The following is a 144,179-nucleotide window of genomic DNA, read 5'->3' as shown; positions in this document are numbered from 1 at the left end:
GTCCTTTTAACGCAGAGGCTGCAGACCTCATGTACCCGGAACAGGCTGGTTACATTTTGTCACTGACTTATATTGTGACGAGGGGGGAAGGGTGTGTTTCATCGTTTATAACCCCTGTCTCTTTACAGGGGCGGGCCACTGATTGGTCAGGGCTCTTTCCTTATGAAAACCCAATTCTCTCATTTGGAAGCTAAAATTACATTTAATCTCCTAACAAACAGTTTCAATATCAAACATTTAAATTGCACAACAATTCCATGTGAATCTGATAACTAGAATGTGTAGACTTTCCCAGGTAGAGTTTATGTCGTCCTGTCATCAGTCATAATGTCTCAGATGACAACCGAACTGACATCCATACTCATTAAGTCCCTGGTATATTTTCAACTGGTTCTATTACCGAAATATGGTTCCTTTCCCCCCACTTGTTTGATGTTCCCAGACTCTCTATATTTAACAAAGGCTATTCAAAAGTCCTTCAGTAGGGTCAGAGAGAGAGGGGAAGGGAGAAAGGTATTTATGGGGGGGTCATAAACCTTACCCACAGGCCAACGTCATGACAGCTGTTGTAGGGGCCATTTCCGTCTGCCTATGTGGCCTATATGCTCATTTAATCAAGTGTTGTGAATATATTGTCTGTCTAGGGCTGTTTTAACTTCGTCATTTGTAAACTAGGGGCACTCTCACATGGGGTTAGGTCACGTGTGTGTATATAAGTACACAGGTGACCAGGACGTGTTAACACAGCATGAATACACCTCTGTGCTTTTGTACAGTAAATTATTTTACATTCTCCAATAAATAGTTTACTCTACTAAAGAAATACATCTGGAAAGGCAATTCTATGTGGATGTGTAATGGGGCTTTTGGGTGCCTAGTAGTATTAATGTATAATATCAGCTCTAGGCCTACTGAAGTTGAGCTGAGTCTGCTGAGTGCCATGCCATATCATATTGTTTGTGTGCCACCCTGTGGTCAATCTATAAAAGGTCTTTATTGACATTGTTTCATAGAGTACTGTACCACATTGTTTTCATAGACAGGTGTCCGCCATTGTCATCAGCGTCAAAATTCTTGCAACTAATGGATAATTGCAATGAGCTCATCTTATACTATCTGGTAGTAGTATGCTATTTCAATACCCTTTCCACACTTCTAAGCCGAGCTGACCCGACCCAAGCTGCCCTTGGATGGCCCGGAAACGCATTCACGATCGTAGACTACTATTGTCAACTGTAGTCTGCTTTGCTGGCTCTATTTTTTAGCACAGTTCCAGCAACTAGCTGGACCTGTGCTGAAAAGGAGATATCAGACCCAGCAAAGTAGCCTACAGTTGGCAACACCAGTCTACAATAGCGTGAAATATTCTGTCTAAATTCTTGTCATTTTCCCCACCTTATCCCCCTCAATAGTTAATTTGCCTGTCAGTGGAGTGGGTGAATCAGAATATGCAGGGCGACAGCCTGCCTGTCTGCTCAACATTAATCCCAATCGTCTATGCCTTTAAACATACAGTACCAGTCAAAAGTTTGGACACTTACTCCAGGGTTTTTCTTTATTTTTTATTTTCTTCATTGTAGAATTAAATTGAAGTTATCAAAACGTTTAAATGGCACATGAAATCAAATAGTAACCAAAAAAGTGTTAAACAAATCAAAATCAATTTTATATTTGAGATTCTTCAAAGTAGCCACCCTTTGCATTGTTGACAGCGTTGCACACTCTTGGCATTCTCTCAACCAGCTTAATCAGGTAGTCGCCTGGAATGCATTTCAATTAACAGGTGTGCCTTGTTAAGTTAATTTGTGGAATTTCTTAACGTCTTTATGCGTTTTAGCCAATCAGTTGTGTTGTGACAAAGTAGGGTTGGTATACAGAAGATGTCCCTATTTGGTAAAAGACTAAGTCCATATTATGGCAAGAACAGCTCAAATAAGCAAAGAGAAATGACAGTCCATCATTACTTTAAGTCATGAAGGTCAGTCAATCCGGAACATTTCAAGAACTTTGAGTTTCTTCAAATGCAGTCGCAAAAACCATCAAGCTCTATGATGAAACTGGCTCTCAAGAGGACTGCCACAGGAATGGAAGACCCAGAGTTACCTCTGCTGCAGAGGATAAGATCATTAGAGTTACCAGCCTCAGAGAAATGGACAATTAACTGCACATCACATTGCACCTCTCAGAGTTCATATAACAGACACATCTCAACATCAACTCTTCAGAGGAGACTGGGTGAATCAGGCCTTCATGGTTGAATTGATGCAAAGAAACCACTACCAAAGGACACCAACAATAAGAAGAGACTTGCTTGGGCCAAGAAACACAAGCAAATGGACACTAGATCGGTGGAAATCTGTCCTTTGGTCTGATGAGTCCAAATTTGACATTTTTGGTTCCAACCTCCGTGTCTTTGTGAGACGCAGAGTAGGTGAATGGCTGATCTCCGCATGTGTGGTTCCCACCGTGAAGCATGGAGGAGGAGGTGTGATGGTGTGGGGGTGCTTTTCTGGTGACACTGTTGGTGATTTATTTAGAATTCAAGGCACACTTAACCAGCATGGCTACCACAGCATTCTGCAGCGATATGCCATCCCATCTGGTTTGCGCTTAGTGGTACTATCATTTGTTTTTCAACAGGACAATGACCCAAAACACACCTCCAGGCTGTGTAAGGGCTATTTGACCAAGAAGAAGAGTGATGGAGTGCTGCATCAGATGACCTGGCCTCCACAATCCCCCGACCTCAACCCAATTGAGATGGTTTGGGATGAGTTGGACCGCAGAGTGAAGGAAAAGCAGCCAACAAGTGCTCAGCATATGTGGGAACTCCCTCAAAACTGTTGGAAAAGCATTCCAGGTGACTACCTCATGAAGCTGGTTGAGAAAATGAAAAGCTGTCATCAAGGCAAAGGGGTGGCGACTTTGAAGATATAAATATATTTTGATTTGTATAACACTTTTTTGGTTACCACATGGTTCCATATGTGTTATTTCATAGTTTTGATGTCTTCACAATTATTCTGCAATGTAAAAAATAAAGAAAAAGCCTTGAATGAGTTGGTGTGTCCAAACTTTTGTCTGGTACTGTATGTCTTCCAGGAGAGGCATTAAAAGAATCCCAGCGCTCTTGAGAGAGAAGAAGCAGAACCTGATCTGACTTTGTTCTCCTTTTTGTTAAAGCCCATAACAATACGTCTGCTACTCTTTTAATGTGCGGCGTTCGCAGTCGGTTTGGTTGCCTTGCCTGCCTTCTCTCACAGAAACAGAGAGAGGAGCAGGAGCTCTCGGATAAATATTCACCGTAATTACTTTCACTCCACCACCACTGAGAGAGAAAGAGAGAGAGAGAGGGAAAGATGGCAGCCAATGTTGCATTAACGACCACTTGTGCAGTGATAGCAATTATCAAGTGCAACACTGCAGTTATGGGCCTATCCACCATCATCAGGATTACACAAGCACTTACATGTATTTCCTGGAGGAAGGGAGAATGGTGTATCTGTCCCTGTGGAAACCTTTTAGAGATGTCATTATTTATTTATTTGCTGTGCACAGAGCTGTGGGATTGATTCATGGGATTTGCATTGCAGAGACACTACAAAAGTTGCGTTGATGCAACTTCTAGCTCTTGTTCCCACTGTTTGAATGTCCTAGACCCCCCCCCCCCCCCAAACACACACACACATACACACACACATTCTAAAACACCCCACACACATTTGAAAGTTTCCACCCCTACAAACACAGTAAATATCCAATCTGTTGTCCTCAATGCTGCAGTTTAGTATGTGGACACCCATTCAAATGAGTGGATTCTGCTATTTCAGCCACAACCGTTGCTGACAGGTGTATAAAATCGAGCACACAGCCATGAATCTCCATAGACAAACATTTCCAGTAGAATGGTCTTACTGAAGAGCTCAGTGACTTTAAACGTGGCACCGTCAAAGGATGCCACCTTTCCAACAAGTCAGGTCGCCAAGTTTCTGCCCTGCTAGAGAAGGTCAACTGTAAGTGATGTTACTGTGACGTGGAAATGTCTGGGAACAACGGCTTCTTGTGCTGAAGCACGTAGCGCGTAAAAATCATCTGTTCTTGGTTGCAACACTCACTACCGAGTTCCAAACTGCCTCTGGAAGCAAAGTCAGCACAAGAACTGTTCGTCGGGAGCTTCATAAAATGGGTTTCCACGGCTGAGCAGCAGTATACAAGCCTGAGATCACCATGTGCGATGCCAAGCATCGGCTGGAGTGGTGTAAAGCTCGCCGTCATTGGACATGCCAGGAGAACGGTACCTGCCCCAATGCATAGTGACAACTGTAAAGTTTGGTGGAGGAGGAATAATGGTCTGGGGCTGTTTTTCATGGTTCTGTCACATCCTGACCAGTAAAAGGGGTTATTTGTCATTGTAGTTTGGTCAGGGCGTGGCAGGGGGTGTTTGTTTTGTGTGTTTCGGTGTTTTTGGTTTATGTTCTATATTTTCTATTTCTATGTGTATATCTAGTTTTCTAATTCTATGTTGGGTTTTTGGCAATGACCTCCAATTAGAGACAGCTGGTTGTTGTTGTCTCTAATTGGAGGCCATATTTAGTTGGGTTTGTTTTCACTTGTGTTTTGTGGGTGGTTATTTTCCTGTATAGCCTGTGTTGCCTTACGGAACTGTTTTCGTCGTTTGTTAATTTTGTTTAAGTGTTTTCTTTAAATAAATTAAGAAGATGAGCACTTTACCCGCTGCGCCTTGGTCCAATCCTTACAACGCCTATGACAGAACCACACACCAAACAAGGACCAAGCAGCGGGGATTTGAGCACCAAACAAGGACCAAGCAGCGGGGATTGGAGCACCGAAGAGAAGGATGGACGTGGGAGGCAGAACAACGTTTCTGGCAGAGGAAACAAAGGGAGCTAGATGAGGCCGAGAGGCATCCCACAAAAAACGTTTTGGAGGGGGGCACACGGGGAGTTGGGCAGAGTCAGGATGGAGACCTGAGCCAACTCCCCGTGCTTATTATGGGGAGCGACGGATCAAGCAAGCACCTTGTTATGCGGAGATACACACTGTGTCGCCCATACGCGTGCACAGTCCGGTGCGGTCAATAAGGGCTCCGCAGCGTTGCCAGGCGAGAGTTGGCCGGCAGCCAGGGAGAAGTGCGCCGGCGCAGCGCATCTGGCCACCAGTGCATCTCCTCGGTCCAGTTTACCCTGTTCCTGCTCCTCGCACTAGCCCTGAGGTGCGTGTTACTAGGCTGGCGCCTCCAAAGCCAGTCCCACGCATCAGGCCTCTTGTCAGAATGCTCAAGGAAGCAGGAGGGTTGAAGTCAGGCGCAGGAGACACAAGTCCGTGAACACTCGTTTCTTTTTAATAAATAATCCACGCTTGCCAAAAACAGGTAGGGCAGGGCAAGGTAAAACAAATACCCATAAACAGCCCAAACACAGCGTAGGGACGCAGCCCAAAACACACTGCCACAAAACCTACAGGCAGAAGGGAAAAAACACCTGTTCCCCAGACGTACAACCTGACGAAAATAATCACGCACAAACACAGACATACCTTGCTAGACTAAATAACCCCCCCTACTAATAACTAAACCAAAACAGGTGCGTGCCTACCTAGACCTAACCAACAGAAAGTGAAACAAAAAGGATCGATGGCAGCTAGTAGGCCGGCGACGACGACCGCCGAGCGCCGCCCGGTCGAGGAGGGGCGCCACCATCCGTCGGTGTCGTGACACCTCTAGTGCGCCTGCCGAGTCCAGTACGTCCAGTTCCTGCTCCTCGCACTAGCCCTGAGGTGCGTGTCACTAGTCTGGCGCCTCCAAAGCCAGCCCCACGCATCAGGCCTCTAGTGCGCCTGCTCAGTCAAGTACGTCCTGTTCCTGCTCCTCGCACTAGCCCTGAGGTGCGTGTCACTAGTCTGGCACCCCCAAAGCCAGCCCCACGCATCAGGCGTCTAGTGCGCCTGCCCAGTCCAGTACCTCCTGTTCCTGCTCCTCGCACTAGCCCTGAGGTGCGTGTTACTAGTCTGGCGCCTCCTAAGCCAGCCCCACGCACCAGGCTTCCAGTGCGCCTGCCCAGTCCAGTACGTCCTGTATCTGCTCCGCGCACTCACCCTCCAGTGCACCTCCATAACCCGGTACAGCCAGTGCCTGCAGTGAGCACTCTGCCATTAGTACATCCTGTTCCTGTTCCCCGCACTCATCCTCCAGTGCGCTTCCATAATCCGGTACAGCCGGTGCCTGCTCTGAGCACTCGGCCTCCAGCGACGCTCCTCAGCCCTGAGCCTCCAGCGACGCTCCTCAGCCCTGACCCTCCAGCGACGCTCCTCAGCCCTGAGCCTCCAGCGACGCTCATCAGCCCTGAGCCTTCAGCGATGCTCCTCAGCCCTGAGTCTCCAGCGATGCTCCTCAGCTCCTCAGTTGGGTTTGTTTTCACTTGTGTTTTGTGGGTGGTTATTTTCCTGTATAGCCTGTGTTGCTTTACGGAACTGTTTTCGTCGTTTGTTTATTTTGTTTAAGTGTTTTCTTTAAATAAATTAAGAAGATGAGCACTTTACCCGCTGCGCCTTGGTCCAATCCTTACGACGCCTGTGACAGGTTCAGGTTATACCCCTTAGTTCCAGTGAAGAGAGATCTTAACGTTATAGCATACAATGACATTCTAGACGATTATGTGCTTCCAACTTTGTGACAACAGTTTGGGGAAGCCCCTTTCCTGTTTCAACATGACAATGCCCCCATGCACAAAGCGAGGTCCCTACAGAAATGGTTTGTCGAGATCGGTTGTGGAAGAACTTGACTGGCCTGCACATAGCCCTGACCTCAACCCCATCGAATACCTTTGGGATGAATTGGAACGCCGACTGCAAGCCAGGCCTAATCACCCGACATCAGTGCACAACCTCACTGATGCTTTTGTGGCTGAATGGAAGCAAGTCCCTGCAGCAATGTTTCAACATCTAGTGGAAAGCCTTCCCAGAAGAGTGGAGGCTATTATAGCAGCAAAGGGAAGACTAATTACATATTAATGCTCAGGATTTTGGAATGAGATGTTCGACAAGCAGGTGTCCACATACTTTTGCTCATGTAGTCTTTCTCTCCTCTCTAATACATCAGTGCCCAACCTCACTAATGCTCTTGTGGCTGAATAGAAGAAAGTCCCCGCAGCAATGTTTCAACATCTAGTGGAAAGCCTTCCCAGAAGAGTGGAGGCTGTTATAGCAGCAAAGGGCAGACCAACTCCATATTAATGCCCAGGATTTTGGAATGAGAAGTTCGACGAGCATGTGTCCACATACTTTTGGTCATGTAGTGAATCTTTCCTCTCTAATGCTCAGGCTACTCCATACTGCTGCATGGGAACAGACTTCTAAGAGCATTGTCGTGTCTTTTATCAAGTCCATTCTCTATGTGTATTTATTATTACAATATTAACCTAATCATGTAAACTTTAATTAACTAGGAAGTCGGGGCACCACGGGAAAATGTTTATAGAGTCTCTATTTCCCCAATCGACACTTCAGATATTTTCATATCTTATCAAAACAGTCGCTTATTAATGAATTATTATTACCTCATCAGTTCTCATTACTGAACGTCGTAAACCCTTGGATATCTGCACGAACGCTAGCCTAAATGATGAATCAGCGATATACAAATCGGATTAATTATTTATTTACTAGCTAACTAAATAATCACAGAAATACATAACAAACAAACAGTAGATATTTGGGTTACTACATGATACAAAAAAAAGTCCCCAGCGGATGAAGCCGATATGACGGCTTGGTAGACAAAGGAAATGGGTGGGGACTGAGAAAGAGCGGGAAAGACAAAATGGATTCAATACACACAGTTGATAATTATATTAATTGAAATGCTAATCCTTTGCACATGAACAGCCGCTCATTCGAGAATAATTGCAATGTAAATATTTACGCCCATATGGCGTTGTTGTCTTCCCTGTTGGTATCGCCGGTCCGTCTGCTGGAAAGTCAGTTCATCGGAGAGTCTCTGGTTAACTTCCCCAGAAGTCACAATGTCCTTTGTGGTTGTAGCTTTCTCCGCGGCTCCGGATAGTGTCTGTTGTAATGGATACGTCAGGTCTACAGATGGTCGTTGCATAGAATAGACGCTTCCGCGGTTGTCGGTATTCTTGTACTAGACTTACGTCATTTCCAGCTGCAGACTAGTAATTATACGTCTAGGATTTACTCTTATTCTGTAGTGATTGATAGTCTCAGAGTTTAACCATTTCCAGCCGTGTAGCCAAACATACAGCTGTATGGTCTCCGTGGCCTATAGAGTTGTAGTTCTTAACCTCTCTAGGATAGGGGGCAGTATTTTCACATCCGGATAAAAAAAACATACCCGATTTAATCTGGTTATTACTACTGCCCAGAAACTAGAATATGCATATAATTGTTTGATTTGGATAGAAAACACCCTAAAGTTTCTAAAACTGTTTGAATGGTGTCTGTGAGTATAGCAGAACTCATATGGCAGGCAAAAACCTGAGAAGATTCTGTACAGGAAGTGCCCTCTCTGACCATTTCTTGGCCTTCTACACTCTCTTTATTGAAAACTGAGGATCTCTGCTGTAACGTGACACTTCCTAAGGCTCCCATAGGCTCTCAGAAGGCGCCAGAACGTTGAATGATGACTTTGCAGCCCATGGCTGAAAAACAGTAGCGCATTTGGTAAGTGGTCGATCTGAGAACAATGAGACGGGGGCGCGCGTGCACGAGACGACTCCATTTTCAACTTTGAGTCTTTGAACGAAATCAGGGTTTCTCGGTCGGAATATTATCGCTTTTTTACGAGAAAAATCGCATAAAAATTTATTTTAAACAGCGTTTGACATGCTTCGAAGTATGGTAATGGAATATTTAGACATTTTTTGTCGCGTCACCGTTCGGATAGTGTCTTGAACGCAAGAACAAAACAGAGGATATTTGAACATAACTATGGCTTATTTTGAACCAAAACAACATTTGTGGATGAAGTAGAAGTCCTGGGGGTGCATTCTGACGAAGAACAGCAAAGGTAATCCAATTTTTCTTATAGTAAATCTGAGTTTGGTGAGTGCCAAACTTGGTGGGTGTCAAAATAGCTAGCCCGTGATGGCGAGCTATCTACTCAGAATATTGCAAAATGTGCTTTTGCCGAAAAGCTATTTTAAAATCTGACACCGCGATTGCATAAAGGAGTTCTGTATCTATAATTCTTAACCTCTTACATCTAGACGTTCCGCTAGCCAATGTAAAAAGCTGGTTTTTGATATAAATATGAACTTGATTGAACAGAACATGCATGTATTGTATAACATAATGTCCTAAGAGTGTCATCTGATGAAGATCATCAAAGGTTAGTGCTGCATTTAGCTGTGGTTTTGGTTTTTGTGACATTATATGCTAGCTTGAAAAATGGGTGTCTGATTATTTCTGGCTGGGTACTCTGCTGACATAATCTAATGTTTTGCTTTCGTTGTAAAGCCTTTTTGAAATCGGACAGTGTGGTTAGATTAACGAGAGTCTTGTCTTTAAAATGGTGTAAAATAGTCATATGTTTGAGAAATTGAAGTAATAGCATTTCTAAGGTATTTGAATATTGCGCCACGGGATTCCACTGGCTGTTGAATAGGTGGGACGATTTCGTCCCACATACCCTACAGAGGTTAAGCATTTCAACATGTAGCGTCAGCTCCATATTTTCTGGTCTAATGTACATTTCGTCAGGAGTGGGAAAAGGGCGGTCCATGACCCCGACGTAATGTCTATGCTCACGTGGGCGTGGCCATTGATTTGGTTAACTTTATATGAAAACCCATATTTTCTCATTTAGAAGGTTAACATCACATTACACCTTTTCACAAATAGTTTCATGTTTAATCACATATGTTTCACAATATTTAGATGTAAACCTGACAGCTGGGAAATGTACACTTTAAGAGATACAGTTATATGTGTTTCCTGTCCTTCATGAGATCACCAAATGAAACACACTCGTCATGACTGTCCTTAAGTGTTCACGGACCACTCCCACGTTCTCAAAAATAGAAATATTGTTTAATTATTCAAACTTTTGATGTCCAAGTGTCTCTGTGTTCCACAGACTACATTCCATTCTCGAACACTACAGAGCATAGGGGCAGCGTATTTTATGACTGACCATAAAACAGCCGACTTCCCGCTCTCCCCCTCTATGAGAGAGAGCACGCTGTAGAATGGACCCACTGTAACCTGATCCTTCGGAGAGTTATGACAGCATCATTGGCTCTCATTACCTTGAAGCCTTCAGGCATGGCAGTAACTAGGGCAGGATAAATGAGAAAAGGAAGTACATCCGTAGCCCCACACACACAGGCCCAACAGGACCTGCTGCTGTTTCCTCCATTAGCCCAGAATGTTTTTTGTGTTATTACATACAGCCGGAAATAACTTTTGGATATCAGAGTGGTGAATAACTCACCAGCATTACGACCAGGAATACAAATTTCCCGAATTGGATCCTTTGTTCATACCCCCCAGGGCAATTGAACTCCAAGACGCCACCGGGGAGAAGAGGTATTCGGAGTGGACATCTAGTCTACCTCAGGAGGCAGGCACACCATCCACCGCTTCCAAGTATATTACTCACTAATGTTCAGTCTCTGGACAATAAAGTAGACGAGCTCAGGGAGAGGATCTCCTTCCAGAGAGACATCAGGGACTGTAACATATTCTGTTTCACAAAATCATGGCTCTCTCTGGATATACTGTTCCCGTCCATACAGCCAGTTGGGTTCTCAGCAGACAGGAATAAATAACTATTGGGGAAGAAGAAATATAGGGGTGTATATTTCATGATTAACTACTCATGGTGAAATAACATACAGAAACTCAAGTCCTTTTGTTCACCCAACCTAGAATACCTCACAATCAAATGCCGACCGTATTACCTCCCAAGAGAATTCTCTTCGGTTATAGTCACAGCCGTGTATATTCCCCCTCAAGCCGATACCACGATGGCCCTCAAGGAACTACACTGGATTTTATGCAAACTGGAAACCACATATCCTAAGGCCGCATTTATTGTAGGTTGGGATTTTAACAAAGCAAATTTGAGGAAAACGCTACCGAAGTTGTATCAACACATTGACTGTAGTACTCGCTTAGAAAAAACACTAGAGCACTGCTACTCACCTTTTCGAGATGCCAACAAATACCCTCCCCTGCCCTCCCTTCGGCAAATCAGATCACAACTCCATTTTGCTCCTCCCTTACTATAGACAGAAACTCAAACAGGAAGTACCCGTCCCAAGGTCTATTCAACGCTGGTCTGACCAATCGGAATCTATGCTTCAAGATTGTTTTGATCACGCAGACTGGGAGATTACGCAGCCTCTGAGAATAACATTGACGTTTACACGGACACGGTGATTGAGTTCATCAGGAAGTGTACAGTGAGGGGAAAAAAATATTTGATGCCCTGCTGATTTTGTACGTTTGCCCACTGACAAAGAAATGATCAGTCTATAATTTTAATGGTAGGTTTATTTGAACAGTGAGAGACAGAATAACAACAAAAAAATCCAGAAAAACGCATGTCAAAAATTGTATAAATTGATTTGCATTTTAACCTCTCTAGGGTCGGCGGGACGAAATCGTCCCACCTACTCAACAGCCAGTTGAATCCCGTGGCGCGTTATTCAAATACCTTAGAAATGCTATTACTTCAATTTCTCAAACATATGACTATTTTACACCATTTTAAAGACAAGACTCTCGTTAATCTAACCACACTGTCCGATTTCAAAAAGGCATTACAACGAAAGCAAAACATTAGATTATGTCAGCAGAGTACCCAGCCAGAAATAATCAGACACCAATTTTTCAAGCTAGCATAAAATGTCACATAAACCCAAACCACAGCTAAATGCAGCACTAACCTTTGATGATCTTCATCAGATGACAACCCTAGGACATCATGTTATACAATACATGCATGTTTTGTTCAATCAAGTTCATATTTATATCAAAAAACAGCTTTTTACATTAGCATGTGACGTTCAGAACTAGCATACCCCCTGCAAACTTCCGGTGAATTTACTAAATTACTCACAATAAACGTTCACAAAAAACATAACAATTATTTTAAGAATTATAGATACAGAACTCCTCTATGCACTCGCTATGTCCGATTTTAAAATAGCTTTTCGGTGAAAGCACATTTTGCAATATTCTCAGTAGATAGCCCGGCATCACAGGGCTAGCTATTTAGACACCCACCAAGTTTAGCACTCACCAAAATCAGATTTACTATAAGAAAAATGTTATTACCTTTGCTGTCTTCGTCAGAATGCATTCCCAGGACGTCTACTTCAATAACAAATGTTGGTTTGGGTCAAAATAATCCATAGTTATGTTCAAATATCCTCTGTTTTGTTTGTGCGTTCAAGACACTATCCGAATGGTAAAGAAGGGTGACGTGCACGACGCATTTCGTGACAAAAAAAATCTAAATATTCCATTACCGTACTTCAAAGCATGTCAACCGCTGTTTAAAACCAATTTTTATGCAATTTTTCTCGTAAAAAAGCGATAATATTCCGACAGGGAATCTGTGTTTAGGTTCAAAGACGATAGAAAATAAAAACATGGGGTCGACTCGTGCACGCGCCTCAGCCCATTGTCCTCTGATAGAGCACTTGCCAAAAGCGCTAATGTGTTTCAGCCTGGGGCTGGAATTACATCATTCAGCTTTTTCCCGCCTTCTGAGAGGCTATGGGAGCCGTAGGAAGTGTCACGTTACAGCAAAGATCCTCAGTCTTCAATAAACAGAGTCAAGAAGCTCAAGGAATGGTCAGAGAGGGCACTTCCTGTAAGGAATCTTCTCAGGTTTTTGCCTGCCATATGAGTTCTGTTATACTCACAGACACCATTCAAACAGTTTTAGAAACTTTAGGGTGTTTTCTATCCAAAGCCAATAATTATGTGCATATTCTAGTTTCTGGGCAGTAGTAATAACCAGATTAAATCGGGTATGTTTTTTATCCGGCCGTGTAAATACTGCCCCCTACCCCCAACAGGTTAATGAGGGAAATAAGTATTGTCTTACTTCTTGTTTGTTTCACAATCAAAAATAATTTGCATCTTCAAAGTGTTAGGCATGTTGTGTAAATCAAATTATACAATCTCCCCAAAAATCCATTTTAATTCCAGGTCATAAGGCAACAAAATAGGAAATACTTCCGCAAGACACTGTATATAGGGCAGCACCCTCTAAGGTGCAGGGTTGCCGGCTAGTGATGGCTATTTAACAGTCTGATGGCCTTGAGATAGAAGCTGGGGATGGTGTTCTTGGGGTTTGCGCCAGACATAGTGTTTTCCTTGATGGCCAGAAAGCTCAATTTTAGTCTCATCTGACCAGAGTACCTTCTTCCATATGTTTAGGGTATCTCCCACATGCCTTTTGGCGAACACCAATTGTTTTCATTAAGCAATGGCGTTTTCTGGCCACTCTTCCATAAAGCCCAGCTCTGTGGAGTGTACAGTTTAAAGTGGTCCTATGGACAGATACTCCAATCTCCGCTGTGGAGCTTGGCGGCTCCTTCAGGGTTATCTTTGGTCTCTTTGTTGCCTCTCTGATTAATTCCCTCCTTGCCTGGTCCGTGAGTTTTGGTGGGTGGCCCTCTCTTGGCAGGTTTGCTGTGGTGCCATATTCTTTCAATTTTTTTAAGAATGGATGTTCAAAGTTTCTGATATTTTTTATAACCAAACCCTGATCTGTACTTCTCCAAAACTTTGTCCCTGACCTGCTTGGAGAGCTCCTTGGTCTTCATGGTGCCGCTTGCTTGGTGATGCCCCTTGCTTAGTGGTGTTGCAGACTCTGGGGCCTTTCAGAACAGGTGTATATATACTGAGATCATGTGACAGATCATGTGACACTTAGATTGCACACAGGTGGAATGGATTTCAATTAACAGGTGTGCCTTCTTAAAAGTTAATTTGTGGAATTTCTTTCCTTCCTAATATGTTTGAGTCAATCAGTTGTGTTGTGACAAGGTAGGGGGTATACAGAAGATAGCCCTATTTGGTAAAATACCAAGTCCATATTATGGAAAGAACAACTTAAATAAGCAAAGAGAAATGACAGTCCATCATTACTTTAAGACATGAAGGTCAGTCAATACGGAAAATGTCAGAACTTTGGAAGTTTCTTCAAGTGCAGTCATAAAAACCATCAAGCCCTGTGATGAAACTGCCTCTCATGAGGACCGCCAGAGGAATGTCCCAGAGTTACCAGTGTCTCTGTGAGATGCGGTGTTGGTGAACACATGATCGCCGCATGTGTATTTCCCACCGTAAAGCATGGAGGAGGAGGTGTTATGGTGTGTGGGTGCTTTGCTGGTGACACTGTCTGTGATTTATTTAGAATTCAAGGCACACTTAACCAGCATGGCTACCACAGCATTCTGCAGTGATATGCTATCCCATCTGGTTTGGGGTTAGTGAGACTATCATTTGTTTTCAACAGGACAATAACCCAAAACACACCTCCAGGCTGTGTAAGGGCTAATTAACCAAGAAGGAGAGTGATGCGATCAGATGACCTGGCCTCCACAATCCCCCGACCACAACCAAAATTAGATGGTTTGGGTTGAGTCGGACCGCAGAGTGAAGGAAAAGCAGCCAACAAGTGCTCAGCATATGTGGGAACTCCTTTAAGAATGTTGGAAAAGCATTCCAGGTGAAGCTAGTTGAGAGAATACCAAGAGTGTGCAAAGCTGTCATCAAGGCAAAGGGTGGCTATTTGAAGAATCTCAAATATAAAATATATTTGGATTTGTTTAACACTTTTTTGGTTACTGCATGATTCCATGTGTTATTTCATAGTTTTCATGTCTTCACTATTATTCCACAATGTAGAAAATAGTAAAAATAAACAAAAACGCTTGAATGAGTAGGTGTTCTAAAACTTTTGACTGGTACTTTAGGTCTTCTTCGAACTCTGTAAGGTATTAATTAACCGTTACTGAGATGCAGTGGAAGGAGGCTGAGTATTGACTGCTTCTCTGGACGGCCAAACAAAACTACACATTGTTTCTGTCTCTGAGCTCCACGGAGAAGTACTGAGGTCCTCCGAGGCCCCATGCACTGTCTGTACATAGAGCACACCCACCCAGATCACTGGGGAAAAGATTTAGCTCAATCCAACGTGAAGGTCAATTTGTCTCTGTATCCGCCAAAGCCAACTAAACCTCACTGAATTGTGTGTTAGAATCAGTGCTTAGAGGCATACCATCCCATGGGACTGATAAATGTATCATTGCATAAATGAGCAGGCGATTGGTACGAGATGGAACTGGACTTTTTGATTAGACCTCTACCGTAGAATACAGAATACATAGATCCCCTTCCAATTCCAACAATTATAATTCCAATAAAGGTTATGGTTGACCAAAACGTCACTATGTGTTTCCAGTGTATGTTTAACATGGAGAAAGACTTGCGCCTTTTGTTCTAAAGCAGTGACTCCGAATCCAACCCATTCACTCACTGAAATGATCCAGTGAGATCCACTCAGAGACAATATGGCATCATACTCTGAACATTCTGCGGATTGGGGAGAATAGAGTATGTTTAGGACCAACTCTACGATAGTGCAGTGTTATCACAAGTGTGCCAGACTTGTAGACTTGGGTGATGATGACTCAACAATGTTTCCGGATTATACACTAATTATAGGATAATCTCATGCAATCCCTCCCAGCCATGGAGTTAGCTCCCCTCCAGCCCCTCCTCACACTTCTGATTATCTCCAAGACTTTGTACATTTCTTTCACTGTAGTTCCCTGTGCGCTTGTGTGTGTGTGTATGTGTGTGCAGTGGCGATTTTAGCATGTAAATCTTGGTGGGACAAACTCCCCACATTTTTTTGGGATGCTTGCCAGCAAAGCCACTACAGAACACAACACAACACTAAACATTACATTAATTGCACTATAACAGTGACAAACGGTGCCCACAAACGGTTAGGGCCTACATAAAGCTGTCCCAACAGCAGAGTCCCAACAGCAGTCTCAACACCTTACCACTGCTACACCTAGCCATCAGCAGAGCCTTGTCTAGCAGCAAAACAGTTCATTCACTCATTTACTGCCTTTAAAAAAACATAGATGATATGGCTGACTTGCTTTAACCAATGTGGTTTCAACTGACAATTGAGATGGACAAACTATGGCATAAAGGGATGACGAGCAGATAAGAGGCAATCCGTAATTTTGAATAAGACATTAATGAGCGAGCTAGGACAGACGTAGTCAATATACATTACCATTCAAAAGTTTGGGGTCACTTAGAAATGTCCTTGTTTTTGAAAGAAAATGAAAAAATGTGTCCATTAAAATAACATCAAATTGATCTGAAATATAGTGTAGACATTGTTAATGTTGTAAATTACTTTTGTAGCTGGAAACGGCAGATTTTTGATGGAATATCTACATAAGCGTACAGAGGCCCATTATCAGCAACCATCACTCCTGTGTTCCAATGGCATGTTGTGTTAGCTAATCCAAGTTTATAATTTTAAAAGGCTAATCGATCATTAGAAAACCCTTTCTCAATTATGTTAGCACAGCTGAAAACTGTTGTTCTGATAAAAGAAGCAATAAAACTGGCCTTCTTTAGACTAGTTGAGTATCTGGAGCATCAGCATTTGCGGGTTCGATTACAGGCTCAAAATGAAGAACTTTCTTCTGAAACTCGTCAGTCTATTCTTGTTCTGAGAAATGAAGGCTATTCCATGCGAGAAATTGCCAAGAAACTGAAGATCTCGTACAACACTGTATACTACTCCCTTCACAGAACAGCGCAAACTGGCTCTATCCAGAATAGAAAGAGGAGTGGGAGGCCCCAGTGCACAACTGAGTTAGAGGACAAGTACATTAGAGTGTCTAGTTTGAGAAACAGACGCCTCACAAGTCCTCAACTGGCAGCTTCATTAAATAGTACCCGCAAAACACCAGTTTCAACGTCAACAGTGAAGTGGCGACTCAGGGATGCTGGCCTTCTATGCAGAGATGCAAAGACAAAGCCATATCTCAGACTGGCCAATAAAAATAAAATATTAAGATGGGAAAAGAACACAGACACTGGAAAGAGGAACTCTGCCTAGAAGGCCAGCATCCCGGAGTCGCCTCTTCACTGTTGACGTTGAGACTGATGTTTTGCGGATACTATTTAATGCCAGTAGATTGTCAACTTGATTAATGATGATGACTGCTAGCTTGCTAGCTAAGATTTTGAAAGTATGATGTTGACATGACCAGTCCAATCAAAGCTACTGTAGATAAAACCTGATTTAACATAATTTTATTTGTGGCCAATGACCTTGAGCCTTCTTGGATGGGCACTTCTAATGAAACTCTATGGCAGCAACCAAGGGGCTTGAATTTTTCAAGCTCTACCTGTAGATTTTTAACATAGTGTCCCCATGAGTGACAGAACACTGAGCCAACCATGGCACAACTAGAGAACATTACCAACCCTTATGCTCAACATTTTATGATGGCTGCCTCAATACCACAGATAGTTCTGAGCCTGGCTGAAACAACTGCATTTTGGAGCTGCATTACTCAAGAAAGCGAAAAAGCGACCAAGTTTGTATGCGGCTTTAATAACTCAATTATTTAAAAAAAATGTTTTTTTACATTGTTTGCAAAATGATATGTGACACGTATTAATGCCAACATAACATGAAAAATATTTAGAGTACCAGTCAAAAGTTTAGACACACCTACTCATTCAAGGTTTTTTCTTTATTTTTACTATTTTCTACATTGTAGAATAATAGTGAAGGCATCAAAAATATGAAATAACACATATGGAGTCATGTAGTAACCAAAAATAAGTGTTAAACAAATTCTACAAAGTAGCCACTTTGCCTTGATGACAGCTTTGCACACTCTTGGCATTCTCTCAACCAGCTTCACCTGGAATGCTTTTCCAACAGTCTTGAAGGAGTTCCCACATATGATAAGCACTTGTTCGCAGTTTTTCCTTCGCTCTACGGTCCATCTCATCCCAAACCGTCTAAAATTGGTTGCGGTCAGGTGATTGTGGAGGCCAGGTCATCTGATGCAGCACTCCATCACTCCCCTTCTTGATCGAATAACCCTTAGACAGCCTGGGGGTGTGTTGGGTCATTGTCCTGTTGAAAAACAAATGATAGTCCCACTAAACGCAAACCAGATTGGATGGCGTATCCCTGCAGAATGCTGTGGTAGCCATGCTGGTTAAGTGTACCTTGAATTCTAAATAAATCACCAACAGTGTCACCAGCAAAGCACCCCCACACCATCACACCTCCTCCTCCATGCTTCATGGTGGGAACCACACGTTATCCGTTCCGGAGATCATCCGTTCACCTACTCTGCGTCTCACAAAGCGACAGCGGTTGGAACCAAACATTTCAAAGACAGATTTCCGGTCTAATGTCCATTGCTTGTGTTTCTTGGCCCAAGCAAGTCTCTTCTTATTATTAGTGTCCTTTAGTAGTGGTTTCTTTGCAGCAATTTGACCATGAAGGCCTGATTCACGCAGTGTCCTCTGAACAGTTGATGTTGAGATGTGTCTGTTACTTGAACTCTGTGAAGCATTTATTTGGGCTGCAATTTCTGAGGCTGGTAACTCTAATGAACGTATCCTCTGCAGCAGAGGTAACTCTGGTTCTTCCTTTCCTGTGGCGATCCTCATGAGAGCCAGTTTCATCATAGCGCTTGATGGGCCCCCCCTCTCCTTCTCCGTGGCCAAAATGAGTAGGACATTTAAACGAGTTAACCCTTGCAAGGCTGCCGGCTCAGACGACATTCCTAGCCACGTCCTCAGAGCATGCGCAGACCAGCTGGCTGGTGTATTTACAGACATATTCAATCTCTCCCTCAATCTCTCCCTACATATTCAATCTCTCCCACCGCCTGTAGGTGGTGAATGTAGGAAACAACATCTCCACTTCGCTGATCCTCAACACTGGGGACCCACAAGGGTGCGTGCTCAACCCCCACCTGTACTCCCTGTTCACCCATGACTGAGTGGCCATGCACGCCTCCAACTCGATCATCAAGTTTGCAGACGACACAACAATAGTAGGCTTGATCACCAACAATGACGAGACAGCCTATATGTAGGAGGTGAGGGCACTTGGAGTGTGGTGTCAGGAAAATAACCTCTCAATGTCAACAAAACAAAGAAAATGATCGTGGACTTCAGGAAACAGCAAAGGGAGAACCCCCTTATCCACATCGATGGGACAGCAGTGGAGAAGCTGGAAAGTTTCAAGTTCCTCAGCGTACACATGACGGACAAACTGAAATGGACCACCCACACAGACAGTGTGATGAAGAAGGCGCAACAGTGCCTCTTCAACCTCAGGAGGCTAAAGAAATTTGTCTTGTCACCTTAAACCCTCACAAACTTCTCCAGATGCACAATTGAGAGCATCCTGTTGGGCTGTATCACCGCCTTGTACGGGAACTGCACCGCCCACAACCTCAGGGCTCTCCAGAGGGGGTGCGGTCTGCACAACGCATCACCAGGGGCAAACTACCTGCCCTCCAGGACACATACAGCACCCGATGTCACAGGAAGGCCAAAAGGATCATCAAGGACAACAACCACCCGAGCCACTGCCTGTTCACCCTGTTACCATCCAGAAGGCAAGGTCAGTACAGGTGCATCAAAGCTGGGACCTAGAGACTAAGAAACTATTTTTATCTCAAGGCCATCAGACTGTTAAACAGCCATCACTAACACAGAGAGGTTGCTGTCTACATACAGACTTGAAATCATTGGCAACTCTAACAAATGGATCACTGGTCACTTTATTAATGCTACTTTAATAATGATGTTTACAAATCTTGCACTATCCCAGATGTATATAATGTATTTTATGCCATCTATTGCATCTTGTCTATGCCGGTCGGTCATGGCCCATCCATATACAGTTGAAGTCGGAAGTTTACATACACCTTAGCCAAATACATTTAAACCCAGTTTTTCACAATTCCTGACATTTAATCCTAGTAAAAATTCCCTGTTTTAGGACAGTTAGGATCACCACTTTATTTTATGAATGTGAAATGTCAGAATAATACTATAATTCTCTCGAATGATTTAGTATTTGGTAGCATTGCCTTTAAATTGTTTAACTTGGGTCAAACGTTTCGGGTAGCCTTCCATAAGCTTCCCACAATAAGTTGTGTGAATTTTGGCCCATTCCTCCTGACAGAGCTGGTGTAACTGAGTCAGGTTTGTAGGCCTCCTTGCTCGCACACACTTTTTCAGTTCTGCCCACAAATATTCTATAGGATTGAAGTCAGGGCTTTGTGATGGCCACTCCAATACCTTGACTTTGCCACAACTTTGGAAGTATGCTTGGGGTCATTGTCCATTTGGAAGACCCATTTGCGACCAAGCTTTAACTTCCTGACTGATGTCTTGAGATGTTGCTTCAATATATCCACACAATTTTCCATCCTCATGATGCCATCTATTTTGTAAAGTGCACCAGTCCCTCCTGCAGCAAAGCACCCCCACAACATGATGCTGCCACCCCCGTGCTTCACGGTTTGGATGGTGTTCTTTGGCTTGCAAGCCTCCCCATTTTTACTCCAAACATAACGATGGTCATTATGGCAAAACAGTTCTATTTTTGTTTCTTCAGACCAGAGGACATTTCTCCAAAAAGTCCGATTTTTGTCCCCATGTGCAGTTGCAAACCGTAATCTGTCTTTTTTATTGCGGTTTGGAGCAGTGGCTTCTTCCTTGCTGAGTGGCCTTTCAGGTTATGTCAATATAGGACTCATTTTACTGTGGATATAGATACTTTTGTACCTGTTTCATCCAGCATCTTCACAAGGTCCTTTGCTGTTGTTCTGGGATTGATTTGCACTTTTCGGACCAAAGTACATTCATCTCTAGGAGACAGAACGCGTCTCCTTCCTGAGCGGTATGATGGCTGCGTGGTCCCATGGTGTTTATACTTGCATACTATTGTTTCTACAGATTAATGTGGTACCTTCAGGCGTTTGCAATTGCTCCCAAGGATGAACCAGACTTGTGGAGGTCTACAATATTTTTTCTGAGGTCTTGGCTGATTTCTTTTGATTTTCACATGATGTCAAGCAAAGAGGCACTGAGTTTGAAGGTAGACCTTGAAATGCATCAACAGGTACACCTCCAATTGACTCAAATAATTTCAATTAGCCTATCAGAAGCTTCTAAAGCCATGACATCGTTTTCTGGAATTTTCCAAGCTGTTTAAAGACAGTCAACTTAGTGTATGTAAACTTCTGACCCACTGGAATTGTGATACAGTGAATTATAAGTGAAATAATATGTCTGTAAACAATTACTTGTGTCATGCACAAAGTAGATGTCCCCAAAGGTGCAGACCCCGTCTGCACCCAAACAAAAACCCAACAAAAACAACCCCAAACACAAAGGGAGGGAAGGGAGGGTGACAAACGTCTATGGCGGCTCATGCGCTACACCCAGACCCGTCCTCTGCCTCTGATCCTCCAGCAACGGAGGTGGCTCCAGATCAGGGCGTAACCGCCGTTCCGCCTGCAGATCCCTCCGCTTCTGTAACCCTGGCCTGTGGATCATTATCGGAGGAATCGAACTGTAGATCCTTACCGGAAGCTCTGTGCTGTAGACCACTGCTGAAGGATCTGGGCTGCAGGCCACCGCTGGAGGATCTGGGCTGCAGGCCGCCGCTGGAGGATCTGGGCTGCAGGCCGCCGCTGGAGCATCTGGGCTGCAGGCCGCCGCTGAAGGCCCCGGGCTGAGAGGTGTCGCTGGAGGACCCCGGGTTGCAGACCGCCGCTGGAGGCCCCGGGCTGAGGGGCGTCGCTGGAGGCTCCGGGCTGAGGGGCATCGCTGGAGGACCCGGGCTGAGGGGCGTTGCTGGAGGCCCCGGGCTGAGGAGCGTCGCTGGAGGCCCCGGGCTGAGGAGCGTCGCTGGAGGCTCCGGGCTGAGGAGCGTCGCTGGAGGCTCCGGGCTGAGGAGCGTCGCTGGAGGCTCCGGACTGGAGAGCGTCGCTGGAGGCTCTGGACTGGAGAGCGTCTCTGTAGCTTCCGGACTGGGGACCTTCGCTGCAGGCTCCGTGCCATGGATCATCACTACTGGTTCCGCGCCATGGATCATCACTGGAGGCTTTGTGCCATGGATCATCACTGGAGGCTCCGGGCCATGGATTATCGCTGGAGGCTTCGTGCCATGGATCATCCCTACAGGCTCTGGGCCATGGATCATCACTGGAGGCTTCGTCCCATGGATCATCCCTACAGGCTCCGGGCCATGGATCATCACTGGAGGCTTCGTGCCATGGATTAACACTACAGGCTCCGGGCCTTGGATCATCACTGGAGGCTTCGGACCATTGATCATCACTGGAGGCTTCCTACGGGGAGCTGGAACCGGTCTCACCAGACTGGGGAGACCCACTGAGACCCGCGTGCTCAAAGCAGGCACCGGCCGTACTGGGCTATGGAGGCGTACTGGAGACCAGATACGTTGAACCGGTGCACTTCTCCTGGCTGTCGGCCAACTCTAGCACGGCAACGGTGAGGAGTTTGCACTGAGCGCACCGGGCTGTGAGTGCGCATGGGCGACACCGTGCGCACCACCGCATAACACGGTGCTTCTACCGTCACTCGCTCCCCACGGTAAGCACGGGGAGTTGGCTCAGGTCTTAACCTCGCCTTCGCCAATCTACCCGTATGCCCCCCCAAAAAAATGTTTTGCCGCTGCCTCTCGACCTCCAGTTGCTTGCCTAGCCGTTCCTCCCAGTATCGCCGTTCCGCCCTCGCTGCCTCTACCTGTACCCATGGGAGGCGATCCCTTCCAGCCTGGATCTCCTCCCACCTCCAGGATCCTTTACCATCCAGGATCTCCTCCTAGGTCCACTCCTCTGAACCATACTGCTTGGTCCTGCTTTTCCTCCTGGAGAATGCACGCTGCTTGGTCCGTTGGTGGTGGGTAGTTCTGTCACAGGGGTCGTGAAATGGTGACCAAGACGCAGCGTGGATAGTGCTCATTTTCAATGCTTTTAATCACGACACTTGACAAAACAAGAAAACGACCAACAACAGTCCCGTCAGGTACTAAGACTAAAACGGAAAACAACTACCCACAACCCCAAAGGAAAAACAGGCTGCCTAAGTATGGCTTCCAATCAGAGACAACAAAAGACACCTGCCTCTGATTGGAAACCATACCCGGCCAAAACATGGAAAACAAAACATAGAAATAGTATACTAGAAAAACCCCACATATAAACAGAAAACCCCAAACCACCCAACACAACCACATGTCACGCCCTGACCACTCTACTATGGCAAATGACCTCTTACTGTCAGGACGTGACAGTTTTAGACAGTTTTGCTAATTTATTAAAACTAAAAACAGAAATACCTTATTTACAATTATTCAGACCCTTTGCTATGAGTCTTGAAATTGAGCTCAGTTGCATCCTGTTTCCATTTATTATCCTTGAGATATTTCAACAACTTGATTGGAGTCAACCTGTGGTAAATTCAATTGATTGGACATGATTTGGAAAGGCAAACACCTGTCTATATAAGGTCCCACAGTTGACAGGATTGTTTCGAAGCACAGATCTGGGGAAGGGTACCAAAACATTTCTGCAGCATTAAAGGTCCCCAAGAACACAGTGGCCTCCATCATTCTTAAATGGAGGAAATTTGAACCACCAAGACTATTCCTAGAGCTGGCTGCCTTGCCAAACTGAGCAATCAGGGGAGAAGGGCCTTGGTCAGGGAGGTGACCAAGAACCCGATGATCACTCTGACAGAACTCTAAAGTTCCTCTGTCGAGATGGGAGAACCTTCCAGAAGGCCAACCATCTCTGCAGCACTCCATCAGTCAGGCCTTTATGGTAGAATTTCCTGATGGAAGCCACTCCTCAGCACATGACAGCCCAGTAGGAGTTTGCCAAATGGCACCTAAAGACTCAGACCATGAGAAACAAGATTCTCTGATCTGATGAAACCAATATTGAACTATTTGGCCTGAATGCCAAGCGTCACGTCTGGAGGAAACCTTGTACCTTGGCAGAATCATGCTGTAGGGATGTTTTTCAGCGGCAGGGACTGGGAAACTAGTCAGGATCGAGGCAAAGATGAACGGAGCAAAGTATAGAGAGATCCTTGATGAAAACCTTCTCCAGAGCTCTCAGGACCTCAGACTGGGGCGAATGTTCACCTTACAACAGGACAACGACCCAAAGCACACAGCCAAGACAACGTAGGAGTGGCTTCGGGATAAGTCTCTGAATGTCCTTGAGTGGCCCAGCCAGAGCCCAGACTTAAACCTGATCGAACATCTCCGGAGAGACCTGAAATAACTGTGCAGCAATGCTCCCCATCCAACCTCACAGAGCTTGAGTGGATCTGCAGAGAAGAATGGGAGAAACTCCCCAAATACAGGTGTGCTAATCTTGTAGCATCATACCCATGAAGACTCGAGGCTGTAATCTCTGCCAAAGTACTGCAATAAAGTACTGAGTAAAGGGTCTGAATTTTATTTTTCAGGTATTTATTTAACCTTTATTTAACTAGGCAAAAAGGCCTCCTTCGGGGGCTGGGATTAAAAATAAAAATAAATTAAATAAAAATATAGGACTAAACACACATCACGACAAGAGAGACAACACTACATAAAGAGAGACCTAAGACAACAACATAGCATAGCAGCAACACAACATGACAGCAACATGATAGCAACACAACATGGCAGCAGCACAACATGGTAGCAGCACAAAACATGGTACAAACATTATTGGGTCAGAGACAACAGCACAAAGTGCAAGAAAGTAGAGGCAATACATCACGCAAAGCAGCCACAACTGTCAGTAAGAGTGTCCATGATTGAGGCTTTGAATGAAGAGATAAACTGTCCAGTTTGGGTGTTTGGTGCAGCTCGTTCCAATCGCTAGCTGCAGCGAACTGAAAAGACGAGCAACCCAGGGATTTGTGTGCTTTGGGGGACCTTTAACAGAATGTGACTGGCAGAACGGGTGTTGTATGTGGAGGATGAAGGCTGCACTAGATATCTCAGTTTGGGGGGAGTGAGGCCTTAACACTTACCTTAACCATTCTGAGTTAATACCTAACATTAAGAATTCCCTAACCTGAATCCTAACCTGAATACTTATGACCTGAATGACTGGTTGCCACTGTGTGTGTATGTAATCTACTTTCACTGCGATTCAGTTCCCTGACCAATAATGTAACTTCCTGTTATATCATTTAGAAGCTTGTTGTTCAGGCAGGTCACCCATAATACAAGTCAGTATTCGACATCCATCCATGTCTGAGGACGTCGGGAGATTACACGGAAAACCGGCCACTAGGGGCAACAGTGAGCGCTGTTACCTTCAATTAGGTTTCAGTTTTGCTAGGGAGTTGTGGATTTTTGTTTTTAGCCTATCCTAAACGTTAACACTTACCTTAACCATTCTGAGTTAGTAGCTAACCTTATGAATTCGGAGTTAATGTCTAAACTTAACCCTAACCTTCAAAATTCAGAGTTAATGCCTAAACTTAATCTTAAACATCACGAAATTTGACGTTTGGAACAACTTCGAAATTTGAAGTTTGAGAAACACGAATGATCGTCTAATTCTGATGTGAGACTGTGAGCGCTTGTCGCATTGTTTGGCTTTTGGGCGTTGGTGATAGAAAAATCATCCTGTTCTCAGATCCTGCCTGTGAGATCATTGTGTATTGTAAAGGTGGTCAATTTGTTTTCCATCTAAGCTAAAGTAAACCAGTTAGCCTTTTATACCCTTGACAAAGGCTTCAGGCTAAGTCGTTGGGTTACTAATGCATGAAGTGTGAAAATATAATAATATTTAATGTGTAAATATGTACAAGTATTCCCATACGTTTAGACATATTTACTGTACACAATGCTCTGTGTGTCTTCATACAACATTGACTGTTTGGATTTTGCATCAATAATCTTTTAGTGGATGTTCTATAATGGTCAACAAATCTGTCATCAGAGGATACGTAGTACCTTTAGATGTCTAACAACCGACAAAACATTATCTCTTGCTGAAAGATGCTGTAGAATAGATTATCATCAAGCACTAAAATAACCTCAGCCTGAATTGTAACGACCAGCAAAGGGCCTGAAGTCAGGAAGAACTAAGATAAATTAGATTGTGTCCAGAGGATAAGAGAATAAGATGCCTTTAAGATGAACAAGTCATTGTGATCAATTCATTTTTCTCCAGTATCTTCGGTTGACAGGGTGTGACAAGAGTGCTTGAGATTAGGTTACGTCAACCCACTCAGTAAATATCGAGTAGCTTCTCATTCCCCCTTTCTCCCTCAATCTATGCTGTCCCTTTCTTTCTGTCGCATAGTTCTCTGTGCTTCAGCATCTCTTCTCTCTCTCAGACCCTTCTCTCTGCATCTCCTCTCTTATGTCCATTCTCTGCCTTTATGAATTTCTTTCTATCCTCTCTTTTCATTCTCCCATTCTCCTACCACTATCCCTGACTCTCTGCCCCTCCCTCTCTCTCCCTTCCCCATCTCCCCTCGTCTCTCCTTCTTCTCTCTCTCCTACCTCTATCCACCAATCTCTCCCTTTCTCCCTCTCATTCCTTCTTCGCTGAGTGCCTGTGTAGATAGAGATGGCATGTTTCCGTTAGCTGGTCAGTTACTAGACTCCTTGATTCTTCCAGCTATCTCGGTGACCTATGTCTGTTCATACTCATGGATTGTAATACCTTGATATTAAGTAAAGCATATTTCAACAGTAACTCAACCATCCACAGTCTAGAGGGGGAGTATAGCTCCCACACTATCTTTAAAGTCTTGTCTTTCAGTCAAGTTGCTGTCTTTTTATGGAGTGGCTGCGGATCCGACTTTTCTGGACCCCTCTTCCCGACAGGTCCCGAAGGTTCTGTTCATGGAGGATTGTCTTCTCTACTTCATCCACGGTGTTTGCTCTACTCATCGAGAACAGGCTACTCTGGTGAATGGTGCTCATTTAATAAAGTTACATCAAAGCTGAATCAATGTCTGCAAAAACACATAGTGATAGTTTTCTACATAACATAACTGAATACAATAGCATAGTATAACGTTACTGTAAGACAAAAAATACCACCTCATTTCTTCTGAGATTTTAGGATGATTGTGTGAATAGTACATTTTTTTCTCTCACTTCTGACGAATATAACATGAATCCTGTTCGATCACCATGCACCGCAAAATCATTCTGGCTATGGATACGGAGAACATCAACATGCCAGAGGATATATCCATTAAACTTGGGGCTCTGCTGGGAGATTACTTCATATTTCGATTTTTTTATTCTGCTTTGCCACTAAAATCATAGTAAACACTGACAACTAAAATATGGTGTTATTGTTATTGTTATGCTTATTAATAATAATGATGATAATAAGAGGGGAAGGGTAGGGGGGTAGTTCAAAAATTAACCAAAGGAGTTTGAAAGGGGTTCTTAAAAGGGGTTCTTTGAATAACTCCTTAAGGATACTCCAGGAACCTTTTCTTTTTAGAGTGCATGTCAGAACATATTAATAATTATAAATAAATAATAAATAAATAAACTAGACACTCTAATGTACTTGTCCTCTTGCTCAGTTGTGCACCGGGGCCTCCCACTCCTCTTTCTATTCTGGTTAGAGCCAGTTTGCGCTGTTCTGTGAAGGGAGTAGTACACAGCGTTGTACAAGATCTTCAGTTTCTTGGCAATTTCTTGCATGGACTCGCCTTCGTTTCTCAGAACAAGAATAGACTGATGAGTTTCAGAAGAAAGTACTTTGTTTCTGGCCATTTTGAGCCTGTAATCGAACCCACAAATGCTGAAGCTCCAGATACTCAACTAGTTTATAGAAGGCCAGTTTTATTGCTCCTTTAATCACAGACCAACACAAAACTGCGGCCCTTCAATTTGTATTATATATAGTTATTAAAAAATAAATTTTAGCAAACAATTATTGTGATTCATTCTATATTGTTCATAACATCTTTACTCCCTAGCAACAGTTGTGGGATACATACACACAGACACAGACACACACAAACACTCATACACACTCAACCCCTTTCCCCAACAAACAACCATACTCTCAGATGCTCAATAGCTGTTTCATCCCAGAGCCTAACTCAAGAAATGCCTTGATTTACGAATTATGAGAAGGCATGCAAAATTGAGCAAAAATGGGCAAAAATGGGGAGATTTGATTAACCATTGTCATGTCCTAGGTGATAGAGATCAGATATACAGTTGAAGTCGGAAGTTTACATACACCTTAGCCAAATACATTTAAACCCAGTTTTTCACAATTCCTGACATTTAATCATAGAAAAAATTCCCTGTTTTAGGGCAGTTAGGATCACCACTTTATTTTAAGAATGTGAAATGTCAGAATAATGGTAGAGAGAATGATGTATTTCAGCTTTTATTTCTTTCATCACATTCCCAGTGGGTCAGAAGTTTACATACACTCAATTAGTATTTGGTAGCATTGCCTTTAAATTCTTGAACTTGTGTCAAACGTTTCGGGTAGCCTTCCATATGCTTCCCACAATAAGTTGTGTGAATTTTGGCCCATTCCTCCTGACAGAGCTGGTGTAACTGAGTCAGGTTTGTAGGCCTCCTTGCTCGCACACACTTTTTCAGTTCTGCCCACAAATATTCTATTGGATTGAAGTCAGGGCTTTGTGATGGCCACTCCAATACCTTGACTTTGCCACAACTTTGGAAGTATGCTTGGGTTATTGTCCATTTGGAAGACCCATTTGCGACCAAGCTTTAACTTCCTGACTGATGTCTTGAGATGTTGCTTCAATATATCCACACAATTTTCCATCCTCATGACGCCATCTATTTTGTGAAGTGCACTAGTCCCTCCTGCAGCAAAGCACCCCCACAACATGATGCTACCACCCCCGTGCTTCACGGTTTGGATGGTGTTCTTCGGCTTGCAAGTCTCCCCATTTTTACTCCAAACATAACGATGGTCATTATGGCAAAACAGTTCTATTTTTGTTTCTTCAGACCAGAGGACATTTCTCCAAAAAGTCCGATCTTTGTCCCCATGTGAAGTTGCAAACCGTAGTATGGCTTTTTTATGGCAGTTTGGAGCAGTGGCTTCTTCCTTGCTGAGCGGCCTTTCAGGTTATGTCAATATAGGACTCGTTTTACTGTGGATATAGATACTTTTGTACCTGTTTCATCCAGCATCTTCACAAGGTCCTTTGCTGTTGTTCTGGGATTGATTTGCACTTTTTGGACCAAAGTACATTAATCTCTAGGAGACAGAATGCGTCTCCTTCCTGAGCGGTATGATGGCTGCGTGGTCCCATGGTGTTTATACTTGCATACTATTGTTTGTACAGATGAACGTGGTACCTTCAGGCATTTGGAATTGCTCCCAAGGATGAACCAGACTTGTGGAGGTCTAAAATGTTTTTTCTGAGGTCTTGGCTGATTTCTTTTGATTTTCCCATGATGTCAAGCAAAGAGGCACTGAGTTTGAAGGTAGACCTTGAAATACATCCACAGGTACACCGCCAATTGACTCAAATCATGTCAATTAGCCCATAAGAAGCTTCTAAAGCCCTGACATAATTTTCTGGAATTTTCCAAGCTGTTTCAAGGCAAAGTCAACTTAGTGTATGTAAACTTCTGACCCACTGGAATTGTGATGCAGTGAATTATAAGTGAAATAATCTGTCTGTAAACAATTTTTCGAAAAATTACTTGTATCATGCACAAAGTAGATGTCCTAACCGACTTGCCAAAACGATAGTTTGTTAACAATACATTTGTGGAGTGGTTGAAAAACGAATTTGAATGACTCCAGCATAAGTGTATTTAAACTTCCGACTTCAACTGTACTTCCTTCCCCTGAAACACCCACACATTGTGATCATATTCCCAAGCATCTCTGTGCAGTCAGACCTTTGATGATTTTGTGCAACCAGGGCCACAATAATATGCCCCCTCTCTGAATGTCCGAGTGTGACCCCTTCTGCATGGGTTACTGCAGCTAGTGTTGCCAGCAATGCCACTGCCAGGGTGGGGGCATCCCACCGGAATCCCCACCAGTTAGTTACAAGGTTGACAAGGTTCTCATTAGCAGCTTTGAGTATTTCCTTGTATATTTTGCTCTCCCATCAAGATGTGTTGGCTTTGTAGGACCAACCCTGCCAGGCAGGCTCAGAATCTTGAGGGGGCAGTGCTGCTTTAGTAGGTCTCTGACCACATTCACCTTTCTGATTTGGCTGTGTATAGGCTACTTACAGTAGGCCTATAAAACAGATAAGGACTTCTCCTTAGTGTATGGGTCTCTCAGGTGGGTATAGGGTTGGGGACCATTCTATCATGATAGAACAGTAAATAAATACATATTAATCATTTATTTTAAAATGTATATCCCATATCTGCACAAAATTGAAAGCTCTCTCTCATAACCCTTGCTCACAAACACACATGGGCTCTGGGATTTGCAACCTGTAACCTTTTTCACTCACTTAACTCCACACTTTTCCAAACACAAAAACACACACCCCACCTTCCATCACAATACATGCACACACACCCACATACTGTGCCTTCTATGTCCTCTGTGTTTTACCATGTTGATTGAATACTTTTGTGTTCCAGTTCCTTATATTTTAAGATGTATTATTTTGCTAATTATCCTTTCTTCTAATGCTGTCTTATCAATTTATGAAAGTCTAAAACGAATTATTTCCAACATTCCCCATCTAGAATGTTATAGTGTAGTTGTAGTTTATTTCTTTAACAATTGTTGTATTTTATTGCTTTTCTACATATTTGTCACGCCCTGACCATAGAGAGCCTTTTTTATTCTCCATTTTGGTTAGGTCGGTGTCACGTCCTGACCAGCAGAGGGAGTAGTTGTAGTATTTTGGTCAGGACGTGGCAGAAGAAGTCTGTTTGTGTTTTCTAGTATGTCTGTTTCTGTGTTAGTCTTGTGACTCCTGATCAGGAACAGCTGGGTATCGTTGTTCCTGATTGGGAGTCATATATTAGGAGTGTGTTTTTCACCTGGGGTTTGTGGGTTGTTGGTTTAGCACTGCTTTATGTTAGCCTGCTAACTGGTCCTGTCGGTCTATTGTTTCTTGTTTTTTGTGTTCATTTTATTCTAATTAAAAGGAAAGATGAGCATTCACATCCCATCTGCGGTTTGGTCATCCATTCACCACGACAGCCGTTACAGTCGGGGTGTGACTAAGGGGGGTGTTCCTATCTAGGTTGTCTAGTTCTATGTTGGCCTGGTATGGTTCCCAATCAGAGGCAGCTGTTTATCGTTGTCTCTGATTGGGGATCATTTTTAGGCAGCCATTTCCCCACTGGTTTTTGTGGGATCTTGTTTATGTGTAGTGGCCTGTGAGCGCGCCATAGCTTCACGTGTTCGTTGCTCTTTATTGTTTTTGTGAGTTTCATTTAATAAAGATGTGGAACTCTACGTACGCTGCGCCTTGGTCTGAGTATGATTACAACGACGTTCGTGACAATATTTTTTTTATTACAATCCCTGCCATGTCTAGTATTGTGTGTTCCATTATTCGATTCCTCTATGGGAACTTTGTAATATTTAGAATAACCATGGAGTAGTCTTTGTATCTCTGAACATTTGGTTATCAATATACAGTTTATCGACTACGCGAGCTTCACGCTTCCCTTCAATCTATTTTCCTTGAAGATTGGATACAGAACTTTGCGCCGTTCTGCAATTTCCTTCGGAACTGGTCATTCATGCCTATTTTTGCCAGCAAGTCTTTTACCCAGGCTTTTAACCATTCATTTATCTTTAAAAAAAACGAATTTGGTAACAATTGGGCATTCATGTCTCTGCCCTCTCTGTCCATAACGGTGTACACATTCGAGTTGAATTTTGTCGACAGCTTTGCATGGGATCTGAAGAGCTGTAAGGAGGAACTCCCTAACTACACCCTCAGGAATCTCTCCTTCTTTCTCTTGGATACCATTAAGTACCAGATTTTCTCTCATGAATCTAGTCAGTATGTCAAGTAAGGCTTCTCTCAGAAAGATGTTCTCCATTTTAAGTTCATTAACATCGGTTTCAATCTTATTGACTGTCCCCTTTAGCTTGTTTGTATCTTTCTCCAATGTCACAGCTTTTTCGTTACTTGCCTTCAACACCTTTATATCCTTGCTGACTAATTCAAGTATGCCCAGTTTGTAATTTATTGATTTTAACAGATCGGTTTCCACCTCTACCATTCCCGGTGGTGAAAAGATTAAATCATCTGTGTCTGTCGAAGAGTCACGTTTTCTTTTCGGGATTAGTTCCCCTGTTTTACTCTCCGTCATGTTTGGCTGTTGCTTGTTTTTGTAATATTTCTCGATACATTTCTCTAGTCTTAAGGAAAAGATGGCTCCGAAGAACATGGCTGACGTTTTACATTCTCCCAACCAATTGTGCTATTTTGTTAGTTTTTTAGCATTTTGTGTAACTTATTTTTAAACTTATTGTGTGCATAATGTTTCTGCTACCATCTCTTATCACCGAAAATAACTTCTGGACATCAGAACAGCAGACTGGAAGAAGCTTTGTCCTTTAACGAGTCTGACGAGAAGGATATTCTGCTTTCACTGGAACAGGCCCAGATCCCCACCTTTTGCGTGATGCAGGAAAAGGGGCCGCAGATCGGGAAGCCTTCTGAGAGTCCATAGGCGAGTGAATAAATGCCCACTGCCATCCGTTCTTCTTGTTAACGTGCAATCATTGGATAAGAAATTTGATGACCTACGATTAAGATTATCCTACCAATGAGACATCAAAAACTGTAACATCTTATGTTTCACCGAGACGTGGCTGAACAACGAAACGGACAATATAGAGCTAGTAGGATTTTCCATGCACCGGCTGAACAGAGACGCTACCTCTGGTAAGATGAGGGGTGGGGGTGTGTGTCTATTTGTCATTAACAGCTGTTGCGCGGTCTAATATTAAAGAAGGCTTGAAGTATTGCTTGCCTGAGGTAGAGTACCTTATGACAAGCTGTAAACCACACTATCAACCAAGAGATTTCTCATCTATATTATTCATATTACTCCAGTGCTAGCCTCCCTACACTGGCTTCCTGTTAAGGCAAGGGCTGATTTCAAGGTTTTACTGCTAACCTACAAAGCATTACATGGGCTTGCTCCTACCTATCTTTCCGATTTGGTCCTGCCGTACATACCTACACGTACGCTACGGTCACAAGACGCAGGCCTCCTAATTGTCCCTAGAATTTCTAAGCAAACGGCTGGATGCAGGGCTTTCTCCTATAGAGCTCCATTTTTATGGAATGGTCTGCCTACCAATGTGAGAGACGCAGACTCAGTCTCAACCTTTAAGTCTTTACTGAAGACTTATCTCTTCAGTAGGTCCTATGATTAAGGATAGTCTGGCCCAGGAGTGTGAAGGTGAACGGAAAGGCTGGAGCAACGAACCGCCCTTGCTGTCTCTGCCTTGCCGGTTCCCCTCTTTCCACTGGGATTCTCTGCCTCTAACCCTTTTACAGGGGCTGAGTCACTGGCTTACTGGTGTTCTTCCATGCCGTCCATGGGAGGGGTGCGTCACTTGAGTGGGTTGAGTCACTGACGTGGTCTTCCTGTCTGGGTTGGCGCCCCCCCCTTGGGTTGTGCCATGGCGGAGATCGTTGTGGGCTATACTCGGCCTTGTCTTAGGACGGTAAGTTGGTGGTTGGAGACATCCCTCTAGTGGTGTGGGGGCTGTGCTTTGGCAAAGTGGGTGGGGTTATATCCTGCCTGTTTGGCCATGTCCGGGGGTATCATCGGATGGGGCCACAGTGTCTTCTGATCCCTCCTGTCTCAGCCTCCAGTATTTATGCTGCAGCAGTTTGTGTCGGGGGGCTAGGGTCAGTCTGTTACATCTGGAGTATTTCTCTTGTCTTATCCGGTGTCCTGTGTGAATTTAAATATGCTCTCTCTAATTCTCTCTTTCTCTCTTTCTGTCTTTCTCTCGGAGGACCTGAGCCCTAGGACCATGCCTCAGGACTACCTGGTATGATGACTCCTTGCTGTCCCCAGTCCACCTGGCCGTGCTGCTGCTCCAGTTTCAACTGTTCTGCCTGCGGCTATGGAACCCTGACCTGTTCACCGGACGTGCTTGTTGCACCCTCGACAACTACTATGATTATTATTATTTGACCATGCTGGTCATTTATGAACATTTTAACTGTTATAATATCCACCCTGCACAGCCAAAAGAGGACTGGCCACCCCTCATAGCCTGGTTCCTCTCTAGGTTTCTTCCTAGGTTTTTGGCCTTTCTAGGGAGTTTTTCCTAGGGAGTTTTTCCTAGCCACCGTGCTTCTTTCTCATGCTTTGCTTGCTGTTTGGGGTTTTAGGCTGGGTTTCTGTACAGCACTTTGAGATATCAGCTGATGTACGAAGGGCTATATAAAAATAAATTTGATTTGATTTGATATGAAGGAGCGGACCAAAGCACAGCGTGTGTATCGTTCCACATCTTTATTTATCTGTGAAACTATGCAATACATACAACAAACCGTGACGAAGAGGTGCAACATACACTAACTCAAAATAATCTCCCACAAAACCTAGTGGGAAAAACAACAACTTAAATATGATCCCCAATTAGAGACAACGATAACCAGCTGCCTCTAATTGGGAATCATAGAAAAAGAAACTAGAACCAACATAGAAATACATAAACTAGACAAAACCCCCTCTCACGCCCTGACCTACTCTACCATGGAAAATAAAAGCTTTCTATGGTCAGGGCGTGACAGTACCTCCCCCCCAAAGGTGCGGACTCCGAACGCAAAACCTGAAACAACAAAAAAAAAACAGGGAGGGTGTCAGGGGAATTTTCAATCCCAATGATAATAACTAACAATCAATAAGCTTTGACTAATCCCCAAGGTTTGTAAGACACTGGGTTAAGAATAATTAGGCAAAGACTCAGCTTCTGCAAAAGGTTCGTACAGTTTATTCAGAGAACGTTCTGAAGTCCATTATGCAAAGACATTCATTTTATAACTCACTCCCTACTTACGCACATACCTCCACACAAACAGTAGATATCCTACACACATACATACACACGAACAGTAGGTGAGTTGTATCCCTCCCCGGAGTTCTCACCACTGTTAATCACTACCCAGCGTTGTCCGTTCCATTCCCCTGAGATTAGAGGAACCTTGAGAAGTACTCCCTGTCCTATCATCTAGCCAGGTCGAGCCAAACACAGTCTTCATTGTTCTCGGTATTCTCTTAGGCACACACATACACACATACATTTCTCTTCATCACAGGTATCTACTAAACCTTATGGGACTTACATTTAGTACTTTAATCATTCATTATACATGCTACATAACTAATAATCACTATTAGTTAAGTTTCAGGGTAGAATTATTTAATCATTACATTTAAACATATAAATCTCTTATATCTAATGTCGGTGGCGGCTCTCATGCAGGACAAAAAACCTTCTCATCCCGCGGATCCTCCTGCATCCGAGGCGGTTCTGGTGCGGGACGAAGAACCCTCTCATTCTGCTTATCCGCCAGCATAGGAGGCGGCTCCGGTTTGGGGCATAGCCCTCGCTCCACCAGCTGTTCCCTCCGCTTTTGTGTCACCGGACCGCGGATCATTGCCGGAGGCTCTGGACTACAGATCATCGCCGGAGGCTCTGGACTGCAGACCGCCGCCGGAGACTCCGGACTGCGGACCGCCGCCGGAGACTCCGGACTGTGGGCCGTCTCCGGAGGTTCCGGACTGTGTGCCGTCTCAGGAGGTTCCGGACTGTGGGCCATCTCAGGAGGTTCCGGACTGTAAAATGTCACCGGAAGCTCTGGACTGGGAACTGTCGCCGGAAGCTCTGGACTGGGAACTGTCGCCGGAAGTTCTGGACTGGGAAGGCGCACTGGAGGCCTGATGCGTGGGGCTGGCACAGGTTGCGCCAGACTGGTAACACGCACCTCAGGGCGAGTGCGGAGAGCAGGTGCAGGATATACTGGGCCGTGGAGGCGCACTGGAGGCCTGATGCATGGGGCTGGCACAGGTGGCGTCAGACTGGTAACACGCACCTCAGGGCAAGTGCGAGGAGCAGGCACAGGGCGTACCAGGCTGGATAGACTCACTGGAAGCCGGGTGCGTGGGGCAGGTACAGGATACACTGGGCCGTGGAGGCGTACCGGAGGTCTTGAGCGTAGAGCTGGCACAACCCGTCCTGGCTGGATGCTTACTTTTGCCCGGGAAATGCGGGGCGCTGGCACAGGACGCACTGGGCTGTGAATGCACACTGGCGACACAGTGCGAGGAGCCGGCGCAGGATATCCTGGACCGAGGAGGCATACTGGAGACCAGGAGCACTGAGCTGGCACCACCCTTCCTGGCTGAATGCTCACTCTAGCCCGGCAAATGCAGGGCGCTGGCAACGAGCGCACTGGGCTGTGAATGCGCACTGGAGATACAGTGCGCATCATCGCATAACACGGTGCCTGGTCACATGCTCCCCACGGTAAGCACGGGGAGTTGGCTCAGGTCTGAACCCTGACTCTGCCAATCTCCCCGTGTGCCCCCGCAAAAAAAGTTTTTGGGGGCTGCCTCTCGTGCTTGCCTTGATGGTATAATGCCTCGTAATATCGCTGTTCTGCTCTCGCTGCTCCAATCTCCTCCTTTGGATGGCGATACTCCCTGGGCCTTGTCCAGGGTCCTGCCCCATCCAGGATTTCCTCCCAGGTCCAGTCCTCCTGACCATGCTGCTTGGTCCGTTGGTGGTGGGAGATTCTGTCACGTTTGTCGTATGATGGAGACCAAGGCGCAGCGTGTGTATCGTTCCACATCTTTATTTATCTGTGAAACTATGCAATACAAACAATAAACTAATAAACAACAAATCGTGACGAAGAGATGCAACATACACTAACTCAAAATAATCTCCCACAAATCCTAGTGGGAAAAACAACAACTTAAATATGATCCCCAATTAGAGACAATGATAACCAGCTGCCTCTAATTGGGAATCATACAAAAATCCCAAACTAGAACCAACATAGAAATACATAAACTAGACAAAACCCAACATAGAAAAAAGAAACTAGAACCAACATAGAAATACATAAACTAGACAAAACCCAACATAGAAAAAATAAACTAGAACCAACATAGAAATAAATAAACTAGACAAAACCCCCTGACCTACTCTACCATAGAAATAAAAGCTTTCTATGGTCAGGACGTGACAGTAGCCATCTATTTACCACCACAGAACGAAGCTGGCACAAAGGCCGCTCTCAACCAACTCTATAAGGCTATAAGCACAGAAGAAAATGCTCACCCAGAAGTGGCGCTCCTAGTGGCCGGGGACTTTAATGCAGGCAAACTTAAATCAGTTTTACCAAATTTTTACCAGCATGTCACGTGCAACCAGAGAATAAAAAAATCCTAGACCACCATTACTCCACACACAGAGATGCATACAAAGCTCTCCCCCGCTCTCCATTTGGTAAATCTGACCATAATTATATCCTCTTGATTCCTGCTAACAAGCAAAAACTAAAGCAGGATGTACCAGTGACTCGCTCAATACGGAAGTGGTCAGATGACGCAGATGCTACACTACAGGACTGTTTTGCTAGCACAGACTGGAATATGTTCCGGGATTCATCCAATGGCAATGAGGAGTACACCACCTCAGTCATCGGCTTCATCAATAAGTGCATCGACGACGTCGTCCCCACAGTGACTGTACGTACATATCCCAACCAGAAGCCATGGATTACAGGCAACATCCGCATCGAGCTAAAGGCTAGAGCTGCCGCTTTCAAGGAGAGGGAGACTAATCCAGACACTTATAAGAAATCCCGCTTTTCCCTCAGATGAAGCGTCAAACAAGCAAAGCGTCAGTACAGGATTAAGATTGAATCCTACTACACCGGCTCTGACGCTCATCGGATGTGGCACGGCTTGAAAACTATTACGGACCACAAAGGGAAACCCAGACGCAAGCTGCCCAGTGACACGAGCCTACCAGATGAGCTAAATGCCTTTTATGCTCACTTCAAGGCAAGCATGCACGAGAGCACCAGCTGTTCTGGATGACTGTGTGATAACGCTCTCGGTAGCCGATGTGAACAAAACCTTTAAACAGGTCAACATTCACAAAGCCGCTAGGCCAGATGGATTACCAGGACGTGTACTCAAAGCTGCGCAGACCAACTGTCAAGTGTCTTCACTGACATTTTCAACCTCTCCCTGACCGAGTCTGTAATACCTACATGTTTCAAGCAGACCACCATAGTCACTGTGCCCAAGAAAGCGAAGGTAAGCTGCCTAAATGATTACCACTCCATGGCACTCATGTCGGTAGCCATGAAGTGTTTTGAAAGGCTGATCATGGCTCACATCAATAGCATCCTCCTGGACACCCTAGACCCACTCCAATTCGCATACCACCCCAACAGATCCACAGATGACACAATCTCAATCGCACTCTACACTGCCCTTTCTCACCTGGACAAAAGGAACACCTATGTGAGAATACTGTTGAATGACTACAGCTCAGTGTTCAACACCATGGTGCCCACAAAGCTCATCACTCAGCTAAGAACTCTGGGACTAAACACCCCCCTCTGCAACTGGATCCTGGACTTCCTGAAGGGCCGACCCCAGGTGGTAAGAGTAGGCAACAACACATCTGCCGCGCTGATCCTTAACACTGGGGCTCCTCAGGGGTGTGTACTTAGTCCCCTCCTGTATTCCCTGTTCACCCACGACTGCATGGCCAAACACGACTCCGACACCATCATTAAGTTTACTGACAACGCAACAGTGGTAGGCCTAATCACCAACAACGATGAGACGGCCTATAGGGAGGATGTCAGAGAACTGGCAGTGTGGTGCCAGGACAACAACCTCTCCCTCAATGTGAGCAAGACAAAGGAGCTGATCGTGGACTACAGGAAAGGGCGGGCCGAACTCTCGACCCGCTCTAGTGGAGCGGGTCGAGAGTTTCAAGTTCCTTGGTGTCCACATCACCAACAAACTATCATGGTCCAAACATACCAAGACAGTCATGAAGAGGGCACGACAAAACATTTTCCCCCTCAGGAGACCGAAAAGATTTGGCATGGGTTCCCAGATCCTCAAAAGGTTCTACAGCTGCACCATCGAGAGCATCCTGACCGGTTGCATCACTGCCTGGTATGGCAACTTCTCGGCATCTGACCATAAGGCGCTACAGAGAGTAGTGCGAACGGCCCAGTACATCACCGGGCCAAGCTTCCTGCCATCCAGGACCTATATAATAGGCGGTGTCAGAGGAAAGCCCATAAAATTGTCAGAGACTCCAGTCTCTCCAGTTATAGACTGTTTTCTCTGCTACCGCACGGCAAGCGGTACCGGAGCTCCAAGCCTAGGACCAAAAGGCTCCTCAACAGCTTCTACCCCCAAGCCATAAGACTGCTAAACAATTGGTGGCAATTTTATCTTGAGGTGATCTACACTGCTGTGTTCAGTCCACCATCCGTAACTTAAGAACATAAGTATTTTTCTGACAGTTTTGGGAAATTTTTACTGAAAATAAAAAATACAGTACTAGCAGAGACCCAAGTCCCATGGAGATGTCCTTAACGGCGTGGATGTTCTCCCCATCAAAGGCCAGCTTGATTGTTAGAATTTTGCACCTCGCCTTGCGCAGTCCTTAAATTATATTTTGATCTATATTCATTCCATGGACTTGATTCATTTCTGAGAAGATCTGAAAAGATACTTTGCACACATTGTATTTCTGGAGGTTTATCTTGATTCACATAGACTTTAAAAAAATTGTAAATGTGTGACCTAACTCACAATGCTGAAGTGACACAGTGCAGGAAACTCATTAAGGCTCTTTTTGGTGTGGTGGGTGCCGATAAAATGGTCTGTCTCCACCAAGATCCTCTTCATTTTGTCCTGCAGGAGGCTAAGGTCAGGATGGTTTCTTTTGCATTCTGCCTTCATTCTTTCGATGTGCTTTGTCACACTGAAGGAGTTTTCTGCACTCTGTATCAGTGTCTAGTAGAGGTTAGTACAATACCAGCCAATTTTGTCAGAATAATGAGCATATGTTGACAATTATGACTGTTATCTTCTCTGGGCTAGGTGGGACGCTAGCATCCCACCTGCGGGACACACTATTCAACATCCAGTGAAATAGCAAATATATATACAAAACAGCAAAAATCTCATAATTTCATTTTCTCAAACAATCAACTATTTTACACCATTTTAAAGATAAACTTCTCGTTAATCTAACCACATTGTCCGATTTCAAAAAGGCTTTATGGCGAAAGCATAAAATTAGATTATGTTAGGACATAAACTTCACAAGAAAAACCACACAGCCATTTTCCAAGCAAGGACATGCATCACAAAAAACAAAAATACAGCTAAAATATTCACAAAACATTGATGAGCTTCATCAGATGGCACTCATAGGACTTCATGTTACACAATACATGTATGTTTTGCTCGATAAAGTTCATATTTATATCCAAAAACCCAATTTTACATTGGCGCGTGATGTTCAGAAAATGTATTCCCACCAAACCTCTGGTGAATGAGCACATCAATTTACAAAAATACTCATCATAAACGTTGATAGTATTTACAACAGTTATTGAAAGAATTATAGATATACTTCTCCTTAATGCAACCGCTGTGTCAGATTTTAAAATAGCTTTACGAAGAAAGCACATTTTTCAATATTCTGAGTACATAGCTCAGCCATCAAAGCAAGCTATACAGATACCCGCCAAGTTCTGGGGTCAACTAAACTCAGAATTAGTATTATAAATATTCTCTTACGTTTGCTGATCTTCGTCAGAATGCACTCCCAGGACTCCTACTTCCACAATATATTTTTGTTTGAAATACTCCATATTTATGTCCAAATACCTCCGTTTTGTTCGTGCGTTCAGATCATTATCCAAAGGCATAATGCGCGAGCGTAAATACAGACACGAAAAGTCAAAATGTTACATTACCGTTCGTAGAAACATGTCAAACATTGTTTACAATCAATCCTTAGGGTCTTTTAAACATAAAAATGCGATAATATTCCAACCAGACAATAGCGTATTCATTCAAGAAGAAAAAGAAGGAACAGCGCGCTCGCGGGCTCACGCATAACCAAGTCCTTTGTCCTCCTCAGGCAGTCCACTCATTGACTGAGCTCCTATTCTCTGCCCAGTAACAGGAGAAGGATGAAACACGTTTCTAAAGGCTGTTGACAGCCAATGGAAGCCTTAGGAAGTGCAACGTGACCCCACAGACACTGTAGTTTTGATAGGGATTCAAAAGAAGAACTACAATTCTCAGATTTCCCACTTCCTGCTTAGATTTTTCTCAGGTTTTTGCCTGCCATATGAGTTTTGTTATACTCACAGACATCATTCAAACAGTTGTAGAAACGTCAGTGTTTTCTATCCAAATCTACTAATAATATGCATATCCTACGTTCTGAGCCCGAGTAATAGGCAGTTTAATTTGGGCACGTCATTCATCCGAATTTCCGAATACTGCCCCCTGTCACTAAAAAGTGATTTACTTGGTTTAAAAGTGGTGTAGCAGACAGGCCCCCAAGTAGCTCCACATCATGCGTGCCATTAATCACCTATGACACAAACACACATATGCACAGGTAAAGTCCTTGATTTTTAAAGAATGTTCTCACTTCATCAGAGAGTCACATGTATGGTCCATATATTCTCAAAGTATACTCACAAGCTATTAACTGCAACTTTGTTGACAAGCAAACACTTGCTGAAACTAAGGTTAGGTTTAGGTTTATGGACAGTGGTAAGGTTAGCCACAAACCTTGGCTGTCTTGGATGCTGGGCCTGCAATCCCATCAGAACTCCTTTTCTGTGTGAATTTAGCTCTGATAATTGTTTTTCAGACAAGAGGTTGCCTTTCTTTTCTTAATGTATTTTTTATCATCCCATGCCATGATTCCTTAGTAAAGGAGAATGGAGATTTAGTTATTAGTAATGATCACACATTACTGTGAAATGTGTAAAAAAAAATGTTATAAAAATATTACTCACGTATCCTTGTCCTGTACGGTCCCTTAGAAATGGGAGCTTGGAAAACCAATGATGTCCAGACGTTGGTATATTGTCTGCTTGTAGGGTATCTTTGAAGAGTAAATCAATGTAGTGTTCCATTATAGCATAACACATCACATGACTACACACACACAAACTCACATGATGTGCCAATTAAAAAAGTTAACAGGTATATGTGCACATGGTATCAAGTAAAACGTAGATGATTTGGCTCCTCCACTTGGACCGATGAGTGGGAGAGTGGAAATCTTCACTCTGTTGGTTAAGTTTATACTGCAGAACTGTGGGGAACTCAGGGAGGGTGAATATTGTGGACCACAGTTTTGTGTTGGTTGGTGGATGGTGGTTGTTGGTTGTTGGCTGGTAGTTGGGGCTGGTAGCAAACTGTAGTGGGTTGGTCTTGTTGGAGAGATCTGAGCCATAGAAGCATATAAGTTTACATGTTTAGTTCTGTCGTCACAAACACAAAGCAGATTGTAAAATCTATACAGCAAGAAACAAGGTATGAATTATTGTTATGGTATTACAAGTTCAATAGCTTTGTCATACAAGGAACATTTATGTAGAGATAATTAAATTGAAAAATAGCTGATAATTACCTCATAGTTACATCCTTTTTAAAATGTCCAATTAATTTAGCAAATCAAACTTGAGTTTTCATGACAGGAAACAGCTGTTTGATCATACTATTGTTTAAGCCCATGTGTCTCACCATCGATGAGGTGGTCTGTTGAGTAAAGTTGAGAAAGTTGTATTAGATATGAGATATTCATATTTTACAGGATTATATATTGCATGGTAGTCAAGACTGGAGCCAAGTCTACAGACCAAAACCCATCCTCTTAAAACCAAGAACTAGGGTATCAAAAGCTATGACGCGATCACAACCAGTTTAAATGCTGAAACACAAGACACAAGACTCCATCAAAATCACCTGCAAATCCAGTGCCGGACAGGGATTGTGAGTCTACCCTCGGGATCAAGGTAGCTGTCCAGACCATGGGATGCCAGTTCCTCCCCAGGCACCACAGCTGCCCACTGGAGATTGTCCTCAACCACATAGGCATGTGCATGGCTTTTGAAACTGGAGGATGTCATGAGCTTTCCACACAAATACCAGCTGCCCAATATGCCGTATATGTGGTTTACTTTGAAGAACACTGGTATCTCCTCAGTGTGCGCCATCCCAATCACGAGACAATCACCAATCTTGTATGACACGCTGTCTACAGTGAGGCACTTCGTTTTGCTGACATAGTCTTGATTCAGATCCTCCACCAAATCTAGCCTGCAGAGCAAAAGTGACAATGGCACAAATTGGGATGTCTCTTGTGTCTGCGCAGAGTGGTACTGTGCTTCCTAAGCATGTGTTCTTTGACTGCTCCCAGCATTGCATGTCTTTTGGCCAGTGTCTTTGCAATGTTTTTGTAGTTGCAGATGACATGCAATTATCTTGAAGTACTGATGTTTGGCTTCAAAGCGCATACACGACAGATGGATAAGTGGTCCATATGCCATCAGCAGTCGGGGGTAACGGATCTGAAAGTGCATCTTGGGTGTTTGATTGTTTGGGAAGACTTCTTGAAAAAGAGCATGACATTCCATAATTTCCTCTTGAAGGTATGATACCCAATACCTTTTGATGGTAGGTGCCATGATTATGTCCCCAATTTCTCTCAGTAACAGGTACACTTTCCATGCATCATAGCTGGATATTTGGGACGCAATCATTTGGGGAAGCAATCTAAAGACGGTGAATTTCTTAGATGCACTACCAGCCAGATACCCAGATATTCCTCAGGACATGCTCAGGTAGTGGTGATGGTCTGGATGATCTGTCGTAGTTGCCATAGGGGAAGTCATCAATCTCGTAATTTAGCTGGGCCACAGTGATCTGTTTTCTCTTCACAAGCTCCTGTAACACAAACCTCAATACAGCAGGTATGATGCCCTCAAGGAAGTCATGCATCACATCAGGGGGAAATAAATACATAATGGCTGAAGGTGCATATGTCATCTCAGAGAAGCAGCATGGACTTCTGACACCATAGACTTGCATTTTCTGGGTTTTCTTGGACTGCCTGCAGGTGGTAGCTGTAATTTGTTGAGTCACGCATAGTGAACTCCCCCTCTGTAAACTTAGAAGAAAAGCGGCAGATCCTTCCTGAACTTAAGTTTTTTGATAAACCAGCAGCATCATTGGAAGAGAGGTTGTCGGCGGAGATTGTGGAAATGGTGGCATGAAATACCTTGCTTTCTCCGTTGCACTCCAAAGAAACACCTTGTGTCTCCAGTAGTATCATCAAGCAGAGGCTGGAAGAATTCATCATAACTTGCTACTCCTTTCTGAATTAGCTTGTGTTGTATCAGGGTGGAGAGGTAAATGTTTTGCAGCTGAGATGTGTGTTTCTTGTCAAGATTGGCAATTTTGAAATACACAGCTGAAAGCTCGTTTTCCTTTTTTTGATCCAAGTGGATTGACAACCTCAAATTTCTCTATATAAAAATGAAGCTGCAGTTTGTTTTTGCGTGAGCAAGGGATTGTTCTTGAAAAAAATCCCCATCTGTGAAATCACTCAAGATTTCATTGTTGGCAGTTTCTTCTTCTCTATTTAAGTTTGCCCAAACATCTTAATTTTGTGACACCTTCTTCCAAAGGTCAGGTATGGGATTTATGGAAAACTGCCCCTATCTTGTTCTTCACCACTCAGATGTGTCTCTCGTACTAACTATTCCCATTTCTTCACAGCAGTATTGCTCCAGCATCCACTCTGTGTTGATGCTTCTCATGCACTCTTCAAAACCCTTTGTCTGGTTTAAAAGCTCACACAAGTCATCGTCCTCATCTACATTGAAGTGAATGTTTCGAAGATGGAATTTCAAGGCAACGCTGTACATGAATCAAAAAAATAATGAAGATCCTCCACTATACTGTTCTGCACAGTCGCAGGAACACAATGCTTCTCTCTCTGATCTTCAACATAAAAAGGCAGAGGTTTCTCTTATGACTACTAACCAGGTCTTCAATTTTGAAGTTCACAGACTCAATAACATTAGTTGCAGGCGCCCACGCGAGATCAGAGTCATCATCGTTCACATTTTCCTCAATGTTGTCAGGCACAGGGATTACGAGAACCATTATGCCTATCTGTCAGCAAATCTTTATGTTTTCTGTATATATGTGTCTTATATGATGCAAAGCATTTACCTGTTTTCATGCAATCTCCAATATGTTTACAGGAACCCTGGTTCACTCTGGTGATACAGACCAATGTGGCGAATCTGTTTTTATGAGCGGACAAAAATGCTTATTGCATATTGGGCAGTTATACAGTGCATTCGGAAAGTATTCAGACCCCTTGACTTTTTCCACATTTTGTTACATTGCAGCCTTATTCTAAAATTTATAAAAAATATATATATTCTCATCAATCTACATACAAAACCCCATAACGAGAATGCAAAAACAGGTTTTTAAAAATGTTAACAAATATCGCATTTACATAAGTATTCAGACCATTCACTATGTACTTTGTTGAAGCACCTTTGGCAGCGATTACAGCCTCGAGTCTTCTTGGGTATGAGTTTTGGGGAGTTTCTCCAATTCTTCTCTGCAGATAGATCCTCTCAAGCTTTTTCAGCTTGGATGGGGAGTGTGGCTGCACAGCTATTTTCAGGTCTCTCCAGAGATGTTTGATTGGGTTCAAGTCCGGGCTCTGGCTGGGCCACTCAAGGACATTCAGAGACTTATCCCGAAGCCAGTCCTGCGTTGTCTTGGCTGTGTGCGTAGGGTCGTCCTGTTGGAAGGTGAACCTTCGCCCCAGTATAAGGTCCTGAGCGCTCTGGAGCAGTTTTTCATCAAGGATCTCCTTGTACTTTGCTCCGTTCATCATCTCCCAGTCCCTGCCACTGAAAAACATCCCCACAGCATGATGCTGCCACCACCATGCTTTACTGTAGGGATGGTGCCAGGTTTCCTTGGAGCTCTACGGACAATTCCTTCAACCTCATGGCTTGGTTTTTGCTCTGATATGCACTGTCAACTGTGGGAACCTTATATAGACAGGTGTGTGCATTTCCAAATCATGTCCAATCAATTGAATGTACCACAGGTGGACTCCAATCAAGTTGCAGAAACATCTCACGGATGATCAATGGAAACAGGATGCACCTCAGCTCAATTTTTAGTCTCATAGCAAAGGGTCTGACTACTTATGTAAAAACTGTTCTCTTTTTTACTTTTATAAATTAGCCAAAAAAATGTAAAACCTGTTTTCACTTAGTCATTATGGGGTATTGTGTGTAGATTGATGAGGATTTGTATTTATTTAATACATTTTAGAATAAGGCTGTAATGTAACAAAATGTGGAAAAGGGTAAGGTGGTCTGAATACTTTCTGAATGCGCTGTACAAAGCAGGCATTTTGACTGGTGTTGACTGGCAGGTAGCCTAGCAGTTAAAGCTTTAGAATCGTCCAGCTGACAAGGTGAAAAAATCTGTTGTTTTGTCCTTGTGCAAGTCAGTTATAACACCCCCACAACAAGAGCTACCCGGTAGTTGGGTTAAAAGCGGAAGTCGAGTTTTGGTTGGACCTTGCATGCAATTGACGGTAAAAAATGTATTTAAATTAAAAACCTTGGAAAGGAGGGGTGTAGTCCTCCAACTGACTTTTCTGAAGTCACTGGCAGACATTCTCCACTGACCATCCAGATACTTTAGAATTTCTGAAAAGAAACAACAGAATCAGGTTTCATGCCGAAGTCCAGTTAGGCTATGCAAATGCACCACATATCCTGTCCCTACGAGGAATAACCATGAAATTACCAAAACCAACTCACCAAAAACATTTGAAATCCATTTGTATGCTCATAGATTTCAGTTTGTATTGACTGCTATGTAGGTTAAATGTACACTTCAAGTGCAGCTGTCTTACAACATATCCAGACCTTCTTCTTGATCCCAATTGCATTGTGTCCATGTTCTGTCCTAGGAAGAATTTTAAAGGCAGGGAAAATGTGTCAAATAATAGTCTTACAAGCATTTAAAAAAATATATATATCGTAATAAATATTGAAAGAAAAATGCCATCGACATACAGTTGAATGCAAAATAGACTAACATATTGGAGAAAGAACTCGTTAATACAGTACTGATATACAGTAAAAGCACTGCCATACAGGCCTAATATCAAATTTCAAGCTATCTTTGTACACAAAGTGTTCAATATTTTATCAGGCTTACTTGAAAGACTATAAACAACATTTTTCTGCTTGGCAATACTGTGTTTGGATTCTGAAGGGCATGCATAAATAGAAAAGAGGTAGTCTAGTCACTGTATTAATAACATTATGCATTTGAATCCCATCTAGCTAGCTACCATCTTAAGCTATTAATTTCCCTTCACAAGGTGGCAAACATGTAACGTTTCCAAAAGGGGATGGTATTGTACATGTAATATTATGCCCCCTTCTGAGTTCATGATGGTATTGCATGCTGTAGCAGGCTATATAAAGAGGAAGCCCCCCATTGACAGATTTAGTTCATCGCAGTATTGCCAACTTAGCGACTTTGTCGCTATATTGAGCGAGTATTCAGACCCCTCTAGCGACACATTTTCAAAACAGCGACTAGCGGGTGCTGCCGTGGGTCCCACCCCTGTCCCAAAGCACTCACAGGCGGCCCAATCCTCGCGCAGCAGTCCCTCCCAGCTGCAGTCAGAGCAGGAGATGTTCACCCCTCCGCATCCAGACTGCAAATGAATCGCGCATGCGGGAAGCCGCCGCTGGCTGATCCCGCCCTGGCTTACATTCACGGCGGGATGTAAAATGTAAAAAACGAAACTAAAAAACTAAAAAATTTTATAAAATAAAAAACAGGAATCAACAGAAGAAAGTTAATTTGTAGTTCTAAACATATTTACGGTATTTTTTACTCACTTTTTTGTCTCTCCCACGACATTATTCCTCTCTCCTACAGCGTCCATCACAATTACATGCACATTGCCAATTATGCAAATTAGGCGATGACGTCATTTAGCAACTTCTAGCAACTTTTTGGACAGCCAATAGCTACTTTCCTTACTGAGGAGTTGGCAACACTGGTTCGTCGTCGTGACATCTCGTCTTGACAGGTCAACGTCCTTAGTAACCTAGCTAGCTGTCTAACATCAACGGAGCTAGCTATTCATCACAAAAGTGAGAAAACTGCTCTAGATTGGAAACTTACTTTAATGAGTGTAAAGCAATGTTGGCTTTATGTAAACGATATACAATATATGGGGCAGAATATTGTTCAGTAAACAATAAAAACCTAGTTCTGCCTAGTTATGGCATAAAATTAGCTAACGTTAGCTAAGTACAGTGAGGGAAAAAAGTATTTGATCCCTTGTTGATTTTGTATGTTTGCCCACTGACAAAGAAATGATCAGTCTATAATTTTAATGGTAGTTTTATTTGAACAGTGAGAGACAGAATAACAACAAAAAAATCCAGAAAAACGCATGTCAAAAATGTTATAAAATGATTGGCATTTTAATGAGGGAAATAAATATTTGACCCCTCTGCAAAACATGACTTAGTACTTGGTGGAAAAACCCTTGTTGGCAATCACAGAGGCCAGACGTTTCTTATAGTTGGCCACCAGGTTTGCACACATCTCAGGAGGGATTTTGTCCCACTGCTCTCTGCAGATCTTCTCCAAGTCATTAAGGTTTCGAGGCTGACGTTTGGCAACTCGAACCTTCAGCTCCCTCCACAGATTTTCTATGGGATTAAGGTCTGGAGACTGGCTAGGTGTCACGTCCTGACCAGCAGATGGAGCTATTGTTTTAGTTTTGGGGTCAGGACGTGGCAGTTTTGTGTATGGGGAATGTTTGTATTGTTGATTGGGACTTCCAATTGAAGGCAGGTGTGTTGAGTTGCCTTTGATTGGAAGTCCTATATAGGTGTGTGTGTTTTTATTTGGGGTTGTGGGTGGTTGTTTTTGCACTGCGTTTCTACCCTGCAGAACTGTAGCTGTTGTCACCTTTATTGTATTGTTAAGTGGATGCTTTACTCCTTATTTGTAATTAAATATGAGTATTCACATACCTGCTGCGCCTTGGTCCATTTATGAAGACAGCCGTTACAGAACCACCCACCAGACCAGGACCAAGCAGCAGAAGAGGAGGAAGCCACAGGAGAAGAAAAGGGAGGAATGGACATGGGAGGACGTCCTGGACGGCAAGAGAGCCTACACCTGGGAAGAGATCCTGGCCGGAAGGGATCGCCTCCCATGGGAACAGGTGGAGGCACTCAGGATAGTGGAGGCAGCTGGACAGAGGAACCAACCGGAACGTTATGCTGGAACACGGTTGGGTAGGAAACCCGAGAGGCACCCCCAAGAATTTGTTTTGGGGGGGCACACGGGTAGCTTGGCCAGGCCAGGGAAGAGCCGTAAGCCAGCTACCCGTGACTACAGGGAGGTGCGAATGAGGTGGAGGGCGCCATGTTACGCTGAGGTACGCACCATCTCGCCTATACGGACGCACAGCCCAGTTCGCCCAGTACCAGCGCCCCGCAGGTGCCAGGGCAAGGTGAGCATCGAGCCGGAAGGGGTGATGCCAACCCTGCACTCAAGACCGCCAGTGCACGCTTTCGGTCCGGTGTTTCCCGCTAGACGCACTAGCATGGAGGTGCGTGTCTCCAGGCTGGCACGTCCAATACCAGCCCCACGCATCAGGAGTCTAGTGTGTCAGCCCAGCCTCGCCAGTCAACAGTCACCAGAGCTGCCCGCCAGTCAACAGTCACCAGAGCTGCCCGCCAGTCAACAGTCACCAGAGCTGCCCGCCAGTCAACAGTCACCAGAGCTGCCCGCCAGTCAACAGTCACCAGAGCTGCCCGCCAGTCAACAGTCACCAGAGCTGCCCGCCAGTCAACAGTCACCAGAGCAGCCCGCCAGTCGTAAGTCGCCAGAGCTGCCCGCCAGTCGTAAGTCGCCAGCGCTGCCCGCTAGCCTTCCCTGTAGCTCAGTTGGTAGAGCATGGTGTTTGCAACGCCAGGGTTGTGGGTTCGATTCCCACGGGGGGCCAGCAAAAAAAAATGTATGAAATTGTATGAAATGTATGCATTCACTACTGTAAGTCGCTCTGGATAAGAGCGTCTGCTAAATGACTAAAATGTAAATGAAAATGTAAGTCGCCTAAGCTGCCCGCTAGTCAGAAGCTGCCAGAGTGGCCAGACTGCCCGGTTCTGCCAGAGTGGCCAGACTGCCCGGTTCTGCCAGAGTGGCCAGACTGCCCGGTTCTGCCAGAGGGCCAGCTGCCCGGCGCCAGAGGGCCAGCTGCCCGGTTCTGCCAGAGTGGCCAGAGCCCGGTCGCCGGGGCCGCGCCCGGTTCTGCCAGGGGGCCAGCTGCCCGGCGCCAGGGGGCCAGCTGCCCGGATCTGCCAGGGTGCCCTGCCTGTCAGGATCTGCCAGAGTGGCCCTCCTGTCCTCCGGTCCAGCCCGAGTGGCCCTCCTGCCCTCCGGCCCAGCCCGAGTGGCCCTCCTGCCCTCCGGCCCAGCCCGAGTGGCCCTCCTGCCCTCCGGCCCAGCCCGAGTGGCCCTCCTGCCCTCCGGCCCAGCCCGAGTGGCCCTCCTGCCCTCCGGCCCAGCCCGAGTGGCCCTCCTGCCCTCCGGCCCAGCCCGAGTGGCCCTCCTGCCCTCCGGCCCAGCCCGAGTGGCCCTCCTGCCCTCCGGCCCAGCCCGAGTGGCCCGCATGCCTTCCGACCCAGCCCGAGTGGTCCGTCTGCCAGGGTCAGCCCGAGTGGCCCGTCTGCCCGGCGCAGCTATCGGCGCCACCAAAGTGGGCGACGCCGAAGGTGGAGCGAGGTCCACGTCCTGCACCTGAGCCACCTCCAGGATAGGTGGGTTGGGGAGGGAGGGTGTAGCACAGTGCCGTCGGTGACGGCAGCCACCCTCCCTTCCCTCCCTTATTGTTTAGGGGTTATTGTTTATGGGTTTTTTGTTGGTGTTTTCTGTTGGTAGGTGCATTCCGGGGTCTGCACCTTGAGGGGGGGTACTGTCACGTCCTGACCAGCAGATGGAGCTATTGTTTTAGTTTTGGGGTCAGGACGTGGCAGTTTTGTTTATGGGGAATGTTTGTATTGTTGATTGGGACTTCCAATTGAAGGCAGGTGTGTTGAGTTGCCTTTGATTGGAAGTCCTATATAGGTGTGTGTGTTTTTCTTTGGGGTTGTGGGTGGTTGTTTTTGCACTGTGTTTCTAGCCTGCAGAACTGTAGCTGTTGTCACCTTTATTGTATTGTTAAGTGGATGCTTTACTCCTTATTTGTAATTAAATATGAGTATTCACATACCCGCTGCGCCTTGGTCCATTTATGAAGACAGCCGTTACACTAGGCCACTCCAGGACCTTAATGTGCTTCTTCTTGAGCCACTCCTTTGTTGCCTTGGCCATGTGTTATGGGTCATTGTCAAGCTGGAATACCATTTTCAATGCCCTGGCAGAGGAAAGGAGGTCCTCACCCAAGATTTGACGGTACATGGCCCCGTCCATCGTCCCTTTGATGCGGTGAAGTTGTCCTGACCCCTTAGCAGAAAAACACCGCCAAAGCATAATGTTTCCACCTCCATGTCTGACGGTGGGGATGGTGTTCTTGGGGTCATAGGCAGCATTCCTTCTCCAAAGAGCTCCATTTTGGTCTCATCTGACCACAACACTTTCACCCAGTTGTCCTCTGAATCATTCAGATGTTCATTGTCAAACTTCAGACGGGCATGTGTAACAGTGTAGGTTCCGTCCCTCTCTTCGCCCCCAACCCGGGCTCGAACCAGGGACCCTTGCACACATCAACAACTGACACCCCACGAAGCATCGTTACCCATCGCGCCACAAAAGCCGCGGCCCTTGCAACGCAATGGGAAACCCTACTTCAAGTCTCAGAGCGAGTGACGTCACTGATTGAAACGCTATTCGCGCGCACCACCGCTAACTAACTAGCCATTTCACATCGGTTACACATGTATATGTGCTTTCTTGAGCAGGGGGACCTTGCGGGCGCTGCAGGATTTCAGTGCTTCACGGTGTAGTGTGTTACCAATTGTTTTCTTGGTGACTATGGTCCCAGTTGGCCTTGTGTAGGTCTACAATCTTGTCCCTGACATCCTTGGAGGGCTCTTTGATCTTGGCCATGGTGGAGAGTTTGGAATCTGATTGATTGATTGCTTCTGTGGACAGCTGTCTTTTATACAGGTAACAAGCTGAGATTAGGAGCACTCCCTTTAAGAGCTCGTTACCTGTATAAAAGACAACTGGGAGCCAGAAATCTTTCTGATTGAGAGGGGGTCAAATACTTATTTCCCTCATTAAAATGCAAATCAATTTATAACATTTTTGACATGGGTTTTTCTGGATTTTTTTGTTGTTATTCTGTCTCTCACTGTTCAAATAAACCTACCATTAAAATTATAGACTGATCATTTCTTTGTCAGTGGGCAAACGTACAAAATCAGCGGGGGATCAAATAGTTTTTTCCCTCACTGTAGCTTGTTCATACAACGGTCAAACCCGGATTTCTAACGTTTATGTTCATTCTTCTGAACAACAATTAGCTAGCTAACGTGACAGCTAACATTATGGAAGCGATTCATAGAAGATCACATGCACAGAAGCTTTGGGACCTTTAGCTGTCGGGAAGAGGGGTCCAGAAAAGTCAGATCCACAGCCTCTGCTCTCTTTTTAAGCTTGCAATAATTACATTTAAATAGCAGAATAAAAACGATTTCAGTATTCTGATAAGTTTTGTAACTCTTAAATAGGTAGGCCTATGTGTTCTTTGGAAGTTTTGGGAAGATAGAAGAAATGTTGTTCATTATATCACAGTTTTATGTTATTTCAAATGCATTATTTCGCTTGGGACATAGGCTTACAGTAGCTTACAATAATCATGGGAGGAAAGTTTCAGACAAAATATGATTTGAATGCACCATAATTGCAGATAATTGGTGCGAGTCAACTCAGCCCATCAGTCTGCATCAACGAACTGCTTTCTTCACTGTGTGACTGGCTGGCACACTAACCAGGCACGCTCAAAACAAATCTCTTCCTAGGAACTCCATTCCCTGTTTTCCTGCGTGCCGTTATTAAGCGCTATCTTGCTAGCACATTTGAATAATTCGGCAAAATTAGACAAAACGACAAAATAAGAAAACAGTGAGAATACGGGTATAGGGGAAACACGTTTTGCATTACTTTCAATAGACCGAATGTGAGACGACACCTCGTTTGGAATTATTTCATCCGCATTTATGTTCTGCATTTGAGGTGTCTTTCATCGGCGCTGCTGCATTCTGCGGACGGTTATATTTTAGGCTGGCTGGCTGGCTGTGTAGCAGTCTATTCGTGCAATGCACCGCTCAAAACGTCTCACAATTATTTTTCCTACACGTGGAGGATCAAAGCTGCACAGAGAATGCTTAAACATGGGATAGGCGTTTTATGTGGTCAGTATTTATCTGCTATGATTTTGAGGATCCGAGGTCAGAGTCATAGCCCACTTCTGCTGGATGCAAAGAAAGAAAGACAGACTTGAGATAGCCTTCTGACTCTTTAAATATTTAAGAAACCGGACTCTTCAAAACTGAAGATATGCTAGTCTCTGTCTAACATCTTCTACGCTCGATCTTCTAACAATACATTTTAAACAGAGAAGTCACGTATGAGAGCCCATGACCAGGCTCCAAAATTACCCCGAACGAGGACGCAGCCTAAAAATTGATCCAATGCGAAATGGTAGGTGGTTAACGCTTATTATTGAAACGTTGTAATTAGCCTAAGTTATGTTAGAATATGAGCAATCGAAATCTGAAATAGAGTCTATGTTTCAGCTTTGTTTATCTGTTAAACGTCCGGCAGATAGTAGCCTAGCCTATCAATGCGCACACAGTTCAATTTGATCACTGTAGCAATTATCTACTGTTGATTTGCAGCACCAGCTTCTCCAGTTGGAATGTCGCCTACAGTATATACATACAAAAAATGCCTTCATCAACACAAATTTACATTGAACCTTATTGCACATCGCAACGAGGAGGACTCCTGAATTTGTCCTGAATCGCCCCAAAAATACTGCAATTTGGATACCGGACATCAACAACTTTAATGGCTTTTGTGTTAAGAAGATGGAGAGTGTTATTGGTGCTGAACGTGGTTGCGGTTGCGGGGTTCATGACACTTTGGACCAAGTGCACCCACACCCGAGTAGCAAAAACCATCGGTCAGGACGATGTGAAAAGACAATCACGATCTAACGGCACTGCTCAAGGTTTGAGCATCAGTCATGAAGTATTGCTAAAGAGACTCGGGTCGTTGGAGGACGTGGTTTACAGACAGCTTAATGGTAGGCTATGACTCTTTAGCACTCTAGCCTACCCACTTAAAAACAATGACTATGGCTCATTGGTTACTTTGTATGTCACTCAAAACCTACCATGATTGCTGTTATTTACATTGGCTGATGCTAAGGATCCTCCCAAATGGATCCTCCCAAATGGCACTCTATAATTAGTGTACTACTACTTTTGACCAGGGCCCACAGGTTAGTGCACTATATAGGGAATATGGTGCCATTTGGGACATATATAGTATACAGCTACTGTACCTCCTTTGTTAAAAGTCAATGATTCACAAAACAACGAGGCAAATGTGTTATAGCATAGTGACCTTTTCTTGACTGTGAACTTCAGGTCTGTCCAAGTCCCTGGGGCTGATTGAAGGTTTTGGGGGGCGAGGTAAAGGGGGTTTCCCTGCCACCCTAGCCTCAAAAGAAGAGGCTGACGCCAAAGTACTGAGGGAGAAATATGGATACAATGCTTACCTCAGCCAAAAGATATCACTGGACCGGTCCATACCAGACTTCCGGCCTAGCAAGTAAGTTTTCGGCACCCTATATTGCACTCTTTTTGGCCCATAACGGCACTCTATTCCTTATATAGTGCAGCATTACTTTTGACCAGGGCCACTCTTACTATAGCTCAGCTGACAACCGTGTTTCAGTACGATAGACCCGCTACAATTTTCATGTGCTTTTATGTTTTCCAAAGACCAATCCACATAGGATTGTGTCAAAACATTACATTTGGGTTTGTAAGCTGCAAGTTGCAAGCGTTAGTCTGTGTGTGTGTGCACTTTGTTTTATTTGATACCCATCTCTGGATCTCAGCCATATCTTGGGCTCATGATCTAATCAGAAGTGATAAACATGGTAGTGTATACCTTGGTCTGTTAGTTGTTTCGCTGCTACTGGATTGTTGCCATGGTCAGAGAGTCATGATTAAAGATTTGACAGCAGATGTTATTGTTTTGGCACCACTTAGCTTTGTGGTTAAAAATACAATATTCTTAAAACCATCTAGTATTATCTCTGTAGTCTAATCCCTCTTTCTTTGTTGTTTTTTGCGGTCTTATTTGTGATGGAAGTTGCAGTCTAATGCGGCAATTGACACTTGGACACACGTCGGAAGTGCGCGCACGCACACATACATTATGTTTGTGCGTGTACACAACCCATCAGCACACAGAAACAAATGTATGTTTGAACATTAGCAGTGCAGCTCTTTTACGCACTTTTCTAAAGAGACATTTCTATCTGTCCCCAATGCTGTGCTGGTTAGCAGGCAGACCCCATTTGAAAGCCCCTGATGAGAACTCCCTCGCCCCAGCTCTGCTCACCCACCAGCTGTGATACACACCCGCCGGCAGCCGCAGGGAATGGGAACACACCCACACTCACATCTACTAGCACACAGACACACGCATTTGGAATTTAGTTTCTCTATTTCGAGCTCTAAGAGGACCATGATGCATGTAGAGTGTGATTTCTCTTTGTATGGTAACACATTAGAATGGGAGCCTTCTCTTTCTGGTATATCTTTGCTTGGTAACAGAACAGTATCGTCTAGCTACCTCCTACAATGGAAGCCTTCTCTCTATTGGGTATCTCTCTCTATGCCCTGCAGCAGAAAGAGCTAGGAGTTAGAGCCATGAAATTGACTAACATCATCCAATCCTTTCCTTACTTACTTGGATGTACTGTATCGCAATTCTTCGGATGTATCTCAGCAGTCGAAAGTGACTGCTGACTTGCTCTCAACTGTCCAATTCTTTAAGACCAGCACAGTTGAGGGAAAGGCGATAAGAGGAAGGATAGATACCGACACATAGTCGAAGAGTAAAAACTTCAAAACAAAAGCCACTTTGAACTATTAGGACATAGCCAGCCACAGATTCCTCACTTCCTCTCATTAGTGTTGGCTCTCGTTATAACAAATGCTACAGTAAAAATAGACTTCCTATCGCTCTCTCCCACAGTGTACTTGCTGGGAGGCTAGGGAGAGGGGGTGTGTTGAGACTTGTGAAAAACGTGATTGTGGGGAACAGGAAGAGGCACATGGTTCTCATTTTCAATTGCAAACCAAAATGTGTCAGGTCATCATCAACATGTACAGAAGAGACTTGGAGAAGAAGCAGCTTGCATGGTGGTGATAAACTTGGAAACCTACACTGGAATGTTGGGTAGTACTTTACATGAGCCCTCCGCCATAAGGGCGGGCTACATTGTATTTTAAACTGGGTGGTTAGAGCCCTGAATGCTGATTGACTAACATCCATGGTATATCAGACCGTATACCATGGGTATGACAAAACATTTATTTATATTGCTCTAATTACATTGATAACCAGTCTATAATAGCAATAAGGCACTTTGGGGGTTTGTGGTATATGGCCAATATACCACAACTAAGGGCTGTGTCCAGGCACTCTGCGATGCGTCGTGTATAAGAACAGCTCTTACCCGTGGTATATTGGCCATATACCACACCCCCCATGCCTTATTGCTTAACTATACACATATTATTATTATATAGGGCTACTTAAGACATTAGCTTTACATAGGAGTGTTAAAGTACCATGTTCCTGAATATTGAATGATGGACTCACCGTTTGCCTTTATCTATAATGTATAAGGATGTATTAATGTTTGATGTCATTAATGACAATAGCTAATGATGTGTGCGTGTATGTCTCTCTGTGTGTGTGTGCATGTGTGTCTGCATTGGTCTTTGTGTGTGTGTGTGTGGTCTCCAGGTGTAAAAAGGCCAGCTTCCCCAGGGATCTTCCAAACATCTCCCTTATCTTCATCTTTGTCAATGAGGCGTTGTCAGTAATCCTCCGCTCCGTCCACTCAGCTGTCAATCACACACCGGCTCACCTCCTCAAAGAGATCATCTTGGTGGACGACTACAGCGATGACGGTGAGGAGAAATACACAGGCACGCAGACACACACACACACACTGCCATACACACACACACACACACACACACACACACACACACACACACACACACACACACACACACTCATACCTGAAAGGGCATGTTGGTGAAGAAATGGTATGAGAACACATACACACACATCCAATATACATTGATACAATATATATTTGGTTTATGCATTTAATTAAATTATATTCTACATCCTTGTCCAACATGCTGTTTTGCTGCACGGACAGGACAGTCAGATCAAGGCAAGAGAAGATGTCTTTTTGACAAAATCCATCCAAGGAGAGGGACAGTTGTGAAGAGAGTAAGCAGTGAGCAGAGAGAGAGGTGGTTAGAGAGAGGAAGAGAGACAATTATAGGCGCAGAAAGGTGGATATAGAACGGAAGAGGGAGAGATGTGGGTAGAGGGAGAGAGTGTAAGGGTGGAGGAGTTTAGTAGAAAGTGAGGGGCAGAGAGGGAAAGAGAAAAAGTAGAGAAAAACGGTTCAATTTCCCCCACATTCCTGGCACGGCAGGGTGGCAGCAATCCATCATGGAGGGGGGGAAATAAGATATTGCAGTGGTTGAGATGGAGAGGCATGCAAACAAATAACACACACCCTCTTACTGTCTGCATAAGTCTTCTCTCAGCCACACATGCACTGCACATCCGCCAGCACATCGAGAAGGGCATTCCTGCATGTGGGTATACCTGCATCTGCAGGAATGTCTTTTTATACTATTTGTAAATGTTTAAGCTAGGACAGGCTGGAGGCAGGGGTGCTCCAGTATAGTAGGTAGCATTAATGCACAATAACGTTGGATCCCAGCCGCCGATAAACCCCACAGAAGGGGCAGGGGCGACAATGGTAGCTAGCTAGCCGTACACCGGTAGACAGTGACCTTCACCCCCGACTGTCGGGCACTGTTTTTCCACAGTTCAGGTAACGACGGCGAGGGCAGGTGTTCGGCAGGCGGGAGCGAAGGACACTGTGTGCTAGCTTAGCCAGCTAGTCCGGTACACGGGAGGCGGGGGCAACACCGTGTGCTAGCTAACTAGCAAGATAGCACACGGTGTCACTAACTAGCAAGCTAGCTAGTTAGCTACCACACAGTGTCAATCCATCCTCCCATCTGCTGTGCTAGCGGAAGGCGGGGGCGACTCCGATAGACAGTGTCCTTCGCCCCCCCTGTCATGCACGGTTTTCTCTGGCACACAGCAGGAGGGAGGTGGGGGCCACACCGTTTTCTTGCTAACTGGCAAGCTAGCACACGGTGTCGCTAACAAGTGAGCTAGTTAGCTCGCACATGGTGTTGCCCCAGCCTCCGGCCTGCTGGGGAGGCGGGGTCAATCGGTTGACAGTGTCCATCGCCCTCACCTGTCGGGCACTATTTCCTCGCCGTTCTGTTAATGACGGTGAGGGCATGTGTTCGGCAGGCGAGAGTGAATGACACTGTCTAAACTCGGATAATACTTTTATTTCTCTTTTGACCCACATTTAAAAATATCACAAGCATGAAGATGTCGTGCTCGTTCATGTAGGAGCCAATGGACTCCATTTGCATACTATTGAGCAGATCTGCCAGTGTGTGTTTGAGTGAGGGCTGTGGGGGTTCTGAGAGTGTGTCCAGGGGGAAAAAGCTCATAGCGCAGAAGCCATAGCTCAGGAAGCACCCAACTCCCCCTGGTGTTGTTGTGAGACTGTTAGAAAGCACTGCAACGCTGGGGCCCATGAAAACAGATACATCTCTTCTCTCTGTGTGTGTGTGTGTGTGTGTGTGTGTGTGAGAGTGTGTGTGTGTGTGTGTGTGTGTGTGTGTGTGTGTGTGTGTGTGTGTGTGTGTGTGTGCACATGCGCCTAAGTGTTTTTCTGAAAGTGTTTGTGGGTGTGCTTCTGTGTGTGTCTGCTTGCTTATGTTTGTCTGTGTGTGTTGCTTAGTTGTATTTGGTTGTGTCCCAGAACAACTGAAAGGGCCGTTGGAGGATTATGTAAACAAGCGTTACCCAGGTATGGTGAAAATCGTGAGGAACCAGAAGCGAGAGGGACTGATCCGTGCCCGCATCGAGGGCTGGAAGGCAGCCAGTAGCGAGGTGACAGGTTTCTTCGATGCCCACGTTGAGTTCACACCCTCCTGGTGAGTGTATGTGTGGGTTTCAACTTGAACTTTCAGTTGTTGGGATCGATGGTTTAATAAACTTTGACTTAAAGGGGGGGATCAGAAGGAATACTTCAGCAGTTGGTCAAGCAGCAATGTGAGATTTTCCAGATGAAAGAATTGCATACTACTTCTATCCATCTAGAATATCTGCATGACCATATTTGTAATAATAGTCTAAAGAACTGAATTGCCATAAACTTTTATCAACTGACAGTATTAAAAGTAGGCCTAGTATTCACGTACAGTCACGGTGTTGGTATGTTCCTTATGTATACACTAGAGTTGGCCAGGGCCCACAAATACACAGAAAAACTACCCACTACACAGGGAACTGCTTCTGACTCAACTCAACTTGACTCAACTCAGAAGAACTAGGGGGACTGACTTGGAGGCTTAGGGAGGCAGAGAGGGAGAGAAGGAGACAGTAAATCTTAAGAAACCTCCGGCCTCATCTTTCTGTCTCTCTATGTCAGGGCTGAGCCGGTTCTGACCAGAATCAAAGAAGACCACAAGAGGATCATCCTGCCCTCCATCGATAACATCAAGCACGAGACTTTTGAGCTGGAGCGCTACGAGAACTCTGGCCATGGCTACAATTGGGAGCTGTGGTGCATGTACATCAACCCCCCCAAACAGTGGTGGGATGACGGGGACACCTCCGCACCCATTAGGTAGGCTATACACACACACGCACGGGCACGTGTACGCACGAGTACACACACACACACACATACACAGGGGCACGCAAACGCATACACACAACTAAATAAACACTTGAATTTAGAGAACCCAATTGCCAAAATAAGGGAAACACTATCCCCACTTCCCCCCTCAGAACTCCTGCAATGATTGGTTGCTCCTTTGTGGTGAACCGGGACTACTTTGGGCACCTGGGGCTGCTGGACTCTGGCATGGACGTCTACGGAGGAGAGAACATCGAACTGGGGATCAAGGTTTGTGTGGCACCCATTTCTCTGTGAAGGCTGAGCATAATTGGGCTCTGGTCAAAAGTAGTGCACTATAAAGGGAATAGGGTGCCATTTTGGATGCAGTTATTGTATGTTAGGGTGGCGAGAGGCAGGGTGACTAGTGTGTGAATAGTGCATTCTGTATCTTGTATTTGTTGTGTTTTGTCCTATTTTAGCAAGTATGTAATTGTGGTTCTTTGAGTATAGCTAAGCATTGGGTTGTTTGTTCGTGTGTTTGTCTACTTGCTTTCTTAATTATTTGTGTTAGTCCTGCAGAACATTTGTTTTGTGTGAAGGTATGTGCTCTGTTCTCATACTATTTCTCCACCAACATGCATTACCAGGTGTGGCTGTGTGGGGGCAGTATGGAGGTGCTGCCCTGCTCCAGAGTGGCTCACATCGCCAGGATGAAGAAGCCTTACCACAGCAACATAGCCTCCAGCACGCGGCGTAATGCCCTGCGCGTGGCCGAGGTCTGGATGGACCAGTTTAAGTCCCATGTCTACCTGGCCTGGAACATCCCAATGGAGGTTAGTTGCTCCTACATAGTGATTTGAGGTCATTTTGGGGGGGGCATATGAACATGTATGTTCAGATAGAACTCCAGATCAGGGAGTGAGGTGAAGTTGAACCCTATACACTGATCTATGATCAGTTTTGCGGACATACATTACCATTCAAAAGTTTTGGGTCACTTAGAAATGTCCTTGTTTTTTAAAGAAAAGCAACAAGAAAATGTTCCATTAAAATAACATCGAATTGGTCAAAAATACAGTGGAGACATTGTTAATGTTGTAAATGACTATTGTAGCTGGAAACGGCTGATTTTAATGGAATATCTATATAGGCATACAGAGGCCCATTGTCAGCAACCATCACTCCTGTGTTCCAATGGCACGTTGTGTTAGCTAATCCAAGTTTATCATTTTAAAAGGCTAATTGATCATAAGAAAACCCTTTTGCAATTATGTTAGTACAGCTGAAAATTGTTGTTCTGATTAAAGAAGCCATAAACTGGTGTTCTTTAGACTAGTTGATTATCTGGAGCATCAGCATTTGTGGGTTCGATTACAGACGCCTCACAAGTCCTCAACTGGCAGCTTCATTAAATAGTACCCGCAAAACACCAGTCTCAACGTCAACAGTGAAGAGGCGACTCCGGGATGCTGGCCTTCTAGGCAGAGTTCCTCTGTCCAGTGTCTGTGTTCTTTTGCCCATCTTAATATTTTACTTTTATTGGCCAGTCTGCGATATGGATTTTTCTTTGCAACTCTGCCTAGAAGGTCAGCATCCCGGAGTCGCCTCTTCACTGTTGACGTTGAGACTGGTTTTTTGTGTGTACTATTTAATGAAGTTGCCAGTTGAGGACTTGTGAGGCGTCTCTTTCTCAAAATAGACACTCTAATGTACTTGTCTTCTTGCTCAGTTGTGCACAGGGGCCTCCCACTCCTCTTTCTATTCTGGTTAGAGCCAGTTTGCGTTGTTCTGTGAAGGGAGTAATACACAGCGTTGTACGAGATCTTCAGTTTCTTGGCAATTCCTCGCATGGAATAGCCTTCATTTCTCAGAACAAGAATAGACTGACGAGTTTCAGAAGAAAGGTCGTTGTTTCTGGCCATTTTGAGCCTGTAATCGAACCCACAAATGCTGATGCTCCAGATACTCAACTCGTCTATAGAAGGCCAGTTTTATTGCTTCTTTAATTAGAACAACAGTTTTCAGCCGTGCTAACATAATTGCAAAAGGGTTTTCTAATGATCAATTAAAATTATAAACTTGGATTAGCTAACACAACATGCCATTGGAACACAGGACTGATGGTTGCTGATAATGGGCCTCCGTACGCATATGAAGATATTCCATAAAAAATCTGCCGTTTCCAGCTTCAATAGTCATTTAGAACATTAACAATGTCTACACTGTATTTCTGACCAATTTTGTTATCTTAATGGACAAAAAATGTACTTTTCTTTCAAAAACAAGGACATTTTTAAGTGACACCAAACTTTTGAACGGTAGTGTATGTTCAGATAAAACGCCTATTCCCCTACCTAGATTTTCAGTAGTCTATTTCAATTCATCTCTTCATTATCCTACTACATTATGCAGTATATGTACACCATCCATTTCATTGCTAATGTTACATATTTGTAATTGTGTGTGCGTCTCAAATGGCACCCCATTCCCCATATAGTGCACTACTTTTGACCAGAGCCCTATGGTGTTAGCCTCGCGAGCCATCTGGAATTCCGTACAGCGAAACATTATTGTAAGCTTGCGAGATCAGGATGGCTCACTAGGCTACTTTGGGGTGCCATTTGGGACACATTCTGTAATCAACCACTCTCTGTTCCAGAACCATGGGATAGACTATGGGGACATCTCTCAGAGGGTAGCCTTGAGGAAGTCACTGCATTGTAAGAACTTTGAGTGGTACCTGGACAACGTCTATCCAGAGATGAGGAGGTACAACAACACTCTCTTTTATGGGGAGGTGAGTTTTACTGGCGACAGGGCCTATACACCAAATTTTACTAAACACTCATCAAACACTCATAAGATGCTTTTAGCAGCCAAGTAGCTTTTTCCCCTCATAAAAAGTTTCCCACCCTTTCTCTCTTTGTCTTTTTCTCTTTCTCTCTACCCCCTCCATCCCCCCCTCTCTCTCTCTTTCTCTCTCCCTCCCTCCCTGTAGATTCGTAGTAGCAAAGCGACCCATCTGTGTATGGACCAGGGAGAGAAGGTAAACCACACGGCCACCCTGCACCCCTGTCACGGAATGGGACCTCAGGTAACCGATTAAACTGGCACCTTATTCCCTACTTAGTGCACTACCTTTGACCAAAAGTATTGCGCTATATTGGAAATAGGGTGCTATTTGGGACACATTCTAGGTTCACTAGAGAGGCACTGTGCCTGCAAGCTGTGAGAGAAAAATCTGCAGGGGAACTTTTTTATTTAACCAGAATGTAGTCCTTTGCCCCTGTGACACAAATGTAGCGGATATCATGACAGGTTCTACAGTCAAAATAAAATATGCGGACAAAATGTCTCAATCATATCATGTTAATGCATTTTTTTAAGACCCACTTTGAATGAGAGCGGATATAATATCATATCACAAATCATTTCAATTGATTTAAAAAAATAGAAACAACTTGCTCTGCCGGAAACGCAATACAACAACTGCGGTCGAAACAATCTACCAGACTTCAGTGTCAGAAAATAATTTGTTAGTGTTTGTGAAATAAAAATATTTGATTACTTTTGACTTTTTAGCCATATACTACTGTAACTTGTCTCTCTGTGTGTTCCTCCCAGTTGAGTTGAGGAGGACACAGCTAGTTGTTGTTGATAGCCCTTTACCATTCACCACTTAATTTGGTCTCCCTGTGTCTCTCTCCTACCAGTTGTGTCAGTATATCTGTCACGTAGAGTAGGCCAGAAGGCTAAACTGGAAAACCTAACCTCTATAAAAAATAAAAAGATGGCGGAGCCGCAAAAGTTCTTCTGTGCAACGGTGTTTATTTACATAGTGATTCCGGAACAAAACAACAGTACTGCCATCAAACGTATACCTTATGGGACAGCTTAAAAACAAAGCTGCCCCACCCACAGCTCAATCCAAAATGCCTCTCCATGAACTGAAAGAGAGGCTCCTTTTGTAGGGGTAGCCCCTCCCCTCAGAACAATTAACACTAATTAATTAAGCAATTACCTATTCAACATACAGTTTCCATTTATCTAAACATACCAAAATATATACATTGCAACACGTTTATGAAACAACATCACAAAATAACATTTACAAAATTACATCACTACTGACAGTGTCTTCCAATATGCCCGTTTACATTAATGAGCCATTCCGGACAGGCACTACAAAGTAAGCCCAATTCCCTTAGCTCGGGTCCTTATCCAGCATACCTGGAAGCTACAGAGATGGAGAGAGAGAGGAACAGAACAAACAACCGCGCTCATCCATAACATCGATAAGTATACTAAATATTGCTTATATTAAATATGAACACCTGTCTTTATACCCTAACTGGTTACTGAAGTAAGTGTGAAATGTATGTACTAAGATAGAGACGTTAACTTGTGTGTCGACCCACATTGTTAACTTATCTGATAACGGAGCAGGGAGGAGTGATGAATGTGTGCGTGCGTTAAAGTACCAAATGCTGCCCGCGGCCAGTGACGGACTTCTACGTCACAATATCAAAGAGGGACAGTTCTTCCTGGGTGCTCTGGCCAGTACAGGGGAGAACACATATAGTGTTGTTGATAACCCTTGACCAGCCATTCACAGTAGTGTATCCCTGTTCCTCCCAGTTGGGTCGGTACACCAAGGAGGGCCATTTTTTCCTCGGCGCTCTGGGCAGTACAGGGGACGAAACACGCTGTCTGATGGACGACCAGGTCTCCAATTTCCCTCAGCTCCTCAACTGTGACAAAGTCTCCAACACCAGGCTGACCACATGGCACTTCTCTCAGGTCAGACTCACTTTTACATCGTTTTTATTTTAATTTTATTTTTTATTCCTTTCATTTAAGTTTATCTTATACCGTGTTACTTACTTACTTACTTACTTATTTACTCCTCTTCGTTCCCTGTAGAGCATAGGGCCGCAGCGAGCCCCTGCCATGCCAGACCTGCGCAGGTTAACCCTGTGTTGTAACACTGTAATAACACCACATTGTAAGGACCTGTGAAGTCGGAAATAAAAAATGATAGAAGCTGCCTGGAGGTGACTGTTGATCATAAAGCATCTAAGAGTAGGAGTGCTAATCTAGAATCAGATCCCCCACTGTCCATTCATTATAATGTAAAAGGCTAAACTGATCTTAGATCAGCACTTTTAGTCTGAGAAGCTTTATGAATACTCTGAGGTCCCATGAAGGTAGCCTACTCAATTGAGAAAATTCTATTTCCTCTGTCCTTCAGAACGAGTCGATCATCAACAGAGCCACGGGTCGCTGTCTGGAGGTGATACAGGCTAACGTTTACTTCGGACACTCGCTGGTGCTTCAGACCTGCTCCGGACAGAGGTGGAACATCAAAAACACAATGAAGCAGTAGCCACAGCATGATGCAGAATTCTTCTTTGGCCAAGATAGTGTTATTGTACTGAATTGTATCAGATGTCATACTGTATTATTACAATTATTCACTTGGTGTTATCAGTTGGACTTTTCCAAGATTGTCTTCCAATAAACTGCTGGTCTGATGGTATTTTAATTTTTTTTTTTTTGTTTAAGTTGTGTATTCAAATACTATATGGGGTGATTAAGTTGACACAATATTAACCCATCACAGCCTACAACAGATTTATTGAACTTCAATGTTTGGATTTCTTGAAAGGGTTTTAGCCCTTCCTTTTCAGCAACCTATTAAGATATTTCCAAATTGAAAAGAAACAAATATGAAAAGTGCATTAAGACCAAACTGTTTTGTGACGGATTCAGCACAACTATCTCTGACACACCATGCTTTGTGTTCTTCATTTGTTTTTTTTAATTTGTTTTTATTTCACCTTTATTTAACCAGGTAGGACCAGTTGAGAACAAGTTCTCATTTACAACTGTGACCTTTGTTAGTCCTCTATTTATTTACTGTTGTTAAAAAATATATATTTTCACTGTCAATGAGCGCATCCAAAATCATTTTTAATTGATTTCAAAAGAGACTGTCCCATTTTTCCATTCAGCTTTATCCCAGCTGGCTAGCATCAGCGGAGGATACTGCTAGCAGAGCCATTAGAATGCGGCTAAGGTATGAATAGAACAAACACATTCACTATGTAGTGTGTGTGTGGGAGTAAAGGAGGAGGCAGCCATTAAAAACAAGGAGGCAGTCGAGGCCCGCAAGCGTCTCAGAACATGAGTGCTGACCTAGGATCAGTTTAGTCTTATTTAGATCATAACGAAGAAGATTGCATGGACAGAGGGACTTGATCCCAGATCAGCACTTCTATTTTGAAACGCGTTATGAATACAGACCCAGGGCCTGTATTCATAAGGCCTCAGATTAGAAATGCTGATCTAGGATCAGTTCTAACTTTTAGATCATAAATAAAAATGAGGGAGCTAGCGAGCTGAAGGAGAGTGCTCTCACCTGCCTATTTTATTTTGTACATTTCGTTTGAAATGCCATGTTGTTTTTGTATTATTTATTTCACACCAATTTAAACATCAACGACCCGCTTGTGCTGGCCCGACCACGGAGTCACGCCAGAGCTATCCACGGTAAGCAAGCCCGCTGCCCTCCGGGAAACACACACTCATACTTCCATGTTAATGCACACACCTATTGAGGTTACAGAACAATTAGGCTTGCGCCTAGGGACCCTAGACTCCGCGAGTATAGTGCCACAGTAGGCTGTGTAATCAGTTCCATAACAGTTGTCTGACCTTGTAACTAGGATCAGTTTAGCCTTTTAGATTACATGGACAGGGATCGGAACATGGCTTCTAGATCGGCACTCCTACTCTAAGATGCTTTGTAAATATGGGCGCTGATCTATAATTTACAACCAGGGTTACAGCATACTGATGTACTGGTTATACCTCCATTTTGTGGTCTTCTAAACAACACTAGTCATATCTGATGGAAGACAATGAGATACAGCAACATTTACCAAAAAAGAGATGTTTTATTGCATAAATGCTTTCCATTTACTTTTGTACCGATTTCAGTATTTACAGATATAATATTCAGGCTATTATTAATAATACAACTTAAATCTGGACTTAAAAGCACTATAAATGGAGATTTTCCATTGATCTTGCTATTTAGTCCAGCACAAGGCTTAATGTGTGTCCGGGAAACTGCCCCTACATGTTTTAATGGTGTGCATGCACAGTTCACGTGTGTATATGTATGTACTGTATTCCAGTGCTAAATTTGTAAATCGGGAGGTGCCGGAACAAAAAGTGAGCGTGAGAGGGGGTGACCTGGGGAGTTCTGAGGTACCGGAACGCATGAGAAAAGAAATCGCCATTATAATAAAGCATTACATGCATATCATCGCATTTGCGTAGTAGAATAGAGCAGTAGAGTAGAGGCACTTACAGAAGTTGCACACATGGGGAGCATTTTTAGGGTCCATGACTGGAGACCTTGGCAGAATCCTTTTTAATACAGCACATATTATCGAAATGGCAGGCTACTGACACTGACAAACAGAATCTGAGATCAACAAAAACGACATTGTCTTGAATCCATCAATAGCCTAGGCCTAGGTGTGTAGATGCATATTGTAGGCTACAATATGAGGAAGAAATTATAGTCCTAAAAATGCTTTCCAGTTTAACTGGCCTCTCTGCCTCTCGCTCTCTTTTGTAGAACAATATTTGGAAATCGATAAAATATTTTTGTAACCTACAGCATAGAGTCTTATCTTTTCTGTTGGAGCCATTTGCTTCCCAACCTGTGTTTTACCTCGATTGTATTTGACATATTACGAAAGGCCTGTTTGGTCTGCGTACTGTTTTTTCACTGACATATTGGCGCGCGTTCCCGACTGTAGGCTGCTGCAGTTCCTTCAGAACCCTTCCCGCGGCTATGAATCAATAACGAAATACATGAAGTGCAACGGAGAGATGAGAGTTGCAGGCTCATGTCGATCAGAGCAGAGAGGGAGAGAGATCATACAAAGTGAATCTCATTCCAGTTATGTGAGAGATAATGGCGCGCTTTTCACACAGCCACCGCCAGGCGTTGGGCTCAAACATAGGTTACAATGTTGCGCAAACCATAAACCCGGGCCGGCCCAACCCAAATCAACACTTAGAATATTAGGCCAGGGCTGAAAATCTACTTTTTCACGTTTTTTTGTGAGGGTAGGAGAATTAAGGAAGAAGCAACTCGAATGAACTTTCATTCGAATTTTTACGTTGTACTTCTTGTACATTTCCATGCCACAAGAGGTACCGGATCGGGCCAAATAGTTTCCTGAACAAAACAGTCCAAAATGGAGAGGTGTTCCGGCAGGATCCGGCTCAAATTAAGCACTGTGTATATCTATGCATTTTATGTAGTGTCCATACAGCACATACATGTGCAATTCAAACACCATGCTACTGAAGTGAGACTGTTAGTTTTCCAGTCTCATTCACCATCAATTTTAATGATCAAGACATGCACTGATTCTGTGAGGGCAAGTACAGCTCCATCCCCTGTAACAGTATAGTATACCCAGGCCAGAGCCTTTTATGTGGTCTAACATGTATTTATTTATTCATCAACACAAGGTTCAGACTATACCCTGGTATTACAGTGTATTGTGGGGTTAGGGCAGGGTAGTGTCCCAAATGACACACTATTCCCTCTATAGTGCACTACTTTGACTAGAGCCCCATGGACCCTGGTCAATAGGAGTGCACTACATATGTATTAGGGTGCCATTAATGAAGCAGACAAGGGTGACAGCTCAAAACAGCTAAATAAGGAACAAACTCCAGTTTGACAGAATACATTATATAATGAATGAGGTGAGAATTTGCACCTATTAAGCTTAAATTGGGGGTCTCCACAATATTAAATCCAGTGTAGCCTACTGTATTTGCAAGATGATATTGCACACAAATCAGTGCTTTTACTTTGACATCATAAAACAAACTTGGAAACCTCACAGAGGAGCCATCCGTCCAAACATGATGTTATAATTAATGGGGACATTCATTGATCATACTTTAATGCAAACCTCTTCAAGGTGATAAGAAAGGAGATTTTCTGCCATGGGCAAGACACAGAATTCCAATAAAAGACTACTATCTATGTCCCACAAACAGTGCAGTTAATCAAACCAACAATTATTTAGATAGAACATTCATCATTTCATAAAACCTTCTATACAGATAGAATAGAGAAGAATCATAATATTATATTTCAACATTTCATGTTCTGATGGTTAGACATCTCAATACAAGGCATTGATTATTCTCCTGACATTTCCAAATACCTTTCATGTACTATAGCTTAATTCAACCATATCCCATTTACTGCAATATTGTCTGGGCCAGTACATACAGTGCATTTGGAAAGTATTCAGACCCCTTGACTTTTTCCACATTCGGTACGTTACAGCCTTTTCCTCATCAGTCTACACACAATACCCCATAATGACAAAGCGACAACAGGTTTTAATTTTTTGTGCAAATAAAAAAAATAAAAATAAAAAAACAGAAATACCTTATTTACATAAGTATTCAGACCCTTTGCTATGAGACTCGAAACTGAGCTCAGGTGCATCCTGTTTCCATTGATCATCCTTGAGATGTTTCTACAACTTGATTGGATTCCACCTGTGGTAAATTCAATTGATTGGACATGATTTGGAACACAAGGTCCCACAGTTGACAGTGCATGTCAGAGCAAAAATCAAGCAATGAGCTAAAAGCAATTATCTGTTGAGCGCCAAGACAGGATTGTGTCGAAGCACAGATCTGGGGAAGGGTACCAAAACATTTCTGTAGCATTGATGGTCCCAAGAACACAGTGGCCTCCATCATTCTTAAATGGAAGAAGTTTGGAACAACCAAGACTCTTCCTAGAGTTGGCCGCTTGGCTAAAAGGAGCAATCAGGGGAGAAGGGCCTTGGTCAGGAAGGTGACCAAGAACCCGATGGTGACTCTGACAGAGCTCCAGAGTTCCAGCTTAGAGTTTGTCAAAAGGCACCTAAAGGACTCTCAGACAATGAGAAACTGTCACAGCGGTCGATGAAAGGGGACCAAGGCGCAGCGTGTATAGTGCTCATTCTTCCTTTTAATGAAAACACTTCAATAACAAAATAACAAACAACCAACAGTTCCGTCAGGGAACAACAACTAAACGGAAAACAACCACCCACAAAACCCAAAGGAAAACAGGCTGCCTAAGTATGGCTTCCAGTCAGAGACAATGAAAGACACCTGCCTCTGATTGGAAACCATACTTGGCCAAACCTGGAAAACGAAACATAGAAAATGAAAACTAGAACACATTCCCCTAGAAACCAACAAACCCCAAAACACACAAAACAACCCCCCTGCCACGCCCTGACCATTCTACTATGGCAAATGACCCTTTTACCTGGTCAGGACGTGACAGAAACAAGATTTCTCTGGTCTGATGAAACCAAGATTGAACTATTTGGCCTGAATGCCAAGTTTCACGTCTGGGGGTAACCTGGTACCATCCCTACAGTGAAGCATGGTGGTGGCAGCATCATGCTGTGGGGATGTTTTTCAGCGGCAGGGACTGGGAGACTAGTCAGAGCATGGGAAAGATGAATCGAGCAATGTGCAGAGAGATCCTTGATGAAAACCTGCTCCAGAGCACTCAGGACCTCAGACTGGGGTGAAGGTTCACCTTCCAACAGGACAATGACCCTAAGAACACAGCCAAGACAACGCAGGAGTGGCTTGGGGACGAGTCATTGAATGTCCTTGAATGTCCTTGAGTGGCCCAGCCAGAGCCCGGACTTGAACCCGATCGAACATCTCTGGAGAGACCTGAAAATAGTTGTGCAGCGACATTCCCCATCCAACCTGACAGAGCTTGAGAGGATCTGCAGAGAAGAATGGGAGAAACTCTCCAAATACGGGTGTGCCAAGCTTTTAGCGTCAAACCCAAGAAGACTCGTGGCTGTAATCGCTGCTAAAGGTGCTTCAACAAAGTACTAAGGGTCTGAATACTTATGTAAATGTTTTTAATACATTTGCAAAAATAAAAAAATACATGTTTTTGTTTTGTCATTATGGGGTCTTGTGTGTATATTGATGAGGAAAAAACAAAACAATTTAATCCGTTTTAGAATAAGGCTGTAACGTAACAAAATGTGAAAAAAGTCAAAGGGTCTGAATACTTTCCGAATGCACTGTATGCCTCCTACTTACACAAATTACTCATCATACAAATAGATTTTGTAAGACTAGCCACATCCTCTAAATATCTGGCTCCATCTGCACCTTTGTTTAAGAAACTCAATATCTTGTCTATTTACAACATTAATGTATGCCAATTATGCACTTTCATCTACAAATACTCATACCTCCCAGAAAGTTTACCTAAACCCTTCAATGGATTCTTCCAGGTAATTCTGAAATCCATCTATTTAACACAAGCCACTGCAATAACCTTCACCCTCCCCACTACCGCACCTCACATAGTCAATTCTCTATCAGATACAGAGGTACCACACTGGAATTCTTATCTTCACATTGCCAAAACCTCATCAACTTCAAGCAAAGACTGGGGGTCAGCCTGATGAACCAAACTACCCAATAATCCCCTCTAAGTAGCCAACTCTCTCTCTCTCTCTCTCTCTCTCTCTCTCTCTCTCTCTCACACACACACACGCACACACACACACACACACACACACACACACACACACACACACACACACACACACACACACAAACATGGCTTTTCTTGTATACTGAGTTGATCATGTACAATTATAATTAATATGCTTTGTTAACTAATTGAACAAACTTATATTTTTGTACTTATATTTGTGGTGTTGTTTTCATATAAGCCCTTTTGGGCTTCCAACCTCACCTGCACACTGTTTTTACCAAGGTTTGCAGGCTGCATTTGTACCAGAGCCAGGAGAGCACATTGTGTTACAAAAAATATCAGAATTTTTGAGCCAACCTCTAGATGGGGCTCTTACACCAGTCTGTAATTCTACTCTCCGTTCTGTTCCTGGGGATAGATGGAAATGATTGTACAGCGCAAAAGGGTGGGTGAAGGAACCCAACAGCATGCACAAAGGATGGACTGTTCCTACTGAAAATACACATTTGTAACGGAAAACAACAACAACCATGTAGTGTTCTTCAGTCAGTACATCTCTATTGAGTTCTATGGCTTTGGCCAGAGGGTGAGGGGAACATAGAGAGCTTTGTGTCTGTCTGTCTGCCCGCCTGCCTGTGTATTGTGATTTGGAAGGCAGCAGCCTCTGGTTTCACAGTGCTCTCTCTTTCCCTCCACCTCTAAATCTGCAGGAGTAGAGTCTACCAACAATCATGCACATACAGAGTAGAACACCGTCACCCTATACACGTAGACAACAACAACATGGGTTACATACATATTTACATATCGACGTAGACTTGATCACATGCAGTACTGTAGCTATTTCAAGCAGTCTTCAGCAAAACTGTAGGTGGTTTAAATATTACCATGAGAGTCAATACAATACAGGAGTTCAGACCTACCTACCTCAAGAGGAATTAGATCATAGGTACAGTACAGCCCAGACTTTTCACAGCTATGGTCTTTCAAACACTGTTCTGTTTAGCACTGGGAATGTACACAGATACAGTAACAGTGAGGAATTTGGGCACAGGAATAACCACCGATTTCACTCCGGAACTCTGGATGAAAGCTTCTAGAAGAGCTTAAACAACAGCCTTACAGCAGACGGCACCATCATGCCTGTCGCATCCAGAGCCTTACTGTATGCTCCAGTGGTGAGCTGGCTTCCACCCGCCCTCAGGAAACTAGAATAACAGGCCAATTATTGTGTGTGTGTGTGTGTGTGTGTGTGTGTGGAAGTACATGCGTAGATGCGTGCGTAAGAGCGTGTGTGCGTAGCCAGACTGCAGCGGTGCGCCCTGTAGCTAATCAGGCTCTCTGCACTGCAGGAGGCACAGCTCAATTCTCTCTCACACAGATCCAATTGAGGGTATGTCTCAATCCACAAGGATGCTGCCTTGTACAAATACACTGAGGGCATGTCTCAATCCACCATGATTCTGCGTTCTGAGGCAAGAAGTTCAAATTGAATTCCAAGGTACCTTCATATGAAGACTCTGGGTAGGGAAGAGAGGAAGAGTACTGAACTCCTGTACTTGTGTCTTTATTGCATTAGGGAACAGAGACAGCAGAGTAAGCGAAAGTCAGCCCTTGAATGTCCCTGCCAGAGTAATGGGGTTATGAGGGGTCTTGCTGGACTCCTCATGCTGGCTTCTCAGTGTCGATGGACGTCGGACTGTCATCCACTCAGAAAAATCTGATGGTTTATCAGTCAGTGTTTTTTGTTTTTTTGTCACCAACAGTGAGGCATTTTTGAAGTCGTTTTTTTTTCTTTCTAAAGAAACAGGAAATGACCTCACCCACTTTCATCATGCACATGCAGGTTAGTTTTTCCCGCTCACAGAGGGCGTGGCTGGGTGTGGCTACTCCAGGCCGTTCCGCAGCATCTGATTGGCCGCGATGAGCATGACGCTGATGATGAAGGCCATGGCGAAGGCGCAGATCAGACTCTTCCTCACGCACGTCTGCCGGTTCTTATTTTTAGAATGGACTAATAGAAGAGAGAAAAGGGGGAAGGGAGAAAGAAAGATAAAGGTGCATAGAGGTTTATTACCAAAATCCATTTCAAGCTGGCACATCACATTCTTGCCATTTGCCGTTCTCTGTTGTAAGAAAAGAAAAAAGAGAAAGCCTAATACCAATTCATTTTCTGCCATGTTGATGGGGAGAAATTACTATTAAACAAATTGCACCAGGCTCTCTTCTGAATCACTTGATTTAGGTGGGATCTGATTTAGGTTGGAGAAATTAGTTATTTGTATTGGAAAGTGAATGAGGGAGGGATGGAAGAAAGGAAAGAAGGGAGTGAGTGGTAGGGGGAGTGTGACTCTGGCAGAGAGAATGCAGAGGTGAGATTAATCCTATGCAGCAGCTGAGGCTCTGCTCTTTGTCACATGATGTGTTTGTGTTTGTATCCGAAGCGCAGTGGGACCCGAGATGAAAATAGAACTGACACAAATATATAGTACATATGGACAGATATGCACGCACACACACTTGAAAGCCAAGCCAACTTTAGGCTGTGATATCATTATCCGGTTCAGTCTCCCACCGGCATAGAATGGTAAGTCAGCAAGTTTCCCTCCCCCTGGCCAATCAGTGACCTGGTAACAGCGGAGCTGGGTTATGGGGCCGTGGTAACCGTGGTAATTAGGTGGGCTGGGCCAATGACCTGCAGGTACAGAGTCCCCGACTCCTTTACATCTCACTCTCTCACTCTCACAAGCTATTTATAACTCTGATGTCATAAAGCACTGAAATCATCACTACTGACACAAAAGTAAACTTGGGTAATCTAAATGAGCTAAAATGTATAGATTTGCACCTAATAAAGCTCCTTACAAACCATATCCAGCCCTGCTATCTGTTGCCACTCAGCAGTAAACAGCAGTAAATCTACCATGAGAGGCCATTTTGTTTCTGCAGCATCATACAGTCTTTCCAGTTTCACAAGGAGCAGTGTGTCTCAGACTGCCACAGAAGGAGATTAAAAGAGAATGACCTCAGAGTGGCTCTAACCTGAAAGGCTACAGAACCAACAGCTTACTGGGGAAGGTGTGAGTAGTTATACTCAAAGAACATCAGGGGAAATGCTTAAATGTTTGTTTTGTTACTCATCTGAACTCTGGTCTCCTGCTCCTGACACTCAACTGTTGTATTATCTTCACTACCGACATAATAGGGTCGTTCCACGGTGCCTTTTGAAAAGGGTCGTTGCAGGGTCGTTCCACGGTGCCTTTTGAAAAGGGTCGTTGCAGGGTTGTTCCACAGTGCCTTTTGAAAAGTGTAACTTAGTCCAAAAATACTTTTGATTTCACCTAATTTTAACATTCTGTCAAAAAGAGCACATGTTCGACTTCATAAAAAACATGTTTTCCCCTCAAGAGATTAAATATAAAACTAGACTTTACAAGCATTTCGCTACACCACAAGTATTTTGCTACACCCACAATAACATCTGCTAAATATGTGTACGTGACCAATAAAATGTTATTTGATTATAGTAAGTGCCTATTAAATGCCAAATAAAGTCACAAAGTTGACCGTAACAGGTTGACGATTGCATCCTAAATCAGCCATAAATCCCATTGTGAATGGGGGAATGGAAGTTTGTGTGCAACAGGGAGTGGTAATTGAATGCAAGCTGAACCAAAACAATTAAATTGCTAAAACATTTCCAGCTTGTCTATCTATGGGTAACAGGGTTGATGTGTTATGCTCTTCCTAGAAGATTTGGCACTTTAGCAAGCCTTTATTCATATAGAAAATCTGATTTATTGAATATTCCATGTTGTCTATATTAAATGGCACTTCAATTAATATAGCAGGCTTTTAAAATTCAATATTGGTACAAAATGTCTACTTAAAATATCAAAGGGACACAAAAGTCACTCTTTTTGTGGAACAACCAAATAACAAACATAAAATAAAGATTCAAATCAACCTAAACACCCTTCTCTGCTGCTGCGGTATTCATAACTTCCTGAAGACATATTTTTGCAGAGCCAGGCTATGCATATTTAATCACTGCTAGCCATAGCCCAGGGGACCACATGACTTCCTACACCATAAACACCTTCAATCAATAAATCAGCAGGTGGAGTCTATGACAGTAATGGAGTCAGATCCGTCCTGACAGGAGGATGGGTGTGCAGCACGCTCTGCTCCGCCAATGACAGCTAGCATTTCTCTCTCTCTCTCTCTCTCTCTCTCTCTCTCTCTCTCTCTCTCTCTCTCTCTCTCTCTAACAGACACACCACCCTCCCTCCTTCTTTCTCCATAGACTACAGAATCTACTCTACTCACTTCCTTCAAAGTCTGCCTGACAGTGTCCCGAGTTCTCATTGAGGCTCTCCTCCTCGTTGATGATGATGTTCTCGATGTCCTTCATGGTCAGATGGTCTCTGAAGGCATGGAACAGGATGTGTTTCAGCTCCTCAAGGGTGATGCGCTGCATGTCAAACTGTAGGGGGGAGGAAAGGGGAGGAAAAGAGTAGTGAGGTAAATGTTTTGAAGAGAGGGAAAGCTAACAACAAACTTTCCTTTGCTACATAGACACTGGGGGACTGGAATGTAGGTTCCCAAATCAATTGTACATTTGTTATTATTATTTTCAGTTTTACAAAAGGTATAAAACAGTATTGATTACTCTACAGGGATACCTTTTGTCTGATGGATGCATGCAACTATTTCTGTAACTATTTTCATACTTCAATACAGTGCCGTTTAAGATGATGGAGGATGGAGGATGATTCTTTTTTTTTATGAGCATGGCCTTATTTCTATTAAAGCATATTGAATGACTGTCATTCATAGGTTTAGGCTACTACATGATACTCTAATTTCCCCTATATCCATAATGAGGTTGCTACAACCTAGACTATGAATAAAAGTTTACAATGTAAGTGCACACAGGTCGATAGAAAAATTTGAGGCGAAAGACAGTGACATATGGACAGACAGTAACACATTCAATACTGCCTTGCACACTCTTGCCTGCATCTAGCTGAAATCATTAGTCCAACAGTTGCAAACAAGAGTTTCTATTGCACAAATTCAGGTATGTTTATCCCCGTTTCGTTCTGTTTGCTTCCGTTTAAGAAACGTTTTTCAACAGTGTCGGCGGAATGAACATACCCCTGATCACACGTAAACACTGTTCACTTTCATAGCAACCACGTTGTATTCTTTCTCACATCTATACGCATTCCTCATCTCACCTTTTCTCTTCGCTTGTGGACTTCAATGCACAATACATCTTCTGTCTGTGACCAGGCAAAAAAATCTTTCCAAGCCAAACCATATCTCGCCATCACGGTTGACAACTCCCTTGTGTCCTCCTCCCAGAGTGCTAAGAACCTTGGCGTGACCCTGGACAACACCCTGTCGTTCTCCACTAACATCAAGGTGGTGACCCGATCCTGTAGGTTCATGCTCTACAACATTCGCAGAGTACGACCCCGCCTCACACAGGAAGCGGCGCAGGTCCTAATCCAGGCACTTGTCATCTCCCGTCTGGATTACTGCAACTCGCTGTTGGCTGGGATCCCTGCTTGTGCCATTAAACCCCTACAACTCATCCAGAACGCCGCAGCCTGTCTGGTGTTCCACCTTCCCAAGTTCTCTCACGTCACCCCGCTCCTCCGCTCTCTCTGGCTTCCAGTTGAAGCTCGCATCCGCTACAAGACCATGGTGCTTGCCTACGGAGCTGTGAGGGGAACGGCACCTCCGTACCTTCAGGCTCTGATCAGGCCCTACACCCAAACAAGGGCACTGCGTTCATCCACCTCTGGCCTGCTCGCCTCCCTACCTCTGAGGAAGCACAGTTCCCGCTCAGCCCAGTCAAAACTGTTCAGTGCTCTGGCACCCCAATGGTGGAACAAGCTCCCTAGTTAACAAACTATAGTTTTGACAAGTCGGTTAGGACATCTACTTTGTGCATGACACAAGTAATTTTTCCAACAATGGTTTACAGACAGATTATTTCACTTATAATTCACTATCACAATTCCAGTGGGTCAGAAGTTTACATACACTAAGTTGACTGTGCCTTTAAACAGCTTGGGAAATTCCAGAAAATGATGTCATGGCTTTAGAAGCTTCTGATATAGGTAACGAGCTGAGATTAGGAGCACACTCTTAAAGGGAGTGCTCCTAACCGCAGCTTGTTACCTGTAAAAAAGACACCTGTCCACAGAAGCAATCAATCAATCAGATTCCAAACTCTCCACCATGGCCAAGACCAAAGAGCTCTCCAAGGATGTCAGGGACAAGATTGTAGACCTACACAAGGCTGGAATGGGCTACAAGACCATCGCCAAGCAGCTTGGTGAGGTGGTGACAACATTTGGTGCGATTATTCGCAAATGGAAGAAACACAAAAGAACTGTCAATCTCCCTCGGCCTGGGGCTCCATGCAAGATCTCACCTCGTGGAGTTGCAATGATCATGAGAACGGTGAGGAATCAGCCCAGAACTACACGGGAGGATCTTGTCAATGATCTCAAGGCAGCTGGGACCATAGTCACCAAGAAAACAATTGGTAACACACTACGCCGTGAAGGACTGAAATCCTGCAGCGCCCGCAAGGTCCCCTGCTCAAGAATACATATACATGCCCGTCTGAAGTTTGCCAATGAACATCTGAATGACTCAGAGGACAACTGGTGAAAGTGTTGTGGTTGTGGTCAGATGAGTCCAAAATGGAGCTCTTTGACATCAACTCAACTTGCCATGTTTGGAGGAGGAGGAATGCTGCCTATGATCCCAAGAACACCATCTCCACCGTCAAACATGGAGGTGGAAACATTATGCTTTGGGGGTGTTTTTCTGCTAAGGGGACAGGACAACTTCACCGCATCAAAGGGACGATGGATGGGGCCATGTACCGTCAAATCTTGGGTGAGAACCTCCTTCCCTCAGCCAGGGCATTGAAAATGGGTTGTGGATGGGTATTCCAGCATGACAATGACCCAAAACACACGGCCAAGGCATCAAAGGAGTGGCTCAAGAAGAAGCACATTAAGGTCCTGGAGTGGCCAAGCCAGTCTCCAGACCTTAATCCCATAGAAAATGTGTGGAGGGAGCTGAAGGTTCAAGTTGCCAAACGTCAGCCTCGAAACCTTAATGACTTGGAGAAGATCTGCAAAGAGGAGTGGGACAAAATCCCTCCTGAGATGTGTGCAAACCTGGTGGCCAACTACAAGAAACGTCTGACCTCTGTGATTGCCAACAAGAGTTTTGCCACCAAGTACTGAGTCATGTTTTGCAGAGGGGTCAAATACTTATTTCCCTCATTAAAATGCAAATCATTTTATAACATTTTTGACATGCGTTTTTCTGGATTTTTTGTTGTTATTCTGTCTCTCACTGTTCAAATAAACCTACTATTAAAATTATAGACTGATAATTTCTTTGTAAGTGGGCAAACATACAAAATCAGCAGGGGATCAAATACTTTTTCCCCCCACTGTATGTAATGTATTGTCATAAAGAGTTTCATTTTAAAGATAACATATTCACTTAGACACTCACTTGGTGAAGGCTACAGTACTGAAAACCATTGAATACAACAACCATGTCTTTGTCGCTAACAAATAGTAATGGGTGGTAACTATGGTAACTATAATTCCCACGAAAGGCAAGGCATTCTGGGAAATATGTAAATAAGGTAGAATAAATTATCAAGTTGACAATGATGCAGTATATTGTAGTCTCTGTCCCAATATCCACACTTGAATCGTACTACTTATAATTTAATCATTCAATGTTAGACTGATTCAATGTATTGGGCTTGCATTTCTAAGTGTGTGCTAGTACTGTATATAAAGTGAATTGATGACATTGCTGAAGTATTGGTAATATATTAGTATGAGGAGCATGCAACAGAATGAGGAGGGGGACAACGACACCTTTATAAGGAAAGTGGAGCTCCCCAACCTTTAAACCACTTGACAGAAAGAGCTTGACATGTTCAAATACCTTGTTTCACATTACCGATCAGGTATGTCACACAACACGGGCAGTATTCCAATCCACCTGGTCCAAGATACTGCATTTGGACAACATGAGTTGTATTGTAAGTCCATATTACCATTCATGAGCAGCACCAGTCTCTATCTCTCTCTCTCTCTCTCTCTCTCTGTATTTATATGCTGCCTGGCAGAGTGAGTGACCTTTAAGAGTGAGTGGTTACGAGGAAGGAAGAAGCAGAGGGGAGGGAAGGAGACCTAGGTGTCTGGCTAGACTGTAAACTCTCCTTCCAGACTCATAGTAAACATCTCCAATCCAAAATCAAATCTAGAATCGGCTTTCTATTTCGCAACAAAGCCTCCTTCACTCATGCCGCCAAACTTACCCTAGTAAAACTGACTATCCTGCCGATCCTCAACTTCGGCGATGTCATCTACAAAATAGCTTCCAATAGTCTACTCAGCAAACTGGATGCAGTCTATCACAGTGCCATCCGTTTTGTTACCAAATCACCTTATACCACCCACCACTGCGACCTGTATGCTCTAGTCGGCTGGCCCTCGCTACATATTCGTCGCCAGACCCACTGGCTCCAGGTCATCTATAAGTCTATGCTAGGTAAAGCTCCGCCTTATCTCAGTTCACTGGTCACGATAACAACACCCACCCGTAGCACACGTTCCAGCAGGTATATCTCACTGATCATCCCCAAAGCCAACACCTCATTTGGCCGCCTTTCCTTCCAGTTCTCTGCTGCCAGTGACTGGAACGAATTGCAAAAATCGCTGAAGCTGGAGACTTTTATTTCCCTCACCAACTTTAAACATCAGCTATCTGAGCTGTACATAGTCCATCTGTAAATAGCCCACCCAATCTACCTACCTCATCCCCATACTGTTTTTTTTACTTTTCTGCTCTTTTGCACACCAGTATCTCTACTTGCACATCATCATCTGCTCATTTATCACTCCAGTGTTAATCTGCTAAATTGTAATTCTTCGCTACTATGGCCTATTTATTGCCTACCTCGTCATGCCTGTTGCACACACTGTATATAGACTTTCTTTTTTTTCTACTGTGTCATTGACTTGTTTATTGTGTTATTGGCTTGTTTATTGTTTATTCCATGTGTAACTCTGTGTTGTCTGTGTCACACTGCTTTGCTTTATCTTGGCCAGGTCGCAGTTGTAAATGAGAAATTGTTCTCAACTGGCCTACCTGGTTAAATATAGGTGAAATAAAAAATAAATAAAAAGAAAGACCAGAGTAAATTCCCAAAAGACAGGCTCTGTCGGATGTATATGACAGGCTAAATACTGAACCCATTTGAATGAGTCACAGAAGTCAGACAGTCGACCATGGTGTGCTAATGACAATCCATGTCTGCTGTAGCATCCATAGTAAATCAAATGGCATTTAATTGAGATGGTGGGAGATAAAGAAAGACAAAGAAAAAAAACATATAGAGAGAGAGGCAGAGACAAAGAGAGACAGAGACAGAGTGAGAGAGGGATGGGGATGGGGTTCTATGCACTGTGACCAGTGAAAAGAAATTGGCACTCTCCGACTGAATCCACTGTCTGGAGCAGACTAACTATGTCGATGTATTCTGACCACTTTGCACATCAATCCACTTAAAGGCAATTTGTGACACATTAACCTGATTCCTCCTGCTGGTCTGAACACCACGGGTCCAATACAGCCAGACTAGACAGAGTGAAGTTCACCCCGCACCCCCATGTGTACTGCTTCTACCTTATGCAAGGCACAGGAAGAAGCATCAATGAAGCACCAGCATATAATAGGGAATATTCTCCCATTTTTTCACCAAACACAACTATATTTTCCATATTCTTCTGTCAAAATGTTTTCTCTACCTGTCTCCTCTTTTCCCTCCATTGCAATGTTATCTCTAACCTTCAAACTGCAGGTGTTTGAGTGAGAGCAAATATGGAAGCTGTGCATTTGAATTCCTCAGCCCCTGAGTTTTTCTGTTTCTTTATTCTGTACTATCCCCAATGACGTGACCTACTGAATGTCTGAGATAATGTCATTGTAAGTGAGTCTCCGCAGCTAGTGGTACTTGGCGAGGCTACGTGTTTAATTGTCTTCTTGCCGGTCCCTGTGTCCCTGTGTTCTCATGTAGCAGCAATAGCTGTATCACAGTGACTGTTCTGGTACTCCCTGCATTACCCTGGTGATGGTCTCTCTCTGCTGTATATTTCTGCTGGGACACAGACACTGACAGGAATGCAAAGCAGTTACAGCTTAAATATGAGCACCTGAGGAGAGTTGGCTGCCACAACAAAGTGCATTCTCATCATCACAGGCAGCAGGATAGTGCGGCTTGGGACCCAAAGTAGGCCAACAGGGGTTTGGCAGTAGTTTAGTTGAGAAAACAAACAAACATTGAATCTGTCGGCTGCGTAAATGTGTATTGTCAAATCAAATCAAATCAAACTGTATTTGTCACATGCGCCGAATACAACAAGTGTAGACCTTACCGTAAAATGCTTACTTACAACCCCTTAACCAACAATGCAGTTCAAGAAGAGTTAAGAAAATATTTACCGAGTAAACTAAAGTAAAAAATATAATTGATAAAAAGTAACACAATAAAATAACAATAGCGAGGCAATATACAGGAGGTACTGGTACCGAGTCAGTGTGTGGGGATACAGGTTAGAGGTAATGTGTACATGTAGGTAGGGGTGAAGTGACTATGCATAGATAATAAACAGCGAGTAGCAGCAGTGTACAAAACAAATGGGGGGAGGGGGGGGGGGTCAATATAACAGTCCGGTGGCCATTTGATTAATTGTTCAGCAGTGTTATGGCTTGAGGGTAGAAGCTGTTAAGGAGCCTTTTGGTCCTAGACTTGGTGCACCGGTACCGCTTGCCGTGGGGTAGAAAAGAAAACAGTCTATGACTTGGGTGACTGGAGTCTCTGACAATTTTATGGGCTTTCCTCTTACACTGCCTATTATATAGGTCCTGGATTGCAGGAATCTTGGCCCCTGTGATGTACTGGGCCGTACACACTACCCTCTGTAACGCCTTACGGTCAGATGCCGAGCAGTTGCCATACCAGGCGGGGATGCAACCGGTCAGGATGCTCTAGATGGTGAGCAAAGGAAGGGATGTTGGTGGAACAAAGGTTGGTGGAAACTACATATAATCTTAAATAAGTTTGTCTTACATGTTAAAACAAAGTCTAGGCAAGACTCAGCATCATAATGGGTTACACCTGAAGGCTTTAAGTAAAGTATTACCATTTAACAAGCCACTAGAAAGGCTCCCAATCCTCAGGGATCAGACTGTTTCTTATCTCATTTCCAGAACCCATTAAGCAGGGGGACACTGTATCACTGTTCCATTATCACCATGGTTACCCAACCATCTCTGTGCCATTATTACCACGGTTACCCAACCATCAGTTTGCCATTATCACCACGGTTACCCAAATATAGGAACCCTGTAAGCTGCTAATTTTCCAAAGGGTTATGACAACACCTATTACAAAAATAACATTGTTTTACAGCTCAGTAATACATTATTTTAACATGGCCGTCGGAAGTAGTAGTATTATTTTAGTAGTATTTTAGTATTTTATTAGGATTCCCAATTAGCCGCTGCCAAGGCAATGCCTTCTCGTCCTGGGCTCCAAACAGAAAATAAAACAACAAATAAAATACACAATATACACTACTGTTCAATAGTTTGGGTTCACTTAGTAATGGAAAAGCAAATTTTTCTGTCCATTAAAATAACATAAAATTGATATGAAATATAGTGTAGGCATTGTTAATGTTGTAAATGACTATTGTAGCTGGAAATGGCAGATTTTTAATGGAATATCTACATAGGCGTACGGAGGCACATTATCAGCAACCATCACTCCTGTGTTCCAATGGCACGTTGTGTTAACTAATCCAAGTTTATCATTTAAAAAGGCTAACTGATAATTAGAAAACCCTTTTGCAATTACGTTTGCACAGCTGAAAACTGTTGTCCTGATTAAAGACGCAATAAAACTGGCCTTTAGACTAATTGAGTATCTGGAGCATCAGCATTTGTGGGTTCGATTACATGCTCATAAAGGCAAAAAAAAAAAAAACTTTCTTCTGAAACTAGTCAGTCTATTCTTGTTCTGAGAAATGAAGGCTATTCCATGTGAGAAACTGCCAAGAAAGTGAAGATCTCAAACAACGCTGTGTACTACTCCCTTCACAGAACAGCGCAAACTGGCCCTAACCAGAATAGAAAGAGGAGTGGGAGGCCCCTGTGCACAACTGAGCAAGAGGACAATTACATTAGAGTGTCTAGTTTGAGAAAGAAAAAGCGATAACTCAGACTGGCCAATAAAAATAAAAGATTAAGATGGGCAAAAGAAAACAGACACTGGACAGAGACATGGCTTTCACTTTGCAACTCTGTCTAGAAGGCCAACATCCCGGAGTCGCCTCTTCACTGTTGACGTTGAGGCTGGTGTTTTGTGGGTACTATTTAATGAAGCTGCCAGTTGAGGACTTGTGAGGCATCTGTTTCTCAAACTAGACACTCTAATGTACTTGTCCTCTTGCTCAGTTGTGCACCGGGGCCTCCCACTCCTCTTTCTATTCTGGTTAGAGACAGTTTGCGCTTTTCTGTGAAGGGAGTAGTACACAGCGTTGTACGATATCTTCAGTTTCTTGGCAATTTCTCGCATGGAATAGCCTTCATTTCTCAAAACAAGAATAGACTGACGAGTTTCAGAAGAAAGTTGTAAGGACCGACACCGGAGATGAGAAGCAGGTACGGGGAGTTGACATTTAATTAGGAAAAGACAAAGAGCAAGACAGAAACAGCGTCAGCCCACGGATACACAATGACAAACGACAATCAATGCAGCAGCGGGGAACAGAGCTGGGGAACTGACAAATATTGCGGAGGTAATAAACAGGTGATTGAGTCCAGGTGAGACCAATAAACGGTGATGCGCGTGACGGGGGAAGACAGATGTGCGTAATGATGGTGGCAGGAGTGCGCAATGCTGGGGAGCCTGGTGCCCTCGAGCACCAGGGGGGAAGAGCGGGAGCAGGCGTGACAGTACTCCCCCCTCTAGGGGCGCCACCCGGCGTCCCACCTGGGCGAGCCTGACGGGCCGGCCGAGGCACGGGCGCTGGACAAGCCAGCTTGGCGTGAAACCCCAACGAACCGGTAGAGGCATGAGAGCCTGGCAAGCTGGCTGAGGCGAGGGAGCCTTGATGATCCGGTGGAGGCGTAGCAGCCTGACGAGCCGACTGGGTGTAAAAACCTGACGATCCGGCTGAGGCCTGACATGGGACGGGCCCCTTCCGAGCCAACCGGGGCACAGAAACCTCTCGAGCCAGCTAGGGCGTGACTGCCCGACGAGCTGGCTTAGGCACCCCCAGTTCCATCTGTTGTCGGGCCCCGGACCCGACGTCACGACCAACTGGAACGTCAGCACTCCCCGATGCTTCGCATGATAGCTGCTGCATTCTTTAAGGACTGACGCCGGAGACGAGAAGCAGGTACAGGGAGTTGACATTTAATTAGGAACAGACAAAGAGCAAGACAGAACAAGACAGAAACATGATGGTGGCAGGAGTGCGCAATGCTGGGGAGCCTGGCGCCCTCGAGCTCCAGGGGGGAAGAGCAGGAGTTGGCGTGACAAAAGTTATTTGTTTCAAGCCATTTAGAGCCTGTAATCGAACCCACAAATGCTGATGCTAGTCTAAAGAACTAGTCTAAAGAAGGCCAGTTTTATTGCTTCTTTAATCAGGACAACAGTTTTCAGCTGTGCTAACATCATTGCAAAATGTTTTTCTAATGATAAATTAGCCTTTTAAAATGATAAACTTGGATTAGCTAACACAACGTGCCATTGGAACACAGGAGTGATGGTTGCTGATAATGGGCCTCTGTACGCCTATGTAGATATTCCATTAAAAATCAGCCTTTTCCAGCTACATTATTCATTTACAACATTAACAATGTCTACACTGTATTTCTGATCAATTTGATGTTATTTTAAGGGACTACTTTTTTTTCTTTCAAAAACAAGGCCATTTCTAAGTGACCCCAAACTTTTGAATGTACATCACGCTTCAGAAACAAGAGATGTCTCCTGCCCTATGATCCGTTCCGGCTCGCACAAGCCAAGGCTCGAACAAGGCCACCCACCTACATAATACAATAGATAATACAGTGCAAATTACAATAAAAATATATGAAAATGGCTGTGTCTCTTCACAGTCCCTATGCGCCAACAGTCCAAGTCTGTTTTTATTTATAGCTTAATTTACTTGGGATGGCAGAAAGTTCCATGTAGTCATGGCTCTATTTAATACTGTGCGTTTCCCAGCCTCTGTTCTGGAACAGGGAACTGTGAAGAGACCTTTGGTTGCATGTCTTGTGTTGTACTGATGAGTGTCCGAACTGTGTACCAACTGCTTCAACAGACAGTTCGGTACCTTCAACACATCAAAACCTTGCAGTCAATCTCTCCTCAACTTTGAGCCAGGAGAGATTGACATGCATGTTGCTGACATTAGCCATCCGTGTACATCTAAGTGCAATATGTGCTGCTATGTTCTAGCCCAACTGCAATTTACCTATGTCCCTCTTTGCTGCAGATGACCACACAACTGGGCAGTAGTCCAGGTGCGACAAAACTAGGGCCTGTAGGACCTGTCTGGTCTACTGAGATGTCAATAAAGTAGAGCAGCGCCTTATAATGGACAGACCTCTACCCATTTTAGCAACCATTGAGTCTATGTTTTAACCATGACAGCTTGCTATCTAGGGTTAAACCCAACAGTTTAGTCTAATCAAATTGCTAAATTGCCACATTATTCAATAATAGATCTAGATTAAGTTTTGGGTTTATCAAGTGATTTGTCCCAAAAACAATGCCTTTAGTTTTTTAGATATTTAGCACAAGCCCCTTGCCAGTCCCCCATTCTAAAACTCACTGGACTGGAGCTCTATGTTAAGGGTGTCAGTTATTTGTTTTACTGTCATAGGCGATGTGTATACTGTTGAGTCGTCAGCGTACATAGACACACAGGCTTTATTCAAGGTCAGTGGAAGGTCATTAGTAAAAACAGAAAACAATAATTGCCAATAATTTTATTTAAGGTACTCCAGAGCTTTTAACTATCATTCTTTATATAATTTATCTTTGTTCCATAGTATAGTTTCTTGTTCTTTTTGTTTAGTTTAGTTATGTGATTTCTGAAGTTACTGTATGTTTTCCAGTCTGCTGTGTCATACTTCTTTGCTCTTGCCTAACAGCTTGCGATGGACTGAGGATGCTGATAGGAAAAGGCCTTGACAGCTTTTAGTCTGTTCATGTTAAAGAAGAGGCCTAATGAGCACTGACTGACTGTACTAGAATATAAGTCATGATGTAACTCCACAAGCCTTACACTACTGTATGTAGCCTAACTATACAGGTTTCTGATCTATCAAACCAATCTTTTCATTCATTATGCAAGATTATAATCTCAACTGAATTTCTACGCTCCAACCTGAAGAAGACTCATGTTAATTAATTCTGTTCTGACAGCTTGCTATTTCTAGTCATGGGTTTATGTCCTAAACGTTGACGTGGTAGTTGCAGCTCAGCAATGGCAGCTCAGCAACAGTATCGATCTCAACCTCTAAACAGCATATCCCCCGTAAGAACCTGTGCCATCAGACGATATTTATGTCTTTATTATCACAGCTCACCGACCTGTCATTGGACAACAAAATGTAACATTAGCGTGCGCTTACAACGACAACGGCGCACAAGAAAATTAATTGTGACAGCTATGTCTCAACCAATCATTAGACTAAAGCAGAGGGTGTTGACAGTGTGTGTGTCCGTGTCTGGTGTGTGTCCCTAAATGCGTTGACAGCGCCTAATTGGGCCATTGGCCAGATTCCATACAGGGTGTGAAACAGACATTGGGTCCATGATCCACCAGGGGCACAGAGTGTACGATGACAAGCCGATACAACATTGGACACTATTGACGGTCCAGAATGATCCATAATAGGGCTATTAGGGCAACAACTCCAAAATGTCAGGAAGCCTTGCTGGTCCTAGGGGTGAAGTGAGGTTCCTGTAGTGTTGTAAAGAAAAGCTCATCGGTGTGCATCAGACCCAAGTTTGAACCCAGTCGGTTACATCAGGAGGTTTGGAAATGGACAGGAATGACAGATGGCATTAGGTGATGAAGACAGCAGGCTGTCACATTACAAAGTGTCCAGTATTAATAACCAGGTTGAGCCATCGCAGGCCTCCCCTCTGTGCAGATCTCCCTTTCTCTCTCTCTCTGAATATGTCAAGAAAGTTCAAGCCAGTCATGTGATTTCTCTCTAAAATATTATGGATAAGACTCCTCTGATGTTCAACAGACAGCTGACAGACAAGACCTTTATACTGTCCTATTCCCTCTGATAAACAAGTGTTGTTGTCATTCTACAACTCTCATAAAATATCCTGTTTGTGTCATCCTACGACTCTTTTCTAATATTCTGTTTTTGTCATCCTATATGGGCCTCCCGAGTGGCGCAGTGGTCTGAGGCGTCATTACAGACCTCGGTTCAATCCCAGGCTGTATCACAACTGGCCATGATCGGGAGTCCCATAGGGCGGCGCACAATTGGCCCAGCGTCGTCCGGGTTAGGGAGGGTTTGGCCGGGGGTGCTTTACTTGGCTCATCGTGCTCTAGCAACTCCTTGTGGCGGGCTGGGCGCCTGCAGGCTGACCTCAGTTGTCAATTGAACAGTGTTTCCTCTGACACATTGGTGCAGCTGGCTTCCGGGTTAAGCAAGCGGGTGTTAAGAAGCACGGTTTGGTGGGTCATGTTTTGGAGGACGCATGACTCGACCTTCGCCTCCTGAGCCCGTTGGGGAGTTGCAGCGATAAGACAAGATCGAAAAAGGGGGTAAAATACTAAAAAAATAAACAACTGCCACAGTAGTTACAGTAGAATTTATTTCCTAGCTGAAAGCACTAAAGTGTAATCTAGAGTTCATTCTCAGCTGCCTTGGCTAGCCTGTGCAGTGTGGCACCCCATTTCATTCATTACAGAAGAACACTAGTGAACATTTTATTAATACCATCATACCTCACTACTTGAGCCTTTAATTTACAGTACACATAAAAAGCATCTGTAATTTATCACTCTGTTGTCATGTAGCGTCTCATCTCTTTCTATGACCACTTCAACCTGTCAACTCTGTTTTTTTTCCCATCAATTAGCAGCTTTGTAAACAAAACAACACTGAGATCCAGGAGTTTCAATTAGCCGGGCCAATAAATCTTTATGACGCATGATGATAAAATTTTAACCATGATTATTAGATTACCCTGAGTCTTGTTTTGGGCTCCCGAGTGGCACAGCGGTCTAAGGCACTGCATTTCAGTGCTAGAGGCGTCACTGCAGACCCTAGCTCAATCCTGGGCTGTATCACAACCGGCCGTGATCAGGAGTCCCATAGGGCAGCGCACAATTGGTCCAGCGTTGTTCGGGTTAGGGAGGGTTTGGCCGGGGCAGGCCGTCATTGTAAAATACGAATTTGTTCTTAACTGACTTGCCTAGTTAAATAAAGGTTAAATAAAATAAAATAATAGTCTGTGAGATAACAAAATGTTCATGATTTTAAGCTGTAATTTATGTAATGAGAGAGAGCGAGCGAGAGAGAGAGAGAGAGAGAGAGAGAGAGAGAGAGAGAGAGAGAAAGAGAGAGAGAGAGGGAGAAAGAGCGAGAGAGACAGAACGCACTGTGGTTTCCTTCTCTCCCCTTGTCAGAAAAGGTTTAAGAAAAATAAATATTACATCTCAAGCTGAGTGCTTTTGAGTATGTGATAGTACTGCTTCTCAGCAGGAGGCGGAAGTTCTATCAAACATTGGAACCTCTGATCTGAGCAATGAGAGAAGGAACATACAAAATACAGTACAATACAACACACCATGTTTCCACTTCTTCAGACCGTACTCTTTCTTCACAGAAAACTGTTTTCATGTTAACTTTATAAAATATTTTTTTCTGGGTGTGCGCCAGCTCATGTTTTTTATTGAACTTTATATATAATAACAACAGAACTAAGTCATCTCTGGTCAAAAAGTCAACTTTAATGAGGCAATCAGAAGGTAAATGTTGAAAGACAATGGCATCTTTTATGGCACATGTTGAGGAGTTTCTTGTGTCTGTCTCAAAGGATCATTAGTTAAATGATACTCAGAGTATCAGACTCACCATTTCACACACAGTTACACTGCTACATATCAACCTCTTGCAGAGCTCACACAAAGTGACTGATTATTCAGCATCTGACTGTGTGAAATTTACTCTTCCATCAGCAGTAGCTAAAGACTTCCCACACATTCTCTACCTCATGCTAATATCTTCTTTCATTAATGAATATTACAGTCTGTTCCCTATGGCTGTCGGTGTTTCGGAAAGTTAACTGTTTAAGTTCATACATAGGTTATTATCTGTACAATGTGCTCCAAAAAAAGTGTGGGAAAATGACAAGAGGGAATCTAGATTGCCACTTTGCCACAACCAGGGACTGTTGTAATGTCTCAGATGTGTATGTGTGTTGGTGTGTGTGTCTGCCTCTCTTTTCTCAGATGAACCGTAATGATGACAGTTAGCAAGGTGTGAAGTGATAAAGACAAATTGAGTCATTTTCACAGCAATAAGAAGCCTGTAATCCAGACCCTCGACCTTTAACTGTAAGGTCAGCTACACCCAGAACGGGTGTAGCTGGTGCAGAGGAGTCAGGCGCAGGACAGCAGAGATGAGTAACACAATGAACTTTACTCAAAATTTCCAAATACATTAAGTAATACCAAGCCCACAAACATCGGACCGAACTTACAATAAAACAATCACTCACAAAAACCATGGGGAAAACAGAGGGTTAAATAATGAACATGTAATTGGGGAATTGAAACCAGGTGTGTAAAACAAAGACAAAACAAATGGAAAATGAAAAATGGATCGGCGATGGCTAGAAGGCCGGTGACGTCGTCCGCCGAACGCTGCCTGAACAAGAAAAGGGACCGACTTCGACGGAAGTCGTGACAGTACTCCCCCCTTGACGAGCCGCGTGTCGACACCAACCTCGGGGACGACCCGGAGGACGAGGCGCAGGGCGATCCGGAAGGAGACGGTGGAACTCCCGCAGCAACGAAGGGTCCAAAACGTCCTCCACTGGCACCCAGCATCTCTCCTCCGAACCGTACCCCTCCCACTCCACGAGGTACTGAAGGCCCCTTGCCCGACGCCTCGAGTCCACTATGGCTCGAACAGCATACGCTGGGGCCCCCTCGATGTCCAAAAGGGGCGGAGGAACCTCCCGCACCTCAGACTCCTGGAGTGGACCAGCCACCACCGGCCTGAGGAGAGACACATGGAACGAGGTGTTAATATGGTAATCTGGGGGAAGCTGTAACCTGTAGAAAACCTCGTTCAGTCTCCTCAGGACTTTGAATGGCCCCACAAACCGCAGGCCCAGCTTCCGGCAGGGCAGGCGGAGGGGCAGGTTTCGGGTCGAAAGCCAGACCGGGTCCCCCGGTGCGAACACCGGGGCCTCACTGCCCATTGCAGGTGCACATGAGCGGCGTCCCAGGTCTCCTCCGAGCGCTTAAACCATTCGTCCACCACAGGAGCCTCGATCTGGCTCTGATGCCAAGGTGCCAGAACCGGCTGACACCCCAGTACGCACTGGAAGGGGGAAAGGTTTGTGGAGGAGTGGCGGAGCGCGTTTTGGGCCATTTCTGCCCAGGGGATGAACGCCGCCAACTCCCCCGGCCAGTCCTGGCAATAAGACCGCAGAAACCTACCCACATCCTGGTTTACTCTCTCCACCTGCCCATTACTCTCGGGGTGAAAGCCCTCCAGACCCTTGACGTGAACTGGGGACCTCGATCAGACACTATATCCTCAGGCACCCCGTAGTGCCGGAAGACGTGTGTAAACACGGCCTCCGCAGTCTGTAGGGCCATAGGGAGACCGGGCAAAGGAAGGAGACGGCAGGACTTAGAGAACCGATCCACAAAGACCAGGATCGTGGTGTTGCCCTGTGAGGGAGGAAGATCCGTGACAAATTCCAATGATAGGTGCGACCACGGCCGTTGTGGAACGGGTAAGGGCTGTAACTTCCCTCTGGGCAGGTGCCTAGGGGCCTTGCTCTGGGCGCACACTGAGCAGGAGGAAACATAAACCCTCACGTCCTTGGCCAAGGTGGGCCACCAGTACTTCCCACTAAGACAGCGCACTGTCTGACCGATGCCAGGATGACCAGAGGAGGGTGACGTGTGGGCCCAATAGATCAAACGGTCGCGGACAGCAGATGGAACATACATATGCTCAGCTGGACACTGGGGGGGAGTGGGCTCTGTACGTAACGATGTCCGCGTCCAGCTCCCACACCACCGGTGCCACCAGGCAAGAGGCCGGAAGTATGGGAGTGTGATCTATGGACCGCTCCTCTGTGTCATACAACCGGGACAGTGCGTCTGTCTTAGCGTTCTGGGAACCTGGCAAGGTGAAAACAAAACGGGTAAAGAACATGGCCCACCTTGCCTGGTGGAGGTTCAGTCTCCTCGCTGCCCGGATGTACTCCAGATTGCGGTGGTCAGTCCAGATGAGAAAAGGGTTTTTAGCCCCCTCAAGCCAATGTCTCCACGCCTTCAGAGCCTTGACAACAGCCAACAGCTCCCGGTCCCCCACATCATAGTTTGGCTCCACCGGCTGAGCTTCTTCAAAAGGAAAGCACAGGGGTGGAGCTTTGGTGGCGTACAGGAGCGCTGAGAGAGCACGGCTCCTATCCCAGCGTCCACCTCCACTATGAATGCCAAAGAGGGATCCAGATGAGCCAGCACGGGAGCCGAGGTAAACAGAGCCCTCAGGTGACCAAAAGCCCTGTCCGCCTCAGCCGACCACTGCAGTCGCACCGGTCCTCCCTTCAGCAGTGAGGTAATGGGAGCCGCTGCCTGACCAAAGCCGCAGGATAAACCACCGGTAGTAGTTGGCAAACCGCTGCATTTCCTTTACCGTGGTGGGAGTCTGCCAATTACGCACGGCTGAAATGCGGTCATTCTCCATCTCCACCCCTGACGTGGAAATGCGGTACCCTAGGAAGGAGACGGACTGTTGGAAGAACAGACATTTCTCAGCCTTGACGTACAGGTCATGCTCCAACAGTCGACCAAGCACCCTGCGCACCAGGGACACATGCTCAGCGTGTGTAGCGGAGTATATCAGAATGTCGTCAATATACACCACTACACCCTGCCCATGCAGGTCCCGGAAAATCTTGTCTACAAATGTCTGAAAGACTGATGGAGCATTCATCAACCCGTAAGGCATGACGAGGTACTCATAGTGGCCTGAGGTGGTACTAAATGCCGTCTTCCACTCGTCCCCCTCCCGGATACGCACCAGGTTGTAAGCGCTCCTGAGATCCAATTTTGTGAAGAAGTGCATTCCGTGCATTGACTCTATCGCACTGATATGAGAGGCAGCGGGTAGCTGTACCTCACAGTGATTTGGTTGATACCTCGATAATCAATGCACGGGCGCAGACCTCCATCCTTCTTCTTCACAAAAAAGAAACTCGAGGAGGCAGGTGAAGTGGAGGGCCGAATGTACCCCTGCCCCAGGGATTCGGAGACATATGTTTCCATAGCCACCGTCTCCTCCTGTGACAGGGGATACATGTGACTCCTGGGAAATGCTGCGTCTACCAGGAGATTTATCGCACAATCCCCCCGTCGATGAGGTGGTAATTGAGTCGCCTTCTTCTTACAGAAAGCGAGAGCCAAATCGGCATATTCAGAGGGTGGAGACCTGGTCTGGACTTTCCACCGTAGTAGCACCGATAGAAACCCCTAAACACCTCCCCGAGCACTTTCATGACCACCCCTTGAGAGCCCTCTGTTACCACGAAATAGTGGGGTCATGACAGGCCAACCAGGGTAAGCCCAGCACCATAGGAAACGCAGGAGAATCAATAAGGAAAAGACTAATTCTCTCCTTGTGACCCTCCTGCGTAACCATGCCCAGTGGAGCGGTGGCCTCCCTAATTTCCTCTGACCCTAATGGTCGACTATCTAGGGCGTGCACAGGGAAGGGCATATCCACAGGAACAATGGGGATCCCTAAACTATGGGCAAATGCTCTATCAATAAAATTCCCACCTGCGCCTGAATCTACGAGCGCCTCATGCTGGGAATGCGGGGAAAACTCAGGAAAATGTATAAGCAAAAACATGTGAGCAACAGGGGGCTCTGAGTGAGCCAGGTGCCGACTCACCTGGGGTGACACGAGAGTGCCCTGCCTTCTGCGGCCACAGATGGTACAGGGAACGGCCCCTCCTCCGGTTGCCCTAAGTGCAGCACCTCCCAGCTCCATGGACGTCAGAGCGGTGGTGCTGGGGGATGGAACTGACAGGCCCCGATCTGGAAGTCCGCGGGTAGCCAGCAGGTTATCCAGCCGTATGGACAGGTCCACCAGCTGGTCAATCGTAAGAGTGGTGTCCCTGCAGGCCAACTCCCGACGGACGTCCTCACGCAGACTGCACCGGTAGTGATCGATCAGGGCCCTGTCGTTCCATCCCGCGCTGGCGGCCAGGGTCCGGAAGTCCAAGGTGAACTCCTGTGCGCTCCTCGTCCTCAAGTGGAGCAGACGTTCACCTGCCCGAAAGCGGCGGGTGAACTAATTGTCCAACACCGCTTCTCCTTCACCCCATACGCCGTTGTCCCACTCCGGGGCTTTCCCTGAGAGACAGGAGATGAGGGTAGACACGCTCTCACGTCCCGAAGGAGCCGGGTGGACGGTCACCAGGTAGAGTTCCAGCTGGAGTAGGAACCCCTGGCATCCGGCAGCCATCCCATCATACTCCCTCGGGAGCGCGAGCCGAATCCCACTGGGACCGGGTGAAGGAGGGGTGAACTGTGGTGCCTGTTGTAGTGATGCCGGTGGAGGCGCTGGCAGAACTCCTCCTCTCTCCCATCGGTCCATCGTCTGCAGCACGCGATCCATGGCGATGCCGAGACGTTGCAAGATCGTCGCATGCTGCTGGACGCGCTCCTCGACCGCCAAAGGGGTTGTCTGCTTCTGCTGACTCTGATTTTCTGGTGAGTGATTCTGTAAGGTTCTGGGTGTAGCTGGTGCAGAGGAGTCAGGCGCAGGACAGCAGAGATGAGTAACACAATGAACTTTACTAAAAAATTCCAAATACATTAAGTAATACCAAGCCCACAAACATCGGACCGAACTTACAATAAAACAATCACTCACAAAAACCATGGGGAAAACAGAGGGTTAAATAATGAACATGTAATTGGGGAATTGAAACCAGGTGTGTAAAACAAAGGCAAAACAAATGGAAAATGAAAAGTGGATCGGCGATGGCTAGAAGGCCAGTGACGTCGACCGCCGAACGCAGCCCGAACAAGAAGAGGGACCAACTTCGGCGGAAGTCGTGACATTAACACTAGCTGGAACCAAGGGATGAGAGGAGCACATTACACCACCGTTACTGAAAGTGGATTAGACTAATTTAAAGGAGGGTGATTATGGATATGGAAATAATGAGGGGTTGTGTGTGTGTGTGTGCGCATGTATACAGTGGGGAGATTTTGCAGGTTTTCCTACTTACAAAGCATGTAGAGGTCTGTAATTTTTATCATAGGCACACTTCAACTGTGAGAGACGGAATCTAAAACAAAAATCCAGAAAATCACATTGTATGATTTTTAAGAAATTAATTAGCATTTTATTGCATGACATAAGTATTTGATACATCAGAAAAGCAGAACTTAATATTTGGTACAGAAACCTTTGTTTGCAATTACAGAGGTCATACGTTTCCTGTAGTTCTTGACCAGGTTTGCACACACTGCAGCAGGGATTTTGGCCCACTCCTCCATACAGACCTTCTCCAGATCCTTCAGGTTTCGGGGCTGTCGCTGGGCAATACGGACTTTCAGCTCCCTCCAAATATTTTCTATTGGGTTCAGGTCTGGAGACTGGCTAGGACACTCCAGGACCTTGAGATGCTTCTTACGGAGCCACTCCTTAGTTGCCCTGGCTGTGTGTTTCGGGTCGTTGTCATGCTGGAAGACCCAGCCACGACCCATCTTCAATGCTCTTACTGAGGGAAGGAGGTTGTTGGCCAAGATCTCGCGATACATGGCCCCATCCATCCTCCCCTCAATACGGTGCAGTCGTCCTGTCCCCTTTGCAGAAAAGCATCCCCAAAGAATGATGTTTCCACCTCCATGCTTCACGGTTGGGATGGTGTTCTTGGGGTTGTACTCATCCTTCTTCTTCCTCCAAACACGGCGAGTGGAGTTTAGACCAAAAAGCTCAATTTTTGTCTCATCAGACCACATGACCTTCTCCCATTCCTCCTCTGGATCATCCAGATGGTCATTGGCAAACTTCAGACGGGCCTGGACATGCGCTGGCTTGAGCAGGGGGACCTTGCGTGCGCTGCAGGATTTTAATCCATGACGGAGTAGTGTGTTACTAATGGTTTTCTTTGAGACTGTGGTCCCAGCTCTCTTCAGGTCATTGACCAGGTCCTGCCGTGTAGTTCTGGGCTGATCCCTCACCTTCCTCACCCACGAGGTGAGATCTTGCATGGAGCCCCAGACTGAGGGTGATTGACCGTCATCTTGAACTTCTTCCATTTTCTAATAATTGCGCAAATAGTTGTTGCCTTCTCACCAAGCTGCTTGCCTATTGTCCTGTAGCCCATCCCAGCCTTGTGCAGGTCTACAATTTTATCCCTGATGTCCTCACACAGCTCTCTGGTCTTGCCATTGTGGAGAGGTTGGAGTCTGTTTGATTGAGTGTGTGGACAGGTGTCTTATATACAGGTAACGAGTTCAAACAGGTGCAGTTAATACAGGTAATGAGTGGAGAACAGGAGGGCTTCTTAAAGAAAAACTAACAGGTCTGTGAGAGCCGGAATTCTTACTGGTTGGTAGGTGATCAAATACTTATGTCATGCAATAACATGCAAATGAATTACTTAAAAATCATACAATGTGATTTTCTGGATTTTTGTTTTAGATTCCGTCTCTCACAGTTGAAGTGTACCTATGATAAAAATTACAGACCTCTACATGCTTTGTAAGTAGGAAAACAAAATCGGCAGTGTATCAAATACTTGTTCTCCCCACTGTATACAGTATGTGTGTGTGTGTGTGTGTGTGTGTGTGTGTGTGTGTGTGTGTGTGTGTGTGTGTGTGTGTGTGTGTGTGTGTGTGTGTGTGTGTGTGTGTGTGTGTGTGTCGTCGATTAGCTGGCTATGTCTGCTGTGCCGCTGTGTCTCTTCCTTCATTGGTATGCAGAGACACGTCGTTTGACACGGAGGAATATTACTAATATTTTTCTCTCCTCTCTTTTTTCTCTCTCCTTAGGCAGAGCATGTGGGAGGACGCCCCCACAGTGCAGTAACATCCCAGGCGCGGCACCGGCCATGTCATTAACTGTCACAGTGTGTCAGGCATTACTGGAGAGAGAGTTAGAGAGAGGGGGGACTGTGGCGACATCAGGGACTGAATTAACAAATAGGCTTTGTTCCAAATGGCACCCTGTTCTCTGGTCAAAAGTAGTACACTATAGGGAATATGGTGCCATTAGGGACACAACCATAGTCTTGGAGTAGGAGTGTTGATATACTGTAGGATCAGTTTGGACTGTAGATCAGCACTGTCCACTGTCTCGCTCTTTATACCCAAAATCCTATATATTCTCTCTCTTTATACCCAGCATAATTTATACTCTCTCTCGTTATACCCAGCATCCTTTATACTCTCTCTCTTTATACCCAGCATCCTTTATACTCTCTCTCTTTATACCCATAATCCTTTATACTCTCTCTCTTTATACCCAGCATCATTTCACAGATGTATGGTCAGAGATGGTCTAAGGTTGAGATATTGATTTGCTTTGCTCTGATTGTGTTTGACCTAAAGGGAGCCATCTACTCGGATATTGTGCTTAAATAACTAGTGTTGGATCCTAAAGGGTCATAGTTTACTGTTGGCTAACAAACTTTTTTTGAACTTCAAAACCCAAGCTGTATTCTTTCCCCGACCTGTACCTCAGAGACTATCTGTACCTCAGAGACTATATACACCTTACAGACTACTTGGACTGAGTCATCACACATCCAACACACACACACACACACACACACACACACACACACACACACACACACACACACACACACACACACACACACACACACACACACACACACACACACACACACACACACACACACAGTCAACTGTCACGTGTACTTCCACTACCCCGCTCCGGCACTCGACGTCACCGGTTTACTAACCACCAGTCTTGGCAACCCATCATTACGCACACCTGGCTACCCTCATTACACACACCTGCTCCCCATCATGAGGTACACCTGGACTCCATCACTACCCTGATTACTCCCCCTTTATCTAGCACTCCCTAGCATCACTCTTCAGCCAGTATTGGTTCTGTATTCCTGTCCAGAAGCTCTCTTGTTTTGTATAGCGCTATGTTCGTTATTATTAAACTCACCACCTGCACCTGCTTCCTGACTCCCAGCATCATCGTTACATCAATGCTGCTGTTCTATTATACACAGATCTACTGTAATTTGATCACTCTGTCGTCGCAGAGAATTTTCTGCGTAGCAGGAAATGCAAATTGTAGCGCATTCAAGGTTTTACGTTTGTAATTTCCACTTTAAAAATGTCAGATTTGATTTGCCCTAACAAAAAATGGATCAACCCTTTCAAAAATGTCCATTAATTATAATCCACATAATAATTCACATTTCCTGTTGGTGCAGGATTATTTGCCTGCTGTGAGAAGCATGGTCAAATTAAGATAATGCATCTGTACTATTTATTCAAGTGCTCGACCAAAACACTTATTGATATCGATTATTGTACTGCAATGTTGAAGGAGCTAGCACGTAAGCATTTCACTGCAACTTTTATACCTGCTGTAAACTGTGTATGTGACAAAAACAATTCTCTACAGAAACTTTCAATAGGAAATTATATACTTTACAGTATTTTTTAGAGGATGTGTTTACTGATGCACAATATCAGAGCATGTTTTGTAACTTTATCTTCATCTTAGTTGCCCCGAGCAAATAGTTTTATGAGTCTGGTCTTCCTTCCCAAAGGTTGCAGGCTACCTTTAGTACCTTCTTCATGTGAAGAAATAGGGAATAAATTCATGTAATATCGAAAAGGAAAACTCTGAGCTACTGATGTTTAGGTTTTCAAATTATAGTCCAACTGTCACCAGAGAGAATATGGCAGACATGCAGACTAACAAAGAATAGCTGAGGGCACTTGTGGAGTTCTTCTCATAACATGGAAATGAGAAGTCAGAAATATGTATACCATTACTGCCATTCAATTTCCTGTCCATTAGTACATCACTATCAGCGCTGTGAGAGAAGCCTGTTAAATAATGTTCCTTATGTCCTATAACAAATCATAACCCAGAGAAGCAATTATTATTAGTTAATAATTAACTCACCCAGTTAAAATGTCCACTGTGTAACTGATGAGGCCCGGGATATAAAAAAAATATTTCCGTCTCTCTTGGTTTCCCTGTCTCCCTACCTGTCTGTCTGACTCCCTCCCTGCCTATCTCCCTGCCTCCCTCCCTGCCTATCTCCCTCCCTCCCTCCCTCCCTCCCTGTCTGTCTGTCTGTCTGTTTGTCTGTCTGCCTCTCTCTCTCCTCTCTCCTCTTTCTCTCTTCAGAAAAATGATTGTGGTCTATGTATAATTCATCATATTTGATTTGCTTAAAAAAGAGATGCCCCTGCACAAAGGGAAGGAAAATGAAAGATTAACGGAAGTGATTTATTGATGAGAGTAAAATGTATTAGGCTTCAGACAGAGTGCCAGCTAATGCACAACACATTGCACAACACATCTTAAACTGTCTGAATATGGCTGGGATCAGAATAAGAAAACCTAGCTATAGGCCTAGATTAGATACAGCCCAAGATTCTTATTTCAAGGGAAAACAGTTTGTGTCAAAACATCAGCAAATCTAAAAACAATGTATAGTTTCAGAATGTGTTAAAAACCATAATGGATTGTCAGTCCTTGCATCCATAGTTCAATCATAGCTCAATTAATTGGAAAGTGGTACATTTCCCCAGTCTCATCCCTCAGCTTTATAGACATTTGGCTGCAACACAATGGCTGAGGGAAAACAGTTGGTCCTCATATCTGTGCGATAGTGAAACTCACTACACATGAGCACAGTTTACATGATTTGCACAGTTTACAAATCATGTAAACTGTGCTCATGTGTAGTGAGTTTCACTTACTGCCTAGTACACAAGGGTGCAAAACTGTAAACCTCAATGATAAAAACAAAACTGTAAATAAACAACATTAAATAGATTCTACTAATTAGATTTGACATTTCTTATTTAGATGATGTGAAACGAACTAGTTGATGAGGTTCTGAATTTGGAATTGATAGAATCGTAGGATGAATCATCACAGCCAGAGACAATTAAATCAGCAGCTTGAATCTGCTGCTGAGTTCCAGAAAGCTACAGAGAATAATCTCACAACTCCCAAAGTCACATAAAAAAGGAGCATTTTGGTAATTGTTTGTGCGTTTCAGAGATTCGTATCATACAAGGGAAAAAGGAAATGCATTTACTTAGTAAGAGTTTTTAAACTTTCTGAATGTAATAATAAGCATTGTTAAAGACTGGTGTGGAAGAGGATGATGAAGAAGAAGAAGAAGTATGTGAGGTTGTGTGAATAATTAGAAAGGTTCAACCTCTCAATAATGGTCTCACCCCATGCGGTGCTCTGTCAATCCTTCTCTAGGCAGGTCCTAATCAGTCATCTCACCTGGCTGTCAATTATCCCAGCTACAGGGTATTGTTATGTTAGGCACAAGCCAGCCAAAACTTACATTAGTCTTTGCTCAACTTGCCTTCGGAAGAATGTAAAAAAATACAAAATATACTTTACTTCACAGTATCTGGATGTGCAGGACACAGACATTCTGTTTAACATTCAGCCGGTTAGTAAGAGTACTGCTGGCTACCCCTGAGCCCATTTATTAACATCGGACAGATCAGTTAATTTCACCTGTCCCACTGGGCACAGAAAACAATTCAATGTCTATTCCATGTTGGTTTAAAATAATTTAATTGAAATTACATGGAAACAACGTTTATTCAACCAGTGTGTGCCTGTAGGGTGCTCGAAATTATTCAAAACAGGTAGGAGTTTCCAGAATAACGGAAAACTGAAGTCAAGGGCCCACATTTGTAAAGTATCTCAGAGTAGGAGTGCTGTACCCCCTTGTCCATGTAATCTTATTCATTATGACCTAATAGACAAAACAAATCCTAGATCAGCACTCATACTCTGAGAATATTGTTTTAGATGGGCCCTGGAGGTGAGATGATCTGAAACGAGAAGTGTTAAGGTGACATTGTAGGGTAGGCTAATGTAAAATGAACTGTTTCAGGGGTAATACATGTATCTCTTTAAGATTTAAGCATTATTGAAACTTTATGATGCCAAGGTCCGTGAGTTCCTATCTAATCAGAATCTGGCTTGATCTTTATTCAAGGATTATTACCTTTTCAGAACAGCCAAAACTCTGGTGCAAGAGAAAGAGCAACCTTTTACATTTTTAAAAGTAATGAAATGAACTTGTGTATTCCTCTCAAACATGCTGACTCTCTCTCTCTCTCTCTCTCTCTCTCTCTCTCTCTCTCTCTCTCTCTCTCTCTCTCTCTCTCTCTCTCTCTCTCTCAGAATTCAATTGACTAACATAAATGCCTGAAGTTACCCATTAAACATTGATTTAATATTTTAGGATGTATAACAGTCCAGCAAAATGTCATGCCTAAATAATAAGCATATTTTGAGAGAGAGAGAGAGGGCGGGAGAGAGACATTGACTGACTGAGTGTGGGCTGTGAGAATAATGCAATGGTAATGTCTCTTACACAGATTCAGTTCACTGAGGCTGTATGAAAGCAGCTTTTATATACAGCTTTTATAAAGCAGTAGCTCATACAAAGGTTTGGTGATAATGAGTAGAATGGTCTCTAGAGTTAATTAAGGTCTCACATGATATAAAGCCCAGAGAGAAAGGCCAGAATTTGAGATCATTAAAGAGACTGCATATTGTGCATATGTAGCAGATGGGGATCTGTAAAGGTCCAGAGTTTGATTGTCAGAATGAGGTGGATTGGGGGGAAAGAGATACAGCTAAGCAAGCACAGTGACGTCCTTTAAAATGGTCAGCTCAACCACTGGGGTCGTAGTGGAGTACGCTTGGGGAGTGAATGTCGTAGATGAGGATCTGTGAAACTTACAGCATGAAAATGCTGTTATAGAGGCCATTTCCTTAGTTAGTGACAAATATAAACAAATCATTTGTCATTTCTTTGGCATGGTCAGAATAAACTGCCAAGGGCTGGTTGAATGCAGAGGGGAGATGCTGTTGTAGTTTATTTGCGTTTCTGTCTTGCTTCGGTGTACTGGGGTGATGTCGATGTAAATGTGTCAACATATGAGGTGTTGGCAGCTGCATAGGCTATTCTTGTTGAGCGTGGCACCATACTGTTAACATTTTATCCACAACTCTCAGTCCATCGCCGTTGTAATCTACTGGGAAGCCAAAATGTTACCAAACTGGAGATTTAAACAATGATGGAGGATTCTCCAATTCTGGTTTATTGACCCCACCACTTGCCATCGCAGGGCCTACAGAACTAGTTCCCAGCTGCGCCTCACAAAGGGACAGTTTAAAATGTGCCAATTAGGATTATAATTTTGATTACATCATGCGCATAGGCTGTAGTTGTTTTAACGGAATAGCCTGAAATGTTTTTCAGTTCAGATTTACAACACAATGTAGGCATAGAAAGAAGGTTGGCACTGCATCCCTTCAGAGAATAGATTTCTCCAATAACAGAGTATGAGAGACCAGAGGTTGCTGTGTTGAATCACAATAATTTCCTGTCACGAACTCCACAAACTCCTGTCACGAACTCAAATACCTCACATCAAATCAAATCAAATTGTATTTGTCACAATACACATGTTTAGCAGATGTTATTGCGGGTGTAGAGAAATGCTTGTGTTTCTCGCTCCAACATTGCAGTAATATCTAACAATTCATACACACAGTACACACAACCTAAAAGTAAAAGATTGGAATTAAGGAATATATAAATATTAGGATGAGCAATGTCAGAGTGGCATAGACTAAAATACAGTAGAATAGAATATATACATATGAGATGAGTAAAGCAAAAATATGTAAACATTATTAAAGTGACTAGTGTTCCATTATTAAAGTGGCCAGTGATTTCAAGTCTATGTGTATGGGGCAGCAGCCTCTAAGGTGCAGGGTTACGTAACCGGGTGGAAGCCTTCTGCGCCTCCACCTGTTATTTCGGCCTATTGTTTATGAAGTTTTTATTTTATTTTATTTTAATTTTGTTTATAAGTGTTTGTGTCAACACCTGTTTTGTCGCACCTGGACTACTGTTCAGTCGTGTGGTCAGGTGCCACAAAGAGGGACATCGGAATGTAAATGTATACTGAGAGCTAACATTAATAATATGCATGTAAATCTCTCATGGCTCAAAGTGGAAGAGAGATTGACTTCATCACTACTTGTTTTTGTAAGAAGCGTTAACAAGCTGAATGCACAGAGGTGTCTGTTTAAAATACTAGCACACAGCTCGGACACCCATGCATACCCCACAAGACATGCCACCACATACACACATACACATGATAAGAAACGGACTCTACACACGCACACATGGATGTTGTATTGTAAATATGTGATAGTGGAGTAGTGGCCTGTATTGGGTAGTGTTATGAAATGTAATGTCATGTAAAATGTTCAATTGTATATAACTGCCTTAATGTTCCTGGACCCCAGGAAGAGTAGGAAGAGTAGTAATGGGGATCCTTAATAAATACAAATACAAAATAGCCTATAGGCCTTGTGATTTATTTAGTATTTTATTTTATTTGAATGTAACTGTACACACGTGAAATGACTACACGCCAACCTCCAAATACAGAGGTAAAAAGGAGAATGCTTAATTAGTTAATATTAAGGCTGTATGAGAGGTTCTAGACCTACAGTCAGTGTCCAGATTTCAGTTTCTATTTAACCCATCTGAACAGTTGGCTACAGTTCCCTTTACTTGTCATAGGACTAGTTGAAGTCCCTGTCTTGTGACTGTTGAATTTATATAGTGCCTCACAATCACTGCACATAACATAACTGCTAGCATCCTCTTTTACCATTTCAACAAATCTTCCACAAACATGACTTTTCTGTCCCTCCCTTCTCTTTATTTTCAACTCTCCAATTCACAGCTTTTCTCTTATTGCATCAAACTCCGACATTGTCCTTTTTGCCTCTGTGGATCAACCTAAACTTTTCTGTTGTTCCCAAAAGCATTTGGCGATTGGCATGTAAGCTTTTTAGCGTGGGTACAGTTAGGCCCTAAAGCTTACACACTAATGCCAGTTAGCCTAAAATAATTAAAGAAAAACTTCAATGTAGCCTATGTGCACAAAATGTATACATTTATGGATTTTTTAAGGTATTGTTTTCTCTTTATTCATCCTGCCCTCCACCCACCTGCCCTTCATCTACACAATATTTAATGACACTAAACCCGCCTGCAGGGACAGCGTGTTATGAGTCAACCCAGACATCGCTAAGAAACAGAGTAAAGGAGTGATACATAAAGCTCTCATAACGCAAGTTTACTTTGTATCTTTGCTATATTTGTGTGCTGGTCAGAGGCAGGGAGATGAAGAGGGAGAGGGAGAGGGAAAGGAAGATGGAGAGTCATGCCTTTTATGCTCTCAGGAATACTTAAAAGATGGAGACTCTTACTTAAATTAGAGAATATCAAAGTAATGACACTCAAGCCCCAAACCACATGAAAAGCTGATGAGGCGTGACTGTAATTGTGGTATCATTAGAGAAACCCTGTGAATGCGAGAGACAGATGATTAACATCAACACGCACGTGAGACGTTTGCTGTTGTCTAATTACATGCACATATTCACCCCAATGGGATAATTTGGTACATTAAGAACTTCTACAAGAGCAGACATGAGTGAGTAGGTAGGTGAGAGCCATGACAGAATGTTAAATAATTTCTTACTGAACCAACCAACCTCTACAACTGGGAAGGATGTGAGTGTGACATCACCACCCTAACATTAGTAGATTGACTTGTTCTACCCAGCAAATCATAAACTTGAACTTACTCCATTGACTTTAATGTATGACTAAGTTAAAATTCGACTTGAGGAAGTTAGCATTCACTTAGATTGGATGACACAGTATGTCATAGGGTTTTGTAGTCAACTGCAAAAAATAAAGTTGACTGTTTAGCTTTCAGATAACAGAAAAACAGGACACTGGGCTTAAGAACTCCTCTGCCGAGGCACCAGTTGCAGAACCCCTGAAGACCTCTGAAGTCTGAAGTGTCTTAAATAAGTTATCTGCCTTGTGCCTTCTTCAGCCTGCTTCTTAGAGTGACTGAGCTGAAGAGCCTTGTGCTTGCTGACACACGCACACACACACACACACACACACACACACACACACACACACACACACACACACACACACACACACACACACACACAAACACCAGCCTTGTGTCTCTCAGAGAGACTGAGCCGAGAAGCCCTGCGCCTGCTTGGTGACACACATAGCTCCTGATGGAGAAAGACCCTGAAGCAACATGCCACAGAGAATAAATACTTAAAAGCACCGTCCTCATCCTCCATCCTCCCCTCCGAAGCATCAGAGATTTATGAAACGCCAGCAGAAGCATTGACAGCCAGGAACGTTCATAAGGTTACTCTCCTCGTCTCCCGGCTAATGCTTTCAGTGTCACAGAATTGTTGTGCGTCTACCCCGTCATCCTGATTCATGTTTTATGGAACAGGTTGGCTATTCAAATGTATTCAGATTTCACCTCGGATGTGTTCTGCCAAGAGGCACAGTCATAACGCTGTGATGTGCAAGCTTTGCCGGTCTTGTTTGCTGATGGCGTTTATATCACTTTGTTACTTTGTTCTTGTTCATCATAGCTTCTGTCTAGTTTTCTTTCCATCAATCAATCAAATAAATGTATTTTATAAAGCTCTTTTTACATCAACAAAGTGCTTAACAGATATACTAAATACCCACTCTGCACAAACTGGTTGAATCAACGTTGTTTCCAAGTATTTCAACAACAAAAAATGTGTATGATTACGTTGAATGAACATGGAAAACAGATTGGATTTGCAAAAAGTCAACAACATAAAGGACTTTTGGGAATGTATGTGTTTTTTTCACCCAACTTTTAACCTAAATCCAATAACATGTTTCAAATATTTGTTGATTTCATGTTGAATTCACATTAGTTATAAAAATAAAGAGAGTCGCACACTCTCTATGTATGTAAACTCCCAGTAATTTATTGGGTAAATCACCAATGTTTCGGCATCACTGACACTGTATATATATATATATATATATATATATATATATATATATATATATATATAAAGAGAGTTGCATATATATATATATATAGAGAGAGAGAGAGAGAGAGAGTATGCGACTCTTTATTTTTATAGCTTATTTTTTTATTCGCCTTTAGTCAGCACCTCTACATAAAATAATTTTCTCTGCGTGTGCGTCAGCTCATGCTTTTTATTCAAATTCACATAGGTTGACAACTCAATCAAATATAAATCAAAACTGGATGTTGAAATAACGTCTGTGTCCAGCGGGTATAGAGTACTATGTTCATTAAGGTTAAGTGTTTGCACTCTATTTACTGTAACTGAAACACATCAATATGGAATGGAAGTTGGGCTAGTGCCCATATGGTTATTGTTTGCATTTACCAAGAACGATAAGCTGCACTTTTACTCTTTGATTGGCAAAGAACAACAATGCCAGTTGTTTTTTATGCAGTCTTAACTTAGCTTAGGTACCAGTCTCTTCAGCTAAGCCACTCCCTGTACTCCGTGTCATGTGCCAAAGAGACTGGCCTTTCTGCCATTTTCAAATATGAACGTTCTATCATTAATGAGCTTGAGAAGAGCAGAGGATTTTAATTTGTTACTAATGCTATTTGAGGCTCCACATGTTTTCATGCCATGGAAAATATTAACGTTATTTGAAGCAATGAATGAAGTCATAAATTCAGAGCATATTGAACATTGAGATTGGATCATGTTTAGAAAGGTACAAAGTTTTTGTCAAATTAACGTAAGAAGTTGACATTTTTAGCATTTTAGCTAACCCTAACCCTCTTCCTATCCTTTACCTAATTATCCTAACGTGATACATTATTATCCTAACCTGCTACGTAAGTTCTCCTAACCTGCCACTAAAAGTCAATTATGACGTTAATTTGACAAAGGCTGGATCCCATCTAGCCAAGACCTTTGGTAATGACAAGTAGTGGGAAGGAGTGGAATGTTAGCTAAAGAGACTGGTAGTCAGACTAGTTTTAACTACAGGACATACTGGTTCAGTGTTATTCTCTCTAACTCTCTCTTCTCTCAAACGACTTAATTGGATGATTCCTCTGAAGAGGAAATTTTTTTAGAGCCTTGTTGCTTCTCTATAATATCTGCTTAGTGGTCTGGTTAGGAAAACACTTGGGTGAAAATACAGAGTGTTGCAAGTTCAAATCCCAAAGAGTTCCAAAGGGTACTTCTGTTTTTACACCTGCCAACAAACCCCATAATGTCAATGATAAAGATGTAGATGAAGTGAATTAAATTAACCATTTCAATCGCTGTGAAGCAAAGATAATAGAAATGTCTGTTTTTTTGTTAGACTTGCATGCAGAGATATTGAAGTAGAAAAATTGAAAATGTATTCTGTCAAACTCATTCAGAGCGCAGGGAGCTCAATTCAGAAAGAGACCAACTACTACACAGAAAAGGTTTCTGACTCAGAGAGACAAGGTATTGTACTGTAAACAGGAAATTGGGAGGGGGAACCATTGAGCAACAAAAACAGGTGTTACACACATACACTCGTTCATGCCAGTTACATCAGGAAACTGAACATTAAAATGCAAAACTGTAGGCTACAATACATCGACCATGGAGAATGAGGCGGGATTATCAGGATGGAATCACATTAAGATATTATTTTCTGAATAGCAAACAGAGATACTGTATACTGTGTATCATCACAAACAAGATTAGATTATCAAACAATTAAAAATGTGAGTATGAATATGAGGGAACCAATTCCTCGAAAGACACAAGACCAACTCCAACCCTCCTCTTTGGAAGACAACTATAGACACAGGAGTAGCTATAAATCATCTGAGCAACTCCAATTCCCTGATTTCCCCCCACTTCTCAGAAAGATACAACAATTCCAGACAGCCACCCGCTCTGGTCTCCATCCTCCCGCCTCATATCAGCAAGCCAAGGTCAGAGCAGCTCATCTCAGCAAAACAGGGTTGGCACGGAGACCACAGTGTCTGCACCTGCAGCACCAGAGAGCATGTCCTCACAGTGAAAACCAAGAGCTCCTGCTCCCCAGAGACAGACTGGGTCACAGCCATGATAGCATCAGAGAGAGAACCCTGCCAAGTGTGCTCCACAGAGCCAAATGTCCCTCTCTTTCTCTCTCTCCCTCCTGGACTGTTCTCGCTCTCCCCCCTCTCTCTCTCTCCCTGAGTGTGGTTCTCCCTCTCTCTCTCTCTAAGTGTTGTTCTTTCTCTCGCTCTCGTTGTCTTTCTCTCCCTTACACTCTTTCCCTCTTTCATTCATTCGCTTTCACCCCCTACTTCTGTTACTCGCTCGAAACTTCTCACCCTGTCACTTCCACTCACTACTCTGACTCCCTGCGTAGCTATCATCCTCTCCCCCTCCATTTCAGTGCAATAACATCTGGCCAAACGGCGCATGGATTATGTCCTGCCACCATCTCCAAGGCAGGAGGCACTGCCACCAGACAAGACAACATCTGGCCATCAGGAACTACACTCTGCCTCTACACACTGACACACTACACTCTGCCTCTACACACTACACACTGACACACTACACTTTGTCGCTACACACTACACACTACACTCTGTCTCTACACACTGACACACTACACTCTGTCTCTACACACTACACACTACACTCTGCCTCTATACACTACACACTGACACAGTACACTCTGCCTCCACACACTACACTCTACCCCTTCACACTACACACTGAAACAATACACTCTGCCTCTTTGATTTCATTGCCAGCTATTGCACAGCCTGGCCATGACTGCAGCTATTGCAGGCCAGTGCTTGGTAAAGGAAAGGTGATAGAAGATAGAGGTTAAAAGAGAGAAGTCCTTACCTGCCAGAATATACTGTCTATTGTGCTCCCCAGGAAGCCCTCCCTGGTTTCAGACGACAGGAGCTTGGGTCCCAGGATCGTCATGAACTCATCGAAGTCTACCTGCCCGTCTCCTAGACACACAGTATGACATGTCTTATTCACAAAGTTTGATTGCAAATCAGTAAGAAGGACAAGAACTATATGTTAATTTGAGTCTGTGTTCTTTCCATTCTATACCTCTACTCTCTCCTCCCTCTTCTTCCTCATTTCCCTGCAGACGAGGTTATGTGCTGCCCATGCAGGGTAACTCAATCTGCCCCTTCACTCTTCCTCTCCTCCTTCTCCCCTGACAGGGGTGACCTCCTTAAGGCACGCTGGCACTGTCACATTTGATGCCATCGATTGTCCCTCTCTGTGCCCATGCATATGCAGAGTGGCATCCTGCCTCATAACTGGGGACAGTCAGCCAGTGTAGCCAGTGCAGTCAGGGCCCTTGAGCTATCGTGATGGATGGATGAATGGATGGATGGACGGACGGATGGATGTGATTTAAACCATAAACACTTCCTAACAAAAGCAGTTGATGACAGGCATCATGTATTACAAACATTACACCACTATAAAAAGCAAATGGAGCAATTGCAATGCTGAGATCTCGAACAAAGACCACAAGCTCCTAAGCAATCCACCAAGGGCATTCTGCTGAGCTGGATAACAATCTGAGGGATCGTTCTGAAAGTAGAACAGATTATCAGATCAACTCAATGAGTCAATCCATATTTTATAGTGATCAGCTGGACTTTTGCAGCTGCTGCTCAGAGAGAAAGAATCAATGGCCATCCGTGAATGTGTCACGTGTCTCAATTCACACAGCTGCTAGCTTGGCAAAGACATAATAAACACCCTCAAATCCCATTTATCTGGCAATGTTCTTGGCTATGGATGCCTCCTCTGTTTGATCACCCTGGTCTTTTGTGTTGTGTCTACAGACATGAAAATGAGATGAGATTGAAGCAAATTGCTTTGAACAGAACACAAATGTATGTTTTTAAAACATCTCTCACTGTAATAATGGAGACTTAACAGCAACAACAATCCAGCCAACCCTTCTTATCTTGGCTAGCGAGTTTATCTCCTTCTGAAGGAACATCTTCACTCAGTCACAGCGAGTGAAATCAACTGACGATTTCAAAGGCATCGCAGATGAGAAATGGTCCTCCAGTTCTCCCCCTCTACCAAACCAACAGGGACTCATATATTGATTGCTGTCACACCTCAGAATGTACAAACAGTATCTATAACAAATATGACAGATAGGTGATCCTAGATGTTCTAACTTGCCATAGCAGGAGACGAAAGCAATATTTCAAACAAACCTTTAATTTGATAGCAGGTATACTTTAACAGGAGGAGAAATTGTTTTGCTATTCATTTGTATCTCAAGTGGAGAAGCAATAGGAAGCAGTCCACATCTTTGAGCATTCAGTTATCACCTTTCTATCCTTCTCTGCACCATTCCAACACACTACAGTTTTTATTGCAATTCTGCCAAACAAAACAAAACAAACAAACAACAAACATTTGAGTGGAGAATGCAAGGTATAAAAAGACTAATGGGTGAAAAACTTGAATATTTTTCAATGATGTAGTGTTTGAAACATAAGGCCAGCAAATGCCATGTTACATAATGTGTATGGCTATTACAGTGGACACATCTAATGTTTCCACAGAAGGTGATGGCTTCCAATTGAAGAGTTTATTTCCAAAATGCTATAACCACCAATTCCTTACGTGTTTTTCATCAGAAGTGATTGCTTATGGGTACCTTCATGTATACCCATGTGTGAAAATGAAAATGTGTTTTTTGCAAAACGCTAGCTTATTTCCATTGTTTAGCTGGAATGGAATGGTCGTATCCTGTATATTTGACTGTGATATGTGGTTGTCTCACCCAGCTATCTTAAGATGAATGCACTAATACTGTAAGTCACTCTGGATAAGAGCATCTGCTAAATGACAAAAATGTAAAATGTAAATGTTTTACTTACAGATCTCGTATTACTGTATTGAAAACATTTTTAAAATGTTTTGTTAAATATGAATGTCCCAAATATAGCATTTTTACAGTTCTTTATAAAAAGTAGTTATTTCTTACATTTGACTGTGTAAATCTTAGAAGTAGTACTTATTTCTCTGAGACTGAGGCAGATATGTAGCATTTAGCAAAAAACATGATTATTTGTCTCTCTGAAATGAAACCATCAAGTGATAGATAAAAAAAAAAACACATGTATGTCATTGAACAACCCCATGTCATGATTAGATAGTGAAAAAACACACCAATCTTTTTCATAAGATCTTTAAACAATTAAAGCCTGTACCCAAAAAAATGTAAATGTAGAGTGCCTTTCGGAAAGTATTCAGACCCCTTGACTTTTTCCACATTTTGTAATGTTACAGCCTTATTCTAAAATGGATTAGATTGTTTTTTTCACCTCATCAATCTACACGCAATAGCCCATAATGGAGAAAAAAATTTAAATATCACATTTACATAAGTATTGAGACCCTTTGCTCAGTACTTTGTTGAAGCACCTTGTCAGCGATTATTCTTCTTGGGTATGAAACGCTACAAACTTGGCACACCTGTATCAGGGGAGTTTCTCCCATTCTTCTCTGCAGATCCTCTCAAGCTCTTTCAGGTTGGATGGGGAACGTTGCTGCACAGTTGTTTTCAGTTCTCTCCAGAGATATTGGATCGGGTTCAAGTCCAGGCTCTGGCTGACCCACTCAAGGACATTCAGTGATGCTGCCACCACCATGCTTCGCCGTAGGGATGGTGCCAGGTTTCCTCCAGTCATGACACTTGGAATTCAGGCCAAAGAGTTCAATCTTGGTTACATCAGACCAGAGAATCTTGTTTCTCATGGTCTGAGAGTCTTTAGGTGCCTTTTGGAAAACTCCAAGCGGACTGTCAAGGGCCTTTTACTGAGGAGTGGCTTCCATCTGGCTGCTAGCATAAAGGCCTGATTGGTGGAGTGCTGCAGAGATGGTTGTCCTTCTGGAAGTTTATCCCATCTCCACAGAGGAACTCTGGAGCTCTGTCAGAGTGACAAGGCCCTTTCCCCCCGATTTCTCAGTTTGGCCAGGCGGCCAGCTCTAGGAAGAGTCTTGGTGGTTCCAAACTTCTTTGATATAAGAATGATGCAGGCCACTGTGTTCTTGGGGACCTTCAATGCTGCAAAAATGCTTTGGTACCCTTCCCCAGATCTGTGTCACGACACAATCCTGTCTCGGAGCTCTACGGACAATTCTTTTGACCTCATGGCTTGGATTTTGCTCTGACATGCACTGTCAACTGTGGGACCTTATATAGACAGGTGTGTGCCTTTCCAAATCCAATCAATTGAATTTACCACAGGTGGACTCCAATCAAGTTGTAGAAACATCTCAAGGATGATAAATGGATACAGGATGCACCTGAGCTCAATTTTGAGTTTTATAGCAAAAGGTCTGAAACCTTATATAAATAAGGTATTTATGTTTTTTGTTTTTATTAATACATTTGCAAAAAATGTCTAAAAACCTGTTTTTGCTTTGTCATTATGCGCTATTGTGTGTCGACGGCTGAGGAATTGTTTTATTGAATCCATTTTAGAATAAGGCTGTAACGTAACAAAATGTGGATAAAGTCAATGGGTCTGAATACTTTCTGAAGGCACTGTAGACCTTCTCTGTCAGGTAGGGACTGGCTTCAGCACAGAAACCACCTGTGTGACCTACTGTAATCACATGTGTTGTGTGTGTGCGTGCATGGTGCGTGCGTGTTTGTGCATGAATGTGTTAGCGTAAATATGTGCAATACGGTGTATTAAGATGAAATGGAGCAAGGGACCACAGCCAACATGTTACACATCTACAGCTTCGAGATAGATATTGCTACAGTGGGACTATAGGATGTGTTAAGTGCTCTTCCGGTGTGTGTTTGGATAGTAGGATCCTTCATGCTTATTTAAAGTGTAAAAGTCATGATTTGAATGTATGGTGCGAATGAGTGCACATTTCTGTGTGCATATAATGTACTGCATGTACATGAAAATGTGTGTGCATAATGGTGAATGAGTACTCATGTAAATGTATTGATTATGCTTGTGATTATGTAGTCATAGGTAGGCCCATGTGTATGAATGTGTAAAAAAGGAGGAATGGGATCTATTTATGTATATGTGTGTGTCTGATAGTGTGTCTATGACCCTGTCCCTGTCTTTGTGTGTGCGTGATCATGGTGTGAAAACAGGAAGGAAGGGATCTGTTTATGTTTAAATATGTGTGTGTGCGAGTAACAGAGTAGGTCCCGTTCCTGTCTCTAACTGGACTCGAACATGGGACCTTCTGTTACACGTGCAACTGCATGTGTCTGTGTACTGTAAATGTGTGAAATGTGTACTGAAGGTAACTCACCATCCATGTCTAGTCTCTGCATGATGATGGCCAGCTCCACCTCACTGGGCATGTATCCCAGAGACCTCATGGCCATGCCCAGCTCCTGCTTGGAGATGAACCCGTTCCCATCCCGGTCCAACACTCTGAATGCCTCCCGGATCTCTGTCAACACAAACACACACAAGGAGAAGGGAGAGGAGAGGGAGCATCCACCATGGTTAGGGATTCTTTTAGCTCTGTGCCTTAGCTCAAGAACAAGGCAAATGACATCTGCAATAACCGGTAGGCAACTTTTATGGTGGTGTCAAATAAGCTTTCCCTGTGTGTACGACAAGCCGCTGTACTGTGTCTGTGTTACTCCTTCCCTTCCGTTTTTAACATACCCGTCAGCGCTGAGCCTAAAAGTCAGCAGGCTCCACTGTGCTTTTAAGAATTCATATTTTATTAGTGTGTCTACAGAGAGGAGAGGTCTTATGACTGGGAGGCAGTAAGCAGGAAGAATGAGACAGAGAGAGAGAGAACTAGAGAGAGAGACAGAGAGAGAAAGAGAAAGAGGGATAGAGAGAAAGAGAGAGCGGGGAAAGAGAGAGATGCAGAGAGATTGAAAGAGAGAAAGGCAGCCACGGGTATTTTTAATTAAAGGTAGAATTTCAGATCTCTAAAGGACACTATGTTTGCATGGTATGCTTCAGTACACTACTGAATACTGAATAATTTGAAGATGGGTACTACTGGAATACATGGCTTTAACTCACCAGGACCAGGGAGAGAAAGAGGAAGTTACCCAAGACCCAGTCTAACTCAAACATGAATGAAGTCCAAACGTGTTCCAGATATGGGATGCAATGTCATACACTTTTTGAGAACACAGGTGCTAACAAGAACATGGATATTACGGGTCCAGTCTTGAAAAGACCATGCGATAAACAAAGCATAGTGGTGGTAGAGTTCTTGGCTGAAACCATGAGAAAGAGCAAACAACAGGTTAACTTACACTTATTGTAGTCCAAAGATAACCCAAGCATGAAGTAAAGTTTCATCCTAGAGGTAACCTGCCCATGCTGCCAATCTTTAGCCTATCCTTGGTCAATCATCTGTCAATCATCTACTGAGAAGCTATCATTCCTTCATAGCCAGTCAGGGGAGTAGAAATTATTTGGTGCTCTGAGGTGCAAGGAGGACAATGGTGTGTAAATGTAATGGTTTTTCTCTGTATTTAAATCACCTCGTAAAATGAGAAACTATATTTCGGGTCATTAAAAGCACTCAGATGTTACTGAGGGCTCAGGTTAGTCATTCTACCAGCCTCTGAACAGTATTTTGTTATTCCCTGCTTCCCAAAACATCTGGCCTGAGCAAACACACTTAGCCATTATCATTCATAACGCAGTACAAAAGCTTGTTCCAACCAGACGCTTGCTTTAGAGAACACACACACACACACACACACACACACACACACACACACACACACACACACACACACACACACACACACACACACACACACACACACACACACAGAGAGAGAGAGAGAGAGAGAGAGACACACACACAGCATAACACAACAAACAGAGAACAACACAAGCACAATAAAGGTGTATGGATTTATTTTGGTACACTGAAATGAGCGTCTCATGAATAAACCCATCAGGAGGAGCAGATCAGAACAGAGCAGTGAGTGAGCCTTTGTGAGCCTTTGTAGAATAGGTTCCTGTGTCTGAGGACTTGGGCCCATTTGAACACAATAACAACATTCAGACCACGTGTCATATATTCATACAGATCTCTTCCGCTATTTTGCTATTTCACGCACCACTGCTCCCATATCCATTAGGGCCATCTTCTGATGCTCTGAAAACCAAAGCTTTGCCGCGGAGAACGATGCCAAAGAATGGATGACAAAGTACTACCAAAGGAACAGGAATACCTAAGGAAAATTTCAGACAGAGAAATAAATCAGAGTAAAAAAATACTTTAGAGCCACTTCAACAGCACCATGCTTGCAATCTAGGCCGAGTGCATCAGCACACTCATGTTCAGTAGGGCACACCGTAGTAAAACTTTTTACAATGTAAAACTTAAATATTTGTTCTAATTGGACAACTTCAAGTAGTAGCTCCTGGTTTGAAAACATTTTCTCCCTACTAAACACGACTTATCCCTACTTTTCCAGTGTTTATAATGAGTGATATTTGCTATGTGATATAAAGTTAGTGCTGTCGGTGCTGTATGTCTCTGTAAAATCTAATCTCATATCCACATCTTGCCTGACCTTTCAGACACAGCAGCAGAAGCAGTAGCAGCACAGATCGACAGAGGCAAGACTACCTGGTACACAAAGATCTCTAGCCAGACCAACATCTATTCTACACGCTGCAGCGTTCAGAGCACTACACACACACACATACCAACCACATACAAATCAGACAGTCCACATCACGCTAGCAGAACAAGACACAAAGGGAAACTACATCCCCTCTCCAACAGGCTGAGAGGTTAACAATGTGTAGCTGTGCTAAAGCTGTCTGACGACAACGTGCTGTATGTGGTGAGTCAGATAGTGCAGTTACACTGTATCACTTTAATGGCCATAGATAGACACTTACAGGTAGGAACACCAAATTGCCTCAGTAAATATCCCCATGGTGGAAATGGTGAACATGCTAAATGGTAGCTTTGTGTAAGCTACTATGGATAAACTAATAAGCCAAGGAGATGATTGCTAATCATTACTGTAGTGTAGTGTGTATATATGATCAATAACTTTGTCTTTATTTCTGCTGACAGAGGTGCAGTATATGCGTATTTGTCTATTGCATTGATTGACCTTATAAGGACCTCCCAATAAGAACTATATACATTACCCAATTCATTACATTTACCCAATACATTACCGCTGTCCCAAAACAACTTAACAAATCAAACTAGAGAAAGCCATGCAGTGCAAACTGCCAATATTGCTGTAGCATAATAACATCACTCCGACTTTGACAAGAGTAGGTGGCTATTAGCTATTTACGGTGCACTCTGCATCCAATTTTCCATAGACACCTTAAAGGAAAACTTTCAAAATACAGAAATCGTCGCTGTATGATACATTTTGCATCATGCAAAATGTATCATAAGGTGACGATTTCTGTATTTTGAAAGTTACATATCTTGAAAACCTGATTGCTGACAAGCAAAACATTTTGGGACTATGTCAACAATGGACTACTGAAACAAATGCCAAAAGATAGTTTTAGGGTGGAAGTTTCCTTTAATGTGACATCATTGGATTAATACAGTATTTGTGGTTGAAGCATCTAGTGTAGTTCACTATGAGCACTGTGATGATGTTATTCATTCCAGCAGAGGATAGGATAATATCGATCAGGCCTGGGCTGGGCTCCACCTCCGGCCTGGCCAGTGGCGTGATTAGTCTCAGAACGACGTACAGAACACACAAAAGACAAGACAAACACAGACTCATAAACACAGACTCAGCTACTGCCTCTAATTAATGTCAAAAACAGAGAGAGCAAAAGCCCATGAATCGAATTCTACTGGTGTGATAAGTGATGTTAAGAAAATGTAGTCATAGTTAAGAAGGTTCATAGTTTATAAAGACAACGGTTTGTTGGCTCCAGCGACAGGAGCAACTGTTGTTTGTCAATAATTATTTTGACTGGTCCAACCTCACTGATTCATGCCAAAACTGTGTTTAGGCTCAGAATACTGTCTTACTACTTATCCCATTACTATCTCTAGCCTACTGTTTATCCTGCCCATATCAAACACCCAAATCCCAGCCTTCCTCAAAGTCCCTCTATGCCTCTCACCAGCCAAATCCACAGTCCCAGTTCTAATCTCTATCCCCTCTCACCCGAACCAACCAAGCCCGACCCAACCCAACGTAACCCAACCAAGCCCAAACCAACCCAACGTAACCCAACCAAGCCTGACCCAACCCAACGTAACCCAACCAAGCCCAAACCAACCCAACGTAACCCAACCAAGCCCGACCCAACCCAACGTAACCCAACCAAGCCTAAACCAACCCAACGTAACCCAACCAAGCCCGACCCAACCCAACGTAACCCAACCAAGCCTAAACCAACCCAACGTAACCCAACCAAGCCTAAACCAACCCAACGTAACCCAACCAATCCCAAACCAACCCAACGTAACCCTACCAAGCCCGACCCAACCCAACCCAACGTAACCCTACCAAGCCCGACCCAACCCAACCCAACGTAACCCAACCAAGCCCAACCCAACCCAACGTAACCCAACCAAGCCTGACCCAACCCAACATAACCCAACCAAGACCAAACCAACCCAACGTAATCGAACCAAGCCCGACCCAACCTAGCCCCAGTAGTACCAGCCCAAGCCCTGAGGGGACTCACCATTTAGCTCCTCCACAGAGATGCTGGCCAGCTGGTCACAGTCGTTGTCCTCAGACAGAGAGTGACTCAGATAGTTCCCCTTGTACAGCAGCCCTGCCGTCACATGGTGGAACGGCATCTTGTCCCTGAGAGAGAGAAAAAGGGTGGGGGGGGATTAGTTTAGGAACAGTTAGATCAGAACACGAGAGAGAGAGAGAGAGAGAGAGAGAGAGCGAGAGAGCGAGAGAGAGAGAGCGAGAGAAATCTAATGTTATGTGTCACATGCTTCATTAAACAACAGCTGTAGATTAACAGTGAAATGCTTACTTACGGGCCCCTCCCAACAATTTCAGAGAGAAAAATAGATAATAGAAAAATAATAACACAAAGACTAAATACAGAATGAGTAACGGTAACTTGGGTAATTGAGATAGATATGTACATATAGGTAGGGATAAAGTGACTAGGCAACAGGATAGATAATAAACAGAAGCAGCCGTGTATGTGATGAGTCAAAAGAGTTAGTGCAAAAAAGGGTCAATGCAGATTTCAAAGATTTTATTGAGTTACAGTTCATAAGGAAATCAGTCAATTGAAATAAATTCACTAGGCCCTAATCTATGGATTTCACGACTGTGAATACAGATATGCATCTGTTGGTCACAGACACCTTAAAAAAAGGTAGGGGTGGGGATCAGAAAACCAGTCAGTATCTGGTGTGACCACCATTTGCCTCATGCAGCGCGACACATCTCCTTCGCATATAGTTGATCAGGCTGTTGATTGTGGCCTGTGGAATGTTGTCCCACTTTTCTTCAATGGCTGGGTGAAGTTGCTGGATATTGGTGGGAACTGGAACACGCTGTCATACACGTCGATCCAGAGCATACCAAACATGCTCAACGGGTGACATGTCTGGTGAGTATGCAGGCCATGGAAGAACTGGGACATTTTCAGCTTCCATTAATTGTGTACAGATCCTTGTGACATAGGGATGTGCACTATCATGCTGAAACGTGAGGTGATGGCAACGGAAGAATGGCACGACAATGTGCTTCAGGATCTTGTCACATTTCTCTGTGCATTCAAATTGCCATAGATAAAATGCAGTTGTATTCGTAGTCCGTAGTTTACGCCTGCTCATACCATAATCCCAATGCCACGATGGAGCACTCTGTTCACAATGTTGACATCAGCAAACCACTCGCCCATACAATGCCCTATACATGGTCTGAGGTTGTGAGGCCGGTTGGACGTACTGACAATTGAACGCTCCCTCAAAACTTGAGACATCTGTGGCATTGTGTTGTGTGACAAAACTGCACATTTTAAAGTGGCCTTTTATTGTCCCCAGCAAAAGGTGCACCTGTGTAATGATCATGCTGTTTAATCAGCTTCTTGATACGCTACAACTGTCAGGTGGATGGATTATCTTGGCAAAGGAGAAATGCTCACTAACAGGGATGTAAACAAGCTTTTTGTGCGTATGAAAACTTGATGGGATCTTTTATTTCAGCTCATGAAACATGGACCCAACACTTTACATGTGTGTTTATAGTTTTGTTCAGAATATTTAACTAACTATTTAGCAGTTTTATGGCTTGAGGTATAAGCTGTTCAGGGTCCTGTTGGTTTCAGGGCCTTCCTGGCATAGAGTCCTTGGATGGCAGGGAGCTTGGCCCCTGTGATGTACTGGGTCGTACGCACTACCCTCTGTAACGCTTTGCAGTCTGATGCCAAGCAGTTGCCATACCAAGCGGTGATGCAGCCAGTCAAGATCTTCTCAATGGTGCAGCTGTGTTGGTGTGTGTGGACTTTGATAATTCCTTAGTAATGTGGTCACCTAGGAACTGAGCTCTCGATCCGCTCCACCACAGCACCATCGATATGGATGGGGGCGTGCTCGGGCCTCCATTTCCTGTAGTTCACGATAAGCTCCTTTGTCTTGCTGAAGTAAGTATGTGGACACGTCTTCAAATGAGTGGATTTGGCTATTTCAGCCACACCCATTGCTGACAGGTGTAAAAAATCAAGCACACAGCCATGCAATCTCCATAGACAAGCATTTGCAATAGAATGGCCCGTACTAAAAAGCTCAGTGACTTTCAACATGGCACCATCATAGGATGCCACCTTTCCAAAAAGTCAGTTCGTCAAATTTCTGCCTTGCTAAAGCTGCTCCGGTACACTGTAAGTGCTGCTATTGTGAAGTGGAAACATCTAGGAGCAACAATGGCTCAGCCGTGAAGTGGTAGGCTACACAATCTCTCAGAACGGGAACGAATGGTCTTGAAGCACGTAGCACGTAAAAATCGTCTGTCCTCGGTTGCAACACTCACTTCTGAGTTCCGAACTGCCTCTGGAAGCATTGTCAGCACAAGGGGTTTCCATGGTCGAGCAGTCGCATACAAGCCTTAGATCACCATATGCAATGCCAAGTGTCGAATGGAGTGGTGTAAAGCTCGCCACCATTGGACTCGCCACCATTGGAGCAGTGGAAACACATTCTCTGGAGTGATGAATCACGCTTTACCATCTGGCAGTCCGACGGATGAATCTGGGTTTGGCGGATGCCAGGAGAACACTACAGCATACAATGACATTCTAGACAATTCTGTGGCAACAGTTTGGGGAAGACCCTTTTCTGTTTCAACATGACAATGCCATTGTGCACAAAGTGAGGTGCATACAGAAACAGTTTGTCGAGATCTGTGTGGAAGAACTTGACTGGCCTGCACAGAGCCCTGACCTCAACCCCATCAAAAACCTTTGAGATGAATTGGAACGCCGACTATGAGCCAGACCTAATCGCCCAACATCGGTGCCTGACCTCACTAATGCTCTTGTGGCTGAATGGAAGCAAGTCCCTGCAGCAATGTTCCAACATCTAGTGTAAAACCTTCCCAGAAGAGTGGAGGCTGTTATACTGTAGCAGCAAAGGGGGGACCAAGTCCATATTAATGCCCATACATTTTTATGAGATGTTTGACTACAAGGTGTCCACATACTTGGTCATGTAGTGTATATGGCAATTACAAATCAAAACTGGAGGATTTTCACAGATAAAATGTATATACTGTAGTATGTATAAGCTGGAAGTAGAAGCCTAAGTGTTGTTGTCCATTCGTTTACTCCAATTAGGGGAGGGGTGGTAGGGTTAGGGGAAAATAATAAATAAGGAAAATATATTTAATAATACAAATATATATTAAAAATAATATATATTTACAAAAATATATTTACAGTGCATTCGGAAAGTATTCAGACCTCTTCCCTTTTTCCCCATTTTGTAACGTTACAGCCTTATTAAAAAAATGTATTAAATTATAGTTTTCCCTCATCAATCTATACACAATACCCCGCAATGAAAAAGTGTAAAACAGGTTTTTAGAAATTTTCTAAAGGTTTAGAAACCTTATTCACATAAGTATTCAGACCCTTTTCTATTAGACTCAAAATGAGGCTCAGGTGCATCGTGTTTCCATTGTTCATCCTTGAGATGTTTATACAACTTGATTGGAGTCCACCTGTGGTAGATTCAATTGATTGGACATGATTTGGAAAGGCACACACCTGTCTATATAAGGTCCCACAGTTGACAGTGCATGTCAGAGCAAAAACCAAGCCATGAGGTTGAAGGAATTGTCCGTAGAGCTCAGAGACAGAATTGTGTCAATGCACAGATCTGGGGAATGGGTACCAAAACATTTCAGCAGTATTGAAGATCCCCAAAAACACAGTGGCCTCCATCATTCTTAAATCAAAGAAGCTTGGAACCACCAAGACTCTTCCTAGAGCTGGCTGTCCGTCCAAAATGAGCAATTGGGAGAGAAGGGCCTTGGTCAAGGAGGTGACCAAGAACCCGATGGTCACTATGGCAGAGCTCCAGAGTTCCTCTGTGGAGATGGGAGATCCACCCAAAATGACAACCATCTCTGCAGCACTCCACCAATCAGGCCTTTATGGTAGACTGGCCAGGCGGAAGCTACTCCTCAGTAAAAAGCACATGATAGCCTGCTTGGAATTTGCCAAAAGGCACTTAAAGGACTCTCAGACCATTAGAAAAAAGATTCTCTGGTCTGATGAAACCAAGATTGAACTCTTTTACCTGAATGCCAAGAGTCACGTCTGGAGGAAATCTGGCTAATCCCTAAGGTAAAGCATGGTAGTGGCAGCATCATGCTGTGGGGATGTTATTCAGCGGCAGGGACTGGGAGACTGGTCAGCTTCGAGGGAAAGATGAACGGAGCCAAGTACAGAGAGATCCTTGATGAAAACCTGCTCCAGAGCGCTCAGGACCTCAGACTGGGGCGAAGGTTCACCTTCCAACAGGACAATGACCCTAAGCACACAGCCAAGACAACACATGAGTGGCTTCAGGACAAGGCTCTGAATGTCCTTGAGTGACTCAGCCAGAGCCCGGACCCAATCGAACGTCTCTTGAGAGACCTGAAAATAGCTGTGCAGAGACACTCCAAATCCAACCTTACAGAGCTTGAGAGGATCTGCAAGGAAGAATGGGAGAAACTCCCCAAATACAGGTGTGCCAAGCTTGTAGCGTCATGCCCAAGAAGACTCGAGGCTGTAATTGCTGCCAATGGAAATTGAAATTGAATTTATTAATTTTTTTCACCATTATTTAACCAAGTAGGCCAGTTGAGAACAAGTTCTCATTTACAACTGTGACCTGGCCAAGATAAAGCAAAGCAGTGCGACACAAACAACAACACAGAGTTACACATGGAATAAACAAACATACAGTCAATAACACAATAGGAAAACATCTATATACAGTGTTTGCAAATTAGGTAAGATTAGGGAGGTAAGGCAATAAATAGTGGCGAAGTAATTATAATTGAGCAATTTTACACTGGAGTGATAGATGTGCAGAAGATGAATGTGCAAGTAGAGATACTGGGGTGCAAAGGAGCATAAAAAACAAAAAAGAACAATATGGGGATGAGGTATTTGGTTGGGCTATTTACAGATGGGCTATGTACAGGTGCAGTGATCTGTGAGCTGCTCTGACAGCTGATGCTTAAAGTTAGTGAGGGAGATATGTCTCCAGCTTCAGTGATTTTTGCAATTCGTTCGAATGAGGAGTTGAAAGAAAGAGGCTATGTGTGACATATATATATATACTGCTCAAAAAAATAAAGGGAACACTTAAACAACACATCCTAGATCTGAATGAAAGAAATAATCTTATTAAATACTTTTTTCTTTACATAGTTGAATGTGCTGACAACTAAATTACACAAAAATAATCAATGGAAATCCAATTTATCAACCCATGGAGGTCTGGATTTGGAGTCACACTCAAAATTAAAGTGGAAAACCACACTACTGGCTGATCCAACTTTGATGTAATGTCCTTAAAACAAGTCAAAATGAGGCTCAGTAATGTGTGTGGCCTCCACGTGCCTGTATGACCTCCCTACAATGCCTGGGCATGCTCCTGATGAGGTGGCGGATGGTCTCCTGAGGGATCTCCTCCCAGACCTGGACTAAAGCATCCGCCAACTCCTGGACAGTCTGTGGTGCAACGTGGCGTTGGTGGATGGAGCGAGACATGATGTCCCAGATGTGCTCAATTGGATTCATGTCCGGGGAATGGGCGGGCCAGTCCATAGCATCAATGCCTTCCTCTTGCAGGAACTGCTGACACACTCTAGCCACATGAGGTCTAACATTGTTTTGCATTAGGAGGAAGCCAGGGCCAACCGCACCAGCATATGGTCTCACAAGGGGTCTGAGGATCTCATCTTGGTACCTAATGGCAGTCAGGCTACCTCTGGCGAGCACATGGAGGGCTGTGCGGCCCCCCAAAGAAATGCCACCCCACACCATGACTGACCCACCGCCAAACCGGTCATGCTGGATAATGTTGCAGGCATCAGAACGTTCTCCACGGCGTCTCCAGACTCTGTCACATCTGTCACGTGCTCAGTGTGAACCTGCTTTCATCTGTGAAGAGCACAGGGCGCCAGTGGCGAATTTGCCAATCTTGGTGTTCTCTGGCAAATGCCAAACGTCCTGCACGGTGTTGGGCTGTAAGAACAACCCCCGTCTGTGGACGTCAGGCCCTCATACCACCCTCATGGAGTCTGTTTCTGACCATTTGAGCAGACACATGCACATTTGTGGCCTGCTGGAGGTCATTTTGCAGGGCTCTGGCAGTGCTCCTCCTGCTCCTCCTTGCACAAAGGCGGATGTAGCGGTCCTGCTGCTGGGTTGTTGCCCTCCTACGGCCTCCTCCACATCTCCTGATGTACTGGCCTGTCTCCTGGTAGCGCCTCCATGCTCTGGACACTACGCTGACAGACACAGCAAACCTTCTTGCCACAGCTCGCATTGATGTGCCATCCTGGATGAGCTGCACTACCTGAGCCACTTGTGTGGGTTGTAGACTCCGTCTCATGCTACCACTAGAGTGAAAGCACCGCCAGCATTCAAAAGTGACCAAAACATCAGCCAGGAAGCATAGGAACTGAGAAGTGGTCTGTGGTCCCCACCTGCAGAACCACTCCTTTATTGGGGGTGTCTTGCTAATTGCCTATAATTTCCACCTGTTGTCTATTCCATTTGCACAACAGCATGTGAAATTTATTGTCAGTCAGTGTTGCTTCCTAAGTGGACAGTTTGATTTCACAGAAGTGTGATTGACTTGGAGTTACATTGTCTTGTTTAAGTGTTCCCTTTATTTTTTTGAGCAGTGTATTTAAATCTCATAGGCCAATGGGTAAGGTAGTGTACACACTCAACTGAACACTCCCCCAACCACCACTCTCAATAGAGGGATATTTGTCATGCTTTGACTTGCAACCACTCTCCAACCTTTGGGGAACTAATTTCAGGATTCAGAGATGCATCACAAAAACGAATTGGTGAAGGAAGTCGCGCAGCACATCATTAACCAGGGCCTGGAAAAAGGCTGGAACATTAGTAAGTCCAAACGGCATGACCCGGTACTCATAATGTCCATTAGGAGGGTTGAACGGTGTCTTCCACTCATCTCCCTGTCTGATGAGCACCAGATTGTACGCGTTCCGTAAATCCAATTTAGAGAAAACCGTAGCTCTCTGGAGTCTCTCTAAAGCTGATGACATAAGAGGAAGGGAGAAACGGTTCTTGACGGTAATGTTATTTCAACCCTGGTAATCGATACAGGGACGTAATCTCCCATCCTTCTTCCCAACAAAGAAAAAACCCGCTCCTGTAGGTGAAGTGGACGGCCGAATAACATCAGCTGCCAGCGCCTCCTCATTGTAACTGTTCATGGCTGCAGTATCTGGACCTAAGAGAGAACACAGCCCTCCTCTCAGAGGAGTGGTACCAGACAGGAGGTCGATGGCACAATCGTAGGGCCTGTGAGGAGGTAGTTTGCTGGCCCTTTGTTTGCTGAAGACCTGACCCAAATCCCAGTAATCCCGAGGTACTCGGGAAAGGTCACGCTTGTCAAACCCAGCCAGAGGAACAGGAGGATCATAAGTCTCCAGACGAGCAGGACCGGAAAGGTGTGGAGAGAGTTGCTGGCAGGTGAACTGGCATGAAGGATTCCATCCCAGAACTCTTGCCGAAGGCCAGTCAATTTGAGGATTATGGGTGGAAAGCCACGGATGTCCAAGAACCAGGGGAAGTTCAGGAGAGTTCACCAGATGTAACTGGATAAGCTCCACATGGTCATCCAGAACTCGTAGCTGAATAGGCATGGTGAGTTGCTTCACCTTCCCAGACCCTAGGTGTTGACCATCCAGCGCAGTGACCGACAACGGAGTGTCCAGCTCAGTGAGTGGCAGCTTCTGTTGGTGAGCTAATGTGCGATCCAGAAAACAGCCAGTAGCCCCAGAGTCTATGAAAGCAGGAATGTCCAACTGTCCATTGTCCCAACGCAGGTTGGCCGGAAGCAAGGTGCGTACCGTATCGGCCGCAGGAGACTGTATCTGACTCTCCGGAGAGGCAAGTCTGGTGCCTCCCAATTGCATCGGCTCCTCTGAAGGATATGAAGGAGAACCATAGCCGAATTGAGAACCCTGACGGGGTACAGGACAAGCAGGCCCAGCATACGGCATTGGAACAAATAAAGAATCGACTCCCTCAGCAGGGCCCAAAACACTGGATCCAACTCGGAACCCCTCCGTCCTCTCCTGACGACGTTCCCGAAACCGGTTGTCAATCCGGATGGCCAGAACGATAAGCTCCTCCAGAGTGTCAGGGTTGTCCCGGGAAGCCAGTTTGTCCTTGAGAACCTCACTGAGTCCGTTCAGAAAGATTGAGTGAAGTGCCTCTATATTCCAACTGTTCTCAGCGGTGAGCGTCCGAAAGTCAATGGCGTAATCAGCTCTGCTCCGGCTGCCCTGCCGCAGCTCAATGAGTCTTTGAGCAACATTCCTACCACTGATGGGGTGATCAAAAACACTCCTCATCTCCTGAGTGAAGCTTTACCAATTGAAACAAATGTCTGATTGCTGCTCCCAGATGGCCGTGGCCGAGGCCAGAGCCTGTCCTGAGAGCAAGGAGATGACATATGCCACTCTGGAAGGCTCGGTGGGAAACGTTGATGCCTACAGCTCGAAGGCCAGCAAACATTGGAGCAGGAACCCACGACACCTCCCAGGATGCCCCTCATAGAGCTCCGGTGCTGGGAGATGAGGCTCCCGAGGGGAGGAAGACGATGAGCTGGTAGGAAGTGGAGGGTTAGAAACCGCAACAGGTGCAGCAACAGTTGCTCCTGTCTGTCCCGTCTGCAGAGTGAACACAAGAGTTCCTAAATCCTCCGACAATGTCTTCAGCCACGCCTCATGGTGACCAATCACTGTTCCATGGTGAGTGAGAGCCGACCGTAAGTGGTGGAGCTCGGAATGTCCCTCGGACGACGGGGAAATCTCTGCTGGATCCATTTTGAGGCTCAGGTCTACTGTGACATTAGTGCTAGTATGAACTCGGACCAAGGTGCAGAGAAACACAGCAGGCAGAGGTAAGGGTAAATCCAGAATATTTACTTAAGGTCTTCATAGCAAAACAACAAAGCAAGGGCACATGAGAACACTGAACAAACATGAGACCTGAGAAACTGGCCCAGTCCACAGAGGAACCTAAATAGTCATCCAGCAGGTGATCCCGATAAGCCCAATCAGGGTCACCTGGATACTAGAAGTAACCCAAGGGTACACTCCAGTGGCAACCTCAAGTAGTACACTCAAGGGAGAAAACCTGACCTGTGACAGTTTGTCAGTAAACGGGAAAGTGAGTGTACCATTGATTGCTACTGTGCAAAAGATCGCTTTTTGTGAGATTTTAAGATTGATTAATTAAGAAACAAAGATGGCAAATTGGAACAATCAAAGAATAAAAAACTGTACTCTGTCACTGCTAATACAGTCTTGTCTATTTTCCTGTAATTCTATAACTAGGCTAACTCATCTGTCTTGTGGCATTATTTCTCTGTGTAACATACTACTGCGCTCTGATCTCTGAAATACTGATGCACCCCATACGAACAGTATTGATAAGATTATTGAAATGTTTTACTTATCGTAGGGCCACATTGAGTGCTAGTTTTAATTTATCTTGGGTATTTAATATCAATCAATGGCATCCCCTTGTGCAAAGAAATATAATTGGCTCACTTTGGTGTTTATATACAGTATATTGTAACTCTATGGTCCTACTATACATTAGGATTTGTCTCACGTTTCTCACACTTTAAGAGCTACTCTGTTTAAAAGGCTTGTGGAACCCAGAGCTTTGCAGCAGACATGGAGTAGAATACAGAGCAGGGAGAGGATAACCAGAGAGGTCATTCCTACTTTTGGGGTCTCCTCCAGACCCAGGGGTAGGTTAGTGATTCTCTTCCCACAGCCCCTATATCTCTGCGGGTGTAGCACTGTGAGTCTGGCAAGTGAGAGTATAGGTTAGTAAATCTATGACCATGAATAAAATGACCATGGATAAAACAGAACTACATGCAACTGAAACAAGATGTGTGTATGAGTCCAGAGAGACAGCACAGAGTTGAGCCAACTAAACCATCCGCTACTGTATTGTATGCATTGTTCTAACAGCAGGACAGTGTTGAACAAACATAAGTGGGAAACAGTGTACTCTTCGCTCGCACGCGCACACAAACACAGAGAGTTGTGCTGCAGACACTGCAGTAGATCGACCAGAAGTGGCAACAAAACCCACTACTTATTTTATTTGCTTATGATTCAAATGCATAATGTTACACCCTTTAGTTACTATATGGGCGTACAATAGAGAAAGCAGAGGTGGTCTGGCTTTCACTTTAAGATTTACAGCCTAATAAACCAGGCAGCAGAAATGCCTCACATTTAGATATAATTATTAGTTCAAGCATCAATATTTCAGATTGTTGTAGGCTAGACTTCAGTATGCAAACTTTTGTCTCTAACGCTGGAAGAAAGCCTGCATATTGTCTACGGCAGTGGTCTTTTTTACAGATGTCTTCAAAAGATGTATCATATTTAAGTTGCATTAGTAATAGACCGTAAAACAAAGACTCTGGCAGCCAGTCTGTAATGTAAACCAATGCATCATAGCCCAAACAGAGATCTAGATTTGTATTTAGCTAGACTGTTAAATTGGTAGAGAAATCAGGACAGTGTACAGCACTAGCTGTGGTCAACAGTGTATAGCGACAATTCCTTTAACAGCAGCCAAATCAAGACCTAATTGAAATGGTTCTGTGAGACTGAACACAGTGTACTGTATAACGATTTGTTATTTGTCATATACCCATTACTAATGGCAAACTCATTACTAATGGTGTGCTTTGAAACCAACCTGTTAGAGACAGAGAGAGCGAGAATCTACATTCCTCCAGCTTGGAATATTATGCATCAGGGACCACAGATTCACTAGACCACAAATGATACTGTATATTCTGGCTTGCCCTCAAGGAGTGGGTCAGAAGGCTATGCATATGCATATGTCCTGGAGGAGAGAGGGGGAGGAAAAGTATGATCACTAGCCTGCCACCTAAAGGGGGACCTAACCTCAGTCCTAAGGGAGTGCTGGAAAGCATAACTAATCAACCTGTTGTCTCATTTAGGATTGTGCCTGTGTCCAGAGGCTATTCATGACTAATCATCCTGTTACTTCTCCCAAAACCGCACTAATGTATTGAGGCATATAGAGGGGAGCAAGGCATGACCAATCAACCTGCTGTGTCAGTGAAGACCCCAACTGTGTTTGTGTGTGTGAGAATACTCTGAATTAGATCAGACCAACACAAAATGATCATAGGGTCACACTAAACAAAATTCCCAACAAACTTCTGAAAGATGCATTTCATGTGTAAAATATGATCGAACTTAAGTTGATTCTCACATACTGTACTGTAAGTTACAGTGCAGCAGCAGCTGTACAGCACAATGCAAGAGAGCCTATAGCCAAGGTTGTAACTGTTATATAGTTAAAGACATGGTGCTGAATATTCAGGCAGCAGCAGTGTTATGCATTAGCCTTCTGTGTGATGCCCGGGGATACCCGATGGCCATTCTTCACTCCCAAATCCACAGCACGCACATACACACACAAAGTCAACTGTATGATGGAGTTGGACATAGTATGGTATGATGTTGAGAATACTCTGAATTGGATCAGACCAACACAAAATGATCATAGGGTCACACAAAACAAAATTCCCAACAAACTTCTGAAAGATGCATTTCATGTGTAAAATATGATCGAACTTAAGTTGATTCTCACATACTGTACTGTAAGTTACAGTGCAGCAGCAGCTGTACAGCACAATGCAAGAGAGCCTATAGCCAAGGTTGTAACTGTTATATAGTTAAAGACGTATGGTGCTGAATATTCATCATGTAGTTTATACTGATAGTTCCTTCTGCTCATGAGAGGTCAAAAGACAAACCCTCAACACACTGCTTTAAAACATCTCTAGTTATGACAACCCTTGACCGGTGTGTATACAGTATATATTGCCCCCAAAAAGTATGTTTTTGTTGATCAATCCTACACATACTGTACAGTAAGCAATGATACATGAGGTATCAATGAAAGCTGAAGCTTTAAATGGAGGTTGTGGCTTGACACTGGCCAATGTGGCCATGCCTGATAGTTAACCCAAGGTCTTAAACCTGTCCATACTTGACAACACAATTTAGTCCTTCAGCAGTCTCTATTGACGAGCCATGTCAACACATAACTAAAGTTTCAAGTTTTAATGTCATGTGCACAAGTACAGTGAAATGTCTTTCTTGCAAGCTCCAAACCCAACAATGCAGTAATTAATATCAATGTAGCACTAAAAATAACATAAGTTAGAACAGAAACACACGAGAAATAAAAATAAGAACATTAGAAAGTAAGAAGCTATATATAGGGTCAGTTCCAATACAATATTTACAATGTGCAAGGATACTGGAGTGATAGAGGTGGTTATGTATAGGGGTATGATGACTAGGCATCAGGATATATGATTAACAGAGTAACTAAACCCAAAGCCAACATGATGCCTCCTTCACCATGACTAGTCTGGTGTAAATAAATACAGTATACAGTAGAAAGCCTTTAGCCAACTACTGAAGGTAAAGTACAGCGGGGTGACAACAGTAGTACCTCTGCTGCATTTCCTCCAGTGGAGAAGTCTAAATGGCACAATGACATGATACATTTCCTCATGACACCTTATGTGAAGTGTAGTCTGGTTGGGTCGTTCCACCTCAAAAAGCACTAGAAAATAGGATTTCAACACTCACCATCTCAAATTGTTCTGAAATCGTATCTATTGTTAGAAATAGATAAGATTAACATTCCTGCAACATTATTTTGTTGAAAAATAATTGGATCTCTGACACATTAAGCTAATTGATTGCAGTCACACTGCCCATTTTAATTTATAAGATTTATATAATATTCAATAAATATAGTACCTAACATCGGATTTGGACCACCCTTTTTTCTAACAATGAGTTAGACATGAGGATCCAAAGAAATGGTCTGTAGTGACGCCTCTATCACTGAGATGCAGTGCCTTAGACTGCTGAACCAGGGTCTGTAGTGACGCCTCTATCACTGAGATCCAGTGCCTTAGACCGCTGCACCACTCGGGGGCCCAGTGTGAGATGGTTTGGGCTGAGTTGGACCACAGAGTGAAGGAAAAGCAGCCACCAAGTGATCACCATATGTGGGAACTCCTTCAAGACTGTTGGAAAAGCATTCCAGGTGAAGCTGGTTGAGAGAATGCTAAGTGTGCAAAGCTGACATCAAGGCAAAGGGTGGCTACTTTGAAGAATCTCTAATATAAAATATATTTTGATTTGTTTAACACTTTTTTGGTTGCTACATGATTCCATATGTGTTATTTCATAGGTTTGATGTCTTAACTATTATTCTACAGTGTAGAAATAGTAGGTGTGTCCAAACTTTTGACTGGTGCTGTAGGTACCATTGACTTGCATTGGATTTGTACCACAAATGCTAAAAAGTTTACATTTGAAACAGTGGCCAGGTAAACTAAACCAAAGCATGGGTTGCTGTCATACCTGGTCCATAGACGGCTTACAGGGTAAGAAAAGCAATATGTCCATTGTCATTTGGATGAACAATCCCTTTAACATCCTTAAAAAATAATCACCTAATAGCAGAAACGGCACCATCTAGTGGTCTGAAATTGGTAATATCAGGATGTTGGATGGGACATAAACCCAACAACTTCAATGACTAATTTCACTGAACAGGGCAAAAAACAATCACCAAATTCACTGACAATACATTAAATAGGATGAGAAAACAATACTCAGAGCCGCAGCTCCATACTACTTGTCAGACAGAGATGTGATACTATATAATGGGGTTGGATTGGAGTGGGTGGCTTTTGACCATTTCTTTGGATCCTCATGTCTTACTCATTGTTAGAAAAAAGTTGGGTCCAAATCTGATGTTAGGTACTATAACTGTTGAATATTATATGACTACTATAAATAAAAATGGCCAATTTGTGTGCAATCAATTAGCTTAATTTCTCAGAGATAAAATTATATTTCAACAAAATAATGTTTCCGGAATACTTATGTTATAGTTTTGTATGGTTTTTTAGAACAATATGAGATGGTGGGTGTCATGGCTTGCTGAAATGGAACAAACTCTATGGGTAATCGTCTGCTATGAGCTCTACAGTTTTAATCTGAACTCTAAAAACCCATCAATAATGCCATTAAACACTAGCCACAGAAGGTCAGACACTAAACTATGATTGAAGACAACTGATGTTAAAGTATGCCACCAATATTGATTACAACTCTGTTACAGTCAAGTGACAAAGGAAAGTAAAAAAGAGTGAAGATAACAAAACATATATTCTGGTACCACATGACAAGGGAAGTAATACTTCCTAAAATGAGAGGAATACACATCCCACAGCCATCCTAACTGCCAGCCCAGTCCACTACACAGGTTATACGTGTATATGAGCAGAAGGTTGTTAGAGATCCCAGTCTCCCAGTCCCTGCTGTTCTGTTGCTTACCCATACTGATCCCCATACTCTGTGGTGGGGTACAGATGCAGCACAACAGGCTCCTTCACCGGGCTCTCCATCATGTCTCTGGGGGTAGGGGTTCCTGAACCCGGTAACTCTCCCTCTCCTTCTCCTCCTACCTCAGGTACAGGTTCCTCTGTCCGACTCTGAGGCTCCTGCTCCGTCACCTCCATCAGACGTCTCTGCAGGCAGACTCCTAGTCCTAAACACAGCTGCAGCAGCAGGCTGCCTGTCCCCGGACAACTGAGCCCGACTGCTGCCTCACGAATTTGGGCTTCTCCCAAAGCAGCAGCATCAGTATCCGGAAATCCGTTGATAATATTTGAGCCGTGAAAGAGGCAGTATATTGGCTCACTCACTCACTCACTCACTCACTCACTGACTCTCTCTCCCTCTCTCATTCTCTTTCTCTGTCTCTCTTTCCCTCTCTCTCTCTCTTTTACTCACTCACTCAAACACTCAGGCAAACATTCCTCCACATGTGGAAACAAGGTTGAAGACTCATTAGTGAGTCCTGACTCCCAATGACCGCAAGAACCTTTAGTCTGCGGCTGCGCTCCTGCTCAGAGTGTATTCACAGTGCGTCGCGGCATCCTGCGCGATAACAAATGTCGCAAAAGCCTACCTGGTGCGCGACATGTGTAAAAAAAAAAGTGACATACAATGATAAGCACGCGTAAAAAGCGGGCGTCACGGAAGACTCAGCGGTGACACAGGCAGAGTAGCACCCATAGCGCCTCACAGCCCCGCGGGAGGGACACTCAGCTCGCTGTTCTAATGAGATGTGTGAAAATAGAAATTCACACCTCCAGATCAACACAGCTATCCAGAAGAATTTCTGGTAAATTGTTAATCACACACTCATCATCAGTATGATAGAGGGTCAGTGTTGACATGGAATGATCTGATAATCATAATGCATTGGGATCAACTATCCATCTCCATCAGTCACTGAAATGTCATGGCATTTTGCTGGGTCTTTTCGTATTTACATTGAAATGTGCAGTGTCTTGTGAAAATAACTCGCCAATTCATGCCATGGTAGGCCTGCCCTACAAGATCGAAATGATGATGCAGTTCTGTGATTAGTCTACAGTTTTTTATTTATCTACTCCACAATATCAAAATAAATGTTTTATTTATCGATTTTAGAATCAAGCCTATTCTCTAATAACACCAATAGAAAAATGTAATTATGATAGTCTGATGAAGACTGTTCTATTAAGCCTACTCTGAAATCAGGTCAGGATAAATTCGATTACATTTGAAAGATATAGCACACATTTAGGCGATTTGAAAATTCAAACATCATACTGAAACTGTCAATCCATTCAAAATTATCTTCACTCCATCAAATAATGGTCAATCATGCTAGACAGAGGAACGTAGGCTATTAAATAACAACAGGTGTATAAGAACCACTAAACACTAAGGCAGTCAGAAATAGGCTATTTCCAATGGGTACAGATAAGTTCAAATGTTACTGAAAATGATTCAAATGTATTTTTGAATTCCAGATTTACCTTTCAGGGGAGCAGTGGGTTGTCTTTGAAAGCGATTAATCAAATCCGTAGTCGATAGGATCCCCGAATTAGACGAACTGGGATCCAGTTTAAATACCTCGCCTGAATGCTCATAAATGATGGTTGTTTTTACAACAAGCTACAATGTGGAACAATTTTTCCACCACAACAAAAGGATGCGTTGGTTGATCGTCTTTATATTGACAAGTCCATGCGTAGCTTACTGGGAACATTCACTGACCCAGTTCCAGCCGGCGCAATCAAACAGTTGCACTTTTGGACCAAGTCCCATCAATTTTAACAGCCCCTATCCGTCCACACCATATCCATATGCTACAGTGATATAGGTGCTCACCGCTCATAAAAGGTTGTCTAAGTAACCCAAGCCGTTTGTTTCGTGTAACTGTCCTATAGCTGGCAGATTTATTGGTGCCAAACGCCTGGAGAGATTGATGATAGAGCATTCAGCGGCGTTCAAGGCGAAGCTCCTACACAATCAATTTCTCAGGACGCTTTAGAGTTCGGTGTTTAACGGTTGTTTGCCTCTCCAATCCACCTTTCGGTGTCAATTCTAGGTTTTTCTACGGATAACAGGTCTTATCCTTGCGAAAACGGTTCAGTCATAATTTCTTCTTCCACAGGCTGTTGTTATTAACCAATGTGCCGCCTGCACTCAACAAGGACCGACTGACCAGCGGAGAGTCATTGCTCTGCTTTAGCACTGCTTACTTACTATCCGTTAGGTCTGCGCGCCTTATTGAAATGTGGGCTCATTTGCATCCCAATCTGCAACCATTAGGGAACTTAACTATTCATTTTTTTTTTTATTATGCATAGCCTACGCCCTTTTGAGGTTACAAAGGGCTAACATAGCCTATCAATTCTCATCCATACATTTGAGTCAATTTATATGATATGGTCATTGGTCACCTAAATCCAGCTCATTCATGTTCTTCAATACTTCGTTTTATCTTCCCTTTGGCTGTTTTAGACTTTCAGGTTATTCATTTTCAGAAGATTAAATGCACGGTATAATTAACATTCCGGAGACTCCTGTTGCAACATTATAGCCTGCATGAATAAAGACTGCTATGGATTTCACAGTCACCAACAGAATAATTTTCATCTTCTCCACTAAACTGAACAGTAGCTCCAGAAATTCTCTAGACAGCCACTACTCCCTGGTTAACAGGGGCAGACTGGGACCAAAAATTGTCTCTGGCATTTCTGACACACCAGGCAATTATTTTCCTTTAGGCCCCACACTGCAATTTTTTTCCTAGAGGGCCCCACATTTTTCTTGCCAGATAATGATAATTTTGTGCTAAAAACCCATGTTAGACAGGCCCCCTGAGCAAAAAATATATACCCAGTTAACATCACATTCCCTATGGCTCTATAGCTGAGTGGTCCCACAATCAGTAATAAGTTGGTTTCTATTAATATTTAATAAAAATATATCCCAGGGATTCGTGTAGCTTCATAATAAAGATTACATTAAATGTGCGGCTAAATCCCATGTGTCTGGATTGGGAGAGAAAAGTTGCTTATGTCATAGTAAAAGTCAGTTTTGATTTGGAACTTGTGAGAGGCCTGTAGCATAGAGGCAGCCAGCTTTAAGTTTGACATACTTATCACATTTTTAATTTCATGGTAATTTAGATAGTTAAATTAGAAAGCATCTCTATCCTCTTCAAGTTCCACATAATTGTTCACTCCTGTGACTGAGAAAGACTCTTCATGAGTCTGCTGTGGACATTGCAATGTTAAGCTACAGTTGGGAATTGTAAAACTAATTTTTAACACCCACAAAGTTGTTGTATCCACACTCATTAGTTTCATGAATATGTAACCGATGTGAAATGGCTAGCTAGTTAGCGGTGGTCACTCGCTCTGAGACCTTGAAGTAGGTGTTTCCTCTTGCTTTTCAAGGGCCTCGGCTTTTGTGGAGTGATGGGTAACAATGCTTCAAGGGTGGCTGTTGTCGATGTGTGCAGAGGGTCCCTGGTTCAAGCTCAGGTAGTGGTGAGGAGAAGGACGGAAGCTATACTGTTACAAATACCTTTACTTACAGTCTTTCATCACTGTAGGTGTTACAGAGACAATGTGGATCCAGGCAAAATGTGGCAAAATACCAGATACAATTGTGAATCCTTTCTGGCTGCTGTGTTGTCTGTGCTGTGGGAATATTTGCAGATAGCAACTGAACCACTTGATAGCTCATTATTCAAGCAAATTAAGCATACAGCAAAAGCTAATTAAGTATAATATTAAAGTACAGTGGAGATTGTTTTCCTTTTCAAGATTTTGTTAATTAATTCACTCCTCATTATAACCTTTTCCTCTCTCTCACACACACACACACACACACACACACACACACACACACACACACACACACACACACACACACACACACACACACACACACACACACACACACACACGCGTAAATGAGAATCCCCCACACTTCTCACACCTTCCATTAGCTCTCAGCTCAATCTCTCCACCAGCTGCCTCAGACGGCTCATCTCATGTGAGCTGAGTGTGTGTGTGTGTGTGTGTGTGTGTGTGTGTGTGTGTGTGTGTGTGTGTGTGTGTGTGTGTGTGTGTGTGTGTGTGTGTGTGTGTGTGTGTGTGTGTGTGTTTGTGCGTGTGAGTGTGTGTGTGTGTGTGTGAATAATGTCTATATCTACGGAAACAATTTTAGAACAATCTGAGATGGTTGGCGTCATGGCTTGCTGAAATAACAGTGACCCCTGTGTGTGCATAATAATGATTATAGAATTTGGTAGGTACCTTATATGTGTCCTGTTTCACACATACAAGTGTGTATTATACACATGTGTGATTTGGAAATATGTTTTTTGGATATCCCGACTCCCACTGAGACAGCCAAGGTTAGCCAATATCATGTGAAGGAGGCTGGATCTGGAGCGAAGGAAGCTGTGGATTAGCTGACTTGAAATATCAAATCTGGCCCAAAACACCTGACAACAGCTGAGGAGATGTGTTGGCATTTCTAAACCATATCTGTAACAACATAGGATCTTCCTGCCAATCCAACGGCATCATGAGATATTGGCCATTGGACATGGTGCCAGGCAGGCTGCATCATCAGGCCTGCTGCTAACGCTGTTGAAATAGGTCGTTCGGCCAATCAGTGAAAGCCAAGATTACCTGCAAAGACATTTCAATTGGGTTTAGTCATAGCATCAAGGGACAGAGTAAATGTATGGATTCTGAGAGGGAAGCTATAGTGTCAAGGGACAGAGTAAATGTATGGATTATGTCCTGAGAAATCCTCCATACAGTTTAGGAGTTAAGAAAATGGTCCCCTTTAGGATTTACACTATTGTGGTGCAGATGTGAAGGTTGACTATAAACCGAGTTGACATGCTATGGCTGTTTTTAAAGTGAGGGAGCATCCCTGTAGGTGTTTAGTGCATTACCACTCCCACTCTAATCAACCCATGTCTGGGCGTTTGGAGATAGGCCTCCTGTCCCTCAAAGCTCCCAATACCCCAGGAACTTCCAACACAGACACATTCATCAACATTTGTGTCATGTTCCATGCACTGATGTAATAGCCTACCTCAATTTTCACTCTGTGGAAGAAAGTCAAAAACATTTTCTTTTAAATTTATGCCAGGTTAATGTAGGCATTATTGGGAGCTTGTGTGTGCTGCACTGTTTATATTTGCAGGATTACTATATTGAGGGTACAGCAAATGATACAGTCTAATACTCAGCTGGCCCTTCCCCGGATTTTGTGTTACATGCTCTACAACAAAGCTTTCTTAGTGTCCAACAAGCCTTCCTCTACCCTTAACCTTGTTCTGAACACCTTCAAAACAAAGGTCATGTAGTTTGGTAAGAAGAATGCCCCTCTTCCCACAGGTGTTATTACTACCTCTGAGGGTTTAGAGCTTGAGGTAGTCACCTCATACAAGTACTTGGGAGTATGGCTAGAAGGACACTGTCCTTCTCTCAGCACATATCAAAGCTGCAGGCTAAAGTTAAATCTAGACTTAGTTTCCTCTGTCATAATCGCTCCTCTTTCACCCCAGCTGCCAAACTAACCCTGATTCAGATGATCATCCTACCCGTGCTAGATTACGGAGATGTCATTTATAGATCGGCAGGTAAGGGTGCTCTCGAGCAGCTAGATGTTCTTTACCATTCGGCCATCAGATTTGCCACCAATGCTCCTTATAGGACACATCACTGCACTCTATACTCCTCTGTAAACTGGTCATCTCTGTATACCCGTCGCAAGACCCACTGGTTGATGCTTATTTATAAAACCCTCTTAGGCCTCACTCCCCCCTATCTGAGATATCTACTGCGGCCCTCATCCTCTACATACAACACCTGTTCTGCCAGTCACATTCTGTTAAAGGTCCCCAAAGCCCACACATCCCTGGGTCGCTCCTCCTTTCAGTTTTCTGCAGCTAGCGACTGGAACGAGCACAACAAACACTCAAACTGGACAGTTTTATCTCAATCTCTTCATTCAAAGACTCAATCGTAGACACTCTTACTGACAGTTGTGGCTGCTTTGTGTGATGTATTGTTGTTTCTACCTTCTTGACCTTTGTGCTGTTGACTGTGCCCAATAATGTTTGTACCATGTTTTGTGCTGCTACTGTGTTGTGTTGATACCATGTTGTTGTTATGTTGTGTTGCTACCATGCTGTGTTGTCATGTGTTGCTGCCTTGCTATGTTGTTGTCTAGGTCTCTCTTTATGTAGTGTTGTGTTGTCTCTCTTGTTGTGATGTGTGTTTTGTCCTATATTTATATTTTTTAATCCCATGCCCCCTTCCCCGCAGGAGGCCTTTTGCCTTTTGGTAGGCCGTCATTGTAAATAAGAATTTGTTCTTAACTGACTTGCCTAGTTAAATAAAATAAATAAAATAAAAATAAAAATATCAAGCACTGCTCATGGTCAATATAACCATGGCTAGATAGGGCTGATGGTTCTGATAGCTACCTAATAGCTCAAATTGAAAGCACATAAATTGATTATTTTACTTTCGTAGTGGCAACATTTTTACACTCACGGTTACAGTTATAGCCTCAAATATCCACCATACCTAAAATGACTGAAGTGTCTAAAAATACCTGCATTTCTGAGGTTTGTGTCAGTTTCAGTGACTGAAAAATAGGAAAATTATTTCCATTAGCTGGGCAGAGGAAGGTAACTGAGTGGAAATGTAAAATGACCATGGCTAATCCACAATGACCATTGCTTTTGCACAGCTAGAGATGCTTCTGAGATGAGGATTTGAGGTAAGGAGAAGGCAAAGTGGCATACAATGCAACTCCCACCAACATCTCGTTTTTAAACCAGGGAGCTATCACAATAATTTGACTCCGAAATAAACAAAGTAATTGTAAAAAATGTAAAATTAAAACGTGTCAAAACATTTGTCAAAAAGAAAGATGAAAACATCTCAACAGTCTCTCTTATCTCTATTATCTCCTCCCTCCTGAATCCTCCCCCCCCCCCTCCCTCTCTGCGGATGACTTCGTCAACCATTTTGAAAAGAAGGTCGACGATATCCGATCCTCGTTTGTTAAGTCAAACGACACCGCTGGTCCTGCTCACACTGCCCTACCCTGTGCTTTGACCTCTTTCTCCCCCCTCTCTCCAGATGAAATCTCGCGTCTTGTGACGGCCGGCCGCCCAACAACCTGCCCGCTTGACCCTATCCCCTCCTCTCTTCTCCAGACCATTTCCGGAGACCTTCTCCCTTACCTCACCTCGCTCATCAACTCATCCTTGACCGCTGGCTACGTCCCTTCCGTCTTCAAGAGAGCGAGAGTTGCACCCCTTCTGAAAAAACCTACACTCGATCCCTCCGATGTCAACAACTACAGACCAGTATCCCTTCTTTCTTTTCTCTCCAAAACTCTTGAACGTGCCGTCCTTGGCCAGCTCTCTTGCTAACTCTCTCTGAATTACCTTCTTGATCCAAACCAGTCAGGTTTCAAGACTGGTCATTCAACTGAGACTGCTCTTCTCTGTGTCACGGAGGCTCTCCGCACTGCTAAAGCTAACTCTCTCCTCTGCTCTCATCCTTCTTGACCTATCTGCTGCCTTTGATACTGTGAACCACCAGATCCTCCTCTCCACCCTCTCCTAGTTGGGCATCTCCGGCGTGGCCCACGCTTGGATTGCGTCCTACCTGACAGGTCGCTCCTACCAGGTGGCGTGGCGAGAATCTGTCTCCGCACCACGTGCTCTCACCACTGGTGTCCCCCAGGGCTCTGTTCTAGGCCCTCTCCTTTTCTCGCTATACACCAAGTCACTTGGCTCTGTCATATCCTCACATGGTCTCTCCTATCATTTCTATGCAGACGACACTCAATTAATCTTCTCCTTTCCCCCTTCTGATAACCCGTTGGCGAATCGCATCTCTGCATGTCTGGCAGACATATCAGTGTGGATGACGGATCACCACCTCAAGCTGAACCTCGGCAAGACGGAGCTGCTTTTCCTCCCGGGGAAGGACTGCCCGTTCCATGATCTCGCCATCACGGTTGACAACTCCATTGTGTCCTCCTCCCAGAGTGCTAAGAACCTTGGCGTGACCCTGGACATCACCCTGCCATTCTCCACTAACATCAAGGCGGTGACCCGATCCTGTAGGTTCATGCTCTACAACATTCGCAGAGTACGACCCTGCCTCACACAGGAAGCGGCGCAGGTCCTAATCCAGGCACTTGTCATCTCCTGTCTGGATTACTGCAACTTGCTGTTGGCTGGGCTCCCTGCCTGTGCCATTAAACCCCTACAACTCATCCAGAACGCCGCAGTCCGTCTGGTGTTCCACCTTCCCAAGTTCTCTCACGTCACCCCGCTCCTCCGCTCTCTCCACTGGCTTCCAGTTGAAGCTCGCATCCGCTACAAGACCATGGTGCTTGCCTACGGAGCCGTGAGAGGAACGGCACCTCCGTACCTTCAGGCTCTGATCAGTCCCTACACCCAAACGAGGGCACTGCGCTCATTCACCTCTGGCCTGCTGGCCCCCCTACCTCTGAGGAAGCACAGTTCCCGCTCAGCCCAGTCAAAACTGTTCGCTGCTCTGGCACCCCTATGGTGGAACAAGCTCCCTCACGATGCCAGGACAGCGGAGTCAATCACCACCTTCCGGAGACACCTGAAACCCCACCTCTTTAAGGAATACCTGGGATAGGATAAAGTAATCCTTCTAACCCCCCCCCCCCCCCCCCCTAAAAGATTTAGATGCACTATTGTAAAGTGGTTGTTCCACTGGATATCATAAGGTGAATGCACCAATTTGTAAGTCGCTCTGGATAAGAGCGTCTGCTAAATGACTTAAATGTAAATGTAAATTATCTCAACAGATGAAAGTAGCCGTGATGTTGTCAATTGACACACTTTGCTAGAGCAGTATCTTACATCACACCATTATCATCAATTAGCTTGGTTTTGTGACCAGAACCTAGCTGTTGCTGCAACAGCTGATGACCCACCTGACTGCATTGCACTTTAACCAACCCAATTAGCCAACAGATGAGACAACTAGATAAAATAGAAGTACATCCAACAATACATTCAGGCTGAATTGTTAGATTAACAACTTGGTGCACCAAGGTGGAAAGAATGTGATGTTCTGTACAGCTCACACAGGTTGACAACAAAAACATCTCACAGGCTGATTGGCACAGCAGCAACATAGATGACGTAGGGAACCAGTCCTTGGACACTCAGACTGACTGTTACTGTAGATACGGTAGACACAGCAGCGAAAATTGCCAACAAATAGGTGCCGTTAAAAATGACTCGTGCTCCTTTGTGTGTGAGTCTTAACCATTCTGATCATTAAAAGTACATACAACTAGTGTTCTCCTCACCCTGCCGTCTCGGGAGGTTCCCTGATAGCTGCTGTAGGAGCTGTGTATCAACACATTAACAAGAGGCTGTATCTTTGTTAAAGCAGGAGGCATCTCAGGCCAGTCTTACTGCCCTGATGATGTGTTGTTAGTGGCCTCAGGAACTGGAATAGAACTATTTACATTGACAGTTTAGTCATTTAGCAGACAGTCTTATCCAGCTTCTCCTCTATTTCCTCACCTTCATTTTATTATATTTGAGATATGTTAACATTTTATTGTAAAAATACACTGTATGTAAATCAGCTTACGAGATGCCACAGGTGTGCCTTGACCATGTCTAAGGAGGAGAAGGAAATCGATGACATGTTATTCATATGACAGACATAACCAATGCCCAAAGAACATTTTCTCATAACCCCTCAGTAGAGTCCACGTATGCAATAAAATCCATTCATGGCATGGCATAGTTCAACCCGCTCTGAGTGAAACGTCATGAAGTGTGACTGAGACTAGAGGCAGTTAAGCATTTAACGTACAAAGCAACCAATTCCCACCTTCACATCCCCATCACCCACCATGTCTTACTAGACACTGAAATGCATACCAATTCTGCAACCTTGCGTAACTTGTAATTGTGATGCTTCTTATGCAATAGCAGCTCCTGCGCTTCTACTGTTGAGAGCCTATTTGCTTAGATCACTGTGACCTGGACACTGACAGGTCTGTTGGTTCTGGAAGCTGAGAACATTGTGACCTGGACATTGACAGTTTTGTTGGCTCTGGAAGCTGAGAACAACATGGGGATGCAAAGTTGGCACCCAAACCCACCTCTCACTGTAGCATCAGAAACCCATCTCTCACTGTAGCATCAGAAACCCATCTCTCACTGTAGCATCAGAAACCCATCTCTCACTGTAGCATCAGAAACCCATCTCTCACTGTAGCATCAGAAACCCATCTCTCACTGTGGCATCAGAAACCCATCTCTCACTGTAGCATCAGAAACCCATCTCTCACTGTGGCATCAGAAACCCACCTGTCACGTGTGCTCCCTCTCTGGCCTCTAGGTCACCAGGCTGCTCGTTATGGCGCACACCTGTTACCAGCATTACACGCATCTGCGCATAATGACACTCACCTGGACTCCATCACCTCCTTGATTACCTGCCCTTTATATGTCACTCCCTTTGGTTTCTTCCCCAGTCGTCATTGTTCCTGTTTCGGTGACCTGTTCGTGTTTCTTGTTTTGTTCATTAATTTATTAAATGTATTCACTCCCTGAACTTGCTTCCAGACTCTCAGTGTACATCGTTACACCACCTCTCACTGTGGCATCAGAAACCCACCTCTCACTGTGGCATCAGAAACCCACCTCTCACTGTGGTATCAGAAACCCACCTCTCACTGTGGCATCAGAAACACACCTCTCACTGTGGCATCAGAAACCCACCTCTCACTGTGGCATCAGAAACCCACCTCTCACTGTGGCATCAGAAACCCATCTCTCACTGTGGCATCAGAAACCCATCTCTCACTGTGGCATCAGAAACCCACCTCTCACTGTGGCATCAGAAACCCACCTCTCACTGTGGCATCAGAAACCCACCTCTCACTGTGGCATCAGAAACCCATCTCTCACTGTGGCATCAGAAACCCACCTCTCACTGTAGCATCAGAAACCAGACCTTTATTTTTACGTTAGTGTGATGTGTCTTAATCAGTGGTGTGATTCAGCCTAGAAAGCTGCTGGCTCCTTGCCTGAAAACACATCTGTAGGAAACATAATACCATAACACATACTAAATCTGCACACTCACAAACATGTGTACCAGAAGAGGCTGGTGGGAGGAGCTATAGGAGGACAGGCTCACTGTAAGGCCTTGAATGGAAAAAATGAAACAGAGTGGTTTCCATATGTTTGATGTGTTTGATAGCGTTCCATTTATTCCATTCCAGCTATTACAATTAGCCCGTCCTCCTATAGCTCCTCCCACAACTCTCCTCTGATCAAATCAAATCATTGGTCGCATACACATGTTTAGCAGATGTTACTGCTTGTGTTTGTGCTAGCTCCAACAGTACAGTAATATCTAACAATACACAC

At 44.0% G+C, this 144,179-nt stretch overlaps 2 protein-coding genes across 8 annotated transcripts; one reads left to right on the top strand and one right to left on the bottom strand.

Moving 5' to 3' along the window:
• The first annotated feature begins 53,259 nt into the window (after positions 1-53,259).
• Positions 53,260-65,859, top strand: LOC106612816 (polypeptide N-acetylgalactosaminyltransferase 17). 6 transcript variants are annotated; one of them, XM_045724604.2, is made up of 13 exons: positions 53,260-53,965; positions 54,163-54,572; positions 54,919-55,102; positions 57,320-57,486; positions 59,436-59,631; positions 60,129-60,326; positions 60,491-60,608; positions 60,968-61,153; positions 62,980-63,117; positions 63,319-63,414; positions 64,959-65,120; positions 65,244-65,325; positions 65,572-65,703. In XM_045724604.2, coding segments are annotated over exons 2-13 (1,767 nt in total). In that variant the 5' UTR covers positions 53,260-53,965; positions 54,163-54,334; the 3' UTR covers positions 65,574-65,703. The 6 variants fall into 6 exon arrangements, with proteins under 6 accessions (XP_045580560.2, XP_045580559.2, XP_045580558.2 ...); XM_045724603.2 differs by having other exon boundaries at positions 65,244-65,374; positions 65,572-65,701; XM_045724602.2 differs by having other exon boundaries at positions 65,244-65,859.
• A 260-nt stretch (positions 65,860-66,119) lies between these two features.
• Positions 66,120-134,950, bottom strand: LOC106612817 (calcium-binding protein 8). 2 transcript variants are annotated; one of them, XM_014214341.3, is made up of 6 exons: positions 134,209-134,950; positions 118,182-118,306; positions 113,806-113,949; positions 109,363-109,475; positions 76,240-76,396; positions 66,120-73,924 (listed from the first exon to the last, which is right to left on the bottom strand). In XM_014214341.3, the coding sequence occupies exons 2-6, from the start codon at positions 118,297-118,299 to the stop codon at positions 73,797-73,799; spliced, it is 660 nt and encodes a 219-aa protein (XP_014069816.1). In that variant the 5' UTR covers positions 118,300-118,306; positions 134,209-134,950; the 3' UTR covers positions 66,120-73,796. The 2 variants fall into 2 exon arrangements, with proteins under 2 accessions (XP_014069816.1, XP_014069814.1); XM_014214339.3 differs by lacking the exon at positions 134,209-134,950 and adding an exon at positions 132,674-133,221.
• Between the last annotated feature and the right edge of the window lie 9,229 nt (positions 134,951-144,179).

Source organism: Salmo salar, chromosome 09 (assembly GCF_965601325.2).
Source record: "Salmo salar chromosome 09, fSalSal1, whole genome shotgun sequence".
Classification (NCBI taxonomy): Eukaryota; Metazoa; Chordata; class Actinopteri; order Salmoniformes; family Salmonidae; genus Salmo; species Salmo salar.
Note: the sequence above shows the minus strand (reverse complement) of the source record. Positions and strands in the feature narration are given on the sequence as shown.

Excerpts from the sequence above, each read along its gene's own strand:
- LOC106612816 (XM_045724600.2), top strand. The coding sequence starts at position 54,335 with ATGGCTTTTGTGTTAAGAAGATGGAGAGTGTTATTGGTGCTGAACGTG. Across the intron at positions 57,487-59,435 it reads GGACGACTACAGCGATGACG|TTGTATTTGGTTGTGTCCCA; the intron begins GTGAGGAGAAAT and ends TGTGTTGCTTAG. Across the intron at positions 59,632-60,128 it reads GTTGAGTTCACACCCTCCTG|GGCTGAGCCGGTTCTGACCA; the intron begins GTGAGTGTATGT and ends TCTCTATGTCAG.
- LOC106612817 (XM_014214339.3), bottom strand. The coding sequence starts at position 132,858 with ATGGAGGTGACGGAGCAGGAGCCTCAGAGTCGGACAGAGGAACCTGTA. Across the intron at positions 76,397-109,362 it reads TAGACAGTATATTCTGGCAG|TTTGACATGCAGCGCATCAC; the intron begins GTAAGGACTTCT and ends TCCCCCCTACAG. Across the intron at positions 73,925-76,239 it reads TCAGGCAGACTTTGAAGGAA|TCCATTCTAAAAATAAGAAC; the intron begins GTGAGTAGAGTA and ends CTCTTCTATTAG.